This window comes from Misgurnus anguillicaudatus, chromosome 12, assembly GCF_027580225.2.
Source record: "Misgurnus anguillicaudatus chromosome 12, ASM2758022v2, whole genome shotgun sequence".
Taxonomy (NCBI): domain Eukaryota; kingdom Metazoa; phylum Chordata; class Actinopteri; order Cypriniformes; family Cobitidae; genus Misgurnus; species Misgurnus anguillicaudatus.
In genome coordinates this window covers 2933344-3077522 of record NC_073348.2, presented here as the reverse complement: position 1 = coordinate 3077522, position 144179 = coordinate 2933344, and the positions used below count along the sequence as shown (strand labels likewise).

The 144179-nt window shown below is 38.1% G+C and overlaps 2 protein-coding genes and 3 long non-coding RNA genes across 8 annotated transcripts in view; 2 read left to right on the top strand and 3 right to left on the bottom strand.

Moving 5' to 3' along the window:
- Positions 1-25704: 25704 nt before the first annotated feature.
- LOC141368935 (uncharacterized) lies at positions 25705-30021 on the bottom strand. The gene is made up of 3 exons (XR_012372342.1): positions 28449-30021; positions 28029-28207; positions 25705-26183 (listed from the first exon to the last, which is right to left on the bottom strand). It is a non-coding gene; the product is annotated as an uncharacterized lncRNA (long non-coding RNA).
- A 17284-nt stretch (positions 30022-47305) lies between these two features.
- LOC129446042 (uncharacterized) lies at positions 47306-78475 on the bottom strand. Its single transcript, XM_055206998.2, has 2 exons — positions 78351-78475; positions 47306-49063 (listed from the first exon to the last, which is right to left on the bottom strand). The coding sequence occupies exon 2, from the start codon at positions 49055-49057 to the stop codon at positions 47882-47884; it is 1176 nt and encodes a 391-aa protein (XP_055062973.2). The 5' UTR covers positions 49058-49063; positions 78351-78475; the 3' UTR covers positions 47306-47881.
- Positions 78476-81422: 2947 nt separating this feature from the next.
- Positions 81423-110064, bottom strand: LOC129446046 (uncharacterized). Of its 2 annotated transcripts, XR_008645014.2 has the most exons (3): positions 109932-110064; positions 82450-83726; positions 81423-81896 (listed from the first exon to the last, which is right to left on the bottom strand). XR_008645014.2 is itself a non-coding variant. In XM_055207001.2 (2 exons), exon 2 carries the CDS (start codon positions 83718-83720, stop codon positions 82533-82535), a length of 1188 nt encoding a protein of 395 aa, XP_055062976.2. In that variant the 5' UTR covers positions 83721-83726; positions 109932-110064; the 3' UTR covers positions 82420-82532. The 2 variants fall into 2 exon arrangements, 1 of the variants encoding a protein (XP_055062976.2); XM_055207001.2 differs by lacking the exon at positions 81423-81896 and having other exon boundaries at positions 82420-83726.
- A 16539-nt stretch (positions 110065-126603) lies between these two features.
- LOC129446054 (uncharacterized) lies at positions 126604-127626 on the top strand. The gene is made up of 3 exons (XR_012372347.1): positions 126604-127089; positions 127338-127403; positions 127576-127626. It is a non-coding gene; the product is annotated as an uncharacterized lncRNA (long non-coding RNA).
- Positions 127627-144062: 16436 nt separating this feature from the next.
- LOC141368930 (uncharacterized) overlaps positions 144063-144179 on the top strand; it is a 5077-nt gene continuing 4960 nt past the window's right edge. For all 3 annotated transcript variants that reach the window (XR_012372337.1, XR_012372336.1, XR_012372338.1), the window contains exon 1: positions 144063-144136. This is a non-coding gene — a long non-coding RNA (uncharacterized lncRNA). The remainder of the gene's footprint in view (positions 144137-144179) is intronic.

The window sequence follows — 144179 nt, the reverse complement described above, 5'->3', positions numbered from 1 at the left end:
CCTCAGACGAGCGGAGAGGAAGGAGCGCGGTGCATGTAGTAACATCATGTCACAATCACATGCAATAATACACCTAACTTCATCACTATGAATATAACCAGATAGGATGGCTTTTAGTACTCAATATTAAGCCAGTGTTTTGCATGGAAGAGTTTCCGTGATGAAAGCATTGTTGACTCTGATGAGGACTACACTCCGGAGACAATATCGCTACCGCATCATCGACTCGAGGAAAAGCCACATGATATTTACGTATTTACTCTCGTTTGATTGCTTTGTTTATTCCTTTTTGTGCCTTGTTTGCCTTCGCTGACTGGATATGCAGGTACTGTGAGTTGTGAATGCACTTTCTCTGCCATACTTTTGCTCTTCCTACAGTGCCTCGTGCACGTTCAAATCAATCGGGTGTGCGCATGTGTGGGCAGATCCCATAGCAACGGGTGGTGCCATGGTCGCGAGAGAGAGTGATATTCGCGCAAGCTAATCATTTGTTTCATCCCGAATGGAAATAATTAACTGTGTTTAAAACAGTCGTGAGAGACACTCTAGTTTTATACTTTTTTTTTCAGAGTACTTACATTTAAATTATGTTTTTGTATATAGACAGTTTAAACAAATTTGTAAAAAAGTTTTTTAGATAATTCCTGCCTACCCTGCCTCTAATTCATATTGACTAACATGAACCAAAGGAAAACATTACTGTCTAAAGCCATGAGAGGGCGCTATATGTTGCTCCTGTAGCCTACCCCTGAAAAAAAAACTGTTAACTGAAACATTAACTTAAAGGGAAACCAGGCAGGTCTGCGTAATATTTCTCTACGAGCTCCCCCTTGTGTCTGAAAGTAAATACTTTCAAACACACTGTCGTAAAAACGAACTGTTGACCCTCCCCCCTCGGAACCAAGTTTATCAGCTTATTTCCAATCCAGTTATGTTCCCATTCCGTCAAGGGTTTTTGATGCTTCTTCCCCGGCTCTGCCACAATCGCTAGCCGTGTTTAGCTCGCCTGCCTCTGTGTTGTTTGCTGTAAAGTGATACTGCTTCTCGCGATATCTGAGACTTTGCAAGACTGAAGACACCGGGTCGGATACAGCGAAGTTGCAAGTGGGCTATTCTTCCTACAGACGGTAGGGGCGGGCGAGAGAGACTTCATTCGTCCGGTAATGAGTCATTTAACCATATACCGACTTACGAAGATGATTTATTAACATAAAAATGCTGCCTTGTGTCCCTTTAAAGACAACGGAGAAAGACTTAACAAACAAAATGTCCCCCAAAAGAATAATAATTTTCTAAATAAATGCGACTTATAGTCCAGTGCAACTTATATATGTTTTTTCCTCTTCATGATGCATTTTTTGACTGATGTGACTTATACTCCGGAGCGACTTTTAGTTCGGAAAACACGATACTTGAATTAGCTGTACTTCTAAACTGTTAAAAATTTACTTTTTTAAATGATTTCTTTGGTAGCAACAAAATTGAATCCTTGAAATTTTGATTATCCCCCTTATTGGACACAGCCAGCTCAGTTAATGAAGTAGTGTACAGCAGATAAGTAAGGAATAATGTAAAGGCAGCCGGTTGTTATCAATAAAAATTTAATTGTGTTTATATAGTGCTTTACATAATTGTTCCAAAGCAGCTTTACATTAATAAAAACAGCTTTGTGGTCCTCGATCTACAGTCCAATTTCTAGCTGCCTTTTTAAGGTCTTCGATATGACGGTCATACCATGGTGCTGGCGTTTTTTCCCGTGATTCTCACAGAATCAAATTCTCATAGCTTCTACAATCACCTGAAACTAATAATACACAGTAACCCAGATGCTGCAAATTATTTTGATAGGTACAGTCATGACCGCCCTTTTTCAGCTTTTTGCCAGACATAAAGAATTGATCTCCAAATGCGAATGAATGAATCACATACGAGGATCCCTTTTCAACTTTTTCAACAAGGCTACCAGATCCGTGTACTGTAGTGGAGTGGATAGAAGACGTTAGCAGATGGCCAAATATAAAGTGGAGAGATTTATATATACGTATATTAGTATATTATATTAGTGCAACCAAACGCAACAACCAGACATTTTGATGCTGGGAAACCGTTTTAATAAACTTTCTGAGTTGCTAACACATTAGAACCAATAGTATTAACACCACTTCTGTTGCCAACATGCGCTCGCAGGCTATTTGATCACGTGAGCAAAAGGGTCTATGCTTTAGGAGCTATCCATCTTTACTCTCCTTCCTCCTTACATCGCGTTCAGAGATCTTCAACCATTCGCTTTCATCAGCCATCATACCACCCTGCTTAAAATCATCACTATCATCCCTGCTCCCAAGAAAGCAGTCATCAGCAGCTTAAACGATTACAGACCAATTGCACTAACACCACTTATCATGAAGTGCTTCGAGAGATTAGTCTCCCAGCACATCAAAAGCAGCCTTCCTCTCACACTTGATCCATACCAGTTCGCTTATAGAGCAAATAGGTCCACAGATGATGCAATCTCCATAGCCCTTCACACTGCACTCAACCACCTCGAACCGCAGGGAACTTATGCAAGAATGCTCTTCATTGATTATAGTTCTGCATTTAACACAATCATTCCAGACATTTTAATTAATAAATTATCTGCACTGGGCCTCTCCCCCTCCATCTGCATATTGATAAAGGACTTTCTCACAAATCGCCCACAAACTGTGAAGCTTGGTTCCCACCTCTCTCCTACCATCATGCTCAGCACCGGCTCTCCACAAGGCTGTGTATTGAGCCCACTACTCTACTCCCTGTATACATATGACTGTACCCCCACTTATCCCACCAACTCCATTATCAAATTTGCAGATGACACCACAGTGATTGGACTCATTTCGGGAGATGATGAATTAGCCTACAGAGACGAAGTCCGGAAATTGGAGGAGTGGTGCTCTGTAAACAACTTGACCCTGAACACCTCCAAGACAATAGAGCTTATTATGGACTTCCGAAGGTATCACAGTGAACCAGCCCCACTCTACATCAATGGGTAATGTGTCGAAAGGGTAAACACCTTCAAATTCTTGGGAGTACACATATCCAACACCTTGTCTTGGTCTACTAACACCTCCGCAACCATCAAAAAAGCACAACAACGGCTGCACTTCCTCAGAGTGCTTAGGAAAAACAACCTTGAAAGTAAGCTGCTAGTGTCATTTTACCGTTCTACCATAGAGAGTGTGTTAGTGTACTGCATTTCAGTGTGGTACTCCAGCTGCACTGCATCAGACAAGAAAGCACTTCAAAAATTGTCAACACAGCTCAAAAAATGACTGGCTGTCTACTACCTTCCCTGGAAAGCATCGCCCACTACCATTATCTCTCTAGGGCCAAAAACATCATCAAGGACAAAATCCACCCAGGACAACACCTGTTCAATCTTCTTCCATCTGGCAGACGGTACAGGTCATTACGGGCAAAAACCGTACGCTTAAAAAACAGTTTCTTCCCAGTTGCTATCAGGACCTTAAACTCATAATGCACTTATCTCAACACTATGTCAACCATGCTATTCTGTCATAGTCACTCATTTCACCAAAATCTCTTCTATATGTCTGAAATATGCTGTGTGTACACTTATTAATTTATTTATTTATGTAATACTGGAAAGGTCAAAGTGCAATTTCATACAGGGTCACTTTACTAAATAGTCACTTTACTTATTATCAAAAGTCACATTATATTGGAAATGTCACTTTATATGTCTGTGTTTATATGTTTACTGTCTCTGGTCCTCGTTTATTGTCTGTGGTTATATGTTGATGTTGAAACACCAATCAGGAGTAGCACAACAACTTTCATTGTATGTAATGCAATGACAATAAAAGCATTCAATTCAATTCAATTCAAAACAACCAAAGTCAGTTGTTCAAAACCTTTTATTTTTTAGTAAACTCTGTACACAAACAATGTTCTCAATGCTCGAGTTCACGTGTACAGACACACTCACAACATATTGAAGGCATAGCTTCTAGTTATTTTGCGACCACTTCAGGGATTCAAAATGGTGGAAGACAAGTTTGGGATGTGAGTGATGTCAGCTGATAATCATGAATAGGTGCATTGGGAAGTAGTGCACAAAAGCAGTTAGTTTCAGCAGCAACAACATAAACTATCTATAAAGACCTTACATAATGAACTGTATTGTTGTAATTACCTTAGGATGAGCCGTTTTTATTTACATACACCGTGGGACATTTGTCTTATAATAATAATAATAATAATAATAATAATAATAATAATAATGCATTTTAATTCATGGCACCTTTCAGAACACCCAAGGTCACCTTACAAAAAGAAATAATAAAAATATACAAGTCACTGCATAAGACAAAACACACATCAAAGAAACAGCATACATGTAAATTACATTTAAATCTTAATTAAAACATTCATAAAAAAGCCTGTATAAAAAGATATGTCTTAAGACGCGTTTTAAAAGTCAACAAGCACTCGCTATTGCGAACATCAAGGGGAAGGGAGTTCCATAGGCGGGGGGCAGCATAACTAAAAGATCTGGCACCCATGGTAGTAAGATCTAAGTGCATGTGAAGGAGTGTGAACATGAAGAAGTTGTGTAAGATACTGTGGTGCAAGATTATGAAGTCCCTTATGAGTGAGTAGCAAGATTTTAAAATCTACTCTATACTTTTTGGAAGCCAGTGTAATTGTTGAAAAACCGGAGAGATGTGAGCAGTATAAGGTGTTCTAGAAAGAACACGAGCTGCAGAACTCTGAACCATCTGAAGTTTAATTTGGAAGGAATACCTGTGAAAAGAGCATTGCAGTAGTCTATACGTGAAGTGACAAGTGCGTGAATAAGAACTGCAGTATTATTATTTGAAATAAAAGGGCGAAGACGGTTAATATTACGCAGATGGAAATATGCAGTCCGCGTAATATTATTTACTTGTGCTTCAAAGGATAGTGTGGTATCCATGATGACACCCAAGCTTTTAACCTGTGAGGAAGGACAGATTGTGTTATTATCAATGGTGAGAGAGAAGCAGTTAGGTTTAGACACAACATGTCTAGTGCCAACCAACAAAGCCTCAGTCTTATTGCCATTTACCTTTAAGAAGTTTGCTGAAAGCCAATCTTTAATTTCATACAAACAGCTTGACAAGAATGGCGGAGGAAAAGAACCAGTGGGTTTGGCAGACAGGTAAAGTTGGGTGTCATCTGCATAGCAGTGAAAATTAACACCATATTTCCTTAAAATGTAGCCAAGAGGGAGCATATATATAATGAAAAGAAGCGGGCCCAAAACAGAGCCCTGTGGTACACCAGTAGTGACTGTTGATATTCTTGAACTAAAACCTTTGAATACGCTGACTGCGTCCAGATAAATATGACCTGAACCAACACAGAGTGGTGCCAGCAAAACCAATAGAAGCTAACCTGTCAAGAAGTATCCTATGTGAAATAGTTTCAAAGGCAGCGCTCAGGTCAAGAAGGACAAGTATACTTAGAAGCCCAGAGTCAGCTGCCAACAGTAGATCATTGGTTTTTCTGACAAGAGCAGTCTCAGTGCTGTGGTGGGGACGAATGCCAGATTGGAATTGTTCATACAAGTCATTATTAGAAAGGTGTTCATGAATTTGAATTGCAATACACTTTTCCACTACCTTATGGCACTTTTCCATTGCATAGTACCCCACGGTTTGGTTTAGTTTGGGTCGGGTCAGCTTACTTTTGGGAGCTTTTCCATTAGGTGCAGTATGTGGTACCCGTTAATTTTTTTCGTACCACCTCGGTTGGGGTTCCAAGCGACCCGAGCTGATATCAAACGTGACGTGAAAACACTGTAGATCACTGATTGGTCTGAAAGAAACGTCACTAACAGCGTCATCGCTACAATGTTGGCTTTACCTTTAGTGCTAGCTTGCGCTGTCTCGAGCAAACATGTTGTCATCTGTGCTCTGCTATAAGTTCCCAAACTCCCTTTTAGCGATGAAAAACATCCAGATGTTGAGAATCAGGGACACTGTAGAAAAGTGTCACCTTTAATGAATGGACTATTCCGATCACCCCTGTCATTCAGTGCGAAATGGACTGTTCCAAAACTTTCCGAGTTTGCGCAGTGTCGGAGAATAGAACGGGTAAATGATAACGGGACAGGAGATCGGCTGGAAGAGTGTTAATAGTTATAGTTTAAGTAAGATTTGTTCAAATCAAAGGAGGTTTTATAGACTGTGCGTGTGCGTGCATTATACCGTAAGTAATTATATAATTACTTAACATTTGTAGCACATGCTAAGATAACATTTGTTTGTCTATATAAGAGTTTAATTGTTCTGCTCAGCTCATGCCACGTTGTTTGTAACGTATTGAATAGGGAATCTATTTACTCAAATATTTCATGATGGAAATAGTAGTAATGTTTATATTCTTTATTGATCAGTGTTTTACTAAATAACCTTTATTAATATTGATTTGGTTATATGTTAATATTCATATCTATATTTGTATTTGTATTTACAGAACCACACATCTATGCACATTTAATAAAAGTCAAAGATTTGAATACTTTGAGTGAGGAGTGAGACATACTTGTTCTAACCGGACAAACTGTAGCCTTCAACCAAACCCGGACTAGCAATTAAAGTAAAATAAAGGAAGATTTTTCATGGTCCTTCGAGCCGGATCTTGTGAATTGCTACAGAGATGTCACAACCTGAGAATGAAGTGCCAGTTGTACGTCCACGAAGACGGATCAACCCACCAACATATTTAGCAGATTATGAGCTTGGTGAGTCATTGCCACATCAACAGCCACTCCCACATCGACAGCCACTCCCAGACCTCAGTCAAAGTAGAGTCCCGTCATTAAGTGAGGTAGCGTAAACCAGATCGGCTTCGCCTGTCAGTCAAGATTTTGAATATGATATGTGGAGACTGAGTGATGAATGGCAAAGTGCATCTGATCGGCATGGAGAAGAGAAAGCAGAGCGTACAGCCATGCTGGAGTTGATGAAACAGGAGAATGCAGACCTGCGGCGACAAACCAGTCAGCTTCCAGAGATAATGTTAACATTACAGGAGATACGTGAACAGAATGCTAATTTACATAAGGAGCTTCAAAGTCTTAAGTCACAAAAGGGAGCACCTTATGATGCAGTGACTGCATCAGGGCCGTCTTCAAGTCGCTTTATTCCAAAATCAAGCCTTGAGACACCACCGGGGTTCTGTCCCACTCCAGCCCCCCGTTTGAAGCCACTAACGCCATCTAAGTCAATGAGTGAGCTGTGCTCGAATATGAAGGATAAGTACTCCAGATTAGCAGAAGATTTCAGGACTATGGATATTTCTTCTTCAATGCATGAAAGAGTAACACCACAAGTGAGCTACAGCAACCCACCTCAGCCCAGGTACTCCTATACTACACAACCTATGCCATCACATCAGCTAGAGTCTGAGACCCCTGTTTATAAGCAGATGCTATCTCACCATCCAGATTACGATCCACCATACCGCCCTCCATCAATGCAAGAAAAGATGTACAGAGGTCCTGCACCCACCATTCCCTTCTTAACATCCCCTGATCCTAGAGAGTTTTCTAGACTGAGAATAGCATTGGAGAACATTTTACCTGAGGATTCAACAGAGCGATTCCGATTTCAGATTCTCACTGATCATCTTAAGTTTGAGGAAGCACTACTTGTGGCCGACTCGTACAGTAACTCAAACTTCCCTTTCACAAACACCATGGAAGCCCTCAATAAAATGTATGGTCAGCCACATCAACTAGCCTTACAACGTATTGCAGAACTGATGGATGGACAAAATATCCGCAGTGGAGATGTCAAAGGTTTTCGGATGTTTGGACTACAAGTACGTTCTCTGGTTAGTATGCTGGAACAACTGGGACAGAAAGGCAATGTGGAGCTGGAATGCGGGTCGCACGTATCCAGATTGATGAGCAAACTGCCACATGATCTAAGGTCCAGTTTCAAGAGGTACACTCATCTCCTTAATGTCACTATTCCTACATTGCTGGACTTTGCAGACTGGCTTGAGTACGGGCTTCAAGTTCAGGAAGACCATACAGAATTTACCAGTCGGTTCAAAGGGTCATCATTACAGAGACGCCAGGCAACCACGTAAAACCACTACCATCCTCCTTGGTACAGAGAAACTAAAGACCAGCCCAACATCACCAGTTTATCCACCAAAACCAAAGAGAGAAGGAACAAATGCTTACTGTCCATACTGTGACAATAACAGACATTTCCTAAATGGCTGTGAAAATTTTAAGTTACTCAGTAAGGATCAGAAGGTGACTTGGATTAAAACCCAAAATAGATGCTGGCACTGTGGGCGTGGTCATCATGCAGCTAATTGCACAATAAAAGCCCTTTGTCCATCTTGTAACAGGAAACATCTCCAGGCACTACATGAGGTAAATGACCAAAATAAATCCACAGAAGAACAAGTTTTAACCAGTGCAGTCTTGTATGTGGATCGTCCAACTTGTGATGATAAAATCCTACTAAAGGTGACTAAAGTTTTGCTTCAAAATAGCAACAAATCCATGGAGGCATATGCAATTTTGGATGATGGGTCAGAACGGACCATTATTCTACACAAAGCAGTACAGAAATTGAATCTGAAGGGACAGCCAGAGGACTTGGTTCTTCGTACAGTCAGGCAAGACACTCACAAGGCGGCTGTGACCTTCACAGTATCTTCAAAGGCTAACCCTGGTAAAACTTACAAGATACGGAGTGCCTTCACTGCCAAAAGTTTGAGTTTAGCTAAACATTCACATCCTGTCCAGGTACTCCAGAAGAAGTACAAGCACCTTGCAGGACTGCCATTACAGCATCTTGACAAAGTGAAACCAGTAGTCCTCATTGGCTCTGACTGCCCACACCTCATCACACCGATAGAACCAGTCAGACTGGGTCCACCTGGTGGCCCTGCGGCTGTAAAAACACGCTTAGGATGGACACTACAGGGCCCAGCGCGAGACCTAACCAGCAGACTCTTTTCACAGCAATGCCTCTTCACCAGCTTACGATCTGCCAATGACCTCTTTGACAATGTGGAAAAACTGTGGAAAATGGACATTCTTCCATATCGGAACGAGAAGGTATTGACAAGGTCAAGACAGGATCAAGAGTCCATTCAACTTCTCCAGGATAAAACTGTGAGAGTGGATGTTAAAGGAACCCAGCGTTATGCAACCCCTCTTCTACGTGCCAAATGTATGCCATGTCTACACGCACCAAAGGAAGCGGTCCTGCCACAATTAAGGGGAATAGAGAATCGGTTGAACAAAAATCCTGATCAAGCGGTAGCCTACCAAGAAGAGATAGTCAGGTTACAGGAGGCTGGCTACATTACAAAACTCTCAACTGAGCAGTTGGACAGTTCAAAGGAGAGCTGGTACATCCCACATCATTTAGTAGAACACAATGGGAAGAAAAGGGTCGTCTTCAACTGTTCGTTTACTTACCAAGGCCACAATCTGAATGAGTTCTTGCTTCCAGGTCCAACCCTTAGTCCTTCTCTTTTAGCCGTTGAGATTTATTTGGAGGAATCTTCAGAGAGACCAGGCCCCAGATGTGTATGAATGGCAAGTTTTACCTTTTGGGACTACGTGTAGTCCTTGCTGTGCCACATTTGCTCTACAAAAGCACGTCCTGGAACAGGGTGAGTCCGAAGACACACAGTTTACGGCAGAGTCTTGCACGGGTCCATTTATGGAGACCCGTGTCCGTCCGTACCCGCAAAGTTCAGCACCAGATCTGACCCGTCACCCGTGATAATATCAAAATTAAATCCGCACCCGCCCGGACCCATTAATATTTGGCCCGTTACCCGACCCGTACCCGCATAAATCACACACGCTAAAATCATTCCAATTAAAGTGCTTTATTTTTTATCTCGTACCTCTCTCAACATCACAACAGCGTCATGAATAGGCTAATGAAACAGGCTAAAGTGCGCTCTGTTTTGTGCCATTTAAGTAGCCTATCGGCACAAATGGAACCTGATAACTATACAGAAATAGACATATTAATAAAAAAACAAGAAAAAAGAACAACCTACCTACACAACCCCTGCTGTGCTCCTAAGTCTCGTCTCGAAATGCTTTCTAAGAGAAGACGTTCAGCTTCCGGCTAACAGCAAAACTTTATGCCAGAGTCCTGCAACGCTCGCTCCAACTAGGCTACGAGAAGAATCAACAAACTGGTTGCGCACTGTTGTAGTGGTGGTGACGTGATGGGTCAAATGTCATATGTTCCGCGTGTAATGGTAATTAAGCCGGCGGTCAGCGTTTTTTCCGCGCTCGGCGCTGAGCGTCGAGAGTTGAAAGAGATTAAAGTTTGGGTGAAATGCTCCGCTGTCCGCTCGTCAATGTCAGTTGTCACACGGCCGTCCAATCACAGTGGAGGAAGGGCGGGACAAGTATCACAACAACCAACCGGCTCACAGCTTAAGTATCACAGCTAAAAAGCGCTTGGCTGAAAAAACAGCCGTGTTTCAAAGTTTGGTGTGCACATCCGTAAAGACATACAAATTTTGCACATATTTTCATTTGCACTACTACCCGCCCGCGCGGAGTTAATTATCCGCCCGCGGCCCCGCCCGTGAATTTTAGGAATGTCACAATCCACCCATTGGAGACACTTTTATGCGGGTACCCGTGGGTACCCGCGGGTACCCGACCCGTTGCAGGACTCTAGATTACGGTAGAGAGATCTTTCTATGTGGACAACTGCCTTCAGAGCTTCAGCTCAAGTGAAACCGCCAAAGATCTGGTTGACAGACTCCGCAGTCTCCTAAGTTCAGGAGGCTTTGACTTAAGGCAGTGGGCGAGCAATGACCCATCCGTCATCAGCCACCTACCAGATGATGCTTGATCTCAGAGTAGTATCCAGTGGATCAACAAAGGTCACCAAGAAACTCAGGAGTTGACTCTTGGTTTACAATGGCATTGTTCATCAGATACCCTCTCTTATAAGCAACGTCCAACAGAGCACCCGATTCCAACTATGCGTAGCATATATCACACACTTGCTAGTCAGTATGACCCCATTGGCTACATTGTACCATTCACAACACGGGCCAAAGTGATTGTACAGCGGTTATGGGATAAAAAAAGAGAATGGGACGATCCCCGTCTGCCTGATGAACTTTTGCACTTGTGGAAAAGTTGGGAGAGCGAGCTGGATGGTCTACAGTACATTGCATGGCCGAGGTGTTATTGCAGCAAAGAACTGGATCGCCCTACCAGCATAAGACAGATCCACATTTTCTGTGACACATCGGAGCAAGCTTATGGATCGGTAGCCTACTTAAGAACTGAAAATCCTGAAGGTAGGGTGGAAGTAGCCTTTGTAGCCGCTAGATCTCGGGTGGCCCCGAAAAAACAGCAAACCATACCACGGTTGGAGTTATGTGCAGCACTTACAGGTGCACAACTCGCAAAGGTTCTGAAGACGGAGCTGACTTTATCCCTTAACAGTGTCACTCTGTGGTCTGATTCCACAACTGTTCTTACTTGGCTACTGTCACAATCCTGTCGTTTTAAAGTGTTGTAGGCACAAGAGTAGCAGAAATTCAGGAACTTACAGAGTTTGATAACTGGAGGTATGTACCATCGAAAGAGAATCCTGCAGATGATATCACCAAGGGAAAATCCCTCTGTGACATAAGTCAGGAAAGCAGATGGAATAAAGGGCCAAATTTTCTTAGACAAACAACTGATCATTGGCCAGAGATGCCACAGTTAGCAAACCCTGAGGAAGAAGGTGAACTGAGAAAGCCAACCTTTTGTGGTCTATCAATCTCATCCTCACCTACTCCTGATCCACAGAAGTACCAGACACTGACAGAGTTATTGGACGCTTACATTCACCAACCTATATTCCAACAGCAGATGATTACAGAATGGCAGAACTCGCGGTTCTTCGTAACAGCCAGACTGAGTCTTTCTTAGAAGAACTCTCTTACCTCAGAATAGGTAAACCTCTACCAAAAAATAGTCGCTTGCTGTGCTTAGCCCCTGAATATGATGAGGATTTCAAACTCATACGAGTTGGCGGTCGCCTCCGTAATACCAGCCAGTTAGAGGAAGACACCATTCATCCTATTGTCCTCGACTCACGTCATCCACTCACCAAATTGATAATTAAGGACTATGACAATAATCTACATCATCCAGGACCAGAAAGGGTATTTTCTGAACTTCGGAGGAAATACTGGGTGACACGTAGACAAGCAGCAGTCCGAAAGCACCAATTACAGTGTCCAGAGTGTCAGAGATGGAGAGCACAACCACATCCTCCCCGAATGGCTGATCTGCCTCCTGCCAGATTGAGGATTCACAAACCTGTTTTCTACTCTACAGGTGTAGATTGTTTTGGACCTTACAGCATAAAAGTGGGGCGCAGAAATGAAAAAAGATGGGGAATCATCTTCAAATGCATGACTTCACGTGCTGTCCACATTGACATCTTCACTAGCATGGACACAGACTCCTTCTTACTGGCTTTACGACGTTTTATCTCCAGACAGGGTAAACCTTGTGAGCTGTTTTCAGACAGAGGAACTTACTTTAGAGGAGGAGAAACGGAATTAAAGGAGTCATTCAGTGTCCTTCACCCTGAGCTTCAACTACAACTTGCTAGTCAACAGATTAGATTCATTTTCAATCCACCTAGTTCACCGCATTTTGGTGGATGTTGGGAGAGAGAAATTCGCTCTCTAAAAGCTGCACTGCAAGTTACAATTGGTGCCCAGACTGTGACTGAAGAGGTGCTGAGGACTGTGTTCATAGAAATAGAAGGAATCCTCAACTCTAAACCCATCGGCTACACCTCTTCAGATGTGGCGGATCCTGATCCAGTGACTCCCAACATCTTGTTGATGGGGCGGCGAGATGCTTCATTGCCGCAGGTGGTATACCAAGACACTGAACTCTTGAGCCGTAAGAGATGGAGACATAGCCAGGTCTTGGCTGACCATTTTTGGAGGCACTTCATTCGACATTATCTACCTAATCTCCAGGTTAGACAGACATGGAAGACAGAACAAGCTGACCTGCAGGTCCGTGACACAGTCATGATTGTGGACCAGCAATTGCCCCGTGCTCATTGGCCTGTGGGGAAAATTGTTCAAGTTTTTCCTGGGTTAGACAAGAGAGTCAGATCTGCGGAAATTGCGGTAAAGGACAAAACGTACACCCAGCCCATAACTAAGATTATTTGTCTGCCCCCTCTCCCTGATTAACAGTGACGCTTTAGGTTTACAAATTCACACTGTGAATTTGGGGGCGGCTGTAGAAAAGTGTCACCTTTAATGAATGGACTATTCCGGTCACCCCTGTCATTCAGTGCGAAATGGACTGTTCCAAAACTTTCCGAGTTTGCGCAGTGTCGGAGAATAGAACAGGTAAATGATAACGGGACAGGAGATCGGCTGGAAGAGTGTTAATAGTTATAGTTTAAGTAAGATTTATTCAAATCAAAGGAGGTTTTATAGACGCGATACTTTCTTGCAAACTTTCTCTCGTCCACTGACAGTCGGATTTATTTATTTGTATCGTAGCAAGTATTTAAGCGTTTGCGTGTGTGTGTGTGTGCACGTGTGAGATGTTTTTGTGTGACGGCACTTGAATTTCTCCAGTCACTGTTTTGTCACCATATATCACGAATGAGGGAAATTATTTGACTGGGTTGACGTGCTGGGGGTGAATCTCACAAATACAGGTCATATTTCACCCTGATATTAAATTCTAGGGCTGGGTAAAAAATAGATTTTTCGTGTGCGTGCATTATACCGTAAGTAATTATATAATTACTTAACATTTGTAGCACATGCTAAGATAACATTTGTTTGTCTATATATGAGTTTAATTGTTCTGATGTTTTTTTGATTATCCTGCTGCTATGACATTATCTAAGATTCATATTTATGTATGTCACTCGTGGTCAGTATTATGTATATTTGTTACTTGTAACACAAATGCATGGTTATATTTTGTGTGGCTCACGTGCGCTCTTGTCGGACATCTTAGTTTAGTCGCACGTGTAACGATAGCCATATTCACGTGGACAGCTCATGCCACGTTGTTTGTAACGTATTGAATAGGGAATCTATTTACTCAAATATTTCATGATGGAAATAGTAGTAATGTTTATATTCTTTATTGATCAGTGTTTTACTAAATAACCTTTATTAATATTGATTTGGTTATATGTTAATATTCATATCTATATTTGTATTTGTATTTACAGAACCACACATCTATGCACATTTAATAAAAGTCAAAGATTTGAATACTTTGAGTGAGGAGTGAGACATACTTGTTCTAACTGGACAAACTGTAGCCTTCAACCAAACCCGGACTAGCAATTAATGTAAAATAAAGGAAGATTTTTCAGACACCATAACAGTTTTTTCCAGACTTGCAGTTTGTGGTGGCACATTCGTGACGAGCACGTCAGTATTATAGGCTTAAATGCAACTTCAGTGAGGCTCAGTGGTGTTTGAACAGAAACTGTCATGTGATACAGAGGTAGTAATAAACGCGATGTGCAAACATCTATTTGTGGTGGCCAATTTTAATTTTATGGCGGACTGAGAAATAAATAAATGTATGGGAATATACAGCGACGCTCTCCTCTCACTTGTATGATGTCACAGCTGTAGGCAGCGCAATGTAACGACACAACTATAATCCCTTACACTGCGAAGTGATACTAAACTCGATGGAAAAGCCAACCACACTAAAGTGAGGTGAGCCGACCCGACCCAAACTAAACTAAACCGTGGGGTACTATGCAATGGAAAAGCGGCATTAGAGATAAATGGTAGATTTGAAATTGGACGAAAATTGTCAAAATCTAATGGGTCACCTCCTGGTTTCTTAAGTATGGGTGTAATAATAGCAGATTTAAGAGATGGAGATACAAGACTAGAACTAAGTGAAGTATGAACGATTTTTGTTATTAACGGCAAAAGAACTGGTAAACAAGCTTTTACTAAAGCTGAATTAGCTCCGCCGCCGAATACTGGAGCATTAGCGTCCATGCTACCGAGTGGTATACTGCAGAGAGGACGACCCAGATGTAATTCATCCGCACCAGTAGCTCAGCGATCTTCATAGTTGAACCGCGCGTCAGATGCACCACGAAGAGCGGTCAGCAACCGGCAGCCAGAACGGCAACCGCAGAAAAGGTCAACAGTCAACACGCAGGCAGATCAACCAGCGTACAGACTAGAGGTCTACACGGGTCCAAAAATTCCTACCCGAACCCGATAAGACCCGTAAATGTGCTACACTGAACCGACCCGGACCCGTCTGTTGTTTTGAAAGCTGGACCCGGAACCGACCCGGACCCGTCTATTATTTAAAAGCTGGACCCGGATCCGACGCGGACCCGTCTATTATTTAAAAGCTGGACCCGAACCCGTCCGGGAAGACACAGACCCGACCGGCAAATATTCTTTAGCTAAATGTTATTAATAAGTCAATAAACAAGTAGCGAAAATTAAACTTTTTGTCTTACCCATAACGTTAGAAGTTAGTCTTCTCCCTCCTTGTACCTGACTGCGTGATGCACAATCCTTATTTCCAAGAAAGTTCCATCCATGTTATTCCTCGATTGAAATGTTTAATGCTTATTCCAGCTTTAAAAGTCCACTTTGTTGTGTATCGGGTCAACTTGCTTAATAATGTTTGCCCATTTGGATTATAATAACGATTGCTCGTTCAGTGTCATAGCTGCTTTCGTTAGCTTTACTTTGCTATCATCTCTGTGCTCTTTGAGCAGAGTCGCGAAAACTTTAGATATAACAGCAAGACGGTCAATTTATAATATTATTATAAAAATTATAGAAGTCACGTCAGTGCAAAATGCGCGGTACGGCGGAATATGTCCCGCCTTCTAAATAAAAGAGCCAATTGTCAAAGGTAAAGTCATTGCGTCTCACTGCAGAAGCTCCTGACTGGTAGCCAGAGAAACATTACAAGAGCGCATGCGCGTTAGCTGCCTGGTTGGAGCAGCCAAATATAAACTTTTTAACGCAACTTTAGCGTCATAGAAAAAATGTATGCGACAGTTCATCTAAGTTTTTGTTGCTGGAGAAATATTTTATTTAAATGTGAGTGTGTGTTCTCCGAGTCCGATCGACCTCGGGTATTACCCACAATGTTAAACAGACCCGGACCCGAAGTAATAGATTGAGACCCGACCCGGACCCGGCTGATCATTTAAAATATAGACCCGAACCCGTACGGGTCCCGGGTCGGGTCCCGGGTCTTCGGGTCTTCCGTGTAGACCTCTAGTACAGACCCGCCGAATCTGCACGGACACACAGGTCGGACTCCTTAAAAGGTGTGTATTCATTTAAAATTAGCAGAAAATATTTAAAGCAATATATAAAGGGATAGTTCACCCAAAAAATTTAAATTCTGTCATCATTTACTCACCCTCAAGTTTTTTTTAATGAAGATGAAAGAAGATATTTTGATGATTGATGGGAAGCACACAGCTGATTGTAACCATTGACTTCCATAGTAGGAAAAATATTTTGTAAGTATTGTGATAAATGATGACGATATTTTAGTTGATGATGTTTGCACATATTTTACAGTACCCTTTGAATTCCATTGTATTTTTTAATCCTACTATGGAAGTCAGTAGTTATAATCAGCTGTGTGCTTGCCGTCATTTATGAAAACTATATTCTTTTGTGTTAATCAAAAAAAGGAAACTTATACAGATTTAGAACAACATAAGGATGAGAAAAAATTTGGGTGAACTACCCCTTTAATGTTCCTCTCCTTACTTATGTGGTAAATAGCCATGCAACAAGATAATGTAAAGGCAGCTGGTTATCGCAGAAATAAGCCCCTTCAGTGTAATACAAAACACTCTGCTTTGTGTTGGGTCCTAATCACACTGTCAGGGCTTATTTCTGCAATAACAACCAGCATATACATTACCTCTTACATAAGCGCCAACAGTGTGATCAGTGTTAGAGACGAAGTGGATAGCTTTAATGTTGTTTGTGAAGCGAAAAACTGTAATGTTTAGGTTAGCTTGTGTCGTCTATGGTTTGTATGTGTTTTGTTGCACTCTACCATTCAAGCCCATCTGTGAAAAAAAGTTAATTTATGAAAATATTCTGCTCTAAACAATAATTTATGACGTATTGAAAAGTTTTTGGTTGTCTTTGTGTGAGATCTACTGAGACAGACAGCGTTTACCGCTGGGCGGTTTACGGGTTCATGCAGAATACCAGTTTTTTATTTTTGTTACAATATTAATTTTTAACTAATTCATCGCCAGCCATTTTTTAAAAAGTTCCCCGCCAGCATTTTTTTTTACAAGTGTTTCATAAAATGCCTTCCAGAAATTTCCTTCTAAAAATATATAAACATACAAATATATAAAATGAAAGAACAGACTCTCGGCTTTCAAACAAACAAACCAACAAAACATTTTTTACATTGAAAGAGTAGTAGATCGCGAGCCCACCTGTGTACTGTTCCGTATTTAGGCATAGGGCCATTTTGAGGGGGGCGGCACAAGGCAGATGATAGACAGAGACAGTGGGAGAACTTATACATTAACACAAAAAAACTTACTGATGGTAGTAAAGGTCTTAAATATCAGATGCGCAGGTCAGAAAAACAGGATAAAAAACAAAAAACGTGTAAAGGATAAAGTAATTTAGTACTAGTAACTGTACTAGCCAGCTACTGGCCTAATATCAGCTTAGGGAGTCTCTATGGCTAATGTTCAAGAAATTTATGTTTTGCTCATATGTTGTACTGTGTTGTTTACCTAGGCTTGAATGATTAGTATTATTAATGCAAGTTGTGCATCTTTTCTATTTATTTGTTTAAATGTTCTGGATGCAAGTTGCCTTTGGATGCTGTTCAGTTGCTAACGAAGTCTATTGAAGTTGTTTGTGAAATTTGTACAACAAAAAGGTGCATTTTGACTGCAACTGTCATGCATTCTGATTCATTTACTTCATTAGATCATAGTGTAATTTTATAATTCATTAGTGTAATTTTTCTACAACATTCACTAATGACACTAAAACAGGGCATCTACTGTAGTATTTCTTCTCAGTCGATTGAAAATGTGGTTAACGCCCAATCATGCATGAAAAAATACTGTCATATACCATAAAACTGGCATAATTTTGAAAAATACCTTGATATAAAATTTTCATCATACCGCCCAGCACTAGTGTAAACACAAATGGGTCTAACTCAACATTGCCAAAAGTCATCTCTTTTTATATTTGTATGTCAACGTTGAAATTGGGCTTACAGGGTCCAGGGGCTTAATGGGTACATTTACCTTAATAATAATAAAAAATAAATATATAATGCAGACGAATAACTAACATTCTGAAACAGTTCTCACCATTGGTTCAGGCATGAAAACGGGTCAGGGGTGAAAAAGGTGAGAAGGGCACTCGAGGGGCGATGTGGCCTCTGATGGGGCCGCAAGGTGGGAGGACCCCCCCAGAATAAATATTATGGCCTCATTAGGGAACATGCTGTAACTTAACTTATTTATTCTTCAGGCATGTGATTGGCCAAGGACAAAAAAGAAGGAAGGAACGCAACATCCCTCCATGTGCGCAGAAACAAAATGCTCACCATAACATACGCAAAAAATACATTATGACCATTATTTCAATTATTTAATTATTTCAAATTTAAAATGTAAACATTTAACTAGTGACAGAAACCATGTTTAATTAAATGGGTTGATAAATGTGGAAAGCTGTAACAAGTAGCATTCCCTTACTATTTTAAATCTGCAATAATTTTATTTTGCCATAATCTGACCATCAGTCGCAAGGCCATACAATTTTAAGTTGGCCTTGCAATAGGGTGGAACTGAAGGCCTACATCTAATTTAAAATTAATTAATTTTACAATATAGTACTGGTTAAATGAATTAAATTATGGTTTTTGAGTCATGGGTTGAATAATTTTCAGATAAGCAAAAAAGTGATGTGGGAAAATAAAATAAGAACAAATCAAGACTTTACAAGCATATAAAATAGAAAAGAACAAAGTTACAAATAAAGTAAGATCTAACAGTATTGATTAGGTAGAAAAAACAGTATCAAATTAACATAACACTGTTTTTATTCTATAAATTAAATATAATTGATCTTTTTAAAGCTATAAAAGTGATTTTCCTTTTGTCTTTTGTAGTTTGAATAACATAATGACTCAAACATATGCATTTCTTATGAGACGAACTGTCCCTTTAACAACGGAGAAGCGATCACTGACACATGATCAACTGCTCACTTATAATAAACAACTGTTTTTATGAGAATACTTGCAGAGACTGTGGTATTACAATATAGTTTGTGCGTATATCTCCTGTCAAGCCCAAAAAAATATGCGTTTCCTTTGCCTGATTTTTGAAACGCGCGTTGGGCGTGGGCTTTTGAGTTTGTGCGCGTATGCGCACTGAAAACAGTTCACTTTAGTATCTTTGTCGCTAAAATAGTCTAAAATCGCTTAAATGTTACGGTAAACTTTCTTATTAGCAGTATTAATAATAGTATGTTCTTATTACAGCATTTCATGCAATATTTTGCAGTTTCACCATATTTACATTTAAGTACTTACAGCCATAAGCCCGGAATACACTGCAGGATTTTTGTCCTCTTATAAGATCATTACCTTATCACACTGTGCGACATGTATCGTTTAAACTCGGGTACGACAGGCATGTAGACTGTACGATGATGACACGGAAGCTTCGGCGGCTGCGTCACACGTTGCGCAACGTCACCAGCATGCGCTCGTGGTAAAAAATACCGGTGCGCAGGTCGTAGCAGCAAACACACTGTGCGGTGATCATGCCGAATTTCTGACACTGCCAGAAAACTATCGTAGGCTATCTTTGGACGCAAGACCGGGAAAACGTCCGTCTTTGAACCTCTCTCACTGTATGACATAGGACCACCGATGGAGAGCCACGATCACAGAAATCGCGACGATAGTTTCACGATGGCAATCTTTCGTCTGGGACAGCCAATTATCGTGCAGTGTATCCCGGGCTTAATGTGTGGGATACATGTTGGATGACAGCGAAGGGCGCGTCTACAAACAACGCGCGCACCCCCCCCCTCAAAAAAAGTTTTCTCATCGAATCTCATTGAACCTTTTTTGGCTTCAAAACGGCAAATTTCGCCGAAAGGTGAGCGATTTCTATGCCTGTTGGTTAAACTGCTCTGAAAAGAAAATCCCTCTCAGTTTTCACATCTTTGCATTTTTCTTCAGATATCACAATTAGAGCCCTGCATTTCAGCCCAAGCCCGACGGGGCCTGACCTTTTTACCCCCCTCTGGTCGGGTTTCGGACCAATTTTAACGTCACAGCAGATATGCGGGCCGGACCTCGGGCTTATTTAGGCTTCTCCATCTTTTTATATTTTTCAATTTAATTAAAATAACCTTTTGACAGACATTGATGATTGCAAAACAAACATAGGAAGACGTTTAACCTATCGCATGAGTCCGCTACGCATAGCCACACATTTTTACAATGCAGCTGTTGCGTATTTAACAGCAGAACCTTCAGCGCACCGGGAAAAACTATAAATGGAGTACTAGATTAAAACCTTGGATACTGTACATAATCTATGCAGACAGCATCCAAGACATAATCTATTAAATACTTCTCCCTGTATTAATTTCGTGTAAGAAGGCTGTGTCTTTATTTCTTGTTTGTGTATGGATCGACTTTTTTTCTTAGTTTAACTGTTGGATGGATACATGAATAGCATGTTCTGTGGTAAGTCCTTACATTTAAAAAAAAATTTATATGCATAGCGAAGTTGTAAGATAAGGCAACATGCATGTTTCATGTTTATTTCGTTTCGTTTTGTATAGCCCTTTTTATTTTTTTATTTCTGCACCCGTTGCAACTGCGAGCAGCAGAGCAACCTGCCTTCGCTTTTTAAAAATAGTGTGTGTTGATAATAAACGTTTAAACTAACACTGTGATATGCTGAAAATATTTTATATAGTTGTTATTATAGGCAAGTGAAGTGTTGATTTGAGAGGCTCAATTGATCAAACATGTCGTCAACTTGCTGTCGGCCGCTAACGACTTGGTTATCATCAAACAAAAAATGCTCTAAAATGTAAATAAAAAAAGAAATATAACTATTTTGCCATTTAAAACAAAACTGAACTGCTTTAATTGCTGCAAGAGTAGTACAGCTGTACAAGCTGTGTAAGGAGTTATTTTTTGCTATTTCTGCAGATTTTGCAAAATCTATGCGGAATTTTGCAGAATGATTTAAAATGTTTTAAAACGATCCGAGAGAATGTGCGCTGTGAATATTACAAAACAATAAAATATTTTATAACTATATTATACATTTTATTAAAGGATTACCAGGAATTAAACTGGACCAACATGAACCAACAGATAATGGATAATGTGCTGTCACGACCATAGAGTTTTATATAATATACATATATTACCATATTACTGTCTACAGTGTAAGAGTAAAAAGAAAAGGCTTCTCATAATGAATGTAGCGTATAGCAAGATAATTTAATCAGTTTAACAACACAATGTATATATATATATATTTATCTTGTAAACGGATTTGAAATAATAAATAATTGTCGCGTCACGTAGCAAGAGAGACGATAGAGATCTCATTAACTTCTCCGCAGTAAGTTTTATTTCAAATTCAAGTATTAAAATAGGCTAAAAAGTTTTTGATTCTCTCATAAAAACCTCACAGCAGACAGCACAGACTTCTACTCACAAACACACGCAAAGCAGTGACTATATCCGCGGACACAGATTCCTAATGGAGAGAATTAAAAAGTTCGGACTCGAGTCGGACTCGGGCTGAGAATTCTGATAAGCTGTCGGACAAGGGCCGGGCTAGGGCTTAAGCATCTCGAGCCAGGGCTGGGTGAGGGCCTAGATTTCAGGCCCGTGCAGGGCTCTAATCACAAGACAGAGCAGAACTGGAGAAAAGGATAAAACTCAGCAACACCTACCAACATCACAAAGCATTAGTAAAACTGTAAGATAAAATGCCCATTGTCAGTGCTTTAAGTGGCCCAAAAGATACTCTATTTTTTTTTTATTTTTTGCTGACTCGACTCCTCCTATATTGAATGAGTTTATATTCAGCAGTCAACAGACCACCTTGTAAAAAATAATAAATCCTTTTATAAGTTTGTGGATTTGCTTGAGATAGAAATAGCTAATGAATAAAAATAAAATGTGCAAAAGGATTTTGAAAAAACCTAATGTAGAAAGAGCTATTGAACATAAATTAAATGCGTCAAAGGTATGCAAGTACAATTTTCAGCATGGTTAAATGCTAAGACTAGTTGTTCAGATAAAAAGAGCTTGAAAAAAACTTTAAAATGGCACAAAGACCATGTCTATGGGTTCAAGAATAACAAAATACTGGCCATTTGAAACTAGAAAGTCATCACTTTATTTTGTCCCATTGTTTTTCATTTTGTGGGTGGTAAAACTCTGTGCGCTTTGTTCAAATTCATCGAGATTTCGTTCACTTGTATTTTAGCAATTAAACTAAATGTATATTACAATTTTTTAAGAATGTTTTATGCACATCGTCTGAGGAAATCTGAAGTTGCGTTGAGGGGAACCAAACTGACAGCCACGACAGCAGAGATTATCACGTACCTACAAAAGGGTATTGGATAAAGCTTGCGTCTGACCTGCAGCGATATCATTCTGGCTTTGTGGATTGTCAGTCAGTGAGTCCTCTGATTCTGACCTTGTTCTTTTACTACTTAGAGTCTAAAGCCAGGGGGGCATATTAAGTGTTCCTTGTATTTTCATTTTAACGGAGCAGCTATGGTTGCGCGTTTCACACACAAACACACACCTATCCACAACACGTTGAGTTGACAGCAGCCAAAGCGACGCATGCACTTTTAACTTGTAAAACTCAAGGGTGTATGGGTAATGTAGTCTCTGCTCTCAGTGGGATGAATTAGGAAATGATGAAGCGTACATTGTGAAGGGCGCTCTGAAAAGTGTTAGAGCAGCCAAAGGATTCAATTAAACCTCTGATTTAAACAGATGTGCAAATGAGCGTTCCGGTACGCAAAAAGCATGTTCTAGGCGCACGGAGAGGTGGTGGTATGCTCAAGAGTTATATTTGGAAGTGGCGGTACTGAGTACCGGCGCGTACCGGCCCGCTTAAAGCACTGCCCATTGTATAAATTTAGATAACATAAAAGTGCACACATCAAACAGGCCGAAAGGCTCAAGGTGAACGCTCAACCACAAAAATACTTAAAACACAACTTTTGCACACCACTGCTCCAAAAGTAGAAAAATAATTCTTTATGTTCTCACCACATGTGACGTTTCGGGCCTACGGGTTCTTCATCGGACGGCGGTCACATACATGGTTCAGCCGTTATGTATGGCACAAACCTGAATGACATGATCATCCAAAGAAAAAGGGCAATCCGAAAATCACCTCACATAAAGGCAATAAACAAGCATAAAAGTGAATACACCACTAACTACAAATGCTGAACCTCAACAAACTATACATAATAACTAGGGCTGTCAAAATAAACGCGTTAATAACGCATTAACGCAAATTCATTTTAACGGCACTAATTTTATTAACGCGCGATTAAGGCAACACGCAATTTCTGTTTGACCCACAGCTGGATGAATTGAGACGCAGCAAGTGACTGGCGCTGTCTAGATGAGTCGGAGCTTTTCATAAAAATAAGAACATTAAGCTCTCGTCTAGCGAATCCAATGCTCTAAATGGTAATTAAACATCTAAAATGCACGTTTTCTGCACGTGCAGTTTTCTTTATCTGCACGTTTTCTGTGAGGTGTACCGTCCCAAATCCATATAAAGCAAAGATGCGTCTTCTTTCACTTTTTAGTTTCGTTTTAAAAAGCATTCAGAAATGATAGAAAATAGACCGCAGGACTTTCTTGATGTTAAAATAATTATTAAGAGAGATAAAGTTCGGGATCTGATTGGTGTTAAAAGAGTTATTAAGAGTGACAAGGCTCAAAAGCGATGTCTGACGCAGACGTCTGAAGCGCATGCACACAAACACTTCGTGCTATTTATACGCATCTTCAGGAGCCTGGGCTCGATATATATAGACATCTAACACAAAATTACAGGTTTAAAAATATCTGTTTTGACAAGAATTCACGCAGGTATGACCTATAATCTGTTATATCTGAAGTGAATGTTTGGTTAACTGTTAAGGAAAAGTATATGTTGTGTCATTTATATTAAACCCTTGCACTATCCTACAGTCTTGAAGTGGTCTGTCTCAATGTCAAAATTAAACAAGAAAAGAAAAACATATATGTATATATTGATATTGTTTTTGCTCTGCATTAACAGGTATAGTTCTGTCATGCTTTGCCAGATTCCAACAATTGGTCCAATTGTTTTGAAGTTTTTTAATAGAGAATGTTAAAATATAAATGACACATTTTTAAAAATTTGCTCATACCAACTCAATTTGCCGGCACAGGTCACAAATGATGGAGAAAGAACAAGGTCTTCTAAAGGCAAAAACATTTATAAAACTATGGCTGATGGTTCTGTTGAAAATGTAAACAGGCTGTTGTAGACATACATTTGCATATAACATATATATTATCCAAATCCATGCCGATTAGAGCATTAAAATCTTAAAAAGTGTTACATTTAGGTAAATTTAGAACAGATAAAAATGTGCGATTAATTTGCGATTAATCGCGAGTTAACTCATGAAATCATGCGATTAACTGCGATTAAATATTTTAATCTATTGACAGCCCTAATAATAACATAAAAATATGTTATTATAAAATAAACATAAATGATAGAATCTGCCTCTTTTTTTGTGCTAAATAAGATTGTACGTTAAACACTATAAAGCACTAATTTAAAGTATATTTCTAATTCAGTGCACTTAAAAAAGTATACTAATACTGAATACAATTGATTTTAGTGCATTGAAATAAAGTATATCACAAAAATATACATAGGACTTTTATTAGTGTATTTCTTAAATTTGATTTTATTGCATAAAAATTTGTTCAATACATTTTATATAGTAATCCTAAATTAAACTTTTAATATGTATAAGTACATTTTCTCAACTGTGCCGTTTAAGTACACGTTATTTAAATAGATTTTAAATGTAGTCAGATAAAGTAAACCAAATATACAAGTGTTTTATAAGTTTATCAGTTAAAGGTGTGCTATGAATGAGTATATATTTAAACGTGTATATAAGATTTGTTTATGTGGCAAGTAAATACTTTTTAAAACAGGGATAATTTAGTAAAAGCACAGATGATGAGCTATGGGATTTCAACAAACATATCTTAATTTTTGTTCCCAAAGATGAACAAAGGTCTTATGGGTTTGAAATGACATGAGGGTAAGTAATTAATTACAAAATATTCATTTTAAAGTACATTATGGAAGTGTACTAAGAGTTGTACTAAGTGTACTGAAAGTGTTTTACAGTAAAATTTACTTTTTTCACCTGAGATGGAATATAAAAGGATGTTTTTTAACAACAACAACAAAAAATAAATATAATAGATAGATAGAGAGATAGAGAGAGATCCAACATAACTTCAGTTTGATGTCATATCTTCCACTTCTATGAGCCAGCCCCTTTAGAAACAGATTGTTTTACTCTCCACTACTCTCCTGTTGCTGCCAACTGGAGAAAGTTCTGCTTTAAACAAAGCAGATATGTCTTTGGCCAAAAGTGGCTTCTCCTCGTACATAAATACCTCTTTAAAAAGCTCAGAATGCTTTTGCAGCAAAGGCAAAAGCCCAAGACACTCCAGGCCCTCTTTAAATCTATATAAACAAAACATGTACACAATGTGAAACAATGACAAAATATTACTGGTAATTTGTCAGGTGAAATTATTTACACATTCTTATACTCACTGTTCTAAGAAATCTTCTCAACCTGTTCTCAGTAAAAAACTTGGTAGCCGATTCAACCAATTTGTCTCTGTCTTCTAACGTCTGGATGTGTCATAGAGACCCCAGCATACTTAATTGGTCAGACGCCTCCATTATAGCACACTGTGCATCATTTACATTCTGTGCCGACTGGATCTAAATTGATAATGAATTTAACACAAAATAAGGTTTTAAATGCAATAAACAAAATACTTATATAAAATATATAAATATTCAATTCACACAGCTTTTTAATTTTAAAAGGACACTAAAGTAAGTATTTTTAGACCATTAGCATTGCGCTCAAAATAACCAAAGCGTTTTGATATTTTTCCTTTTTAAAGCTGACGTAACACATGCTGTTTCGGCATTTCTGATGGTAATCTGGAGTACCTATAGAGTACTATGACATCCTTTATATCTCCGAAGAGTCTTTAGTTTAATCAGGGGCCTCATTTATAAAGCGTGCGTACGCACAGATTTGATCGGAAAGTGTGCGTATGCAAAAATCCACGGCAAAATCCATATCTATAAAAACTATCTCTGACGTGGAAAAGTGCTTAGTCCCACGTCAGGGTCTGAGCAGACCTATGCACTTTTGCTCGTCCGATTGCTGCAGGTTCTTGAAAATATAAGCCGTTCTTGCTGTTTGAAATTGGGTTTAAACATTGATAAGCGATCTTTTATATGTCTGACATTAATTATGCATTGTTTAAAGGCGGAGATCAGAAACAGCTCGGCTGTGCGCACAAGTTGAAGTTCATTTGCGAATTATAGATTTGAAAGGGGTACGCGCGTTTTCAGCGTGTACGTTCGGTTTATAAATCACACATACGCATTTTTGTTAAATGATCGTAAGATGTAGGATGGTTCTTACGCAGCATTTTATAAATGAGGGCCCAGATTTATAAAAGAAAGATTAGCTTTACCGAATCTTTCCGATAACGTACGAAAAAATGAAGAAGGAGGAGTTACTACTGCGGGTGGAGTAAGTACGAGTCATCCAACACTCTCTACAACACTGTTTAACTTATGATTCAATACATGTTTTTGTCATTTATATAATATGCACACGCCCATTTCCAACATAAGACAGAAGTCTTACTTACCGCATGCAACTCATGACCCGGTTTGGAAACCGGGTTGCATCAAACACACACGCAAAACGCCGCTGCTACCCCGGAAAATAAACTATATCCATTGTCTTCATAAGGCTGGCTATCTTCTCCTTACATCCAAAAACACACTTCATCTTTTGTGCCATTGTTGAGTTTTGAAATTAAACAAAGCTGTGTCTCGTGATGTGATGTTTGCAAGTTGTAGCGTCTCCCGCTGATTGACGGGTGGGTGAGGTTTTCCGGGGGAAGTGCCCATATAAAGAAGTGATGCGTATAGAAAACCTCTGAAATGTCAGTTGGACCTGTAATCGAAAAAAACTTTCCGAAACTTGTACAAACACTGACGAAGTGCATTCGGCACAGAAAATACTCTGTAACACGCCCTAATGCTTTTTTGACACTTTGCCTACGTTTAGCATGAGGAAACAACTCTATAACCGTGTTAATAAGTCAGAATGCTTGAAATACCATTGAACCCCCCCTTTAAAACTTGACTCTTCTGTAGTAGTTCTGTAGTGACTATTTTCGGTCTTAGTACAGGATGTAACTACAATAGAGTCAAGTTTTAAATAGGATAAATATCTAAACTCTTTGGTCACTTTTGAGTGTGATGCTAATGGTCTAATCAGATCCAATGGATTGTGCTAAGCTATGCCTAAAGTGCTAGCACCAGACCTGGAGATGTGCTGAATGGATTTCAAAACTGTAAAACTCAAATATTTAACTCTAGGGGAGCTGGAAAATTAGCCTATTGTCTAAAAAAAGTGGAGTGTCCCTTTGGTTATCATTTTTAACATTCTAAGATATTACAACTATTGCCAAATTACCATTAGTAACAAAGCAACAGCTGGCATTAATGAAAATGTGCAATACATAAACTAACCTTGGTCATCTTTGCTCTAAAGTCATAGTCCACAATCTCTTAAAAATCTGGTACTGGGGGCTGAAGGTTGGACACCTGACAGAACAGTCTTTCTGAAAAAAAATGTGGCTCCACACCACCATGTACCAGGCACACAGCTATCATCTGTCCAACTAGTTTGTACATTCCATTGTACAGTGCTGTAGCACATGGGAAAAGCATTATTATGTCTATAAACAATGCTTAGAAAATGTGTGCTGCTAATGGAGTGTAAACAGGCATTGAATTCCTGACAAATTATTTACTTTTTTCATAAGGGACAAGGTGTTAACTTTAATAATTATAGATGCTTTGTTTAAAGACCTGATGACATTGAATGTAAAAGTGTAAAAATTATGAATGAGGCAAACACTTTTTACATTAGACAGCAGGCCAGGTTACCCTTGGAATTGCAGGCAAGTGTTTTTTTCCAGTCCTCTCCATCAAATATTTCACATGAGTGGATTTCCCTCATTAGCAAAGTTAAAAATTCTCTAGTTGGTCCACCCTCATCAGCCGCTCCCTCACCAATCCCATCAGCATCTCTGAACACAACGTCTAGTTTTGCCTCAGGGTTAAAACATGGGATCGGAAGGCTCTGATACCACTGTCCAGGATGTTGCATTGTGTTGCATTAATTTGGTTGGAAATGACTGCATCCGTAAAATCCACTTTCTTGGACATTTTATTCAACAATGATTTGAGGTAAACACTGAAAGCAAAAAATAAAACAAAATGTTACTTTGTCATTCAATGCACTTACAGTACAAATACATGTATAACAACATCAAATCACTTACTCATACTGATCTTCATCTGAGATAAAAATATCTGTGTCTGGACTGAGTAAAGCCCATCTTTCAAGTTGAAGGTCACTGTGAATAAACGTGTAGATAAATAGTGTAGGAACTCGATTTGCGTGAAGAAATTAATCATAATTGTGTATTTAAAACGTTTTTTAAAAGAAATTGTGAGTAAAATTACTTCCGCTGTGAAAAACGGTCTGATCGGAAGTGACGCAATGGCAGGTAAATATCATCTCTTCGTAATGGAGTCAGACAGTGAAGAGGTTGCAGTAGGGGTAAATGTAAACTCTTACGATGGTCCATTACCCTATAATTTCGAGCCCCCTAGGTGAGAGAGGGGTCAGGCAGGGTTAAGGGGAAGGGTAAATGGACAGAGGAGAGAGATAGACTTGTGGTGTGAGGAAAATCGTTGGAGAATTGGGCAGGTGTCTTGGTGAGTGACCACAGGCTATAGCTAATTGTGGCTGATGTTGTCTCCATGTTTATAACATTGCAGTATCTTTAATAAATCATTTTTAGCAATATTGCTGTCGACTTTGTTGTTTTTCAAGCATCCATGTAGATTGTCACCATGTATGCCATCAACATGTGTCTTAAAATAATTAGAGTTACGTTTCCTCTTTTCGACGGACATTATGTAAATGAGCTCACATGTACTGCGGAGTATACGAATAAAAGCAGTTACTGTTCCGGTTAGGACGGGAATATGCCGTTCATGTAAATACAGTTATTGTTACAAGGATCTTTTATTGTCACGTGGAGGAAAACTGGTTGTAAGGCATGCATTTAATTGACAGCCTGTACTCTGCAGGGGGTGTGTATTTTTACAGTACATATTTACCTAAGTTTTAGGAAGTAAGTACTTCATGTCGTTTCTTACAAGGTCTTACACAAACCACTAGAGCTACAAGGAAGGAAGGAGAGTGAGTTTATCTTAGCACATTTGTTTAACAGGTGCTTGTGTGGTAGATGTGAGGCTATGCCATCAGCAGTGGAGAGTGTGTGCTGCAGGGAGGTCGATGCCTATTGGTCCCTTGTCCAAAACTTAGATCCCCAGAAGACATTACCTGCCTCACACTCCATCCAGGATTTGAAGCATCCTGTCTGAATCCTTTTGTGCTGCAGATAGCATACATGGACTTCAGACAGGAGCATGGCCCTCTCCAAGCCAGCAGACAAGAGTAGGTTTTGAGCAAAAATTATTTCACACTGCAATTCAAAGAAACAGCTTTTCTACACCAAAATAGTAAATCCTGTTAAGCAGGTTTTTATACTTTCCATATACTTACTATAAAAACAACTTTGGTGTTGTGTAGTACAGTAGAATATCAGCCAACAGAACATGCAATATTTACAATTGGAATTGTTTACTATGAAAACATGGCATGATCAAAATGCAATTATTTCCCAATCTCCACCACAGGCAGTTCCGATACACAGCATACAGGCAGGTTGTCCGCTGGTCGTACGGAATACTAGGCAGGAAACATTAGGAAAGCCATACCTTCATGTGTCAGCTATAAGGAGGCAGTTTGCAGAGAAGGGACAAACATACAAAGGTTTTCAGTGGCCACACTTGGAAGATGATTAATAAATACATTGAAACAAACTGTACTGTTAAAAATTTTCTTTTATTATATGTTGAAACGTGAGTGTCGTGCGAGATGGAGGCTGACTGCCTCATCCTTAGCAACCATCTGGAGGGAAGAGGTGAGGGGGAGGGGGGGGTTGCAGCAGAGGACAAGACAGCACTGCTTTCTTGTAAGGCCTGTGGTGACTTGCAGTATTCCTCTACCAGAGAGACCATAAGATTTGTTGCATATCCTTAAGGAGAGAAATGATTAAAACACATTTAGTAAAATGGTTGACTCGCATAAAAAAAGATAGGATCACATAAAAAAGATTTGAAAAACTAAGTGAAACTACTAACCGTAAGATGGTTTCTCCTTGATGGGATTGGACTACCCAGCCACCTTTAAGAAACCGCGGGTAGCGAACAGCGTAGCGTGCCTCACCCTCACTGGTTCGAGCTACATCTCTGTTGCCATTACTATTGTAATGTAGGGCTGCTAAGAGAAGTCTGCACGAGATAATTAGATAAAACATTAGGTCTCCAAAGATAACCCAATCCAGTGAAATGCAACAGACATGACATTAATGTTTTCAGTTCAAATGGGTCTAAGACAATGACTCATCTTTGCAATTATATTTTTGCAAACAATATGTAATGCTGTTATCAATCTATAACACTTTGGTCTGGTATACAAGACTGCATTAGTTTATTGCCATTTTCATTTACATGCTACAAATGTATTGCAATATCTAAAATAAACAAATTTTATTAGTATCAATACTTTTAAGTGATAACACTACCTGCTGTACATCCCAAGAAAACAAAAGCCAGTGTGTTTGGGAGCAAAGTGCAGAATGAGGGAATGGTAGGCCTCCAGGGAGAATGTCTTTTTATATCCTTTACCAGTGCATTCCTGGCAGCTACACTCTCCAGTTTAGTAGCTGCTGGTGATCCTGAATAAAACATATTCTGTCATATAGTCTTGCTTGCAACTGCAATGGACTACCTGCAAAACACTTTCGGGTGCAGGATTTCTAGTCATCCAGGTCACTGTTAACTCCCTATCCTCGAGGTGCCATCCATTGCCAATGGGTGAATGGGCACAGATTATACCTTTCAAAGAATGTCTCATTATGGCTGCTTGGTAGTTTGCCCTTTTGCAGTGTTGATGCAGGGCATCACTTGTTGGGGGCATGGATAGTTCTGGCAAAGCCGATGATGCCATGCAGAATGCTTTGTATCTTGCATCATTCCCATTTTTGGCAGATGACTGGCCATAGAGGTGGCACACATATTTGCAAAGTATGTCAAAGGTAGACTGGTCCAGGTTAAAACTTTTACCCAGATTTGTAAATGCATTGAGGTATTCCTCTTTCTCACAAGCAACAGAAAATGCCTTTCTTTTGCTTTGCCATAAAAGGCACTTGTAGAGTCACAGCCTGAGAAGGTATGGATCCCAATAAGTTCCAAACACACACTGGTGCCAAGAGCTGATGACACCTTAGCCAAATCAATGATCCTTGTTTTGTTGCCAACCCCTGTGAAAAGATACAACCTACATGGTAAATCTGGCTGCAGACTTAAAGCAATCACAGCCACATCAGTATCAGGGCTCTTGATGACTACATTTTGATGTTCATTGGCAGCATGTTGTGCATGTAAAAACAACCTGGTGTCATATTCCTCATGATCATATGTCAGATCTTCAACAGCACTGAGAGTTTGTATACGGTGCATTACAGTCACGCAGTGACACAGGTCTCCATGTGCAATGTACAAGCTTAAGTCCTTGCCCACAGTGGTAAGATCAGCATCTCGCTACAGAAGATAGAGGAATTCTGCCAGAGCCTCTTTGTTTGTTCCCTCTGATAGAAACTTTTTCCATTGTGTTGGTGTCTTCTGATCACATCCAAAAATTTTCACCAGTTGTGTACCACCACCAGCTCTACGTGAACGTTCTAGATTTTTAATACTCATATCCGGATACGGGTCAATCACAAAGTCTATCCGTGTACAGTTGTGCTTCAGAGCAAGCTTGACTATGTACTGCAGTATGGTGTCGGCGAGCTCTCCAAAGGTACTTGGTATGACCGCCATACCATCAAAGAGAATAGCGCCATCTGCTGGAACTTTGTCAACTGAACAATCTCCACCTTTGGTTTTCAATAAATCCATAAGAGCTGATTTGTTTGTTTTAGCAAGGGAACGATCAGCACTGGCTAAAGGATATGACACAGTTCCCAAGGAGTAGGACCTTATTTCCCGCAGCTCTATCTTTCTACTTTGACCTATGACAAGTAGTCTGGAGAATAGCTTCTTGTCGGCATGCAGAATCACTTCCTTGCCGGCTGTCGATTTCTTCTTTGTCTTTGCTTGGTCACTGAAGGTCTTTAGTTTTTGGGTTTTGATGGGAGCAAATACATCACCTGTTCGTGATATCAGTGTTTGATCCATAAACTCTTTGACCGCATTTCCCCCTTTTCCGGAGCTGTGAGCAAATCCCTCATGTTTTTTTCAGCTGCGATTGTCCCAGAGCTAAGACACACAATGCCATCTTGGTGTGTGTCAAATGGATTCAGCATGCAATCTATAGTGGAAATAATTCTGGTCACAGCCTTTTCATCAGCATGAATTTGTGTGCAGTCAAGGTCTTTACGTTTCCTTATATCAGGAGTTTTATCTGCCATTGCCTCACATTGTCTTGCTATGGCAGCCCTTTCATGTTGAGACAATATCCAGCGATATACAGCAGCTCATTTCTGTGTTATCCCTGTCCAACCACCCTTTGTCTTAGAATCTCTTTTGCATGTTTGCTCAATGGCCTGGTCACAAGCAATTGAGGAAAATCCATGGACACTTTGACGTTGGACAGTCCACTGGCCTTTAACACTAAGCTCACTGTGGCAAGAAGGATGTGTGAGAGGCAAATTGACCATTTCCAGCCAGTATGAAGGTTAATACCTAGCATAATTTACACGATCATAAGCAAAAAAACACGGCATCATCAAGCGCACTGTTGACAGGTGAAGCTGCCAGTCCGATTCTCGTGTTGCTCTCACAAACAGAAGGAGTATCTGTACCATGTCGATGTATGAAATCCAGAAGGCAAATGTTGGGTTTTCTGCACTTCTTCTCTTTACAAACTCAACATATTTTTAACACATTTCATCAAATTTTTCATTTGCACACAGAACATCCATGGTTCTGTCCTGCAATGCACTTTTGATCTCATGAATGACATCCATACACTCATTTCTCTCCTCTGGTGGCAAAGAGTCCAAGAAGGTGAGAAATCTAATGCGTTGCAGACTCTCATATAGAAGTTTGTGCGCCCTCATGCTGCGGTTGTAGTGATGACCACTAATCACTCCACTGATGGATCCTGGGGCAACAACTTCAGACTCAATGGCCCTCATTTATCAAAAGTGCGTACACCAAATTTCCAGCGTACACCTTGCGTACACCCAAAACCACGGTGAATTTGAGATTTATCAATATGGACGTTGGCGTACGGCACGCTCAAATCCTACGCCAGCTCGGGAGGTGGTGTACGCACATTTTGAGTTAGTGCAGAAATGCGCAAACACTTCCTAACACCACAAAACGCACTGACAAACTAAAATATATGATATATTATGACTCATTGTAAAAAAAAAACAGTTATTATAAACTTCAGTGTTTATTTTTATGCAACATGGACTTCAATTTTTATTTTTTAAGACTTTACCAAAGCATTTGATTTGTATGCATATGTAGTCCTTCAGCTGCGAGCCTGTGCGCTTTACCTGACGTTTGAGAGATAGGTGCGCACGGACTGGGTTCAGTAATGAAAGGCTTTCAATGACCAAAAAATAATCCCGACTGAAGAAATAATAAAAAGTACGTTCTTCTTCTTTTAAATAATAATAATAATAATAATAATAATAATAATAATAATAATACAAATAATAATTAATGACATTCTTCTAAATAACAATAAGCGTCATTAATATTAAAAAACATAAGAATACTAATGATAACATTACAAATTGTCATGCAATTATTAATTTGAATTAATGGTACTCCACATCACATCATCATCACTACACCCTAATAGATGTGACTTGATACGAAATTAAGTGCTAATTGTTTCAAAACACGTGCTGTAAAGTAATGCATTGTGATAGGGCATTTGCTCATTAAAACAGCTATTTAAACTGGATTTCCACCGTACACCAGTTCGCAATGAAAGCTGACCTGGCGCTTTTAGAAGACGCATATGCTCCCTTGAGAAGGGAACGAGTTTTCAGGGATAGGCGCGATCTTCTGCATGAATCAGATGAATGGCTGATGAACAGATTCCGTCTTCCAAGGCATCTTCTCCTGGAGCTCTGCAATAACCTGGAGCCCTACCTTCAACGTGAAACCAGGCGGTCAAGGGCCTTACCTGTTCCAGTCCAGGTTCTCTCCACACTGGGGTTCTTGGCCACTGGAACATTTCAACGGGAGATTGCAGACAGGTCTGGCATATCCCAACCCACCATGAGCCGCACGCTGTCATCCGTGCTGGCTGCCATCAGGACACTCATCCCACATTACATACAATTCCCTTATGACAATGCCCAGCAAACAATGATTAAAAGGGGGTTTTATGAGATTGCTGGGATTCCAATGTCATAGGTGCAATTGACTGTACCCACGTGCGTCTGAAACCACCATCGGTTAATGATTACGCATACATCAACCGCAAAAATTATCATTCAGTCAATGTGCAAATAATTTGTGATGCCAGACTCTGCCTATTAAATGTTGTGGCACGATGGCCTGGAGGCACCCACGATGCCTACATTTTTGAGCACAGCAGCGTGCGCAGACGACTGCAGGAGGACGCATTAAGGGGTATTGGTTATCTTTTGGGTGAGTAATAAGAGCTAATTTAGTTTGCAAAATATATTCCTTTCCTGACCTCTCTTTTCCCCTTTAGGTGACAGGGGTTATCCCCTTTTGAACTTTTTGATCACCCCTGTGCCAAACCCCGAGACGCATCAGGAGCGCAACTTCAATCACGCGCATGCACGAACACGAGCCACTGTGGAGCGCTGCGTGGGGCTTTTAAAAGGTAGATGGCTCTGCCTGGCACACGTGGGGGGCACGTTGCTCTATTCACCACAAAAGGTGTGTAACATAATTTTGGCATGTGCCGTCTTGCACAACATGGCCGAGATGAATCGTGTGCCATTTGACGTGCTGGCCCCGGACCCAGAAGTGCCAGTGGAGCAGTGGGCAGCACCACCAGCTCTAGGAGCTGTTCAGCTCAGACAAGACCTTGTTCGGCGGTTTTAAGGGCAAGTTAAATAACAGACTTAGTTTGCATTGGTTTTTTATTTTTTTAAGTTTTCATTGATTTGTTTTAATGTCGTATTAATTGACAGTAAAGAATTGTTAATTTCGACCAGTAATCTACAAATTTCTGTCTGTCTTTCCAGGACCTCATCCGTCAGGACCCTTGGCCGTGGCGCACGGGAGGCTGGTGGACGAGCCTCGGCTTCCCTCGCTTGGACCTGCTGCTCAGGCTCTGGGTGCGGCGCAAGGATCGGTTCAGGCTCCTGGATGGGCTGAGTGGGAGATGCTTCGAACGCGCTGGGACCTGCAGTGTCCTCATCTGCAAAACAACACAGCAAAATTTAAATAAAACGAGTTAACTATGTACTTGTGTGTTTTTTATATTGGTCTATAAAATTTAATTTTTACCATGAATGTCGTCGGTATCTCCCCCACCACTGATGCCTTCTAAAGACGCCGTTCCGATGAGTGCTGCCACACGCTCCTCGTGCGGTGTCAGCTGGAGGCTTGGATCCGGTGGTCCTCCCCCAGTCTGACTCTGGCTTCTCTTCAATGCGGAGACGCGCCTCTTTGTGGCCATCTTTAGATCGGACCACATTTTTTTCACCTACAATAAACAAGAGCATTAACTTGATCACTTTTGATCTAGGAAAAAATTATGCATTCAATTTAATCCATTTTTTTTAAAGGTAAGTGGTTGCAATCAATTTAAGCTACATTTAAACAAAAGTTTTTTGTTTTGCCTTTCTTTTGTTTAAATGTAGCCTAAATAAATTGAAAATAAATTAATTTTTTCAGTGTATATTAAGCAATAAAACATTTCTTACCTCTGCTGGAGTGCGCTTCTCAACCCCCACACTATTTACTGAAGTGGTAATTTGGGACCATATTTTGTTTTTATGGGCGCCTTTTATCCCACTCTTTAAGCCTCCAAATAAAACAAATTTGTTTTTTTCCACTTCCCTGGTGATGGTTTCGATCTCCACATCGGAGAAATTCCTCTTTTTTGCCGTCTTTCGTGTATCCATGTCGTAAAATGAGGGCGTGGGGGAAGCGGAGACTTGAATATATAGGGGCGTGTTATTCTAATGACGATCGTTTTCAGCCGCGGCATTTATCAAGGGCACAGTTTCATGAATCAGGCGATGAGAGGAGTGTACGCATAATCTTACGCCAACATATACGCCCGTTTATACGCAAGAATGATAAATGATGGCCAATGAGTATGTCCTGCAGTCCTGCATCTCCAAACCATTTTCCTAGAATGCTCAGGTAGGACATGTGTGAAATTCACCTAGTCTAATCACTATACGCTGAGTAAAGTCAGTGTCTGGCCAGCGGATGTGCTGAGCTTGAGCATATAGAGCTTGGTCAAAAACGAACACTATATGGTCCAATTCTAGCTGATCAGCAATATAAACACTTCGCTTCAGAATTGTGTTTACTGTTGACATCTCTGTTGGTGAAGCCTCAATGACCGGAAGATAATACAGTGCTGACTTTTGCAGAGTGCCATCACCTTGAAGCAATGTATGGAAACCTGTCCAGCTTGGGATTGTGCATCTGTCAGCATCTATGGATAAAAAAAACATATTGTCGCTGTCCGATGAAAACCACGTATGTCCATTTTGCCGATTTTGAGATTTTTCGACTGATTGAATGTCCAGGTTCATTTCCATATACAGTATGCGTCACATACCTAAATGGCCAATGAAAAGTTGTGAAATCATGTCATCTGATTTTCACGTATTTTCATTTGTTGTCAAAGCTGTCAATCAAAGCCTCTGTGAAGCATCTCACCGGTCTCGTAAAGTTTCATCAAAGCTCAGCACTGGATATAGCCGAATAAACATAGCCTGGTGACACAATGACTTTCCTTCATCGAGGTAAACGTTCCCCCTGATGCCAGACATACGTCTAGGAGTGACTAAATTATGGTAGGACTGTGCAAACAAAGTATCTGTCTAGCATAGGTGTTATTTACACCGGGACGCTGGGGACATCCCACCACTTTTTGAAAGCATTTGGTTAAAATGTTCTGAAATACCAAGCGATGCTTAAGACTGGTTTTGAGGTCCAGGGTCAATATGTTGCATTGTATGCTTATGATGTGTTTTCTTTTACATATGTAATGAAATTCATTGTAATCATTGACTAAACGCGCTGCTGGTTTTTACGGTATGGTGCTTTGGCATTGTTCGGTTGAGCTGGTGTTGCAGGGACTGTTGCATGTGTGCAGTTGACATTGTTAAGAGTTTTAGGCTGAGTATTTTCTTGTTGTTGACTGGCCAACGCTATGCCCATTTTTGATGCGTTATTCAATATTTTCCCGTCCTGCTGTAATGTTTTTTATCTGATCTTTTCCCACCACTTTTCAACACAAACTGACGCCCCTGCTGTCTAGCATTACCATGTCAGCTTGCAAGAGACATTAAATAAATGTATTATTAATATTAAATAATCTAAGCGTATTTAACTAAGGCGTAGGCTATAAACTGAGCGTATTCATATGTCAATATAAAACGCGACTTGGCCATTCTAATTAATGATCGGAAGAACGCATATCGACCACCATTACTGTAAAATATGCACATATGTCCATTTAAACTCAATTTTGGTCAAATGTGAATTATAACATTACACTGGCAAGAATATGGTTACATGTAAAGATGCCGTACCAAGTATGACAACGCTACATTCAACTGCTTTTGATATACAGTGTTTTTTCACTTCCTGAAAAGTAACCGTTTTGGACATACGTGAGTTTCATCAGGCAGCGACGATATGCCAGTTCACTTTGTGCAGCAGACATTGTGTTCAACTTGTATGTGTCTACCTGTAATGGAACATTTTTATTATGAAACAAGTTATGTGGTCCTTGCTTTTTAGACTGATGGTACTGTTCGATAGGGAGACAAGGGGTGCTTTGAATGAGGAAACTCCCTTCTAGTGGTTGTCTGTTTGTTGTTGTCACATGTTGAACTACAGAACTTTGCAGCATAATCCCATTTGTGTGGTGAGTAGTTCCACGACCTGATAATGTCTCCTCCCCAAAGTCAATATTGTCCCACACAAGTATTGTAGGAACCTTCTTTGAAAACGCCTTTGGTATTTTGTCTCTGCCCTTTACCAGTTGAAGTTGGGCAAGGCAACTGTCTAGACTAACAACTGTGTCCCATGATGCACAATGTCCTAGTCTATTTAGAAGTGACACAATCTGTGATGAACCTGTTAAATGGCGAATGGTTAGACCAAGACAAAATGATTTGGGTGTCTGCCTCCGGCCCTTAGATGCAAGATACACAATGTATCATCTGTAATATCAACATAATGGGCCAGTGTTGGTGCCCCTCTTTGGCCTAATAATCCAGGAAATTAGATTGTACAGTTCGAGTGGCACAACAGATTTTGCTTCACTCACATTTAAATCATCTGACGTAGGTGGCCATGGACATGTCGTACCGGGAGAGTCACATAGAAGCATCTTTAATATTAATGCTGCATTATAAAGTGTCCTTGTGTCCTCTGTAGTATTAATAGAGCCCACTGAGGTTTGTCTTTGAGGACCAGCTGTTTTACGTAACGTGTTTTCACCGTCACTTTCAGTTTACTCTATTGTTTCTGTACCTGATGGATGAGGAAGCCTGTCAATCAGCTTATCTGCGGACAGTGTCTCAACAAAAACAGCTCACTTATGTTCCGCTTGTTGGGTGAGTGAAACACCAGCTGGGGGAAATAACGACTCAACCTCCTCTTCAATTTATCCTGCCTGAAACAAAGATACAGCGAAAGGTGATCACAACAGTATAAATAAAGATATATTCCCACTGAAAACAACTTAATTAAAATACAATGTGTACCAGCTTCTACACGTTATAAAATATGATTATGATTAACATTATTATAAATCCAATTTTTGTAAGAAAAAATAAAAATTGCATAAACATTGTTTCCAAAGCTGTGTAATAAATAGAAACTTGTGGTATTTTAATTACCTGTAGTTTGAAGCATCAAGATCCTCATGTTTTTTCACAAGATTTAAAAAGATCCTTCTTAGCTGCATCATTGTCAGCACCTTTTGGTTTACAATTATTCTATGACGGATGATCCTCTCACAGAAGATCTTGTAGCTGACATCGAAGGTTGGCTCATTTCTGAAAAGAAAACACAGAAAAGATTATATATTATATTACTTTGTGCCATAACTATTTCACTCTGCATTCCATTTTAAATATACAATATTATAATTGGCAAAAAAACATTACTTGTTCATTCACCCTTCACAAAACACTACACATTTGATCATATTTGAATTACTGTGAATTACTGAGTTGTGCAGTCAAAACTGTGTTTACAGACAAGTTATACAGAGTATGCAGATTGTCAATGTTTTACCTTTGAAATTAATTTGTAATTATTATTTGATAATGCAATATATTAACTCAAAGTCTACTGCAACAGTTACTGAGACCTCAGAAGAACAATGTCAAGAACCTGGTGTACTGTCTGTAACAGGACTTGTGGTATCGCACCTCCAGAGAGACGCAGTCTTTGTCTTGAATATGCACAAGAATGTTAGTGTCTTCTTTCATCTCAGCAGCTTTCAGCAACTTGCCTGTAAATAAATATTATATAATATTATACATTACAAAATGAGATTATAAAAAACATTATATAAAAACTGTTAACCATTAAACAATATTGAGTATTTTGGTTGTAGCTGTGTGCAAAACAATAAAAAAAAATTTAAACATTAAATAAATTATGTAATGGTCATTTAAATGTAGCCATGGTATCCAGCATATAGCATAAAACTTTAAAGTTTTTAAAAGTGTGTGTGTGTGTACCCACCTGCACACGTTTCTGCCTGTGAAAGATGGTCCTTCAGTAGTTTGCCTGCTGTCACAGGCCGGAGCAGACCACAGGCTGTGTGCGTCACGCTCCTCCCAAGTTCCACCTTGAGGAGGTCCCAAAAGCACCCCAATGACCAAGCAAACGAGAGATAAATATAAAATAGTAAACTTTATTTAAATTAGTTAAAAGAGTCAAGGGAAATGGGGAAGGGAGTCTAAAATATATCCTCTCGCTCTCAAGGGGAACACTACGGGGCCAGGGACGTTGGAGGGGAGAAGTCGGTTCCGTGGGGCCAGGGGATCGCAGGGCAAGGGCCGTGCGGAGCTCCTTTGTCCTCGGCCCACCTTCTGCGTGGAAGGACTTCTCGTGGCGCTCCTCGTTCTCCTGAGGGCAAAGTAAACACAAGGTAAGTTTTGCGTTGGACGAGATTCAAACTAGCTTCTCCTTTCTAGGTGCCTGGGTCGTATGGAGTGGATTTGACGTGAACTCGGAGCGAGGTACGTATCTCTTTCTCCACAGGTTTTTCCTAGGTCATTGAAGCGTGTCGAGTGATTAGAATCTCGGTTCGCAACACATGTGACTATTTTCTTCCTCTACAGGTTTCCTAGGTTTTCTGGATCGTACTGGGTAAGTTAGCTTGGACTCGAGACGACGTAAGTATCTTCCTCTTTACAGGCTTCCTAGGGCTATGAGTCGTTGCTGGGTAAGTTAGCTTTAGCTCGAGATGACGTATCTTCCTCTTTACAGGCGCCCCGTTGGGTAGTATTTCAGGCTGACAGTGACCACACGTCCTCTTCCCTAGGGCAGGCGAAGATCTAGACGAGAAGGCAGTAGTTATCATGCACATGTCACACACACAGCGTACATACAGGCGCCCAGATCCCCTATCTCCCTTGGCACCTCCTCTGCTGCTAGGTGGTCAGGTAAAACTATGGTATACTTCACAGTACCTCACTTGGTAGCTCCGTCAGACTCCTGCTGGACACAGTTACCGGGCGTAATTGATTTGGCTGGGCGTACACCGTCGTGGCGGCTCCCGATGATCTCTCCAAAGGTCTAATCCCTCCGGGGGTGAGTACAAATGACAAGGACACGGCACAACACTACAAAAGCTTTGGTGTACTCACGTCAGACAGATCACTCACACGTTGCACAGCACACACTCCAGTGAATAGTTTAGGGTCCGTACTCCTCTCCTGTCGGGACTATGCCTGGGTAAGGGAGTGCGATTTAATTTGCCACGCCGAGTGGTGACCCAACCGGGTTCGAAACCCTCGCTGTCCAGCGTCAGCACAAGCACGTCTTTCGGCTCACCCACCTATCACACACACCTGGTGGGGCCGCTCATAAACAGGTTACACTCTCCTTTAACAATGTAAGTGTTCAACATACACCAATGATTTACTGTTACTCACGGCTGGGAAGTCTCTAATCGGTTTCTCTCTTCCTATTTCCTCCTTCTCCAGGGCATACTCTAATGTAAACAATTCCTTTAATACGACTCGCCCAAACCTTCGTGCAGACACAACAGTAACAGAGTTGTCAATGTGTTCATTCAAATCCAGTGCTCACCCTTACTTGACTTCGGACTGTTCTCTCTCTTTCCACAGATCCCAGAACGGTCTACTAATGTTGTACTCCAGCATTTAGAAGACTCAACCAAGCATACACTCACGGCATCTGTCCAACGCAACCGAACACTAAAAGTAACTTCTGGTTGCCCTCTTTATATCCTCCTCCACGGCATGACTCGCCCAATCATCGCTCGCCGCGTCGTTTACGCAGCTGTGCCTTATTTCCGTGATTGCGGGGATTCCCGGGAAACCCGGAAGTGCCGGTGTTTGTACAAACCAGTCCGGGAGGAACCTCTTCGCTCTCATTTTGGTTCTGCCCCGTCTAGTCACTCCGTGACACCTGCCACAGTAATGTACTTGTCCGTTTTCTTACAAATTATGCACAAGGCAGGAAGCACAGGACCTGCACAAGCTACTGGCAGTCCCGTCATGGACCTAAGTTTTTTTTTAAGACATTCATTTGTTGAGGTACTACTACTCGATGATACAGATGATGATACAGATTATACTTTTTGTCAATGAAACGCCTGTAGCAAGTGGAGTGAAACCCAGCGTCTTCGGGAACATTTTCAAAATCAATTTCTAGACAATGTTTCTGCTATTCTCTGATTCTCACCGTGCAAACCAAGCCACCGTTTGACGCTATTTCTGTATGCATCCCATCATGTACGTGTAAAATCCTTCGTTTCTTCTTTCTTTATGGACGCGAGATGCATATAGCATTGTTTATAATCCTTTTTACGGAGTTTAGAATGAGGTCTGACCGTAATTTCCTCTTCTTCGCTACTCGGATGTTGACAACAAGGGCGCAGACATCTTGGACTCATCCTTCCAAAAAGCGGCTACCTGATTGGTCGTGCTTCCTACACGTGACGCGAAGCCAAATCACTCATGATCAAAATAGGATTACGCGACGAAGGAACTATTGCAGACTTTAAACACTAATAAAAAATAAACTGCAGGATTATACATGGAGAACTTTTCTCGCTCAAAACCAATAGCTCTTTTTATTGGAATGAAAAGAATTTAGTGCCCTATATATGGGAACGGGATGAAACGAAAAGGGTCTTCACCTTACGGCCTATTACTCATTGATCAAATAAGACTTTGGCGGGACAAAAAAAATAATCTGGCGGGCGCTAAAACAAGTTAAATGTGTGGATTTGGCCGAGTAGTAATATGTGAATGCGACCACATACAATTTTAACTCCCACATTCACGTAAAAAGGTCGCAGTCTGGAAACTTGTCTTACTAGCTCAATAAAAGAAGTGTCAAACGAGGCTCATTTGCAGCCTCACAGGGTTTAACAAGAGTAAGCTGAGGCGGGCTTTGGTGCCTTAATGGTGCTAACATTAAATTCTCAAAGTCATGCAAAGACTAATCCATTATAACGTCAAGAAAAATACATTTGACTTACTGTGCAAAGCTCCCGTTTTCGAGGAGCAGATTCTCTGCTCCTGCCAGATTTTGCAGGTGGACTTGCATGCACCAATGGCACAGCTCCATTTGCCAGCCTAACCCACTCTTTTTGTCGAAATCCCATGCGAAATTCCATAAGATCTCCTTGGTTGTAGCTGTCCGGTGTGAAGTGCTTTTCACATAGCACCGTGTGTCTTGTCACAAAGGAGGCAGCAAAATTGCTTCTCTTTGCCTGGACGAAACGTATCCACGCACGGAAATCTTTGTGTTTCTTGTTTGGAAATCAGTGGACCCGATGGCCAGACAAGTTGGAGTTGTTGCATCCAAAACAAACACAAGAATTCACCATTGTGACAACTCAAAATAACGACAATCTCTATTCTCTGTCTTCGCCTCTCAGACTACATAACCCACACTGAGACGATGGCGGGAGCGCCTGTGTTTGCCTGTCGTTACGTCATATGACGCGTTCTCTGGGAAAGGGCGTTTTTTTAAGCGTAGCTTAGAATAGGCACACTTTTTTCATAATTTCTGCCCGTGGGTGTTGTAAAACATATGTATTCTTGTGTATATATTTTTAAATTGACATTTTCATACAATATTGTGTATAAATTAAATTATAAAATTAACTTGAAAGATGGGCTTTAACTGATCGACACCAGTTTGGAGAAGAGTTATTTTAAATGTACATGTCACATTTCTCCGCGCCCTTCTGGTATGAGCAGGACCATGCAACGACTGTTCGTTACGGAACATCTCAAACCTTTCAGAGAACATTAACACATAAGTCTACTATGAAATTGAAACAAGTTTGCTATTAACTAATTAATGATCTGAGATAAAGTAAGTTTGATGGTTATTAAACTCTCTACCCATTTCACGTTTTGAGCCCAAACCAACTCAGATATACATAAAGTAATGATTTTGCATAGCCAAGGTTTATTTTTAAGAAGTGATATATTAATTAATTAGTCAGAAAAATATCTGTTATAGCACACAACTGTTTTTTTGAATTTGCACTTCATGTGTCTTATAATAATTTTACAGCTTTAAATGTATGTGACTGTAAATCTATTAATATACAACGCAGCTGACCAACAGCTTTGTGTTATAACATATTTTCAGATTTTTTCACTATTTAGTTTATTAGTTTAAAAGACATATATGGGCGGTTTAGACTAGTCTTAGACTAAAATAAATGTGAAAGCTGTCCAAACTGAAAACAACTTGCATTGACATAGCCTATCTTAAAATACATCAGTGCCCTTTGTCTCAAAATGCACACAAGTAATGTTTTTAGTAAGGCATGTTTGTAAAAACTCGTTATATTTCCTAATTGAACTAAGGCCTAGTCCTGGTTTAAGATAATCCATGTCCGGGAAACCACCCTATAAAGTGCTAATTTCAAAAACAGTTTTTTACCTACCTGTCTACAAGAGACTTTGTTCTACAAGCTCTGGTGGTGATCCTTCAATTAAGCTGTCAAGTTGGGCATTTAAGCGATCCCTAATCCCACTCTGAATTCTGAACCATTTGGCTTTCGATACGAATCTACACGATTCACGTGGGCAAGGAGTGTAGAAGCACAAGAGGGGAAACTCTCATTCGTTCCTGGCAACAGTCACCAGGTGGCGCTTCAGCAGCGCGGCCGCCATTTTGGAATGAAAATTCTCACAGCCAATTCATTTTCAATTCATTCTCAGCGAATCTCACAGCCAAATCAGAAGTGCAATAGTAAGTTTCTTAAATAAAAATTTTGTTCACTTGCTACACCTACACGAAATGCTGTATTGTCTTGTATGTATGTGTTGTGTTGTTATCAGTTGTGGAATCCAATCATTAAATAGATACACATTTGAGATAGTTTTTTCTTGCTCTATGTAATTCTATTTTATGCTACTTTACACATTTACTATTATTATTAGTTACCAACTCCACTAGCTATGAAATATATTTTGTACATATTAATCCCCTATATCCCGCTACAAACATGATAATCTTATGCATGATGCATTGCTTTGTTTGTTATCCTAAAACAGTTTTTTTTTTACTTAATCCATTTCGAGCAATTCAGATGTATATGTGTGTATATGGAGCCAAAATATTATGTGTGGATGAGTTTATGTTGGTATGTTTGTATGTAAAATTAGACTATATAAAAGTGGAAGACTTGTCTAAATATCTGAAAATAGGCTGTAAAAGGGATTAATGATCACTGGTCTGATTGTATGTTATTCTGTGTAATCATCATTCAGTTTGAATTTGATCTTTTAATGTACAAAGTAGCTGATATTGCCATCACTTCTTGTTGACTCCCGAGTCGCTTTCATTCCAAAATGGCTGATTTGAGGGCTGCTGCTGGGCACTGGTGTTGCAATAGAACGCTCTATTGAGTTTCCCCTCTTGTGCTTCTATACTCTTTGACGTGGGTCACCTTTTTCGGCTTCAAAACAGTGAATTTCACTGAAAGGTGAGGAATTTTCATGCCTGAAAATTGTACAACCATGTTCAGTCCTAGCTGAAGGGGTTCATTTTGTAATAAAACGAATGGATAAACATGATTATGCTAATTACATGGCAACTTGCAAATAAGTAACTAATTTGAGAGGAAATAGGGATTTTAAACATTTTATTAACTTATTAATAAAAAACTGCATTATGGCATGAGTAGAGACAGCAGAAAAAAAGTAAAAAAAAAATCCATGTAAAAAAAGCATAAGCCATGTAAAGGACAGAAGCTCAAAGTAATATTTCACTAATTAACAGACATTTAATTCATTTAATCAGACTCCTAATTCATGACTTTGTATGTAAAATGAACTGCCTTAGCTTATACATTTGTGAGATCATTGACAAATTTACTAAAGTAGACATGGCTAAGACAATTTCAATAAAACTTGAAGGCGGAGTGCACAATTTCTGAAAAATGCTTCGAGTTGGGCCGACTACCAAAACACACTTGTAGGCAATTAGCAGTAAGGGACGTGTCTTCTAAGCGATATCGTTGGGTTGCATATGTGTCGGTGGGTCTATCCAAGGAAGGTCTAGATTCTATTGGGGAAGGGGCATGTTTGTTTAGGTGATTTTCATATTTCAAACATTGAACCTTGAACCTCATAATTCCTTGAAAAACAAACATTGAGGAAACCCTTCATTGTAGTTTGTAAAATGACCGTGGTAAACTGCAAAAATAGACTTAAGTATTTTTGTCTTGTAAAAATATCTAAAACTTCTTAAAGAAAATTCTTAATTTTAAATTAATCATAATTTATGAGCAAAATGACCTAGGAAAATAAAAAAAATAAGCAAATTATTGCTTAAAACAAGCAAAAAATCTGCTAATGGAATAAGAAAATTTTCTTGAAATAAGAAGTTTCATAAACAATTCTTATTCCATTGGCAGATTTTTTTTTGTAAATTTTATATTTTATGCTAAAAACTAGACTTATTTTCCTAGGCCATTTTCCTCAAGAAAATACATCTTAATGTAAGATTTTTTTATATTTTTTACTGAATACAAGGTAAAAATACTAAGCAAGTCATTTTTTAGCAGTGATAAACACTGATAAACCAACATGGCACTCATTACCATGGTAAGAATTGTGATTTCTATACAACTACAAAAAAAACAGCATTACTGAAATACATTAACAGATTCCCCACCCCACAAATACAATTTAGCAACAATGAAAGGAATAGTTCACTCAAAGTGAAATTCATTCATATTTTACTCACAATCACTCGAACATAATGTAGTTCAATTTCTCACACAAAAAATCAATAAATGTTTTATAGACAGGTGTGTGAATAATATTCTGAGATTATTTCGTAAACTCAAAACCACAACAGTTTCACTTAATATCTTTTACAATGCATTTTTTACACCTATCATTTCATTCAACCAAGTTATTTACTCATTAAAGAGTTTAAGTTTGAAATGGATATATTTGATTACCTGTAGGAATTGCATATTGTTAAAAAAACCAAACTTTCCTCTCCTCCTGTACGCAAATCATATACGTGTGGGATCGATGGCGAAAGTAAAGTAAGAATTAATTTTATTTTGAAAAATCCTGAAATGGATGTAAAATGCAGCCTGGAGCACTGCTATTTACTTAAGGTTTTGAACCTGTGAATAAGTTTGGTGACTACTTTCAGCAACATGATTTTGTATGATTCGCTAGACCCATCGATGAGGTGAAACTCTTTCTACATTGAGGGCAGTGATACGGTTCCTCTTCAGTATGAACTCTCTTGTGTGTCTTAAAGTAATGTAAATCTCATGTTTATGGTTTTTCTCTAGTATGAACTTTTTGGTGCTTTGTCAAGGCTCTGGATGTCGAAAAGGCTTTCACACACACAGAGCACACGTGAGTTTTCTCTTCAGTATGTAATTTCTGGTGTTTTCTCAAATAATCCAACAGTGCAAAACTCTTTCCACAAACAGAACACCTGTGGAGCTTTTCACTGACATGATGTCGCTGGTGTCGTTTTAGGAAATATGACGAGCAAAATGTTTTTCCACAGTCTTCACAGTTAAAAGATTTTTCTTCACAATGAGTCTGCATGTGGACTTTGAGATATGATTCCGTTTTAAAACTCTTTCCACACAAAGTACATGTGAAAGGTTTCTCTCCTGTATGAATTCTCAAGTGGTTTTCTAGTCTCAATTTTTGTATAAAACCCTGTCCACACTGAGGACAGGTGTAAGGTCTGTCACTGGTGTGTAATGTTATGTGACTCTTTAGATGAGCTTTCTCTGCAAAACCCTTTCCACATTGAGGACAGGTGTAAGGCTTTACTCCAGTGTGACGTGTTATGTGACTCTTAAGATGAGGTTTCTCTTTAAAACTCTTTCCACATTGAGGACAGGTGTAAGGTCTCTCTCCAGTGTGAATTAGTTCATGAATATTAAGTGTCTCTTTCCGTGTAAAACCCTTCCCACACTGAAGACAGGTGAATGGTTTCTCTCCAGTGTGAGTTCTCAAATGTCTCCTATAGTTACTTAACTGTGTAAAACTCCTTTCACACTGAGAGCATTTGAAATGCATCTCTCCAGTGTGAGTTATCAAATGTCTCTCATATTTATTTGCATGTGTAAAACCCTTTTCACAATGATGGCATTTGTACGCTGTCTCTTCAGGGTGAATTCTCAAATGTATACTCAATTTCTTTGCATGTGTAAAACTCTTTTCACAATGATGGCATTTGAACCGCATCTCTCCAGTATGTGTTTCCAAATGTTTCTTAAAGCTTTTAGCATATTTAAAACACTTTCCACACTCCTTGCACGTGTGACGTCTCTCTTCATTGTTAATGCTTGTGTCATCACTATGTTCTCCTTGTTGTGAACTCTTTCCACGTTGACTGGAGTCATATTTTTGTTCAGTGATGACATCATGAAGTTCCTGTTGCCTCTCCTCCACTTCATTCAGTTCCTGAGGTTCCTCTTTTACTTCCATCGTTATCTAAAATAAACATTACATTCAAAAATGTATTTTTATGTTTTTAAAACGTATACATTTTTACAGTTATGCATTGTGGCAAAACAGCTTCACAAAAGAACAGACATTTCTAAAACACTTTTAGATTCTAAAACATTTTAGAAATACAGAATACACTGTACAGTAAATGTTTTTTCATTATTATACAAAGACACCTAAAGGCGTTTCAGGACCATTCAGAAATAAACTCCTTAATTTTCTTAAAAAAAATATTTTTTTGGTAAATGCATTGATATTATGAATGATAAATGTCTTATTTATTGATACACAAAAAACATTACTTGATCATTTTATATCATTGGAAAGATGAGTTTATTAGCTTTTGCATAGCTAAAGCATAAATGTTTTGATTAATTTAAAATGTTTTAATTTTCATTAACAAATAAATTACATAAATTATTTTGTAGAGCAGATTATTTTATTTAACTTTTTTACTGATGGGCTTAAATATTACAGTGCCACATTTAATAACAAAATAACTAAACATTTCTTAATGTGGGCAAAATGAAAACAACTTTAATGCCCTAATGCAATATCCATCATATATTGCATGTCTTTGTAAACATATTTTATATTATTGAAGGAAAACAGAGTCTTTATTTCCCATGGTACCATTTAAGCCTACCTGTGGATCTAAAAAGCCCATCTCATGAATTTCAATGTGGAATCCCTATTTTTTAAAACATATCGGTTACGTATGTGACCTTGGTTCCCTGAGAAAGGGACAGAGATGCTGCGGCATGAAATGACACTGGGGGAACACAGCAACAGCATGCGAGCACGTGAAATCTTTGTGCGTTTATAAAGGGCTTAGTATAGCAGTGCTGTGTTCAAAATATTGATACCATGATAAATCGTCATGGATGCCTGACGATGCGCGCAGCGATAAGGCACCTTCCGTATCGATTCGGATGCACTTTTGAAAGTAATGTGAAGAATCGCTGTTAACACGTGATCCATATGGAAAGGACGCATGTGTCCCATGGAGTACGTAGAGTTGAAGGCGGGGTATACTTTCACTTTGCGTCTGTCTCACTGTCGCACGTGTCTGCATAACTTGCGCTCGCGTGCTCACACACTCACACTCTCCCTCTCTTTCTCTTGTGCGTATTTAAAATCAATGAGTTCAGTATGAAAGTGCAGATATCTTAACCTATACTACTGCAAAGGGCTTTATTATATACTCTATTATAAAACAGTATAACGCATTAGAGAAGAAACACGACAAAGATTTGCATGTGAAAAGTGTAGGCTACGTCTAGAGAAGAGATACAGAGCTACTTCAAACTACAGCTGTCACATTAAAAATCTGATTTATATTAAATATTATACAACAGTTCTTTCTGGTTCTCGAATCTGATTGGCTAAGAGCTATGGGATATTGTACTGATAACGGCACAGTAACCGCTTCACCTTTCGTATCATTCCGCCACCTAGTAGTGAATGGAGGTCCTAAACAGGCTCATCTCTGAATGGAAAAACTGCACGCACACACGGACACACACAAACGCGCTGTTTTTAATCACTCTCTGTGTGTCTCATTAGTTCACTAGCTCGTAAATCAGTATGTGAATCCCAAGTAATTATTCCGTCAAAGATCAGCGCTCTTGGATGTTACGTTAAAGTTAATGGGAGTAATGTCTTGTCACATGTGGACACTTGGAAAGAGGAATGTAAACACTCATTTTTTTCTGGAGCTATATCTCTTATCAGAACGCGAACACAGTGGAACTGCAGGTAAGCACCGCAGCTTTTAAATGTGGACATTGATCATTTATTTAACCGTGACGTGACTATTAAAACATGTTATGAGATATCGCCACTGGTATATTTATAAGCAGCATGCAAAAACATCTCTCTGACACTTATAAAAAAACGTTTTATATAGTACTGACAAGAACAAAGTTTAATAATAACCGAGTGCTCGTATCGCGTTAAGATCAGTGTTTCCCCTACCATTATATAAGGGGGGCGGCCCACCCCCCTAACGGCTCGACCCGCCCCCTTGAAGGTCAAGTATATTTTATTTGATTATCTTTATAGCGCCAGAGAACAATGCTATTTTATTAAACAAACTAAATAGCCCTCAAGACAAGTAATATGTTATTTATCTTATTTCTACGATGGCATGTCTTTTTGTCTGTGTTTGCGCGTTTAAATTATCCAATTGAGTGCGCACATTTATATTTTACTGTTCAGCTTAATTCACTGAATGCGCGCTCTGTCACGTTGCGTGCAGCGCACGCCTCATAACTGAAAAGGTGACGGTGTTTTCCACACACACACGCGCGCATTCTCTCCCTCTCTATCATGTTGTATAGTAGCTATATGCTATAACTCTGTGTAACAGTAACAGTGTATGCTGTCATATTTCTGAATTTGCATCGATTTGTCTGCGCTATTAGGCTACGCGACCAGGGCTTGACATTAACACCCGCCAAATGCAGGTAGATTTCGGATGTGGCAGGTAAGACAGCCAATCCCACTAGCCACTTGAATATTTTTTTAAATTGTAGTTTTCTTAAAAGTTATGCGAAATTATAAACAATGCGCAATGACACTGGGAAACTACAACCCCCATGAGCACTCATTGCCTGCACCCAGCGCAACGTACTGAGATGCGCGCACGATGCAGCGGGGGCTTGCGTTGCGGACCAAGCGCCAACGTTTTACCAGAGAGAGAGCGCAAAAGCTGATGTATTTGTGAATGCACGGGTCTGGGCGCATACACGCACACTTTGGGAAAGATAAAACAATTGCATGAAAGTGACTGAAGAGATTTAAAGTGCGTGCACACTCTCTGGGCAAGAGCGGAGAGAGATTCATAGCGCATACCTGAATGCACACGTCCCAGTTTTGTCCGAAATCACAAGAGGAGAGGTTCGCGCATCATTTTAACGTAGGCTACTTTGTGCAAAAATAATACCCTCTCGACATTTGCCATTTAAAGTCTTAAATAACTTTTAACAGAAACCATTATAAAGCATATACATTTTACTGCTGTTGTTAATAAATATTTCAAGTGTTTGTATAGGGTTTGTGTGTTTATCTTTTTAGTTCATCTTCTACACTGCGCTCCACTGTTAATATATTAATTTAAAGTTAATCTATTTATGCCTTTCTAGCATGTTTTTCATGCACCTAAATATATGATATGATCTATAATGATATTAACAGCTAAATAATGTAGTCTTAACTTGGGTGGTCAGTCTGCATTTGAAAGTCAATCTGCATCTAATCTAGCTAAATCGAGTACAATTACTCAAAGTCATTTTAGGATGCCATAGTCAAGTTTAATCATATAAAATGTATTTTACCAGCAACAAAATTGTGGCCAGTGAAAATGCTGAGTGGGTAGTAACTTTGGAAAACAACTAGCCACTTTGGCTGGTGAGCAAAAAAGTTATTGTCAAGCCCTGTACGCAACATACAATAAAACTCACATTTGAAGTAAAAAAGCTCATAACACAAAAAGCCATGATGAGAAAAACAGCAGTAAGGCTTCAATGTAAATGTATGGTGATTTTGTCAGACAACTATAAATCGAGTTTATATATCAGGATTTCAGCAGAGTTAAAGGAACAGCTGGTTGGATTAAACTCAAGGTGTGACTGCATCGTGTTTACTCACTACTTTATAGTTGACTCGTTTCATGTCTGACAACAGAACAGATAAAAAAAACAGGATTATTCTCTCCAACAAATGCATCATTTACAATTTGTTTATCATATAAATTTATTAACTAACATTAATGAACAATGAATGAGCAACAATACATATATACATATATATATATATATATATATACATATATATACATATATATACATATATATACATATATATATACATATATACATATATACATATATACATATACATATATACATATACATATATACATATACATATATACATATACATATATACATATACATATATACATATACATATATACATATACATATATACATATACATATACATATATATATATATATATATATATATATATATATATATATATATATATATATATATATATATATATACACACATATATACATATATGTATATATGAAGCCCCATTCATTCAATTGTACCATTTAGAGATAAAGTTAGAAGTGACCAAACACATCAACGTTTTTCATATTTAAGACGAGTAGTTATACGAGCAAGTTTGGTGGTACAAAATAAAACGTAGCGCTTTTCTAAGCGGATTTAAAAGAGGAACTATATTTTAATGGCGTAATAGCACTTTTGGGAGTACTTCGACTCGGCGCAGTAACACCCTCCCTCTCCCATTATGAGAGTGAGAAGGAGAGCGGACTTTTCAGGCGAGTTGAAGTACTCCCAAAAGTGCTATTACGCCATAAAATATAGTTCCTCTTTTAAATCCGCTTAGAAAAGCGCTACGTTTTATTTTGTACCACCAAACTTGCTCGTATAACTACTCGTCTTAAATAGGAAAAACGTTGATGTGTTTGGTCACTTCTAACTTTATCTCTAAATGGTACAATTGAATGAATGGGGCTAAGCTAAATGCTATCGAAGCGTCGCAGCGCGCTCCGGCGCTTACGTCCACGCACACAGATGATAGAGGGATGTATCAACAATTCTTAGTTAAGGTAATAACATATTTTAATATTGAAAATGAGTAGACTATTCCTTTAATAAAACAGCAATCAATCATACCCAGCACTACTAGATGTTATGCACAATAAAGACTATTTCTCAGTGTGAAATAATTTTCATTTGAATAAACTAATCTCCTGTTTTAATTTTGTCTTTAGATTGTCAAGTAGTTTACAATGTCATGCATGAAAGGGTTTACGTTTAGTAATTTCTATCTGTTCTATCTTTAAATCGTTGTCTACAAATATGTTAACCTGTCCCTTTCCTGACAAAAATGACCAAAATAACCAGATAAGTTTTTTGCACATATTTTCACATATCTTTATCTTCTTTACTACACTTTTCTGTGCAGACTCAGCAGATGCAGGACTTTCCGTTAACATGGAATACTGCCAATATTGCTAATATAGTCAGAAATCAGTTAAGAATAATGCAATTGAAGTAAACTTATTTAACCACTTGCATATAGTTTCTCTAAAGGACTGTCATCTGAGAGGATTTCTTTACTGTCCTGTGCATTGCTCAGAAACAGTTACACCTTATAATATTTTGATGTAGAATAACATTTACATTCCCTTACTGCACATCATACTTCATTTAACACATTCGTGAGAACTGCTGAAAGTGTTGGTGTATTATCTACAACTGCACAACAGAGAGAAAAACACAATTTTATAATAAACTACAATTCAAATTTTATTTATCAGAAATTAAATTGTTGCATTGGTTGTAGGTTTAAGAGAGCAGCTGCCTCCAGAGATGATCTGCACAATCAATCAGTTTAGAGACATCACTCCAGCCAGCACATTATATGAAGATGCAGGACCACCACCTGTGTTTTTTTTATTCTGCTTTTTAAAGACACACCGCGGAACTTTTTGGCCACTATGGGGCGCTAGACATGTATTTTTCACGCCTAGCGCCCCTAGAGGCCACAAGCGCCGCAGCACTGTCGCGAAGGAAAAGAACTGGCCAACCTTAAAACTAAACTAAAAACTAAACATTTAAAACGCTAAAAGATCAACATTTATGGCGCTTTTCCATTGCATAGTACCCCACGGTTTGGTTTAGTTTGGGTCGGGTCAGCTTACTTTTGGGAGCTTTTCCATTGGGATCACTTCGTAGTACCAGATACTTTTTTTCGTACCACCTCGGTTGGGGTTCCAAGCGACCCGAGCTGATACCAAACGTGACGCGTAAACACTGTAGTTCACTGATTGGTCTGAGAGAATCGTCATCAGCGCCGTCATCCTATTATGTAAAATATTAGCTTTAGCTTAAGCTTGCTGCTAGCTTGCGCTGTCTCGAGCAAACATGTTGTCATCTGTGCTCTGTTTTAAGTTTCCAAACACCCTTTAAGCGATTTAAAACATCCACAGGTTGTGAATCAGGAACACATAAAAGTTTTTTCCAGACTTGCAGTTTGTGGCGGCACATTCGCGACGTGCACGTCAGTATTATTTATGCTTTAATGCAACTTCATTGAGGCTCAGCGGAGCGCCGTCGACAGACGCCACGGGTGTTTGAACAGAAACTGTTATGGGAGACAGAGGTAGTTATAAACGCGGTGTGCAAAGTAAACTTCTATTTGTGGTGGCCAATTTTAATTTTGTGGCGGACTGATAAATAAATAAATGTATGGGAATGTACAAGGACGCTCTCTCTTGTATGATGTCACAGCCGTATGCAGCGCAAATATAACGACACGCCTATAATTCCTCCCTCTGCGAAGTGATACTAAACTCAATGGAAAAGCTAACCACGCCAAAGTGAGGTGAGCTGACCCGACCCAAACTAAACTAAACCGTGGGGTACTATGCAATGGAAAAGCGCCATTAGAGACATCAGGGAGAAACGCAGTTATGTTACAACTTTCTGATGAGGAACTCATGGCAGAAGAAGCCATTTCTCAGTCTGAAGGTTGCAGCCTCCGGATGTCGTATTTCTAAGCTGTAGAGTTGTTCCGATTCCGATATCAGTATCGGAAATGCGGCCGATACCACAAAAAATTCTGGCATCGGAATCGGCGAGTACTTGAACCCATGTACCGATCCGATACCATTTTCTTACTAAACCTAGTTATGCCCGTTATAGCTAACGCTGCAAAGCGAAACTCATTTCTTCTTCGCTGCTCTGAATGCGAACACCAGGAAGTTACCTCATGCGTGACGCAACCACTGTTTACTTAGAGCGGCAAAGAAATGGAAGCATGCAGCCGTATGTCCGCTGTTTGTTAGTATTTCAGACTAATAAAACAAAACATCGACATGTCTCAACGGAATCCGCGCCCGCAGATTTTGGCGGAGTACTCAACGGAGTTAATGCCCGTGATTGACAAGCACACATACCCCGCGCTTGAGCGCGTTTGTGAGTGACCAGTACTGTCATTGACAACAAGTACACATACATAGCCTCGCGCGTTTGTGAGCAGCATTGATAAGTACATTAACCCTGCGTGTGCTGTTTGCTGTGATTGTTTTTAATAAGAGCATGAACCGTTTGATATTTGAGATGAAATAAAACTTACCACTGAGTTTTACCGCAGATCTTACTTGTCTCTGTCGTCTATGTGACGCGACAGTCAGCACAGCACATCCATAATTTCAAATCCGTTTACAAGACGAATGCTCTTGTTATGTTTAATATAAAGTTTACATTGCGTTGTAAAAATGATGAAATTATCTTCATACGTGCTTAATTCATAATGAGAACGTTTACACAAGCTTTTTTATTCTGCTATAATATATATTAACAGTAATATATGTCATTTATATAGGCTACAAACTATAATTCTATCTTGACATGCACATTATCTGGTTCATGTTGGTCCAGTTTAATTCAGAAGACTCATTGGTTTGGTGTATTTATTTTATTTGTAAGCCTTTAAAAGTAATTATTTTAGATGCAATTTTGTAATATTTAATAGCTTAAATTCTCTCATTTCTTCTAAAAACATTTAAAATCATCCCACAGAATTCCACAGATTTTTCAAATTATTCTAAAACTAAAGTACCCTTTCAGTGTACAGTGTTAGATTTGTGGCTCGTTTTCTCTTAGGAAAAATAAATATTACTGTCAAATGTCTTTCAGATAATAAAAATACCCTAGTTCACTGTATGTATTTGTTTATGTTTTATACAGGAATAAGTCTGAAGCACACCATAAAACCGTTATATCCATTCATACAGGACTAGTAGTATGTATAGCTGTATATTTAATACACCCAGGTATCGGATCGGTACTCGGTATCGGCCGATACCCTGAGCCCAGATATCGGAATCGGTATCGGGAAGAGAAAAATGGTATCGGAACATCTCTACTAAGCTGCATACGTCATCAAGACTGTCTTATTTCAGAATATTAAAGTGCCCATCTTATGACTGCTTTTCCACAAGTTAAATAGGTGTATGAGTTCCATAAAGCATGTTTCAAAAGTTGTTTGCTCGAAATAGCTTGTAGGAAAAGATTGTTACCCATCTCTAGGAGCCTCTGTTTCAGGGCATTTCAGATTGTGCCGTTTTGAGCTAGTCCTTACATATTTATGAGCTGCTGCTCCTTTGATCACGCCCCACTACTAACGATCATGTGTGCGTGCATAGTGATATCGTGAGCAGTACAGACCATACTGTGTTATTATTTTATATATTATTATTAACGGTTTATGTTGCCAACAGACAAATCATGCTGAAAAGTATCACTACTAAGTACACTACAGGAGAAGAAACTCATGACACACAATGATTCCAGAGTCAATTGTGATGTAGCAGTTTCAACATTACACTTGTTTTCCCTGGACAAGGCTAACATATTCCCGTTATAAAACATTTTCAAACGCATTATTTTCGCAAATGACAGAAATTAAGACCCGGCAGGGGATGTATACTGCTTGTGGGCTGCGTGCTAATTGCTAGAAGCTAGCGGGAGGTCCGGACCGTAAAGTTATAAGAGGCTTGGGGGTTAGCCTCGTCAGAAAAGCCGGGGCGGTAAGGCCCGGTCTCGGTTAGTTTGGCAAAAAACTTTTAGTTTGGCAAAGCACATTACTTAGTTCTTGTAGAATTGTAAAATAAAGCCGTTAAATATTTTCGAAACTACGCTGTAAACTATCTAGCCTGCAAAATTATCTATATAGCCTACTGTTTACAACCAATTTTAACATCACTATATATATAAAAGGTATAATTTACGGGATTAGCATCAATGTATGATCTCTGTTTTGAGATACAGATGCTCTAGCATCATAAATGTAGTTTGTGACAGAAGATGACAACATGCAAAACATAACGTGACTTCTTAACTTTTGTGTTGATACAACGATCGCGAATCGAATCAGTCTGTTTCAGATGTGTGAATGATCCATGAAAGTCCAATAAAATACATCCAATGACCATTTTTGTCCACAAATGCGTATAATACGTGAAATATAGATACATAGTCTGTTGTTTACATCAGATTTCGCAAGAAGGTCTTATCGCCTACAATCTGATGACTATTTGCGTCGTAACACACTGTATATAAGATTACTCCGGGTTCCAATAACCACGCGTTAAAACTTTGTTTTTAAAAGTAGGCGGGAGTATTATCCATAATATCCAAATAGCGGTGTTATTTCAGTGAGACATGATAACAGCAGGGTATCAGCGAAGTGACTGACTGTTCTGTGCTCTCTCTAGCTCCCTGGTGGGTGGAGACCTGCGAGTGGGGTGGTGGGCGGGAAAATTCAAACTGAATGTGACGAAATGGCTAGTTACGCAACAACGGAGACTCAAGGCAGAGGACGTTCAGTAACCTGTATCTCACTCAAAACAGCATGGATGGATTTTTTTCCAAGTTTGTATGCGTGTGGGAGCATCAGAGACACAAAATAACACCCCAAAACCCAGAAAAAGTGAGTTTTTCATAATATGGGCACTTTAACAATTATAAAGTTGACTATTGTCTCTTCACCACTGGATGTCAAAATGGTGCCCTCAGCATAACGTAGGGTTTATAGATAATTGGAAACACTTCAGGGGGAGACCTGACCTGCTAAAGAGAGATGGCCTTCATCCGTCATCGGAAGGAAATGCTATACTCTCTAGAAATCTGACCAATACTCTAAATTCTAATACAGTTTGACTACCCAGGGCCCAGGTCAGGAAACAGATAGATCGGCCTACCCGTCCATCTGTTAGTAGCTCTGACATGTCAAGATCACATATATCCCAGAACTTAGAGTCTATCTTACCAGAGTATCAACACATTTCAACTGTGTGCGTTCCTCGAACAAACGAATACAGAGCACCGTTTACCTCGTCTCGTACAAATCTTACTAACATAAAATTAGAAAACAATACGTTTACAGATGAACCTCGAATGTTAAAATTCGGCCTTCTTAACATTAGATCGCTTACCAATAAAGAACCTATTGTCAATGAAATAATTACTGACCAAAACTTAGATGCACTCTCTTTAACAGAAACCTGGCTTAAAGCAGACGATTACATTAGTTTAAACGAATCCACCCCACAAGACTACTATTATAAACATGAACCGCGTTTAGAGGGGAGAGGGGGTGGTGTAGCTACAATATACAATTTTTTTTTTTAAAGTAAACCATAAATCCAAACTAAAATTTAATTCATTTGAAATAATGCTATTAAATATGGAAATAACTGATCGTAACCATAAACAGCTCTCTTTTGTCCTTGCTACAATCTATAGACCTCCGGGCCATCATGTAGATTTTCTTAAAGAAATATCAAATTTCCTGTCTGACCTCGTAGTCACTGTAGATAAAGCTCTTATCGTTGGTGACTTTAATATACATGTTGATAACCCAACAGATACATTAGGATTAGCATTTATGGATATTCTAAATTCTCTCAATATTAGACAAAACGTGACAGGGCCCACGCATACTCATAGGCACACATTAGACTTAATTCTGTCACTCGGGCTCAATATTAATGAAATCGAGATATCACCTCAGAGCGATGCAGTTTCAGACCATTGCCTTGTCTCATACACGGTACTTCTAGATATGATCACTCGATCTACAATACGCTACCAACTAGCCAGAACAATAATTTCCACCACTAAAGATAACTTTATTAGCACTCTTCCAGACCTGTCCCAAATTAAACATGTAGCAGATAACCCTGAAGATCTAGATATTGTAATAGAAAACCTGAACAGTATTTGTTCTAACACATTGGATGCCGTAGCTCCAATTCGAAAAAAGAGAATCAAAGAAAAAACGCCAGCTCCATGGTACGACCATCATACCGCATCCCTTAAAAAGGCTGCTAGAAAAATGGAAAGAAACTATAGAAGCACAAAGTTAGAGGTATGGCGTGCAGCATGGAAAGAGAGTGTTAAACACTACAGACAGGCTATAAAAATTGCCAGATCTACGTATCTCAGCAATCTTATTAAAGAAAATCATAATAACCCTCGCTTCCTCTTTAGCACAGTTGCGAAACTGACTAGAAATAAAGAACAAACAGAACCCACTAATAAACTCCCACACAATAGTAACGACTTCATGAACTTCTTTACTAAGAAAATTATGATTATTAGGGAAAACATTGTAGGTACCCAAGCAGCCACCACTCTACCCAGTAATACATTTAACACTTGCCTACCATATGAACATCTTGAGTCATTTAAACCTACTACAATAGATGAGCTATCTAAATTAGTAGCATCATCCAAATCATCGTCCTGTATATTGGACCCTGTTCCCACAAAATTACTCAAAGAGGTATTCCCTATAGTGTCTAACCCAGTACTAAATGTCTTTAATTCATCATTAGAATTAGGCTACGTTCCAACAGCTTTCAAACTAGCAGTTATTAGACCGCTCATTAAAAAACCAAACCTTGACCAGGGAGATCTTAATAACTTTAGACCAATCTCAAATCTACCTTTTCTTTCTAAAATATTAGAAAAAGTAGTGGCAAGCCAGCTACGCACATTCCTAGCAAATAATAGTACGTATGAAAAGTTCCAATCAGGATTCAGGCCCCACCATAGCACAGAGACAGCGCTGCTTAGAGTTACAAATGACCTTCTCCTAACATCCGACCGTGGCGAAATATCACTCCTTATATTATTAGACCTTAGTGCAGCCTTTGACACAATAGATCACACAATCTTACTTAATAGGCTAGAAAACTATGTTGGCATCAGTGGTCAGGCGCTAGCTTGGTTCAGATCGTATCTAACCAATCGCTATCACTTTGTTTATGTAAATGAGGAGGAGTCACATCACTCCCTGGTTAAATACGGCGTACCGCAGGGATCAGTTTTAGGTCCTATCCTGTTCTCGTTATATATGTTACCTCTGGGAGATATTATCAGAAATCATAACATACAGTTTCACTGCTATGCAGATGACACACAGCTTTACATCTCCTCGCATCCTAGCGAAACACAACATTTTTCTAAGCTATCAGACTGCATCAGCGATATAAGTGACTGGATGTCACATAATTTTCTTATGCTAAACTCCAATAAGACAGAGATTCTTGTTATCGAACCGAATCGCTACAAATATAATATGACAGATTACAAGTTGCCCATAGATGGCTGCACTGTGGTGCCAACCTCCACGGTTAAGAATTTAGGTGTGATGTTCGACAGCAGTTTATCCTTCGACAGCCATATCTCCAATGTCTGCCGCACAGCATTCTTCCACCTTAGAAATATCTCAAAAATACGCCATATGTTGTCTGCATCAGATGCAGAGAAGCTTATCCACGCTTTTATGACCTCTAGAATAGACTATTGTAACTCGTTACTCGGAGGATGCCATGCAAAACAGGTCAACAAGCTTCAGCTAGTTCAAAACGCTTCTGCAAGAGTTCTTACTCGAACTAAGAAGTATGACCGCATAAGCCCAATTCTGGCATCTTTACACTGGCTACCAGTTAAATATCGTATACAATTTAAAATATTACTAATCACCTACAAAGCCTTAAATGGCCTAGCACCCTTATATCTTAGAGAATTATTATCAGAATACAATCCATCACGTGCATTGCGGTCACAAAATTCTGGCCTCTTAATTATCTCTAAAATATCAAAAGTGTCTAAAGGTGGCAGATCCTTTTCCTACTTAGCCCCTAAGCTATGGAATGATTTACCAACCGACGACCGAAAATCAGAGACAGTAGATAACTTTAAATCTAGACTTAAAACTTTTCTCTTTAACAAGGCTTTCAAATAGTTGTTTTAACAATGGTACTTATCTCCTAATAGCTAGCTTGTACAACCTAATAAATAAATAAATTAATGAATAAATTAAAACCTTTTTTTTTCGTCAACACTTCAAAGCATGCTAAATCTCATTAATACTCTTTAGTAATATGCAGAAACTTTGAATTGGTTTTCGATTGAGTCTTAACTGCCAAATATGGCCGGCTTGCAATTTTGGCCTTTTCCCATGACCTTAAAATAGTATGTCATACAGAACCGTTTGCCACTGTACGTTAGTATTAACGACGGCAGTGGGGCCTCTGGCCTTAGTCAAACGAGTTCTGTTTCCGTTTCTAAAATCATCAACTATATGTAATACACTTAACCAGCAATAGTTAGCCTGTCCGGAACCGAGCTGACTAAAACCACATTACTGTGTGACACTTGTTTTCTATGTGAACGGCCCCTACGCTAATAAGATTTTGTTTCTCTCTCCCTGTCTCGTCCTTGATCCCGAGGACGAGACAAACAGATCCAGTTCCGGTACATGTGAAAGTCGGCACACAACTGATCTACTAGCTGTTCTTCAACGTGATGTCCAGCTGATGCCTGACCAAAGACCACCGGCAGAACCCGCTTAATCTCCGCTTAATCTCCGCTTAATCTCCTTCCGTTTCAATGTGTCTATATCTATATATATATATAACTCCCAAGGGTTTTTTCCTCCTATGACTTTTTTTACTTCCCCGGCTAAAATTCCGGGGTTTTTTTCTCCTAGGGGTTTTTTCAACCCGGGGAGGCAGCCTTTTTGGGCTTAACTTCTATACGTTACATTAGTAATATGTTTGCTTATAATGTTGATTTATAGTCGTAGCAAATTTAACTGCTTGTGCTATCGTTTATTATGTTGTGCTATCTGTCGATTTTCTGTGCTTTTCACTGCATCTATTATGTAAAGCTGCTTTGATACAATTACCAAATTGTGAAAAGCGCTATATAAATAAAATTGAATTGAATTGAATATTATACTTAGTTAATTGTAAATTGTTGCAGTATGCTTATGACTTGCGAATGTAATGCTCAGTTTACCTTACTAAACCAGGCTTGATGACGTATGCAGCCTGCATATTTGACCTCCGGAGGCTGCAGCCTTCCAATTGAGAAACGACCAGAAGTATTTCCTTGCCTTTTTCCAAACAAATATTGTTGCATCGTCTCTCTCTCTCTCCCTCGCCACCAGGATTTTCCGCAATGGCGCTCGTTTTTCCTCTCTTTTGTGTGAAAATTGTCGCTCCAAATCCAAGTAAACCGATGTGTTTAGGTCTGCCGCTTTGTAATATGTCACGCGAGTGACAGCGGAACGCAGCAAATGAGGAAGAGAGAAACTGAATGAATGAATATGGTTTGGTTTTACACTGTGTGAGTTTGAGCAAGTTTGACTGCTACACCATCCTGGATTGTAATGTAAATACATAGACAGTAAAAGAAAGGTAAATACGTGAACACGTGAATGCAGCATCTGAATACAGGAAACTATATGCAAGATAATCGCCGTCATTTATAAAGATCACATTTATGTATGAATCAAGATCGTGAGTTTATATAAAAAATTGCCTTAAAGGAGAATCGAACCTGGGTCGCCCGTGTCATAGGTCCGTGACACTAACACACGGTGCCACAGAGTCACATAATAGAAGTTGCTCTCTACACTCCTTAAGTAGCCCCCAGCAAAATTCACGTTAAAACAAATTGTGTGGAGTAAGTGACGTATGCCGTAAAGCAGTCGAATTTTGTAGTTTTTTTGTGCTCTGGTTACTACCAGAAACCTTAAGTTTTAAAGTACAAGTAAAAGCGATACAGACCCCGTCAGGCTCTGGTAGACATGTCATTCAACCTATTTAAAGTCGATGTACTATCACAAGGGTCTTGAAAATGTATTATGAAGGTTGAAAAATTACATGGTATCGCTTTAAGTTGCTGTTACAAACAGACAAAATAGCATTAAACTGTTTTTAAAAGAGACTTAAAGTACTTTAGGAGCATCAAATTTTAATTACAATCATTAATTTCAATCTTTGACAAGCATAGTAAAGATATCAAGATTATATTTTTACAGAAAATGTTACATTATTTATGGTGATTTATGCACTAAAGTAGCTTTAACTGGGTTTTTAAATTCAGTCACATAAAAAGTTCACAACCTTCCATCAATAGCTCTCAGACCGCAGGGGTTAAAAATGGGCGTGTTCTTGGCCATTGTAACAACTGGCCAATGACAGCATTGCTGATCAGTGTTTCTACTATTGATATGTTTTGCCTTTTCTTGCAGTGCACGAACGCACAGTGATCTCAGATAATGCAATCCTGCCATACTAATCATCTACAGCAGTGGTGTTCCAAGAACCAAATAAGCGAGATTATAATTAGCGAGATCTAAACATCTCGGATGTGTCATTTGATCTCGGATGTAATAAGCGACTTACGAAGAACGTGCACCAGTTGTGAGATTGCAGTACCAGTTTTAGCCACAAGTTTTATGATTGCAATACCAGTTTTGGCCACAATCCTACATACTGTTCCTTTAAATAAGAACATCAAATGCACACATAAGCAATGCATTAAAACACAGTGCGCCTGTTACTGCCTTCTGCCACGCCTTCTCGTGCAAAAACCAATGTTGCATGCGCGCGCCATGCGTCAAGCTGATTCTGGCTGGACAGGATTTACCGCGAGTTTTCAAAATCACGGTAATCAAACATGGTTGTAATGATAATTAAGTTTTAAACAATAATATTAACCATCAGGACATTTTATCATGGTTAATTGTGAAACCGGTAATCGTCCCATCCCTAGTCCAAAACGGTTACTTTTCAGGAAGTGAAAAAAAAAACGCTGTATATCAAAAGCAGTTGAATCTAGCATTGTCAAAGTTGGTACGGCATCTTTACATGTAACCATACTTGCCAGTGTAATAATATAATCCACATTTGACCAAAATTGAGTTTAAATGGACATACGTGCATATTTTATAGTAACGGTTGTCGATGCGCGTCCTTCTGATCATTAATTAGAATGCCCAAGTCGCGTTTCATACTGACAGATGAATACGCTTAGTTTATCAAATAGCCTACGTCTTAGTTAAATACGCTTACTTTATTTAATATTAATCATAAGTGTATTAAATGTCTCTTGCAAGCTATGAAGGGACAATGAATCAATACACTGACATGGTAATGCTAGACAGCAGGGGCGTCAGTTTGTGTTGAAAAGTGGTGGGGACAAAAGATCAGATAAAAACATTAATGCAGGACAGGGAAAATATTGAATAATGGCACATTAAAAATGGGCATAGCGTAGGCCAGTCAACAAGACGAAAATACTCAGCATAAACCCTCAACAATGTTGACTGCACACATGTAACAGTCCCTGCAACACCAGCTCAACCGAACAGTGCCAAAGCACCATACCGTAGAAAACAGCAGCGCGTTTAGTCAATGATTACAATTAATTTCATTATGTAAAAGAAAACACACCATAAGCATACAACGCAACATATGTGACCCTGGACCACAAAACCAGTCTTAAGCATCGCTTGATATTTCCGAACATTTTAACCGAATGCTTTCAAAAAGTGTTGGGATGTCCCCAGCGTAAACACCTATGCTAGACAGATACTTTGTTTGCACAGTCCTACCATAATTCTGTCGCTCCTACACGTACGTCTGGCATCAGGGGGAAACGTTTACCTCGATGAAGGAAAGTCATTGTTTCACCAGGTTTATTCGGCTATATCCAGTGCTGAGCTTCGATGAAACTTTACGAGACCGGCGAGATGCTTCACAGGCAGGAGATACCTGGCGTGATTGACAGCTTTGACACCAAATGGATATACATGAAAATCAGATGACATGATTTCACAACTTTACATTGGCCATTGAGGTATGTGAAGCATACTGTATACGGAAATGAACCTGGAGATTCAATCCGTCGAAAAATCGGTAAAATGGACATACGTGGTTTTCATCGGACAGCGACGATATAATCACTCTACAATTAACATTAACTGAATTTAAGGGGATTTGGAAAATTGTGACACCCCTACAGAATATTACATACTTTTATAAAAAATGAGCCATTTTACATTTTTGGCTATTATTTTGCCACAAAATAACAAATAATGCAGGATCACAAAATAACGTGACATTTTATTGATTTTTTTGCGTTCCGCAATTGCGGAAAAGTGAAATTAAGTGGATTTAGATGGTCTATTTGCATGCATAATATTCTGCCATTACAATAAAGGTATTCAAAATCATTGTCGTACAGTATATACACACAAGACATATATATCTGCTTGTTAGCGCTTTTCCCCCTAGTGTGTAAGAAGTGAGGAAATATAATAACAAAATACATTTGTTGCAAATCGAGGTCCGTACATGTTCACACCTTAAATTAACCATACCAAAGTACCTCTTTAGCTGGTTCTCAATTAGAGCTGCAACTAACGGCTATTTCTTCTGTTGACTAATCTAGCGATTATTTTCTCAAAATGCACACAAGTAATGTTTTTAGTAAGGCATGTTTGTTTAAACTAATTATATTTCCTATTAAACTAAGGTCTAGTCCTGGCTTAAGCTAATCTCTGCCCAGGAAACCACCCCAAAGTCTATTAAAATAGTGACTAAACATGACCCAATAATCTTGTGTTTAATCCAACCAGCTGTTACTTTAACTACTAAGTTACTAAAATCTTGATTTATAAACGCGACATCGCAGACAATTCAGCGCGAATTAATAAATTGCCATTACACAGTGTTACTACAGAAGGCATGCGCGGGCATAAGAGAGAGAGAGCTCGCGCACAAGCACATAGGGAACCAGTGTGTGTGGGAAAACACTGCTAACCTTTCATGACAAACTTGAATCTGACGTTTACGTGAAAATGCAAGTACACAGAGGAATCCACATGGAAAACACAGCCAACTTTTAATTCTTTCACTCAGTGATGAGAGGCGCTGTCTAGCGGCTTCACGCAGAGAAAGAGTGTGCGCGCACAAGAGAGGCACCACCGAGCGCTCACAACAATAAATTAAGCCGTTTTAAATTAAAATGTAAATGTTGCGGCCATTGTTGATTTTGTGGCGCACACAAACAGGCCAGCAGCGACAGTCGGGAGTCTCCAAAGCCTTCAAAAATTAGTAATACTACACACATTATTTAAAAATATACTCGGGTACTTAATTGCTTGTGAATTTACTTATTATTGAATCGAAACCGAAGCAAGCAAATCAATATCGAATTGAATCGACTTGAATCAAAGCCTCAAGAATCTGAATCGAATTGTGAAATTCCTAACAATACCCAGCCCTAATGTGAAAAGTGCTTATTAAAGCCCCACTGTGTAGGATCTACTCCCATCTAGCGGTAAAAATCTATATGACAACCAACTGATTATTACGCTCTAGCCCCCACCATTCGGAACGCGTTTTAACTAGTACGGTGGCCCTGTCATGTCAAGGTTAACATGGCTTCCAGTAGCTAAAGCTAAAGCAATGAAAAAAATGAACAATTTGCAATCGTGTGATCTGTCAAAGCACACAGATTTATGTTAAACATGTAAAAAGTCTGATTGTCATGATATGTCCGCTTAAAATCACATACACAAAACAACCATAAACGTAGCTTAGACACTCCTTTTTCATCCACGCGAGGAAAAATATCACACTTGGTATTTAGATGTGTTTTCGTCGATCAGATCACAAGTGGACGAGAGAGACACATTACATTTACACTTGGTGTTTAAATCCGTCTCTTTTTGTCCATTTTTGACCGCTTCTTTCCAGATTACTGAGGAGATGGTCTGTGGACGAGTCCCTCTCCTGTCATTTAATCATGAGCTGGAGTAATCACAGGTTTAAATGGACGCGAAACTAATATGTCAGAGTCCAATGCTTATGTTTTAAGTAAACGTTACATGTCCGTGTATATGTAAGAGCTTTCTCTGATATTGGTGAAATAAGATCGCACAACTTTCACACGCTTGTAAAATGAAACGAACGGCGCGCAGTTCAGCTGCGTTTTATCAATGAAAGGCTAAAAATAGCGCTGTCACCGTGTTTTTGTGCTAGAGGTCAGAAAATATGAAAAACATTTATCTCAGTACCTCAGATTACATAAATGGGCGGAGAGACGCCGTGTTCGAGCACACAAAAGCACATGCGTGTTTACACTAACTGCATAACCATGCTATAGTTAGCCAAGGAACTATAAAACTTCAAGTTTACAACATAGACTGTATAGATGTAAACGAATATGCTGAATTACCTGTGGTGAAGATATAAAGTAACTTAGCAACTTCAGTGATCATTGAGCCCCATCTTGGAAAACTAACTCCAATATTGAATTTAGGTCTTGATGTTTTTCCTGTCGCGTTGTTGTTTGAAATCCCCGTTTCGCTTCCTTGGCGACTTGTTTTAATGTCCTCGAGAATATGTCTTCAACAGGCTTTCAAATCAAAGCATTAGATCGCAGGTAACACGGTGTGCGGCCGAAGGATTCAGTCTACGCAGGTCGCATACGTCATCAAGCCTGGTTTATTTAAATTAACTGAGCATTACATTCGCAAGTCATAAGCATATTACATCAATTTACAATTAACTAAGAATAATTGTCAGCTTTATAATTGTTAATATTCTGAAATAAGTCTGTCTTGATGACGTATACCGCCTACACATGCAACCTCCGTGCAACCAGTGTGAGTGTAGTGTGAAAGCGCGAAAGGCAGAGCTTGAATTTCAGGAATGTCCCTCGTCGGCGAATGTATTTCAAAGATGGAGGCACAACATGGATTCAGCCAGAGAGCGATACGGCGGTATGCATTTTAAATAGCAGATTCTACACTTACGAGAATACTTTGATTAGTGGGGTGGAAGTAATTACACATGAATGAGCACATACTTTTGAAAGAAAACATGGGTTTTTGCTTAGAATTAACTAAAAGAAGTACACAGTGGAGCTTTAAATACTTGTGCCTGTCTCCGCATCACAAGACTTTACGCGTGCGTCTCCCAAAACGGACGATGCGTTTAAATTTGACGCAAGAATGCGTACAAGCCTGGCTTCTTATTTAAAACATTTAACTGGTTTGCTAATTTCATTTGAATGCAATTGCAAGACATTAAATGCATTTTCTACTCATTTAAAAAATCCCAAATGTATTTAATATTATGATAATTATGAAGTTGAATACGGTTCTTTATTTACAAAAAACAAACATGCATACAAATCTTTCCAGTAAAACTCAGTCACCCATTTAAATATTTTAACTTTTTGTTAAAGTTGCAAAGTAATGAACCTACTTATTTAAATACTGTTATTCCAAGCTAAAGACCATTTTACATTTCATAAAATAAAGCAGTGTTACTTATATTCTTAATTTCTTTATTTTTGTTTCATAAAAAAACTAATAAGAATACAGTTAATAAATCACCAGACCCATAAGCAGTTTCAAGTAAGATCAAACCAATCTAAAGAGGCAGATGCACATTGCACTCCCAAAATTTAATTTAAAATCTAATTGCAATTCCGATGCATGTTTTTTTACAGTTACTAAGTAATCATGGTTAGGGTTTTAATGATGCGCTCGCATTAATGGCATTAGTTTTAAGAAGGTTGCGGTCATGACAGTGTTGCTCTTGTTCTTTTTTGTCCACCAATCAAGAGACTTGTTATAATGAGTAAAAAATTAAGAAATAAAAGAATTAGTAACCTACTGCCCCGCCCCCCGATACTATCGTGTATCGCCGATCTCACAGGCTGACGATAGGACGATCTCAAAATGGGGCATATCGCCCAACACTAACACAGACAACAATAACGGATCGCGTATCATGTAAACTAGCCAAGGATGTGCGTCTAATACATTGATGATTGTAATAGAAAGACGTTTAACCTATCGCAACAGTCCGCTACGCACACACATAAGGTGCTTTTCCATTGCATAGTACCCCACAGTTTAGTTTAGTTTGGGTCGGGTCAGCTCACCTAACTTTGGCGTGGTTAGCTTTTCCATCGAGTATAGTATCACTTCGCAGGAGGGATTATAGGAGTGTCGTTATATTTGCGCTGCATACTGCTTTGACATCATACAAGTGAGAGCGTTGTTGTACATTCCCATACATTTATTTATTTCTCAGTCCACCACAAAATTAAAATTGGCCACCACAAATAGATGATTGAACATCGCGTTTATCACTACCTCTGTCTCACATGACAGTTTCTGTTCAAACACCCATGGCGTCAGTCAACGGCGCTCCGCTGAGCCTCAATGAAGTTGCATTTAAGCATATAATGCGGACGTGCACGTCGCGAATGTGCCGCCACAAACTGCAAGTCTGGAATAGGGATGGGACGGTATGAAAATTTCATATCATGATTTTAGTGACCAAAGTTATCACGGTTATCAATATTATCATGGTTTTGTTCAAATGATTTGGAAAAGTTCAAAAAGAACTGATACACACACTAAAAAGTTTTATTTTGAAAATCACAATTTAATATTTCATGTCCCTGAAATTATTTCTGTGGTAAAAAAGTAAATAAATCAGTCTAATAAGTTTACCGTGAATGAATACAATACATTATCCCTTAAATGCCTTCTTGTGCAAAAAAAAGACACTTGCGTCAAACTGATTCTGGCTAGATAGGATTTAAAGCGAGTTTTCTAAATCACGGTAATCAAACACGGTTGTAATGATAATTCAATTTTAAACGATAATACTAACCGTCAGGGCATTTTACCGTGGTTAATCGTGAAACCGGTAATCGTCCCATCCCTAGTCTGGAAAAAAACTTTTCTGGTGTTCCTGGTTCTCAACCTGTGGATGTTTTCCATCGCTAAAAGTGAGTTTGGGAACTTATAGCAGAGCACAGATGACAACATGTTTGCTCAAGACAGCGCAAGCTAGCAGTAAGCTAAAGCTAATCTTTTAGCGATGACGCTGATGACGATTCTCTCAGACCAATCAGTGATCTACAGTGTTTTCGCGTCACGTTTGGTATCAGCTCGGGTCGCTTGGAACCCCAACTGAGGTGGTACGAAATAAAGTACTGGGTACTACATACTGCACCCAATGGAAAAGTTCCCAAAAGTAAGCTGATCCGACCCAAACTAAACCAAACCGTGGGGTACTATGCAATGGAAAAGCGCCAATACAATGCACCTGTTGCAACAGTGTTTAGCGCTTTACAAAGGCGGACTTCCAGAGCTCTTTAATTTATTATATCGGCAGGACAGGGATGGATGTACAAATACAATAAAGAAAAAGAATAAAGCAATGCAAAAAGATAAGACGAAAGAAAAGGGACCTTACAGGAACAAGCTCACAAACAGTGTTGTATAGGGGTGTAACGGTACGCAAAAATCACGGTTCGGTGCGAACCCCGGTTTTGAAGCCACGGTTCGGTTCATTTTCGGTACAGTAAGGGAGAAATGCAAACATTAAACTGCAGGTTGTTTATTAAACTTTTTTTTACAATTTGTTTACACTTTTTTAAACACTTTATTAAAATATAACAGATAAAATATATATAAAATGAAAAAATAATAAATAAAATACTACTGCAAAGTTATTTTTTACATTATTTTATAACAGAAGGTAACTCTTATCTTAACCTTCTCTTAAACCTTTTCTACTAAAACCTTGAACTAACAAATTCAATTCCTGAATACATTTATGAACTATTAGCCTACATTTTTGCCACTAAAAATTTTCTGTTTTGATTTATTTTGGATTGTTTAACTCACAGAATTGAATTGGCTATGTACCATCTCTGTATAAAAATAATATTACTGCTGTATGTGTAACTGCATAGCAAGCAACATGATGATATACTTATTATACACTCATTTTTAGATTAGTGAGTTTCATACATAGCCATCTTTGATCTTTTGCACGTTTCTCCTAATCTTTGCTTGTTTCGTCAATGTAAGCTGCCTGTGACAAACGAACCCCTCCGCAGCTGAGTAACAGCTGAGTAAACCCGGGTTACAGCTCTTCTCTGTCCCGACCAGCTGATCGCATTGTGACAATGATATGATTGACGTGATATGCAGATGAAAAATCTGATCACGCATTCCTTATTCTTGCTGTCACAGAAAGCGCGTCTCATGAATGCGTAGCAACGAAAGACGTGCATCCTCTCATGCACTTTTGAAAGAACAAAGCAGTGCGTTGACACGCGTTTAACATGCGCTTTTAGATACGACACGTTACATCAATAATCAAACGTATATACAACTAAGTAAATAAAAATCTTTCTGCGGGCCGAATTATGTTATATGTTTGACAGAAGACTTGCGCTGAACGCGGAGACTTCCGCCACTTAATATGTTCGTGCGGAAACGCACGTATTATGTTCCGCACAGGCGCACACAAAATGCATTCGGCCTGTCGGTGCACGTGCGCACCGTGCCGAAAGCCCTGAACCGAAACGGTCCGGTTCGAATACACGTACCGTTACACCCCTAGTGTTGTACTGGCAAAGGTAAGTGTCTTCCACGCGTTTAGTGTATTGTAATTAAATTGTCATTTTGGTCAAGAAGTTAAATGCTAAAAGTCTGCTAAATGCAAAGTAATTAACTGTGACGGTTTCCTAAACACTAGACTGTAACGAAATGTTCAATGAACACAAATGTTTCCAACATCTTTTTCAAGCTGTGTATGTTTAGGTATTTAGTTGTAATTTGATTTTTGCCCAATGACACACTGTTGTACCAGGTCAGGAAACAGACAGATCGGCTTACCCATCAGTCTGTTAGCTGCCTTGACATGTCAAGATCACATATATCCCAGCACATAGAGCCTTTTTTAACAGAGTACCAACACATCTCGACTGTGTCTGTTCCTCGAACAAATAAATACAGAGCACCGTTTACCTCGTCTCGTACAAATCTTATTAACATAAAACTAGAACATAATACATTAACAGATGAAACTCAAATGTTAAAATTTGGCCTTCTTAACATTAGATCACTTACCAACAAAGAACCAATTATCAATGAAATAATTACTGACCAAAACTTAGATGCACTCTGTTTAACAGAAACCTGGCTTAAAGCAGACGATTACACCAGTTTAAACGAATCCACCCCACAAGACTATTACTATAAACATGTTCCTCGTCTAACAGGGAGAGGGGGTGGTGTAGCTACAATATACAATAAAATATTCAAAGTAAACCATAAATCCAACCTAAAATTTAATTCGTTTGAAATAATACTGTTAAATATGGAAATAACTGATCGCAACAACAAACGACTTTCGTTCATTTTAGCTACCATATATAGGCCTCCAGGCCACCACACAGATTTTCTAAAAGAAATAGCAGACTTCCTATCTGAGCTTACAGTCACTGTAGATAAAGCTCTTATCGTTGGTGATTTTAATATCCATGTGGATAATCCAAATGATGCATTAGGACGTGCGTTTATGGATGTTCTAAATTCTCTCGGCATTAAACAAAACGTGTCAGGGCCCACGCATACTCGTAATCACACACTAGACTTAATTCTGTCACTCGGACTCAATATTAATGACATCGAAATATCACCCCAGAGCGATGCCGTTTCAGACCATTGCCTTGTGTCATGCACAATACTTCTAGATAGGACCGCTCAGTCTACAACATGCTACAGATTAGCCAGAACAATAATTTCCACCACTAAAGATAGCTTTATTAGCACTCTTCCAGACCTGTCTCAAATGAAACATGTAGCAGATAATCGTGAAGATCTAGATATTATAATAGAAAACCTGAACAACGTCTGCTCTAGCACGTTGGATGCCGTTGCTCCCATTCGAAAAAAGAGAATCAAAGAAAAACCGCCAGCTCCATGGTATGACCATCATACTGCAGCCCTTAAAAAATTAGCTAGAAAAATGGAAAGAAACTACCGAAGCACAAAGTTAGAGGTATGGCGTTCAGCATGGAAAGAGAGTGTTCAACACTACAGACAGGCTATTAAAACTGCCAGATCTACCTATCTCAGTACGCTTATTAAAGAAAATCATAACAACCCTCGTTTTCTATTTAGCACAGTTGCGAAACTGACTAGAAACAAAGAACAAACAGAAACCAATAGTAAACTCCAACACAATAGTGATGACTTCATGAACTTTTTTACTAACAAAATTATGTTTATTAGGGAAAACATAGAAACTACGCAAGCAGCCATCACTCTACCCAATAGTACATTTTCCACTAGATTACCAAACGAACATCTTGAGTCATTTAATCCTACTACAATAGAAGAGCTCTCTAAACTAGTAACGTCATCCAAATCATCGTCCTGTATACTAGACCCCGTTCCCACAAAATTACTAAAAGAGGTATTTCATGTAGTGTCAGACACGGTACTTAATATCTTTAACTCATCTCTAGAATTAGGATACGTTCCAACAGCTTTCAAACTAGCAGTTATTAGACCGCTCATTAAAAAGCAAAACCTTGACCAGGGAGATCTTAATAACTTTAGACCAATCTCAAATCTACCTTTTCTTTCTAAAATATTAGAAAAAGTAGTGGCAAGCCAGCTACGCACATTCGTAGAAAATAATAATACATATGAAAAGTTCCAATCAGGATTCAGGCCCCACCATAGCACAGAGACAGCGCTGCTTAGAGTTACAAATGACCTCCTATTAACATCCGATCGTGGTGAAATCTCAATCCTTATATTACTAGACCTTAGTGCAGCCTTTGACACAATAGATCACACAATCTTACTCAATAGACTAGAAAACTATGTTGGCATCAGTGGTCAGGCGTTAGCCTGGTTCAGATCGTATCTAACCAATCGATATCACTTTGTTTATGTAAATGAGGAAGAGTCATATCACTCCCCCGTTAAATACGGCATACCTCAGGGATCAGTTCTAGGCCCTATCCTATTCTCGTTATATATGTTACCTCTAGGAGACATTATCAGGAAACATAACATAAGTTTTCACTGCTATGCGGATGATACCCAGCTTTACATCTCGTCGCATCCTAGCGAAACCCACCAGTTTTCTAAGCTAACAGACTGCATTAGTGATATTAGGGACTGGATGGCACAAAACTTTCTTATGCTAAACTCCAATAAAACAGAGATACTTATTATTGAACCGAATCGCTACAAACATAATATGTCAGATTACAAGTTGCCCATAGATGGCTGCACGGTGGTGCCATCTTCCACGGTTAAGAATTTAGGCGTAATGTTCGACAGCAATCTATCTTTTGATAGTCATATCGCCAACATCTGCCGCACAGCATTCTTCCATCTTAGAAATATCTCAAAAATACGCCATATGCTGTCTGCATCAGATGCAGAAAAGCTTATACATGCTTTTATGACCTCTAGAATAGACTATTGTAACTCGTTACTCGGGGGATGCCATGCAAATCAGGTAAACAAGCTACAGCTGGTTCAAAACGCCGCCGCAAGAGTGCTTACTCGATCTAAAAAGTATGACCACATCAGTCCAATTCTGGCATCTTTACACTGGCTACCAGTTAAATATCGTATACAATTTAAAATATTACTAATCACCTACAAAGCCTTAAATGGCCTAGCGCCTTCGTATATTAAAGAACTACTATCAGAATACAATCCATCACGTAAACTGCGCTCACAAAATTCTGGTCACTTAATTATCCCTAGAATATCAAAAGTGTCTAAAGGTGGTAGATCCTTTTCCTACTTAGCCCCTAAGCTCTGGAATGATTTACCAAATAATGTTCGAGTATCAGACACAGTCGATCAATTTAAATCTAAACTTAAGACATTCTTCTTTAACAAAGCATTCACATAAAATGTCCAGTAAAGGTACATTTCCCGCAGTAGTTAGTTTGTCTAGAACAAAGCACTCACATACCACATATGGGTAATATACTGTTGCCGCAATAGTTAGCCTGTCTGGAACCGAGCCGACTTGAACCACTATAATGTTTGACACTTGCATTGCATGTGAACGGCCCCTACGCTAATAGAATTCTGTTTTTCTCTCCCTGTCTCGTCCTCAACCACGAGGACCATGAGACAAACAGACCCAGTTCCGGTTGCTGTGAAGATCATTGCATCACTGATCCACTGGCTGTCCTTCAACGTGATGACCAGCCGATGCCCGACCAACGACCACCGGCTAAACCAGTTTAATTCGCCTACCCGCCTCCTATCCCTACCGTTTCTATATATATATAAATATATATTAATTCCTCCCAAGGGTTTTTGTCCTTCTAGGACTTTTTCCCATTGGGTTTTTTTTCCTAGAGGGTTTTTAATCCCAGGGAGAGTCAGCCAACTTTGGCTTAATTTAGCACTTTACAGTATACGTTACATTATTAATATGATCGCTTGTACGGTTTAACCGCTTTCTCTACTTCTTATATTATCTATTGATTATCTGTGTTCTCCTCTACATCTTCTCATGTAAAGCTGCTTTGCAACAATTAACACTTGTGAAAAGCGCTATATAAATAAAATTGAATTGAATTGAATTGAATTGAAAGGCGTAGGACCAAAAAATGTTCAACAAATCATAGATTTCGGTCCGAACGGACGTTTCCATTTTTGTCCCTCATACGTAAGCGTAATTTGAATACCCACCGTGCAGCGAGTCCACGCAGACACCATACGTCATCGGCGCGTTCACGTGCGCTCACCTCCTGCCTCTAAACGGTGAGAACAGCAAACTTTTCTGCTAAATTGACAACCTACACAGGAGGCACAAACTAAAGGCATCTTTTATAACAACAACAGCAAAACTGCCTGGATCAGCAAGAACAAAAACCCAAATTAACATCTGTAACTTTACTGCTTTACCACGAGATGCAAACAGCTGCAGGAGCTGCAAAGGGTCTGAAAGAGTCGTTGCACTGTTTATATTGGTAAGGTAGGTATGTGATATGTTTGTATTGAGATGGATTCAGATATTCTACTTTGATGAAACATTGTGTTGCTTATGAAATTTGTGTTCGTTTACGAATTAGCGTAACGATATAGTTACTACGTCTACACAACCGAAAGTGTGCTTAAACTAATTCTGATGTAAACCAGTTGTTTGGTTATTTTGGAAGTGTTATTCGACTTTGTACTGCAAAGTTTTCTCACTGGTGAATGAGACATGAGATGTGACCGTCTGATCTGTGCGTGTTCATGTGTTTTGAAAGAGGCGTGACTTTGGATGGCGGTTTGACTTGAGGGTGGGATCGGGATTTCATTGCTAGGCGGCTACCGTTAGCATTTTTCAAAATGTGTTACCCTACCTTTAAGTGTCATTCGTTCAATATGACATTTTTAATGCAAATATGCCATTGTTTGAGATGTCTTTGTTATGCATATGGTGTCTCCATTTCGGTAAAACAGTGTGAAATTGCGAGAACCTCCTCTACTACCGAGCGAACAACACACGTAACGTTAAACAAACATGTTTTGGCGCCGGTGTTGTGTCGAAGTCTGTTCCCCCTATTTTTCCCTTCAGTGTAGTGTTTTTATGGCGTTTTTATCACGTTATAGGTTTTATTATTTATATATTTAAAGTTTTAATGGCTACTGAGATGTATATGTGTGCATTTCTGTAATGTATCTGTATTGTTCTTAATGGTAAGTCAATTATTTTTACAGTATGAATCATATTATATGTATAATATTTATTTAATTATGTATGCAAACATTACATTTTTAAAACAATCAGTAAAGGAAAAAAAGAGAAAAAGACAGGCTATATTTTAAAAGAAATACCCTAATAGAAAACTGTCAAATGTATGAAATATTTAATAAATTGTATTATAAAATACATGATATTATGCCTTTTTAGTATAACCAATTCAACTCTTTTATCTTTCTAAATGTAACGTGATGAAAACGCTATAAAAGCACTACACTAAAGGGAAACATAGGGGGAACTGAGTTCGACACAACACCGGAATCCTGCAAACATAGCGGAAGGAGGGAGGTGCTGTGTACCATGACAACAACTCCTCAAAGTTTTTTTTTAAACCAAACCATAAAACGATGTATACTCGAGGCAGAGAGAATACAAATAAATGAGCAATATGTAAAAACTAAAATTTAAACGAGTGAAATGTAAATGATAAAGCAGAAGATTAATCTGCTAAAGTTTTTGTTGTAAACATCGTCGATGTAATCTAAAGATTGAATCAATTTCCTTTTCTTCTCTATAACATCATGGGTAAATACATTCATGTTTGTCTTGAGCTTTATATCTGATGCGAGCAGACTATGCATTGTTTCAGTCAGAATAAACTCGAACATTGACATCATAATGATAATGTTGTCATTTAAAATACTCGCGCACAAGTGCATGCCTCAGGTGAAATTGCATTGAAACATTGACAGTTGTTTAAATGATGATAAAGCGTAAAAGTATAGTTACCAATGCGCGTGTGGGGATTTATTGTCCTGCTCTGCTCGCTGTTGTCCGTCTATAAATGTTGCTGTTTTAGTTTAAAAGAGCGCAAGTGAACTCTGGAACGACACAGCGTCACTCTTCTTCTAGTATTTTAATGGCGGTTGGAAAACTTAAATGGGACATTCACGCCACCTTCCGGATTGGAGGATGGAACGCAATATGATAGAAAAGTAAACTATATTCTGTTGCTTAAATTGGTATCTTTATTATTGCATTAAATAAAAATTCATTATACTTCTGTGCTATTTTGTGCCATTACCTAACAATGTCTGAGTAGATAAATCCTTAATTTCCAAAGCTCTTATATGTTGAGACAGGGGCAGTTCCAGGATTTCATTCTTTCAGTAATGATGTGAAAAGAGCATTGTGATGCTTTTTGCAAATTGGGACCAGTATTATTATATTAAATGAATGAAGGCTACAAACATTACTCTTCAATATAGTTCCAAGCCCTTAAGATTTTTGATTTAACCTAATAATAAAACAAATACAGTTTTATTAATGGTGACCAAAACTCTTAAACAGCTATAAAGGTATAAAAGTTATTAATAACTATTATTTAGTTTATGTATACTTGTCAAAGTTTACTGAATACTATCAATTTATATGACAACAGACTGTACTTTTGTTAAACATTATAAATCAGTTTTATTTTTCAGTTGTATCATGCATCCATATAGCATGCATAACCCGATTCATAAACTTACTAACAACAACCTGCACTGATTCTAATCATGACTGACATAAATCATACATGACCCTTTTAGCTCCTGATCGGAAAATTAAAAGCTGTTACGGTTTAAAACAACATACGGGTGAGTAAATAATGGAATGATGTTTATTTTAGGGGCTAATAACCTTTATCATGACTATGAAACTGCTACATACAATCACTTTATTCATCATCTCTTACCTGTCTCTGAACCCTTCAGTCTCTCTCTTTTTCCACCTATTTGCTCTCCTTTACAGCATTTAAAAAAACGTTAAATATCCATCTATAAAAGCACACAAGTCACTGAATGTTGTTTATAATCTATCTGATTTGTGTGTTTCATACGTAACATTTGTGAGTGCACTGGGTTTGTTACATGCTATGCTGTGTGTTTGTGTTATGTGTGTGTGCCCGTGCGTATGTGATGGTGGTGTTTACAGAAATTTTGTGGGTAAAACTCAAAATGAGTAAAATTCATCTCCTTTTCCAAAGCGTTTATCAAACATTGTGCACTCCGCCTTTAAGTAAAAGTCTTTTAGAGCTGCCAACTTTTGAGTTCAGCTTGGAGATTTACTCGAAGGAAGGGGTGTTTGGTGGTGCAGAAGGTTGCATCTTCGGGTGGTTATTAAATTATTATTATTATTATTAACTAAATGATTATTAAAGACTGAAAAAAATAATAAACAAGTAATTTTCTATAGTAACCATTTGCCAAACAACGTATCAGTGTCGATTTTTAGCTGTTTCTGCAAACTCAAAAATACATCAAACCAAATGAGTACTATAAATTAAACTAAAGCAACAGATAATGTGCATGTCACAACCATATTATTATATTCTGTATATTCTATATATTTATAGAATTCATATTCCGTGTTTGTGAGCAGTACAAGCCTGTGTGATGTTTGCTGTGACAGTTTTTAATAAAATAGTTAAAAAAAAGACATCTTACCAATGACAGGAACTTAAATCTGCAGTTTTATGAGAGTATCTGCGTGCATGGAATCCTGCAGGACTGCTTTTCATCTAGACCTTGATGCTTTGTGTGATTGACATTATATGGTGCCAGGCCCAGATTGGCCATAGGGAGGACCGGGAGAATTCCCGGTGAGTCGGTCTGTTTTTTTGGCCACAAGGGCCGGTGTACCGTGGCGCATCTAATGCTGCGTTCACACCAGCCGTGGTAGTGGCGTCAAGTGCGAGTGATTTCAATCTTAAGTCAATGTAAAGACACGTTGACGTGCATCTGGAGGTCTCGTGGCACGAATGAGGTGTTAAGCTGGCGCGAATTGAGCGCTGCCGCGGAAAACACGCAAGTTGAAAAATGTGAACTTTGGCAGAAAAACGTGCCGCGTTAACCAAACAGGAGCTTGCTCTAGTAGTGACGTGATTACAGGAAGCAAGCGGAGTCGCAGAAGCTTCTCCCCCTCCGTGGGAATGTCTCGATGACTAGAATTTCACACACGAAAGAAGCAAGTACAATCAAAATGTTCAAGCGTCCAACTACGCACGGTAGACACAAATTTGACGCCTCAAACGCGTCTGGTGTGAACCCACAGTAAAGCGCTCACCTGTGAACACGAATTTCGTTTCAGACGCATTTTTTGTGTGTTTGCCGCATGTCTAGATTTAAAATAAACTTGAGAGAGACTTCATACGAATGGCCTCTAAAAGGAAAATTATGTACAAATTGTATTTTTTAACTAAGTCATTGGTGTAACAATGAATCGTCTATTAATAATCATTCACCTATTCATCCTCTATTGCAAGAAACAAAAATCTATTTTACGCAAAACTCATCTCAGTTTATTGGACAAAAGTAATATAATAATAGTAATAGTATATACATGACACAAGTTATGCCTACCTTACGTTATTTGACAATATACATGATCTAAGTACTATTAAGAAAAAGATTTTATTTTTCCATCTGCTTTCCCTGCATACTTGATAAATCTTGCTTGTTTATTGTACAGCAGTGGTGTCCAAGCTTTTTCAATCAACAGGTAATCTGAAAACCCACCATTTTTAAAGAACACATTTGTTCCCATTCAGTAGTTTTTGAATAATTTTAATATAATATCAAAATTTCTTGTGGTGGGGCTGCATGGCAAAAATCATAATTGTTTAGGCTACTGTATTGCATTGAATTGTAAATGATATATTTGAAAAATACAATGAAGAACAGTGCACTATTGCATACTTATATACTACTGAGGATTTAATTATATTACTTTACCAGCAACATGAGAAGTGGTGGTTTAGCTACTTGTGTGTTGCTCTTTAACAACCTGTCGTGCTCCAGACTCACCCTAATTTCTGCCCCTGATTCACAGCAATACATTTCTAACATTTATAATGTGTGCAGAAACAATTCTCTGAAATGACTTTTCATAGACTTTAATGGAGATGCAAATTTTGATGATGTTTCATTGTAAGGGTATTCAATTCTAATAAAGGTATAATGTAAATGACAAGAAGGATGTTATATGTTATTTACATATCATAAAATGTAATTGGTCACACATAACAGATGACATGTGCCATGTCCATCCACATTCCTAGAACTCTTGCGATATTTATCACCTGATAAACAGATATTTACAGACCTGCATTACTACAGTAAAAGTTTAATTTTAAGTTTGTATGCTCCCCCCAAAAATTTTTTTAGCACCAGCCACAACTGAATATATTCCTACTCTAGCAATGCTCTCTCATATATTTTGGCCGAAACCCGGGAAAGCTTGCAGTTTTGTTCTTCTTCTGAAACCTGAGATCCCTTACACACCCAGTCCTACCTGAAACCAGATGGATAAACGTTACATGAGAACTTGAACACAAGTAATTAATTGGACAGGAATTGTTGATTTGAATAATTTTATTAGGTCAATTATAATAAATTATATGTGGGCGTACATGAGAAGAGACAACAGAGTGATACATGAAACATAAAAGAGAAGTTAAGTAATGAGATTGAAAATATGAATGACAGAAACACAATTAATTAATATTTAACTAATAAACAGTCACGGATTTCATTTAATCAGACTCTTAATTAATAACATACAGTATTCACTTGTGAGACCATTGACAAATTTATTGAGGAAGACGTTTTAAAGATTGGAATGTTTGTAACCAAACCAATCACGAGACCCATTCACTTCCATAGTAGGAAAAAAACACTATGAAAGTAAATTGGGCTGATGAACTATTTTGATTACAAACATTCCTCAATAATCTGTAAGAATGGCACATTGTCAAAATATTTAGCTTTTCTTTTGCAGAAAATAAAGTCATATTCATGTGGGATTGAGAGGAAGTAAGTAAGATTGAATTTTATTTTTTGCTCACCTGAGCTTCATTGAGAATGAAAGAGAAATGTCCACAAAAATCAGTTTGTAGCACTGCTGTTTAGTTAAGTTTGGTGACTACTTTCAGCAACATGATTTTGTATGATTCGTTAAACCCATTGATGAGGTGAAACTCTTTCCACATTGAGGGCAGTGATACGGCTTCTCTCCGGAATGGATTCTCTCGTGAGTTTTCCAGTTACCTGCATAGGAGAACTTCTTACCACAATGTGAACACGAGTATGGTTTCTCTCCAGTATGAACTCTTTGGTGCTTTTCCAAGGCTTCGGATGTAAAAAAAGTTTTCTCACACTCAGAGCACACATGAGTTTTCTCATCAGTATGCATTTTCTGGTGTTTTCTCAAATATTCAATCAGTGTAAATCTCCTTCCACAAACAGAACACATGTAGGGCTTTTCACTGACATGAATTTTCAAGTGTCTTTTTAGGATCAATGCAGAAACAAATGCTTTTCCACAGTCATTACAGTTAAATAATTTTTCTTCATTATGAGTGCGCTCATGGACTCGGAGACTGAATGCGTGTGTGAAACTCTTTTCACACAGAGTACAAGTGAAAGGTTTCTCTCCTGTATGAATTCTCAAGTGATCTTCCAGGAATCCTTTTTGTATGAAACCCTTTCCACACTGAGGACAAGTGAAAGGTCTTTTGCCAGTGTGAATTGTTATGTGACTCTTAAGATGAGCTTTCTGTGTAAAACTCTTTCCACAATGAGGACAGGTGTAAGGTTTCACCCCTGTGTGTAATGCTATATGATCCTTAAGATGTCTTCTCATTGTGAAACTCTTTTCACATTGAGGACAGGTGTACGGCTTCTCTCCAGTGTGAATTAGTTCATGAACTTTAAGGGATCCTTTCTGTGTAAAACCCTTTCCACAATGAGCACATATGTAGGGTTTCTCTCCAGTGTGAATACGTTCATGCATCTTAAGGGTCCCTTTTTGTGTAAAACTCTTTCCACACAGAAAACAGATGAAGGGCTTTTCTCCAGTGTGAGTTATCAAATGTGCCTCAAAGTGACTTAAATGTGTAAAACTCATTCCACACTGAGTGCATTTGTACAATGTCTCTTCAGAGTAAATTCTCAAATGTCTATTAAGATCACCTGTACATGTAAAAAAAAATTGGGTTTTTCTTTTCTTAGTGGATGTTTCTAAACAATCAGAAGATTTTGCTTCAGTGATGACATCACAAGGTTCCTGTTTTATCTCATCTACTTCAAGTTCCTGAGGTTCCTCTTTTACTTCCATCGTTATCTAAAATAAACATTACATTTGTTAAAAATGTATTTAAAACAACCAATCTGTCCTAGTGTGATCAGTGGTGCTACTAAGCGGGGAAAGTTAGGACAATTCTAATGCTGGGTTCACAATAGGGATGCACCGGTTGACCGGCCAGAGATCGGAACCGGACGGTTTTTTTGTGCGATCGGCAACCGGGCGTTTTTTTGTACTTTTTCGGCCGATTTTTCCGGAAGTGCACCCGCGTGCAAAGACTACATTTTTATAATTCGCAAACATGTCTTTTGTGTAAAAGCATTTTGAAATTTGTGCGCAGGACATTAAGATTGCAAGCTGCAATGTCTGTAAAGGACAAGTTAATCGCGGAGATTAACAACAGTACATTCGCAGGGCTCTCAAGTCTCACGCATTCACTGTGAGATACACGCATTTCAGTCAGTTTAAACACTCACACCTTATAAGACTGATAACTTTTCCTGCTATATACAATTAAAGGCGGAGTCCACAATGTTTGAAAAACGCTTTAGAAAAGGAGACGGGCCGACTACCAAAACACACTTATAGCCAATCACAATCAGCAGTAAGGAGCGTGTCTACTAACCGACATCCTTGCCAGGTTGCGTATGTCTGGGGCGGGTCTATCAACAGAAGGTCCAGATTCTATTGGGGTAGGGGCGTGTTTGTTTAGGTGATTTCAAATATCAACATTGGCTTTCAAACATCGTGGACTCCGCCTTTAATGGACGAGGCGCAGGGAAGTTATCTGTCGAGTTTAGCTGTCTCGAGTTTTTCTCGCGCTCCTCTGATGTCAATCACGTGGATGCGCGGCGCGTGTGCGCACAGCGTGAAAGTTAGAAGACATCTGAAAAATGCTGTAAATAAAGCAGGTTTCTTGAATATAGCAAAATACGTGTTAAATTATGCTTGATTTATTAAAAAAAAACTCCCCAACTGCTTTGCAATCAGTCGCTTTAGCTTACCTGACTCTAACGTAGAGGCTTCCTGAAATGAATGAAAGCACCAGAGATGTATTTCATTATTATTGTCATGTAGTACTGAACATGTGACCTTATCTCTGTCTTAAACACAGCTTAAAATACACGCTGAAGGCAAGTGCTGCAATCCTACTGTATATAATACAGATTTCATTTTAATTTTGATACATTTGTATTTTTTAATATGTAGAGCAATTTATTTAATTTGGATAAATTTGTTTGTCTTTAATCAGGCTTACCAATTGTTATAATTTATATTTGTGCTTGTCAGTTATGAATAAAGGTAACATTGAACTGCTAGCAAAAACTTGAGCTCCTCCCCTAACAGATGTTATCTTACTCCAAACTTTTAAATAAAACCTGAGAGCCATGCATTCACCACAACAAACTTGATCAGACATTTAAGTTCATCACCTTAAGAACACAATAAGTATCAAAAGTCTGTTGATAATGCAAAACAGGCAAGACCATCAACCCTCACTCACTCAACCATCCATGTCATGGTCTCATTTAACCACTTTTTTTAATTTTAGATGGTTACAGTTATTGTTTTCAATAGCCAAACCAAGTTTAGCCTGTTAAACACCAAATAAACATATTGTTTATGTATACTTTCATTCTTTCTTGTTTGTTGCTTGATAAGAAAAAAAAAGGAAATCGGATCGGAATCGCCCAATATGCTTAAGAAAATCGGTATAAAAACCGGCCATGAAAAATCAAGATCGTGCATCCCTAGTTCACACCAGACGCGTTTGAGGCGTCAAATTTGCGTCTACCGCGTAGTTGGATGCTTGAACATTTTGAGTGTACTCGCTTCAATCGCGTGTGTGAAATTCCAGTCTTCGGAGACATTCACGCGGAAATTCGCGTTATGGGAGGGGCTTCTGCGACTCCCCTCGCTTCCTGTAATCATGTCACTACTAGAGCAAGCTCCTGATTGGTTAACGCGGCGTGTTTTCCGCCAAAGTTCACATTTCCCGCGGCAACACTCAGCATTTACAGTGCTAAACGCCTCATTCGCGGCACAAGACCTCAAGACGTGCGTGAACGCATTTTCACATTGACTTAACATTAAAATCACCTGCGCTCGCCCCCTCTACCACTGCTGGTGTGAACGCAGCACAAGGCCCACGCAATTTAGGGGCCCCCAAAGATAATTTTTTTATTAGTAACAGTAAAAGTAGTAATTGTAATTGAATGATACATGTACTTAACGGCGGAGTACACAATGTTTAAAAGCCAATGTTGACATTTAAAATCACCTATACAAACACGTCCCCACCCCAATAGAATCTGTACCTTCTTTTTATAGACCCGCCCCACACATACGCAACCCCGGCACGGATGTCGGTTAGTAGACACGCCTCTTACTGCTAATTGGCTACAAGTGTGTTTTGTTAGTCGGCCCGACTCCCTTTTCCAAAGCGTTTTTCAAACATTGTGCACTCCGCCTTTAACAAAGAATTACCAATAAAAAAATTTATGGCTTGTATCTGCATTTCCAGCAAAATACCCCCCTTTACTGCATGGTTTCGTCCAGTCTTACGTAGCCTCAAGACTAAAGGCATGTCCATTTGAGACACACACACACACAATCAGCGGAGGCTCGTTTCGTGGTGCGCAGCAAAGCGCAAATAACTTATAAACATAGCTTAGCATAGGTTTGGACATCAGAAGCTAAAAGAGAGACTGTAGAGGTCAGAGAGAGAGAGAGAGAGAGAGAAAATGTGCTGACAATTACCTAATGTTTTGTAAAGAAAAGTAACTTAATGTTACATATAATTTTTTCACAGAGCGTCAGTTATAGCCAACTGCTAACAGTACTTAATGGTCAATTCAATAGGTTACGTTTATCACCGCTAAAAATTAGGATAGCATTTTTGTCCAGATATAGATCTTGAATTTGTAGCCACTTGCCAGTATTCTTCTGTTAGCACAAATTGCTAGTGGACTTATAGACATGTGAGACTGCCTGTGAAAACCAGACTAAAGTCTCTAATCTAAGCGTGAAATAAAGAGCATCACAGTTTGCCCTATAAACAAAATTACACCCAAGGTATAAAGTTATCAAAATAATTTTAATAAACCAATTCCTTGTCATACACGGCGTCAACAAATTTTACAGAGCATGCAAAAACATATTTTAGGGGGCCTTATCATACACGTGGGGGCCTTATCATACAAGTGGCACAATGCAAAGCTAGACACAGTTGTTTGTTTGCTAGGTTGATCCCGACTCAGTTGTCACATTTTGCGTCACATTATTTAAATAGCAAATGCATGCGTGTTTATTTCTGCGCCCAAGGGCGCGTTGGTCTAAAAATTGAGGCAACACATTGAGGCAACTATTCAGGACTCCAAGGAAACAAGTCCTGTTAGAATACGTCAATCTCAGCCAAAGTTATAAGCGTGTAAAACATTTGTCTTACCACTAGGTGGCGCTGCAACGAAACTGGGCATGCCCCCTCAGTTCCTGACTGGCATCACAAGTACCAAGTGTTGTGTCAATAGGCTTAAGTTTGTCGAAGAGACAGCCTCAAATGTGTTTTTTAGCGCTCTACGTAAAATTTGTTGATGCGATTTATGGAAACGGATTGACGAATCAACACGAATTTCATAACTTTTTGCCTTGAGTGTCTGTAGATGCTACAAACTGATTTTCGTGGCAACCGTGCAAAACCTCTAGGACGAGTTCGCAAAAGTAGGTTTTACGAATAATTCAAAATGGCGGAAAAATTTTCATGACGGAAAATTAAGTCATAGGGACCAGTCGAATCGTCTTGAGCCAAGGAATCAGAAGCAACATTTGTTTCTAGGATTTACGGATCAGAAGTTATAACAAAAACGTAAGTGCAAATTTGGACTGTTGGTGGTGCTAGCGAGTTTGAGATAGAGACTCTAAATTTGCTGTGGATATTATTTGGACTGTCCTCTATCACTGTGCCAAATTTCATAACTTTCCTACGTACGGCTCTATGGGCTGCCATAGACCGTAATGGCGGAGGAAGAATAATAATAACAATAAAAAGAAAACTAACGGATACAATACTAATTCTAATAATTGGTAAGTCTGATAAGACTTTCACTCTTATGTTAAGAAACATAAATGTTTAATAAAACTAGCGTGTAAAAATACAGCAAAATTGGTCTCAATTGACTAACAAATGGAGAACAATCTTAATTTTCAAAATGGGTGTATTAATTTATGCCAAGCACTGTATATTACAATATTATTATATCTAAATATTTTTTTACAGATGGCTCAAATGTGGGTCTACTTCACCAAGGACACATCTGGTACAGTTATCTGTAATATTTGTGCAGGCTCTGTCAGTCAAGGATCAAGCAGCCTTAAACAGAAAAATACAACCAACCTGTGGGCACAACTTAAAGTGAAATAAAGAAACATAAAGAAGCCTATCATGAAGCATATGATAAAGCAGCAAGCCTAAATAATACAGGATAAGATCACAAAGTGTGCTCCTTTGATTAAAGATCAAAGGAGCTGGAAATGATCGCCACTGATATCTTGCCTTATACCATTGGGGAGGGTGCTGGTTTTAAATGATTGCTGGCCAAGGCAGAGCCCAGATACCCTTTGAAAAGTGATAAGTATTTGCACACTCAGCTGCTGGACCAAATTTACTCACAAGTTGTAACTCAAATAAAGCAAATTCTATCTGTGAAAAATGTAGGAAACAGCACTACCTTTATCACTGACTGTTGTTCAGGTTTTACTGAAGCCCTCATTAGCTTGGCTGCTTATGTCATTGATGAGAACTGGAACAGAGTCCAAATTGTGTTAAATGTGAAGGCCATTTCTGGGTCTCACACAGGGGAATACATTGGTTAGATATTCCTGACCATGCTTGAGGAATGGAACATCAACACACAGGGCGTCCTCCTTGTGCTAAGGAACAGTGGCGCAAATATAGTCAAAGGCATGAGACTTGCAGAGATTCCTGAACTGAGCTGCAGTGCTCTTACACTTCAGCTGATCATTAATGATGAGCCTCAGCTCTCAGAGGGTGGTGGGGGACATACTGGCCAAACTAAAAAGAAAAGCCACTCATTTTAACCACTCAGTTATTGCACGGCAACGGCTCTCTGCAATTTAGAAAGAGGTTGGTGTTCTTCAGCATTCCATACTTCAGACTGTGCCAGCCAGATGGAACTCCACACTGCACATGCTCCTGAGGGTGTTGGAGCAAAAAAGAGCAATTGCAGCCTATTCAAGTGACCATGGGCATTTCACCTGTCCAACTGCAGACGAGTGGAATGTGGCAGCCAACCTGGCGGAGACCCTGACACCACTGGAAGAAATAACAAAGGAAATGAGCAAAGACGACTCCTGTGTCTCCTGCCATGTGTAGCGGTGCTGAGGTGTCTGCTGGAGTCACAGGGACCCACCAGTTAAGGAATCCAGACTCTGAGGAAGACTATGCTGAAGACCCCAGATAAGAGGTTTTCCAAACTAGTGAAAGAGTCAAAAGAGGTAGTGCTCGCATGCCTGCTTGACCCACGCTAAAAGGAGCGACCCTTATCAGCAGAGACACTAACCCAAGCCAAAGGATACCATAAAAGACAGAGAGTGGAGGACCAGGCCCACAGTCTTCTAGACAGTCTGTATGACACCATGCTCACACAACCAGTCATGCACAAGCACCTGAGGGGATCCATGAAGAGCTTGAGAGGTACATGAGTGAGCCAGTCATAGACAGAAAAAGAGGCAACCCAATGGAGTGGTGGAAGCACAACAATAGCCGATTCAAGGGACTATCAGGTCAGGCCAGGGGATATCTCTCCTGTCCACCCTCCTCTGTACCAAGTGAGAGGGAGTTCAGCACTATTGGAAACATTTATGAAAAGAAGCTAAGCTTTCTCAATGGAGAAAATGCAGAAAAGCTGTGCTTTTTCAACGAATTTGTGCAATTTGCTTGTTGATAAGAAACATTTAAAGTGACACCATGTAATTTTTCAACCTTCATAATAAATTTTCAAGACCCTTGTGGTAGTACATCGACTTTAAATAGGTTGAATGACATGTCTTCCATAGCATGACGGGGTCTGTATCACTTTTACTCGTATTTTAAAACTTAGGGTTTCTGGTAGTAACCAGAGCACCAAAAAAAACTCCAAATTCGACTGCTTTACGGCATACGTCACTTCCTCCACACAATTTGTTTTTAACGTGAATTTTGCTGGAGGCTACTTAAGGAGTGTAGAGAGCAGCTTACCGTATGTGACTCCGTGGCACAGTTTTAGTGTCACGGACCTATAACACGGGCGACCCGGGTTCGATTCCCCTTTAAGGCAATTTTTTAATATAAACTCTTGATTCATACATAAATGCGATGTTCTTTATAAATTACGGCGATTATCTTGCATATAGTTCCCTGTATTCAGATGCTGTGTCCACGTATTTACCTTTCTTTTACTGTGTCTATGGTATTTACATTACAATCCAGGATGCTACAGCAGTCAAACTTGCTCACAGTGTAAAACCAAACCCTATTCATTCACCAATCAGATCCGAGTGTTTCTCTCTTCTCTCTTCCTCATTTGCTGCGTTCCGCTGTCACTCGCGTGACGTATTACAAAGCGGCAGACCTAAACACGGTTTACTTGGATTTGGAGCGACAATTCTCACACAAAAGAGAGGAAAAACGAGTGCCATTGCGGAAAATCCTGGTGGCGAGGGAGAGAGAGACGATGCAACAATATTTCTTTCGAAAAAGGCAAGGAAATATTTCTGGTCGTTTCACAATTGGAAGGCTGCAGCCTCCGGAGGTCAAATATGCAGGCTGCCTACGTCATGAAGCCTGGTTTATTAAGGTAAACTGAGCATTACATTCGCAAGTCATAAGCATACTGCAACAATTTACGATTAACTAAGTATAATAGTCAACTTTACAATTGTTAATATTGTGAAATAAGAGAGTCTTGATGACGTATGCAGCTTAGAAATACAACATCCGGAGGCTGCAACCTTCAGATTGAGACATGGCTTCTGCCACGACGAGTTCCTCATCAGAAAGTTGTAACATGACTGCGTTTCTCCCTGTTGTCTCAAAATGTTGATCGTTTAGCGTTTTAAATGTTTCGTTTTTAGTTTAGTTTTAAGGTTGGCCAGTTCCTTTCCTTTGCGACAGTGCTGCGGCGCTTGTGGCCTTTAGGGGCGCTAGGCGTGAAAAATACATGTCTAGCACCCCCTAGTGGCCAAAAAGTTCCATGGTGTCCCTTTAAACTGTTATCCATTGTATTTTATGTTGGTGGGTATCACAAAACAGAATACGAAAAAGAACAGCGGTTTGCAATGATTCTCCTTTCCCCCACAAAGCACTGTATGACTTCACGCTGGGGAGAGAATTTACCAAAGCCACCTTGAGAGCATTGAGAGTGACTATAGGGAGACGAGTAATGTACAGTTCTGATAGCGCAGATTATAGATAGATAGACAGACAGACGCATAGGCTAGTATAGAGAGATAGGCAGACAGCCAGATAGCATAACGTGAGCATAACTTTGTGTAGCTGTAGAAAGTAAACAAAAATTAACATATTGTGCGTGCTGGCTTGAGGGGGTCCATGATCCTGCCTGAAACTTTATGCGATCTTCAACACAAACAGCATGTCAAATCCTGGAAGCTGAGTGAGGCACGTCACATCTGGACTCACTTCCTTACAGCCAGTAGCGGAGTGACAATCGAGAGAGTCTGGACTTTCTTAGTGGGCCGATCTGATAATAGTTATACATTTCGAGTTATATTAGCAACACCGTCATAAATAATAATTAGCATGGTAACTTTGCAGTATACCACAGTATACCACATTATATATTTCCTACGATGTATTTATGATTTCCAAATTATATACTTAAGTATTAAACAGCAATAAATGTCTCATCTATCTCTATGACTCAGGTTGAGGCTTTTCTACTTGCGGTCCCGGTGACAGGTGACTTTACTTTCAGCTTTGCGTTTTTTATATCTTGGTCCGCTTGAGCTTTGCTCGTTCAGTGTAGGCTAATGCTTGATATTAGCATTGCTTTTTTGATACCATATCTGTGCAAACTTTTTATAAAAGATATGGTTTATTAATAATAAAATTATAAAAAAATGGGAGAAAGAAAATGCAGCGTGTGGTCGTAACAAGAGCCAGTTATCGCCATAGAAACCGGAGACACACTGAAACTTTATTCAAGCTTTAGCACGGTAGCTCTTGTGGCCGTTTCCCGATCGACTCGGGTTTTACACAAAATATTAATCAGAATTAGGACCCGAAGTAATTAAACTAAGACCGACCCCGACGTGACTGACCATTTAAAATATAAATCCGGACCCGCATGGGTCTCGGCCTCTAATGGTACAACTCTTTTCAAGTTCAGACACATGGAAGGATACAATGAGACACTTGCTTCGCGTCGCACCCAATTCATTGAGAAACAAAGCACGCAACTGAAGCCAACTTGATGTGTTGAAGGCTCAGTGCACGTTATAAAATGTATTCTTAAAATACACATTTCTGTTTTAATAAATGCTCATAGTAAACCATAACCTAAAACATAAGGTAGGTACAAAAATAATCAGTGATACATTTGCGACCCATTAAAAATTAGGGTCGCAATGGCATTTCAAAAGGTTGCATATGCCTTACAATAGGCACATCGATGCGATTGTAATCCTTGGCCAAACATACACCCCGCGTGTCATCACAATAAGACATTTTGTGCCTTTGATTTTACACGCTTCCAGTTTCTCTGATATTGCCATTAATTTCTCATGTCACCATGGCAACCGCATTCGAAAAATCACATTTCCGAAGCAGACAAGTTAGCTAAAAATGGTTTGTCAGTTTGTTTGCCAACACTTTCTGATAAGATTTAAGTAACATAAGTAAATGCTAGGATGTTAACAATTAATCTATCTTCGATTTATTGTCGTTATTAATTGAATTGATAAAACGTAACAATGGTCGAATAAGCAAGGTCGTGCACGTGTTCACGGCGTTTGTGCAAAACACATACAGGAGACAAAATTAAGCTTTGACGCAGAAGTTAAATTAACCATGATTACGATCAACGATGCTGTATGTCAAGCACACACCTGGGCTTTTCAACGTCATGCAAGACGAGGCTGGCTGCTAGGGCTGGGTAAAAATATTGATTCATCAATGCATTGCAATTATTTATTCCTCAATTCAATATCGATTCATCAAATCCTATGAATCAATTCAGCCTACCAGCCAGTGGCGGCGCTGTGGGTGGGCAACACTCTAGCGCACGCCAACCGAGGTAATTTGATCCGGCCCTTTATGTAGTCTGTGAAAAAGACATCTCTAGAATAAATAAATTTAGAATTAAAATAAATGTAGTTGGACAACGGGCCCTACAGTTACGAGTTGATGAGCGTGCATCTGTTACAGCATGAGATGCAGAGCGCGAGTCACGTGACTGGCGCGAGCAGCTGTGTCACGTGTTTATATTCGCGCTTTGGTCCAACGCAAGCCAATCGCGCCCGCATATCAAGACGCGATGACTGACAGTGGTGAGACCACGGACTCTATGGCTGTTTTAACTTCTTGTATTTACAAAACCGCCTTTTCCGTCAGTTGTTCTTTGATATGTCGGCTCAATGATGACTTGCTTATCCACAATGACATTAGATGTCTTAATAAAGGAAACGCATTGAAACGATTAGTAACAGTTAATCACCCATCACGCCCAACACCTGCACCACTAAACACGTATCTACTGACAAACATACACCTGATTTTACTGCTCTAGCGAAATCTAAAAGTATAATTTCTCTTATTAGAAGCTAGACTAATGTTTGCCAATTATTAAGATGGCTGTTGTAGTTTAAATAGGGGTAGTGAAATAATTAGCTTTGACAAAAAACAGCATAAAACGATGTTATGTTACATATTGTAAACTTTTTTGTTATGTGTACTAAAGTGAGTAAATAAGTTAAATTCTCAATGAGTGTGATATGGCTCTTATTTACCCCTTTAAATGTAAATTAAAGCTTTCTCTGGAATCTTACAGTGCACTTACAGTATTGTTCAAAATAATAGCAGTACAATGTGACTAACCAGAATAATCAAGGTTTTTAGTATATTTTTTATTGCTACGTGGCAAACAAGTAACCAGTAGGTTCAGTAGATTCTCAGAAAACAAATGAGACCCAGCATTCATGATATGCACGCTCTTAAGGCTGTGCAATTGGGCAATTAGTTGAATTAGTTGAAAGGGGTGTGTTAAAAAAAATAGCAGTGTGGCATTCAATCACTGAGGTCATCAATTTTGTGAAGAAACAGGTGTGAATCAGGTGGCCCCTATTTAAGGATGAAGCCAACACTTGTTGAACATGCATTTGAAAGCTGAGGAAAATGGGTCATTCAAGACATTGTTCAGAAGAACAGCGTACTTTGATTAAAAAGTTGATTGGAGAGGGGAAAATCTATAAAGAGGTGCAAAAAATGATAGGCTGTTCAGCTAAAATGATCTCCAATGCCTTAAAATGGAGAGCAAAACCAGAGAGACGTGGAAGAAAACGGAAGACAACCATCAAAATGGATAGAAGAATTACCAGAATGGCAAAGGCTCAGCCAATGATCACCTCCAGGATGATCAAAGACAGTCTGGAGTTACCTGTAAGTACTGTGACAGTTAGAAGACGTCTGTGTGAAGCTAATCTATTTTCAAGAATCCCCCGCAAAGTCCCTCTGTTAAAAAAAAGGCATGTGCAGAAGAGGTTACAATTTGCCAAAGAATACATCAACTGGCCTAAAGAGAAATGGAGGAACATTTTGTGGACTGATGAGAGTAAAATTTTTCTTTTTGGGTCCAAGGGCCACAGGCAGTTTGTGAGACGACCCCCAAACTCTGAATTCAAGCCATAGTACACAGTGAAGACAGTGAAGCATGGAGGTGCAAGCATCATGATATGGGCATGTTTCTCCTACTATGGTGTTGGGCCTATTTATCGCATACCAGGGATCATGGATCAGTTTGCATATGTTAAAATACTTGAAGAGGTCATGTTGCCCTATGCTGAAGAGGACATGCCCTTGAAATGGTTGTTTCAACAAACCAATGACCCAAAACACACTAGTAAACGGGCAAAGTCTTGGTTCCAAACCAACAAAATTAATGTTATGGAGTGGCCAGCCCAATCTCCAGACCTTAATCCAATTGAGAACTTGTGGAGTGATATCAAAAATGCTGTTTCTCAAGCAAAACCAAGAAATGTGAATGAATTGTGGAATGTTGTTAAAGAATAACAGCTGAGAGGTGCCACAAGTTGGTTGACTCCATGCCACACAGATGTCAAGCAGTTTTTAAAAACTGTGGTCATACAACTAATACGTTGCAGATCACTATTCTGAATCGGACAGCCGATCTTATTACATATATTTCATGTACTACGGCTTTTGATCATAAGTCCTTATCGATCTAAAATCACTGTTAGAGTCGTTTATAACATGCATTTGAAAAAGCAACACTCGTCAAACATAATTATTAAACATATTCTTTATTATCATGAAAATACCTGAAAAGGTTTGAAGAACAGCAATATAAATATATCCTTCAGCCATTTCATGGAGCTGCGTGTCATCACAGATGCGTGTTTATTGTTCTTTGTCTACAGCGCATTTTGATTTTCTGCACGAGAGCGCCCCCTGGCTTTTGGATGTAGCGGCATTTCACCGTAATTCATTGAGAAACAAAGCAAGCATTATCGGCCAATCGATCGGAGCATCCCTATTCAAAATGATTTATATTTTGACATTCTCTATTAGAAAACTTGGAATCTGACAGAACTCCACCTGTTTGAAGTTGACAGAGTCAGCAAAGTTAAAGGGGACAGAGAATGAAAAAACATTTTTACCTTGTCTTTGTTGAATAATGGTAGTCTACCCACATTCACAAACATACAAAAAGTGTTAGAGATGCTAAACATCTCAGTCTCTAGAAATTTCTCTTTTAGAAATGTCAGCCAAAAAACAGCCCAATCTGAAAAACTGATGCTTACGACATCACAGGCATCTAACTGCCCCTTCACTTTAAAATAATTGGCTACATTTTTTGAGTGGCAGCAAAGTCAGCCAATCAGTAATGAGATTGCAAGTTAAGCCAGTAGGTGGAGCCAAATAGGGGCAAAACCACTTGTTTAAAATCCCCCACCCTAATAGAGCTATCTGAAAGAGGTTTTTAGGAAGCTTCTAAGGCATTACAGACCCAAACAAAATAATTTTTGTCTACATGTCACATCACAGAACAAGGATAAATACCCCGTTCAATCATTCTATGTCACCTTTAAATTACCACAAAAAATACCACATCCATACCTTAAAATCACTGGTAAAACGAATATATTATAGCACACACAAAGCAAAAATAATATCAGTATATGTTAAACTTTTTTCTTTTATTGTTTGAGATTGAGACGGCAGCTTTAAGATTTAGGGCCAATCCCATTTCTCTGTCTTACCCCTTCCCCTACCACTTCGTCTTACCCCTAGCTCTTGTCCCTCAAAACCAAGTGTTAAGCGCTAGGGGTGAAAACATACCCCTATGAAATGAGACACCGCTTAAAATTTACGGTTACGTCATCAGTTAATCAGCCGCCGAGTTTCTTCTGGCGTCCCTGTGTGATACAGGACGGTATACGTAAAGCACATACCGATGTCTCCAAAGCAAGTAGTGTTATGCACTGATATCAAACGAAATTCGCTGCTAACGTTAATGGAATTTAGTTAAAACTGTAGACAAGCATGCATTCCATTCATGGCTAGTTAGAGAAATACGGGAATGTTGTGCAAATCAGCAAATACGGGAATGTTGTGCAAATCAGCAACGTAACGTTAGCGTAGCAAACTAGCGAAATTTTAAAACATTTAAATTAAGAACATAATTCAATTATATATGAACAGGACTGTGTAGAGCACAAAACAAGACGTTAGTAATTTTTAAATTAATTATTAAGCCGAAAATACTTACATTTATGGGACTCTCTGGACGCTCTAGCCGCCATTTTTGCCGGTTGCGCAGTGTATTCTGGGTACCCCTTGGTTTCAAGTAAGCTCGCGGAAATTCTTGGTTTTAAGGGGTATCTACCACTTGCCCTTAGGCCTACCCCTTGATCAAAACGAGAATTGGGATAGCCCTTACTCTCACGTGAACGTGCAAAACTAAGGGGTAGGGGTAAGGGGAAGGGGTAAGACAGAGAAATGGGATTGGCCCTAACTGTATAATGCAGATCTAATAGCCTATAAATGTTACACATCAGATATTTTTCTTCAACGATTAATCAAGCATTTACTTAAGACATAACAGATTATCTGCATGAATTCTTGATAAAACAAATATTTTTAAAACTGTAATTCGGTGTAGATGTCTATATATCGGGGTTGCGCACGCGCTTCAGATCTGTCAGCGTAAGGAAAATCGCTTGAGTTTTATTACTCTTAATAATTATTTTTTCCGAATTTTATCTCTCTTAATAGCTGGAGTAACATCAAGCAAGTCCTGCAGTCTATTTTCTAATTCATGCATGTTTTAAAAGCGAAACTTTCAGACATTGTATTAGTTTAAGCATTTAGGACAGTGCACGTCTCAGAAAACATACAAATAAAGATCATTTTGATGTCCAACGACCATTAGATCATAGGATTTGCTAGACGACAGCTTAATGTTCTTATTTGTATCATGAAAATCTCTGACTCATTTAGACAGCACAGGTCACATTTCTGTGTAAACTTCAGAGAGTTGCGTCACAGTATCTCATACTGTAGTGTATTAAAGGTCACCTTCTTTCTGATCCCATTTTTTAACCATGAGTTCTGGCCTCCAGAGAGCGAGTAAATACCGTAAAACTTCAAATAATAGCCTGGGCTTTTATTTTCCCAAACCTATCGTCACACTAGGCGTCTAAAAGAGACAAGCGTCTGTAAGAGACAGGCTTTTAATTTAATTGTTCCAGCATGACAGCAGGAGGTTACCACATATTACGTTTTATTTATAATTTGAATGTGTTTAAAAAATTAGTTCGTGTAAGAATAACACTCTTAAATTATTGGCAGCATAAATAAAGCAAACGAGGAATGCTTTTTTATTGGTTGTTGCGTGAAATCTTACCCTGATACAACAGTGCTATTTTCTGATTGGCTATTTGTAGCCTCCTTTTTCTTGGATTGGCTCGCTCAACTAGAACTTCAGGGGAGACGGCTTGATAGAGAGAGCAGTGCAGCTAGATACATTTTGGGCGCTGCAGCATATTAAATATGATAAATAGTGTTTCCCCGTGAGAAATACAATGTGAAAACACTACCGGCCCACCGGGAAAAGTCCCGATTGCCTCTTTGCTACTGTCATCATCACTTCAATCCTGAAGATGAACATTGTTGTGTTGTCATAGTGATGAGTAATGGAACGACTGCATCTGTCACGTGATATCTACTGGTAATCAAAACTTAGCGTGTGCAATCTGCACCATAGAACTGGCTTAAAACGATGATCTGACGGGTTTTAGAAGATTAAATACAACCTAAAACTAAAAAACAGCCCAGGCCTTTATTTGAGACAGGCGTTTATTTTCCCAAACCTGTCGTCACACCAGGCGTCTTAAAGAGAAAGGCGTCTATTTGGGGCATATCACCACTCTGAATCCGTAAATTTCGTTTGAACCCAAGCGGAAGTAATGATGGGTTTATATGGACGTGAACTAAGGGCGCACTCACATTATCCAAACCAAACCGCGCTCGGGCGCGTTTGACCCCCAAAGCCTGGTTTGTTTGACAAGTGTGATCGCTCTGTTCCGCGCCCGGGCGTGGATTGGTTAATCGCGCCACGGCCGGGTTGCAGAGGTGGGCCGGAGCGCGGTTCACTTGGGCTCAGGCGCGGAAGGCTGTGGTGTGAGCGCATTCGCGCCTGAGCACGATTCAAAAGGTGAAGACGTCAGCTGCGCGACCACTCACCTTCATCTGTCGCCGTAAAAACCTTTTGATGCGCGCAGCGCGGTTACGTGAATGTCTGAGCTGCGCACGTGACAGATCAACTAAGCAATATGATGACATGTGAGAAGGCTGTCTGTAATCGCGTACCAAACGACTCCGAATAAAAAACACAGACTTTTCATTACGGTGGGTTCCAGTGTTAAGAGAGAGCTTTACTTCCTGCTTTTTTCCAAACAATCGCATTTTAATGACGAAAGCGCGCCCGGACTCGGATCGATAAAAAGTACAGTGTGAGTGCGTGCACCTGGGGGAGTAGGGAGGGGTGACAATCGCGCTGGGGCATGGTTTGGTTTGGTTTGAATAATGTGAGTGCGCCCTAATATTATGTCAGAGTTTGCTGCTTGTGTTGTAAGTAAACATGCTGCACAGTGTTTTGCACATGATATGCAAGAGCTTTCTCTGATATTTCAGCGCAATTGATTAAATAATCTTGCACAACTCCCACACGCTCACAAAATTAAACTAATTAAAGACGGGGAGATCAGTCGATTTAGATTTATCAATGAAAGCCTAAAGATCACACTGTGTGTTCGCGCTAGAAGTCAGAAAAGATGTAAAACACTACGCTCAGTACCTCAGATTAGAGTTTACAAGTCCTGGTCAAATGATATCTTCAGAGTGCATGGATACATTTTGTAGTGATTACAGCACAAGAATGTGATTTCTTTACCAAGTCTGTCTTAAATAGCCTAAAGCTTTTACAACAAAGTTAAAAAAAAGTTGATTGTTAGTTTGATTTGTAAAAGTATGGTAAAGTTTAAAAAATTATGTATACTATATATAAAGAAAAAGAAATTATCTGTATTCGTAATGAATTTATTTATTATGCCTTAATCATGTTTGGACTTAGTTTTAGTGTTTATTTTTTGTTTTTACACCACCCAGTGACTGGTGCCACCAAATTGAGGCCCAGCACCACCAGCACTACAACTTTGTGGCGCCAGTGCCACCTCTCTCAAATGTTAGTCTAATGCCCTGTAGTTAGTGTGAAATGTTGCTTTAATAGCATAAAAAATACCTGTAAATAATAAAGCTTAAAGTTCACTTCCTGGTGATATATTTTCTTTAACAGAATTCACCTTTCAAAGCCTACAGCGAACGGCCGGATTGGACTACAGCCCTCTACTTCCTGCTTTAATGACGTCACAAGAACAGTTTTTTGATTAACCTCCGCCCACAGGAATACATCAATTGCCAGCTAAGCTAACGGCAAGCTAAGCTGCTATCGAATCACCTCACACTAAATAAGCTACACAATCAGAACTCGATACGTATTTCTGAGGGAGGGACTTCATAAAACAAGGAAGACATCAGCACGTTTTGAGGACACGAAAAACACCGCTATACAGATAAGTAAATTATGTGAAAAATAATAGGGATGCACCGATCAGGCCTTTTTTTGCTGGATCGGATATCGGAATAACAGGAACGATCCAATTCCGATACAGCGCGTTACCCATGGTTTTTACTGACACGCGATTAAAACGACATAAGTATTATAAAAGCACCATAAACGTTTTATGCACTATAATCAAAGTCATCTTACACTCAATAGCTTCATGTGAAGGAACAAAAGCACATTTAAAGATATTTAAGTTCACAGAAACACTGTAACTTACTTGCAAAGGGAGTTAATCCACTGGTGAAGCGGACGAATCCACAAACACAATAACTGTAAGCTATTTTAGCTTAATCTGATTTTATCAGATTTTTTTATATTTTGTCTCAGTAATGGTGCTTTTCCATTGCATAGTAACTCACGGTTTAGTTTAGGTCGGGTCAGCTCACCTCACTTTTGCGTGGTTAGGTTTTCCATCGATTTTAGTATCACTTCGGAGTGGGAGGGATTATAGGCGTGTCTTTATATTTGCGCTGCCTACTGCTGTGACATCATACAAGTGAAAGCGTCATTGTACATTCCCATACATTTATTTATTTCTCAGTCCACCACAATATTTAAATTGTTTGAACATCTCATTTATCACTATCTGTCTCACATGACATTTTCTGTTTGCCGTGGCGTCAGTTGACGGCGCTCCGCTGAGCCTCATTGAAATTGCATTTAAGCATATATTAATGCTGACGTGCTCGTCGCGAATGTTCCGCCACAAACTGCAAGTCTGAAAAAAACGGGTATGGTGTTCCTGATTCTCAACCTGTGAATGTTTTTCATCGCTAAAAGGGAGTTTGGGAACTTATAGCAGAGCACAGATGAAAACAGGTTTACTTGAGACAGCGCAAGCTAGCATGAGGGTAAAGCTAATCTTTTACATTATAGCGATGACGCTGGTAGTGACTATTCTCTCAGACCAATCAGTGATCTACAGTGTTTTCGCGTCACGTTTGGTATCAGCTTGGATCGCTTGGAACCCTAACCGAGGTGGTACAAACAAAAGTAACGGGTACTACGTACTGCACCCAGTGGAAATGCTCCTAAAACTAAGCTGACCTGACCTAAACTAAACCAAATCTTGGGGTACTATGCAATGGAAAAGTGCCATAAGCTGTTGATGGATGCAATTCAATGTGCTGAGCACACGATGAATCTAATCTCTTCATGTATTAACAGTTATGAACTTAACTTTCCATTGCGGAGAAAGGATTCCCATGTGAGGATTCTTCTAGTGCATCAATGCACAGTATGATTTAGGCGCACTCCCTAGGTTTTAGGCGCATCAAATCTGCACAAGGAATGTGCATAAAAGGTCCGGTTAAGTGCATAACTCCCAAAATAACCATTTGCACGATAAAGCTTTTTTACTGTGACTTTAGACTCGTGAACCCAATCTGGTGTCTTGTCTCATCTTGTGGATTGAGTGTCTCGTAACACCCCAGTAACGATTATTCGATTGACTGATCGCTAATTTAAGCGATCATCGAAGATGGAAAACTGCATAAAATGAAACCCCTAGTAAATGCATTATCCAACATTAACTCTTTCCCCGCTATTGACGTGTTATTTCGTCGATCTGCAATGCCGCTATTATCCACCAGGTGGATCCACCAGTTTATAAGTTGCACTATTCCGCAACTTATAAAACCCGGAAGTATTGCCCTAGGGCAAACAGCTGTATGTCCGTGTATGTTTTAAAGATCGCTCTGCATCTGATCTCTATCAAAAGTCCTTCACAAAAATGAAATTATCTCAGCTTTTTGCTCAAAATTTGGTGTTTTTGATGAAACCTACACATATTTGAGAGGTGATAAAAACAGAACAAATGAAGGCAGGATGAAACAGATTTTTTTGTTTGAAAGCAACTTAGCTTAATGGCGAGACGTATGAATGAGGAGAATTTCCAGCGCATCGAGAGACATATCAACACAGCATATCACTTCATCAAGAATGAACAGCCATTATGTTATTCAAACGGTGTATTGACTTGCTTAAAAAAATTAAAACAGAGTTTATGTGGGATCTCAGTACCACACAGATATGTCGGAGGTAAGAAATATTTAGTTTAATGTCTTAACTCTTTCCCCACCAATGATGAGTTTAAGGCAATCTATATTTCCGCTATTACCCACTAGGTGGCGGGCTTACCCAACTTATAAAACACTGGAGCATTCACTGATATTATCTGATCTCTAACAAACATCCTTAAAACCCACCCATATTTGAGAGGTGATGAATAAAAATGAAGATTAAACTGTATTTTGTTTGAAAGCAGAGGAATCAGCATTAAACTTTTGTGAAAATCATGAAAAATGCTGGCGCTGGCGTAAAAGAAATAAGTCCACTAAATGCTCCACTATTTGTTAAAATGGATAGAACTGCATGGAAATATATGCAGTATATCTTTTCCCTACTTCTGGTTTGTTTCCATCACACAATGATTTTGACCTATTATAACATTTTCTAAATATTTATAATTCTAGATTCACAGACAGTATCTTTGAGGTTCTTTGGAAAGAGATGCTAGATTAAGGCAATCCACTTTATTAGCGTGCTGGCTAGGGATGGGCATAATTAATCGACGATCGATAATTGATTGTTTAGAATTTCGTCGATATGTAATTTGTTATCAATTAATCAAATGCATTTTTTTTATCTAACTCCTGTTTCACAAATACTCCGTATGCAGTGCGTTTGCGTATGTGTGCGGCGAATCCGTCAAGCACCCGTTGCAGTGCGCTGCTGACCGCTTATTCTGCATATGAAACGTTCATGTGATTGACACTTTCTGTGAACACTTTTCCGCATAAACAATAGAACAAAGCATCATTTTTTTTTACAAAACAATATATTTTAGATATTATTTGACAGACCAGTAAGTGTGGATTAAGGATGTTAAAAATCTCTAGCCTGGTGGTCAGGATCTGAATGGATCAAATCAGCAGTTTTGCAATGGTTTATTTATCTCCACATATATCATAAATAAAAATAAGCAGAGTAACTTTGCAAGTCTACACTTCCACATTATATATTTCCTACTATGTATGTATATGATTTCCAAATAATAAACGAGAGTATTCAACGACAAAAAGCGTCTCATATGGAAATAAATCCTCACAATATTATTATTTCTTAAAACTTTATGACAAAAATAAGCAACTGTATTCCTACAGTTATTCAAAGATGCACACATTATTCCGCATATAATTTGAATATTATACAAAAGTATTTATTTAACGGCACGTTTCATATGGCAAATAAATATCATCACATTAACATAACAGCATAATGAAATGAATAAACAGACAATGAAACAGGATTGAAATATAAATTGTATTATTATTACCGGAAAAAAGCAATATTGCTAAAATAATCTCTGAGGTAAATGCGTCAAAAATGCTGTTACCCGCACAATAAGTCTAAATGAGCAATAACAGTGAAAAAAGCATTATTAGGCCATGTCTCAAAACTTTATATTACAAAAATATATTTGAAATAAATGTATACTTACAGTTATTCAAAGATGCACACATTATTCCATATTACTCCCGTTTATGAGCAAGTTTGTCTCTGGCCTCCCTCTGTTATGTAATAGATTGACAGGTGCGCATCTCCGTCTTTCAAACATATATCATTTTGTAATTACTACCTTAGGAAAATAAGCCATGATTTTATCATTGTGAAAATGTTTTTTTTTTTCAGATTAAAAACGATTTGTATTTCCGCAATTTTACTACAAATACCATGGTTATGGTATATTGTGGAGTTGGAGACCATAGTAAATTTGGGTCTACTGTTGTTTTACAACAAATAAAAACTAAAAGACTATGTTAGTATAATTATACAATGGTAAATGGGGCTCACAAAACGCACGCTGTTTCACACATACTCTGTATGCGGAATAAGTTAGCGCTGAGGTACCTGTGCATCCCGGTCAGTCTCCTCGGAGCGGCTGTTTTCGGCGGCGGCTGGACTGACGGTCACCATGGGTTGCGGTCGCGTCTGACCCCAAAACATGCTTTTATTTTTTTAATAAAAATCAGTAGACTGGTGCAGAAGTTTTATGCGAGTTACTAAAGTTAGTTATTTTTCACGAGGCTTTAAGTAGCCTAATTTGTTATAGCCTAATGTTAGGAAGGCTAATATCTTGCACTTTCTTCTGGCTTGAATAATTTTGAGTTACATTTTGACAAACCTTTTAGATCTAAGTATTATGTTTTTTGTTTAATTTAATGTTAAACATGAATCTGCTTTTTTATTTATTTTTGAACTAATGAGGTCTCTGTTTAAGAACGCTGGCTCGCAGCTGCAGGTTCCGCTGCTTTAGAGCACCGCACATGCACGCACATATATGTTTGAAACATATTTTAACTGTCTGCCACAAGTTGATCTTGTAATAAAGGTCTCATCGAGGAAAAACACGCTGTATATTTGTATTCATTGCATTTTTTAAGTATAAAAGTTAAATAACAAATTTTATAATAAAAATATTAATGATTAATCGATAGTCGATCGTTAATTCTCCCGACGATCGACAAAGAAAACTTAATCGAATGCCCATCCCTAGTGCTGGCAGAAACAAAAACAACACTGTATAAAATGTAATACCACTGTTTTAGTAATATGGGTTAGTTAACGTTCTTGCAAAGATTTATTTTATGAATTATCTTTTGTGCAGTTTTTATGCTGAAATATCTGAGACCATAGCCATGACAGGCTAATGATGAATACAATGTGTAAAATTATATCTGACTTTTGAATTATTATTTTTAATATGTGACACAAAAATATTTTTTTGTGGGCCAGTGAAAATTTTGGCAGGGCAAGTGAAAACCTGAACCACTGGCCCGATCGGGCCAGTAGAATTTTTTTTGCGTTGAGCCCTGAAAGGAGCACTTTTTGGAAGGCAACTTTTGTGAAAATCCTGAAAAATGCTGGCAGGGAAAGAGTTAACTAACATTAAGCTGTAGTTTTTCATAATTTATGGTGCATTAACTAAGATTAACATTTCGTTTTAATAATATATTAGTAAATGCTACAATTAACATTAACTAAGATTAATAACTGCTATTGAAGTATTGTTCGTTCATGTTAGCTAATGCATTAAAGGCGCTCTCAGCAAATCTGTGTGATGTCACTTCTTGTTAACGTCCGAAGTGTTTTCAAACAAAACGGAGCGTAGCTAACTATTCCCCTCCCCTCCCTTCCGTGCTTTCTGAACAAATCATGAACGCGCCCAACCCCCACTCCCAAATACTTCTTGTCGATTATTGGCTGGAACACTTTGTTATGTTTCGTGTTTTTGATGCAGTTTGCAAAGCCTGGGCTGTCTTCAGAGATCACGCTTTTTTAAAGTGTGTTCAGAGGACAGGCAGCTAGCAGATAGTGAGGAGATGTTTACTGTATGAAATAAAAACTGTTTTATGGCCTAAAATGCGTGAATATGCTTAGAGCACCTTTAACTCATGTTAAAAAGAAATACAACCTCAAAAAAGGCATGTCCCAAGGCACTCAGTCAAATATAAAAAGAGGAGAAAGAATGAAGAAAAGCCAACTTTTCTATTTTAACATGACGTAAGCCATACTTAAAGTCGCCATGAAACGGAAGTAGCGATTGCCTTATTTTCCCCGTGGTGACGTATATCCGAATGAAATGGCTTCTGGAATGAAATAAGGCAGGGCTGGATTTGAATTTGTCCATTGAGATCTGATTGGATCGTTTGAAGTTGGGTCGTGTTGCTAATTGCTAATCGCTGCGATCTTCTCCCGGACCCCGCCCAGCTGCCATACCATATGACCGGAAGTGAAGAGAGATCGTTTTGAGGAGGGGAGGAGATTTGCATTTTTGATTAAAGATTATGAGCACACACAATTTTTTTAAAAATAATGAAGCTTACAGATAAGTTATTTGTTAATAATACTACAATATAAAATATATATATATATATATATATGGGCCATTCTACCGAATTGGTGCAAATTGACACTTCAAAACTTCTTGAAAAAAGTGTGTTTTTTCCTGCAAGCTTTGTAGTCATAAACATAGAAGAACATCTAAGGAACACTAATCTACTGATTGGACACTTTAGTTTCTTAGCATGTTTTTATACAGTTTCGAAATGTTTTCTCTCTCCCAGAATTTGTCACTACCGAAACACAACAACATTTGATATAAAAATTAGGTTTTTAATAGCCTATTCTGATTTTCTTTACATTAACCTTCTAAATATATTTTTTACATTTTTTTTAAAGACAGTGTCATGGTTATATTGATTAGAAATATTATTTTAACAAAGCTATAAGAGTGGTTCATCAAATTAAATGCATTTTGAAGGCAATATTTCTCTGTAATTGCCATACATGCACTGATACAGTTTTCAAATTCAAGGATTCATTATTTTAAATTTTTATCTAACTAAATAAAATTATGTCATCTTTTCTGATAACAAAACCTATTTTATTTTTCCAGAACATTATTTGTTTCGGTCGTGACATCAAATGTTCGGTAGTGACGACCATATTGGATTTTCCATATTTTGTGTAAAAAAAAGTAATTAGTTAGTCAAAAATGGTTGCCATTATGCAGTCAAAACATACAGCACAAAGAATATCTAACGCAACACCACATAAAAGCAGAAAAAACTGAAATTACGCTGAAGAGATGGCGTATAGTTCAGACCTTGAAGGGATGCAAGATGCTGTGTTGATTTTCACATCTCTTGAGAAAAAGATGACATAATGTATGTCCATATAAAACTTCAGGCCCACAGTATAAACTACAGAATTTGGTGTGTGTGCACCCATGTCCATCTGTAATGTTGGTGTACACATGTGTGCCTGTTTTTCCATTACACATTCTAACTTCTCTAAACCTTCTTAACTTATTCTCTTGTTGCTGAGTTTGACTTTTTTGAGTTTGAAGTAAACTTAATTTTTTATTTGATTTGAGGTAGGTTGAATCAATTTTCATATAAAAGAACTAGTGATAGACCGATATATCGGCCGATTTTTTCGAGTTTTATGTGTATTTGCATTGGCCGATTTGTGGCTGCTGTGTTCACAGAGTTTTTCCGGCATTATTTACAGACAGAAATATAGTTTTTTAAGTTCAATTAATGTTACTTTTTTAAATTGAGACTTATAAAAATGACACGATGATGCCATATTTTACAAGTAAACTGAGTGAGCAAAAGAAGTATCGGCTCAAGAAAATAGGCTCTCTCAGTCTGTCCGCTCTACTTTCATCTTTCTGTCTATGCATGTTGGTGATTCCTCTCTCTCTGTAGCTATCTCTACAAATTAACCAAAGATATTTACATTTACATTATTAGTGTGAGCCTGCCATGTCTACACTTATCAATGACATGTCAATTTACAATGATACTGATAAGTGCTATCTGTTATATCATTTATATAAAGCAATCAGTCAAAGTTCCGCTAAATTAGCGCAGACAGTTTTCCTAGAGACCAGAGGTAGAATCATATAGCCTTCATTTATATCAATAATGAGTCAAGCTACTACTGTATGAATTAATTAAATTAATCTGGCCTAGTTCATTTTATCTTAGTTTGTAGTCCTAGTCAAATCACGTACAACATTACAGAAATATGACTGACAAATTATTTGTACTGAAAAAGAATATATGTGCAGTTGAAACTTTCTATTTATTAATTAAAATAAAGAAATAAGTGTCATTTTGTCACTACCGAAACAATCACGTCACAACCGAAACGTCAACAAATGTTTCGGTTGTGACTGTTTCGGTAGTGACGATTTAAGCTAACTTTGATCCTACTGCTTAGATGCTAATCAGTACGTAGTTAGCTAGCACGGTTCTCGACATTGAAACATGAGTAAAACCTAAATGACCAGTAGAAAAAATCAAAAAAACTGAATTAATCATTGAAAATGTGTGATCGGTAGTGACATTCATAAATGTCACACACTGATTTCCAAACTTTTGATCAGATTTACTTCAAAACCATGAGACTGATCTAATCACCATGTCATCACAAGAAAGAGAGGCACAGACAAAGTTTCTGGTTCAAAATGGAGGGGAGTGGCTTAAAGCAGTATTATATTATTGACCAAACTATGCAATGTTTCGGTAGTGACGTGAAAATGCGGGACAGTGTTTTTTTTTTTACATGATTTTACATGATTTTCACTGAAAATATCCAATAAATATATTTTTGGTTTTAATTAACAAAAGTATTCAAAATGATACTTCTTAAAAGAATGATAAAAAAAATTAAAAAAATTATTTCATATTTTTTTTCCTATGGTGAAATTCAGACCTTGGGGTTTGGGACAACCACCTCTCAATTGAAAGCACCATATAAACGATGATATTTTATATATAAAACCTGACGCTACCTCAAATATTACTTTGGGTTTTGATTGCTATTTGCTTATATTTTTTTATTATCAAACATTTACCTACATTAATGCTTTTTAAATTAGTTTTTTTGTTCCGGGACAGCAATTTGCACGAATTCGGTAGAATGGCCCATATATATATATAGTTTTCATTTCAATTTCATTGCGACTTTAATAATAACTTTAATAACTTTTTATTAATTCCTCCTCCTCATTATATTTGGCTGAGTGCCTGGGACCTGCATTTTTGTCTTTGGATTTTTCCCTACCCCTAGAGCACCTATCACAACTATATATTCCATCTGAGCGCCAAGTTGAAACGCTTCATAAAAAATTCAACCTATTGTAAAATGTTAACATTTTGAAAAAATAACTGATAAATCTGATTTATCTGACTAAGGCACACACTGTCCAGACCATGAATGCATTTGAAAAAGTTAACTTTTAATGGACGTAATCAGACTAGCTGACCTGTACACGCTCACTCAATAGATGGATGATGTGAGGATTATATCCAGTTAAGTTTAGTGGCCTAATATCAGCACGTCATAAATAAACCCAGTGTGTATTAAGAGAACTTGAGAGAGTATAAATCAATAGATGTCTATAACTATGTACTGGATGGAAGCAGACAGACACAAGTATTTTTGATTATCATGTCAGTCCAGTCTGCTTGTTTTAAACCATGGGTGTAGTTGTTTTTTTGTTTGGCAGTAGCAATGCAATTAAATTAAAGCCTGTAATACAACAACATGACATTTGCCTTTCTTTTTGGCAGCCGCCTACAGTTTTCTCTTCTATTCTATCCCTAACAAACTCTTTTTAATAAAATAGTGCTTTAAATTCTATGATTTTGTTATCGCTGTGTTAAAAACAGACATAATAATATAACTGAAACTAGATTTGAATATCAGATAAAAATACAAACAGTCTGTATCGGATTGCAAAGCATTTCTCAATGAAAGATGTAGTCAGTTGTGCTGAGAGGATTCATAGATATATCACTGACTGCAGTGTTTAAAAAATAAACCTTAAATGTTGTAGACTTAAGGTAATGAGGAAAAAATACATGTTAGTGCACAAAGACTGAAGTGTAAATGATAAAGCAGAAGATTAATCTGCTGTGGTGTTTGTTGTACACATCCTCGTTTTAAACTAAAGACTGAATTAATTTCCTCTTCTTCTCTATAAGTTCGAGACGAGCGAACAATAGTAAATATATTCATGTTTGTCTTGAGCTTTATATCTGATCTGAGCAGACCGTATGCAGTGTTTTAGTCAGGATCAACTTGACACAATAAGTACAGAAATATAACAGTGACATTATCATCGTGATAATGTTGTCATTTAAAATACTCGCGCACAAGCGCGTTCATCATGTGAAGGTGCACTGAAACTTGTTTAAATAACAATAAAGAGTTAAATTATAGTTACCAAAGCGGGCGTGTGGGTTTATTTTCCTGCTCGTCCGTCTCGCTTCTTCTTCTTTAGGTTTTATGGCGGGTTGAGAAACAACTTCAAAGCTGCATACCGCCACCTACTGTTATGGAGTGTAGAGAGATTAAAGTGGTTCTCAACCTTTTTACACCAAGTACCGCCTCAGAAAATATTTATCTATTCAAGTACCACCATAATGAGCAGCATTTAAATACAGTAGTGTAGTAAACCTTACTATTCAGCTAAAGTTTAAAAACAAGGCAAGTTTAAAAACAAGAAGTATAGGCCTATTTGTTATTGTAAAACACTGTAAATGCACAGTTTGAACTTACATACAGGTAAATAAATAAAACATAATTAAATGTGAATGTATTGAACCTAAAAGTTCAATAAAAACTGTACTGCATTTTAAATGTTTAAATAAAAATGAACTTAAATAAAGATCAAATTTAAATGTGTTGTACTTAAATGTTAAAGGTGACCAATAATGTTAAACTGTATTTTATTTTCCCTCGTCATAGCCGAATTATTAGAGCTGTGTATATGGTAATGACATATCATGGGTCTCAAACAGAAATGTTTCCTCATAATTATGTAAATCTCTTGCATTCAAAAGTCCACCAAAAACAGGTCAATCTCAACATACCCATACAGAAATGTAATATATGTCAATATATGTAAATAACATAATGTCAGTGCCCATGTATGTCTGCTGCATATATGAGAATATATGCAAAATTCATATATATAAAACACATAGACATAAGAAAAATATATTTCAAAATATAGCAAAAATGGCCGTTATCATGTAAGTGCCATATATTTTCCCATATATGGACATACATGTGAAATATATGTAAGACACATATATGTATACATGCATATATGTACTTATTTCCATAGTACATACTTTCACTTATATTAGGGATACAAATATGCTTCAAATATGAAGACACCATGTACTTTCACTTATATTACGGATACAAATATGCTTCTAATATGACCACACCATGTACTTTCACTTATATTAGGGATACAAATATGCTTCTAATATGATGACATCATGTACTTTCAATTATATTAGTGGCACGACTATGTTTTTTATACAGCCTGCACATATATTTGTACTTATTCCACAGAACACACAATTCGAAGTCTTTTCAAATACAAACTTTACTTGACAAGTACAACAAGGTACAAACTCTCAACTTCAATACAATACAAATTAAGACTTTGTTTTTTTTTTTAACATTTTCAAAGCGCTTACATTTTTAAACTCATTTAAAACTTTCTAAACTCATTAACTGGGGAAACACTCATTTTTAATTTACAGTTTTCTTAGACATTGCCAGTCTCAACTCGGCCATCTTCCCATTCAGGGCTGATCAGATCTGGCCAGCGGAAACTGTGTGTTTTGACATAACTGCATCTGAAAAGGTAGATTTTAAAGAAAAATGTTTTAGGTGTAAAGCAGACAAAACACTGGTGGATAAACAGAAAACTGCTACACAGAAAACTAATCATGTTCAGCCCTGTGCACAGGATTTTAAAATCTTGTCAGCCCAGTAGCTGATTTGACTGAATTTAGGCTCACAACACTTTAAAGGACAATTCCGGTGAATAATGGACATAGGGGTTAATCACACATGGTTACCGAGTAGATCGTTCTCTGCGATGCGTTTTCCTGATAATCGAATTTAAAGAGTTTTATCTCTAAAAACAGATAGGCTTATAACGCTAGAATATGGGGCACCGAGTAAATAAATGTAAATTGTAAATTTAATACCACTAACAAGGCTCAAAATAGCCTTACACTAACACGTTAGCATAATAAGGATCCCTACATGCAAAGCGAAGCATTGAGAACTTTGTAAGTGTACAAACAGTTTAATAAAAAGATACTTTGTAACGATCAGCCCAATCAGCTGAGTTACAAATAGTTAAAGTAGTGATGGGCAATTTCAAAGCACACTTCATGAGGCTTCGAGACATTTATGAAGCTACAATCTTGCTATTATTTTGTAAAAAGTTTAAAATGTTTGGACAGATCTTGCTGCTTTTTACACTATTTTGACCAGCAGGTGTCGCCAGTGGTATGGTGTTTCGAACACTTCGAAAAACTGAATCAATTTGCGAAGCTTCGAAAAGCTTTTTTTCTCCCATCACTAAGTTAAAGGGGTCAGATCTTACTGTGTGAGGTTAAAACAAGAGTATGCACGTTTTGGGACGTACTTCGATGACATCATGCAACGTGAACGAAAACGTGGTTGCCTAGTTACGCACACCTCGACTGTTAACAATATTTCATTCATTCTTATAACTTATGCCAAATATAATTTTATTTACTATTCCTATCTTTTTTCTCATGGTTTCTGTTCACAATACATTTTACAATGTGTTCTACCAAGTTGAGGAGTGAAGCAGAGCGTCATTACAACCAAACGCAGGTCGTTTGTGAGGCGGCTGGTTCTTACGTTCATGTGCATGTGTGTAACGAAAACTACTTATTTTAAAGTCAAAATATTAAAAAGTTTATAGTATAACTACTGTTTAACGTATTTTATACTTAATGTTATACTTATATATGACTCAAAAATACCCAGATGAAAATGAACCATGCTTTTACTACAACCATGTTTCTTTCGTTGGACTAATAAAGTTAACATTTGTACAGCCACAGTATTACTACAAATAAGCAAGAGGGTCAGTGTGGTTAAGGTCCTCCCTACTGCACGTAGTGGGTTGTGGGCAATATTAGCCGTTAGAGTGTGCATTAATCTGCACTTCGAATTCTAACCGAAAATAGTAGACCATCCGGGTATCTTTGGGATACTCATTTCAACATACTACGATTTGGGACGTACTAATTCTAGTTTCCAATACTATTTAGGACGGATAGTATGCGAATTGGGACTCAGCAATTAACTCCTCATGTGCTCTTTGCTACTTCCTTTTATAGTCACTTCCTGTTTCCTGCCATGTGATCACTCACATGACAGGTAGACCGTATCAAAATAAAAGACATACACACAAATTAAAAGTAAGAGATAAAATGGAATAAAATGGCCAACACTACATGTAAAATTTATTTAAAACTTTAATATACATAAAATCATAAAAAATATATATATTGAGCGGTTAAGACATGAGTCTTGTGTGGCAGTGTCACAACTTTATAAAGACAGACAGAAGCAATCTTAGAAAACAGTCTCGACCAGTTGAGCAACAAACGCAGTGCTAAGTGATATGAACTTTGACTTGGAATCTCATATGGTCCGTTGCTTCTGGAAGAAAGCACCGAACACAACCATATATTTTAATAAACAGATATAATTCATGCATTTCCATGTAATTAGATTTCACACACCAGCTCACTTTAGCACGGCGTTCGTTGCTTGACTTGTCAAGAATGTTTTCTGAGATGGCTCCTGTCTGTATACACATAATGTACTGTCTCTTTGTAAATATATTTATAGCACCACTGAGGTTCCATATAGCACTTTTCAAGGCAAGGTTCTATTCACTAGCGTTATAAGCTAATCTGTTTTTAGAGATGAAACTCTTTATATTCGATTATCATGAAAACGCATCCTAGAGAACGATCAACTCGGTAACCATGTGTTATTAACCCCTAGGATAATTTTTCACTGGAATTGTCCTTTAAAGAGCACCTATTATGAGATACACATTTTTAAACATCCTTTTGAGTGTAGGTGTGTATTAGTACATCCTAACGATATTCAAAAAGTACATACCTCAAAGAAAACGATTTATCGTCTCTAACGTTCTAGGACTACAAAAAACACTCGGATTGTAGGCAACAGTTTACTTCCTGGGATTGGTGACGTAGAGAAGACCAACATTATCACATTTCAGCCCTCTCTGCTTTGCTTGGGTACGCCCTCAAAGACAAGGGTGGAGAGCGCCGAGTCAGAAAGAGAGCTGAAATGGCGGAGGTTGGGAGTCCCTGATTCGAGTGTGTTGCTAACGTTGGGCCATGTAATATAATACATGAACGTTTTAAAGAATAGTCTAACGATTTATAGTCGTTGTACCCTATTGTTATAATATGTCTTTTTGACTGTTTGCATGTTTGTTTTATTTGTCTATATCCTAGATTCGCAGCTGGACACACCCTTCTACACTGTAGGCAGCAGTAGACGTGATGTACAATGCCAAACATGCAACATGACAGTGGGCACACAGTACAAGGAGTCATACTGGCATATGAGGAGCAAAGGTATGTAACACATATGATGTATTTAGCTAGTGATACTAGGGATGCACCGATCCGATACTCTGGATCGGTATCGGGGCCGATCCGGCCTTTTTTGCTGGATCGGATATCGGACTAACAGGACTGATCCAGTTCCGATACTGCGCGTTACCCATGGTTGTTACTGACAAGCGATTAAAATGACAAACTATTATAAAAGCACCATAAACGTTTTTATGCATTATAATCAAAGTCATCTTACACTCAATAGCTTCATGTGAAGGAACAAACGCACATTTAAAGGTATTTAAGTTCACAGAAACACTGTAACTTACTTGCAAACTGAGTTAATCCACTGGTGAAGCGGACGGAAGAAACGCGTAATTTAACACACGCACACACACACACACACACACACACACACACAATATAACTGTAGGCTTTATTAAAGATCAGATTTTATAAAGTCTCAGTAAGCTGTTGGATGGATGCAATTTAGTGTGTGCTGAGCACACGATGCATCTAATCTCTTTGTGTTTTAACAGTTATGAACTTAAAGCTCCCGTTCTGTCTGTGATTTTGAAGCTTTGATTGTGTTTATAGTGGGCAATATAACATGTGTTCATGTTTCACGTGAAAAAAAGCGGTATTTTCCACACAATTTACTTATCTGTATAGCGCTGTTTTCACTGTCCTCAAAACAGGCTGATGTCTTCCTTGTTATGTGAAGTCCCTCCTTCAGAAATACGTATCGAGTTCTGATTGTGTAGTTTGTTTAGTGTGCTGTGATTCGATAGCAGCTTAGCTTAGCAGAGCCGTTTGAGCCAAAGCTGGTGACTGACGTATTCCTGTGGGCGGAGTTTAGTCAACTAACTGTTTTACTGACGTCATTAAAGCAGGAAATAGAGGGCTGTAGTCCAAACCGGCCGTTTGTTGTAGGCTTTTAACCCCATAACTGTCACACCACCCTTTTGAGTGGGGGGGTGAAAAGTTGATTTGCACTTCAAATGAATATAACTCTGGCATTTTTGGGGCTAGAAGCCTAATCTTGGTCTTGTTTTAAAGAAGACAATTTAAGGTGACATGTGACATATAGTAGGATTATCAATGTTTTAGGCGCACTCTTATCATAAATGAATCAATTACTCTCCCTACATAATTAAATGGGCTAGGTAAAATAGATAAAATCAATTCCTATGATTTTCTTTATTATTATTATTTTGCTTTCTATTGAATTATATAAAGAGCGAAATTGCACGGGATACACGGGATACCTGGCAACCCATCATCTAAACTTTTAGCCTGCACTCATTTTCGAGGCATTGAGAGTGCGCAAGACAAGCACGAAGAACCAGTCAGGTAAGATGCAATATTTTATCCATTATCTTAAAGTGTATTTAGAAAATGTTCATTCCAAATGTGAAGATATTCGTTTTATCAGTAACGTTTAATAATCTGTGGTGAGTTTGATATAAAGTTTGTAACACAAACATTCTAATGGCCAATTAATGTTAGCGAAATACAAAATATCACTGTTTATACTGTTAATGTTAGTTAATAATTTCAAGTTTAGAACTAATTAATCGAAATTTTCTTTCTTTTTTTGTGTGTAACTTAGACCATGTTCGCGTGACCTGTCGCAATCAACGCCGAATACCCTACAAAATTCGAAATCGACCTATTACACGAATGTTATGCACGACTTGAAGGGACAAACACAGTGTTTTTAGTCATATATACATTTATTACGTGAGTACAACCGATGTAAGTTACACTTCAAGTGAATGCACAGGCAGTAAAAGTCGCCCCGAATGAATTCCCGCGTCTCTCGGCATCCACAGTCCTTCGGCGGGTCAGGGCTCTTAAGTCTCAAGTGTTCGCCTTGAGACACAGGCATTTCAGTCAGTTCAAACACCACACCTTGTATTTCTCACACTATATACAATTAATAGACAAGGCGCAGACATACAACGGTAAGTTCTCTGCCAAGTTAATAACTGTTTCGAGTTTTTAATGTGGGCTTTCTTTTATGCATCTGAGCACCGCGATTCGGAAGGGGTCTGATTTCAAATCGCTCTCGCGGTACTCTGATGTCATCCACTTGTCGGTTCTTGCGGCACTGCCTGAAGTAGCTCTGCAGAGTTTACTTCTTCCGGTGTTGTTTCTGGTTAAATTGCGAGATCCCGCTGCAAGTATGTTTGTTATGGATTTCACGGAGTGGAAGTTGGAAGAGCAAGATCCGATGGCTGCGGTAGATATAACCCCTTTTTAAGCATTTTGATTTTACAATTCCTGGACGAGATCAAAGATAGTGGCTATGTTTATATTCAAAAAGTGGAGAGGCGGAGAAAGTTGTTCTTAAGAAGTTTTCAGATATATATGTAATGAAAACACACTTTTCAAAAGGCACATTGCTATTTTATTGCTTCAAGTAGCCTATAATGGTTTAAAGCAGCTCTATGCAATTCGGTGTTTTTGTCAAACAGCGACCCCTAGAGTCGCTGGAGAATACATGCAACTGTCGTAATTTCCCACTCTAGTACTCCAAATATAATGACCAGGGAATGTTTCACAATTTCATACAAATATTAGGCTACTGCATAGTCTACTAAACTACAGATGATGGTAATAGGATAATACGAAGTTTATTACAAGTGTAGAGTGCATATAATAATAAAGTACCGCGTTTGCTAGCTTATAATGTTTTTACATGATTGCAGCTAAATCACATGTAAACATTAAAAAATGCCATGACAAAGTTAATTGTGTACGTTGCATAATCTCATAACATTGTTCGTTATAATGTCACTATACATGATTTTTGCTATTTATCATAATAGTTTGCAAATTGTGCATGTTTACACTATTTACAACCTCTAGGCTTATTTATGTCCTGATAATTATGTGAGATATTGACAACTGTTGTCATGATAATCGCATGACATACTACAAGCAAGCGCAACAACATACAACATAGACCGCAAACAAGTTTACAAATGAGAGATTTACTTACTAGTCCATCAACAAGATCGCCAGATCAGCATCCCTCCAGTGCTGTCTTTTAGCTCACGCCAACGAGTAAAAACCTGACCGAGTGGGACTCTTGTCCTGTTCCTAACGCGGTCAGATTCTCTTTTCCTTTTTCTACTCACTTCCAAACGCGCTTTCTTAACTTTTAAATCGTTTAGCCTCACGTCTGAAATTCGCCCATGCAGTTGTTGTTATAGGCTTGATCGACTTCATGCAGCGCTGCAAGAACCTACAGCCAGATGATGTCAAGGTGCCGTCTCGGATCATTCTTGCAATACTTTGACGTCATCCGGCAGTCGGTTCTTGCAGCGCCACACGAAGTCGAACAAGCCTAACGTGTGTGACGTCGTTGCTGTAAAGGAAGTCGTGATTCTCGCACGATTTGTCAGGGGCAGTACTCTCAAGCTTGCATTGCTGGTTTTGGTAGCGGCGTCCTCCCCGAGCTTCAACAGGAGGATGATTCCCCTTACTATGACTTTGTTTACCACCGAAATAACTTTGAAGCTGTTATATTAAGGTAAAATAACTGCATAGTGTGTCTTTAAAAGTCACATAAATGCTGCAGCGCGTGACCACCTTACAATGCGTGTTGCCATTGCCTTGCTTCTGGTTGTTTTTGTGACGAGAATAATGTGATATAACAGGTAGGGGCGAATGTGGCACACCCTAATTAGATAAATATTTTTTTCACAATCAACATACACATCTGTGCTACAAATGAACACTCAATGTTTGGTTGTGTACATTATCGTTCAATTACACTAACAGTGAAAGTGATCATGTTGATGAATAGAATTTACATTGTTTTCATTTTACTATCATTGTATGTATTACAAGTAACCCCACTGTGTAAAAATGTTTTCAATCTCAGTTTAGTTACTAGGAGTTGCTGTCTGACACGTTTCAAAATTGTGTTTTGTTGTAGGTAAGACGACGACAATTAAAATATCAGGTTAGAATTGATGACTTACATGCCCAACATAGAAATCGAAAAAACTTAAGATGAAGAAATTTACTTTTATGCCTCCAAAACACTCTTTGTTCAATATCTTAACCAAAACATATCACAACTTTTCACAAATTCACAGGAGGATTTTTTGACAATAAGATAAAAAGACCAAAAGCACAGATTGCGCGGCCCAGTATAAATATGTAAAGTAGCTGCATTACCATTAACCCCGTGTTAGTTTGTGCCCTGCTCACCCTTACATATAAGACATGAACTTGAGTACAAATGTGTACAAAATTAGTGCCTGAAAATAGAGCACTTTAAGTGCATTATGAGAGTGTCCTACTTTTTCACCTGGGTGTACATTAAGTCTTTTACCAAACTTGCCAATTGTTATTTCTATTTGTGCTGGTCAACTACAAACAAAAGGTAAAATTAAACTGCTAGCAAAAACTTGAGAGAATTGGATAGGACCGAGGGGCTGCTGCTGAAAATATCTGAGTGGCCCCTCCCCTAACAGTTGTAATCTCACTCCAAACTTTTGGTAAAACTTGAGAGCCCTGCCTTCAGACCAGGTTCGATTTTGCTCACTCGTTTTCAGCAACTGCCAATGGACTGTGGTTAATTTAGTTGTATATTTGATATTCGTTTGATATTCACGAAAATGGCCATTGTAATCCCCTTTTTGTTACTTTGGGTGCTTCTCATTTCTTTTTTTGTGACAAATCAGGTTCTCCCTCGAAATCGGGTCTCTGTTAGGACCCCAAGTGATCTTGAATTAATTTTAATAGGTAAATAAATAATAATTATAATAATAATTTAATAGGCTAGCTGTCACGAAACGTACAACAGAACCCAAGTGCAAGACACGAATGTACAAAAATAGGAATTTATTGAGACACAAATAATAGAAATCAACAACCCATGAGGGGGCAAAATAACATGAACAGGATAACAGAATATGATGGGACACTAAACTAGGTAACACTGAACAATAACTAACAGAACACAAAACACTGGATAAACTAGACTAAACTGACAAAGTTCTCACACGGATGAAACAATTCGTGGTACAACAATGAACAGGCACAGAGTAACAAAGACAAGAACCTTAAATATGGGAGAACTAATGAAGACAACAGATGACATGGATTAAACAATGAGGGTGACAAGGGAACGAGGTAAAAGTGACAAGACGCCAGGAACACGTGGTCTAGTAAAATCAATACTAAGACCACGTGATCCCACACAAAACATGGGCATGTCATGATCCTGCCACAAGACTAGAATAACACAGGATAAGCTGGCAGAACCATGACACTAGCCATCTTTTTTTTAATAAAAAATAATAAATTAAATAATAAATTAAATACACATTTTAAATAATTAATAAGAGCATTCAATTGGGCTATTTAATTAACAAAAATGTTTCACTTTTTTGTTATTTTTAAGTTTCATTTAAATTGTTAGCTTGTCATTTCTGGTCTTTGAAATGTGTTTTTTCTTTTCTAATTACTTATTTTGATTTTATATATTGGAATTTTTTGTAACCTTTTTATGTTTTAACTGATATATGTTTCTTTTTGTCTTACAGGTTAAAATCCTTGGTGAAGTTACCAGATATGAATGGGTCAGTACTACATCTAAAGTTAAAACTACTTGGAAAATAAGATTAGAAATGCCTTTCTCTTGCAAAGTGTGTCAGTACTCTGTAGATTCTATTCCAGAATTTGTCAGACATGCTAAGGAACACCGTAATCTTGCAAACTATAGATTCTCTTGTGGATTTTTCCAGTGTCCATGTAACTTCAAAACTGCTGTTGGTCTTCGTACACATATGTATCGTAACCATGCCATGATTACACCATGTGCTGACAAATCACACAGTGGTGTTAATATGACATGTCAAGTTATGGGATGTTCTTTAACTTCCACATCCATATCTGGTCTTTGTGAGCATTTAAAATGGCACATTAGAGATGGCAAGGCAGTTAAATGTCCTTTTCAAAGCTGCAAGAAAATATTCAGGGTTCGGTCATCTTTTCTCTCTCACATAAGTAGAAAACATTCAGCGCGTGATATCTGTGGTGAAAACAGTGCAGTAGGTCTTGACACCAGTATGTTATGTGCTGCTGATGAGTCTGACAATGAAACGTTTGCAGAGATTGTGGGGACTACTTCAGCTCATGCAGAAGGAGATGTGCTAATGACCAACTTGGCCCTCTTTTACCTCAGAACGCAAGCAAAAATGCTCCTGCCAGCCACCACAATATCAAGGTTAATAGACGGATTCCAAGATTTACATGAGCATGGGATGGCACATGTACTGGCAAAAGTAAGCCAAGAACTGACAAAACTTGAGATACCTAGAGATAGGACCCAAACCATAGTTGAAGGACTCTCAAAGGAAAATTTGTTGAAGATGTACAATCAGGGTGTGTTTAGGTCAGACCAAACTAGGAAAACTTTTTTTAAGAGGAATTTCTTTTATTTTGAACCTACTCGGATTTATTTAGGCATTAATGCCAAAGGAAAGGAGTGTTTCTGTCAGTATGTGCCTGTTAAAGATACACTTAAAGCCTTTCTAAGTCACCATTCAATTAGAGAACAGTACAAAAACAAAAAAAAAGCAAGCTGTAGAATCGGATATACTGGAAGATGTCCAGGATGGTTAGAATTGGAGAAAAAACTCTCTTCTTCATGAGTGTCCATCTTCTTTCTCCATAATTCTGTACCAGGATGCATTCGAGGTTGCAAATCCCTTTGGATCTGGCAAAACAATCCATAAACTTTTGGCTGTATACCTTACCTTGGGTGAAATTCTGCCATATAATAGGTCCTCTATAGATCCCATGCAGTTAGTGATGCTGTGCAGGGAACAGGATTTACAGTTTTTTTGCCAAGACTTGGTATTCTCTCGCCTTGTTAATGATTTAAGGGATATTGAGGAATCTGGAAATAATTTGGATGATGGTGAGAAACTGCAAGGAGCTCTCATAGCAATTGTAGGTGACAACTTGGGATCCCATTCTGTGGGAGGATTTACTGAAAATTTCAGCAAAAGCAAGAACTTCTGTCGGTACTGTATGATATGTAGAGACGACTTTGAAAGGGAGCCTACAAAAAGTGGTCCTCTGCGGACCCAAGACGCCTATAAGAACAGTGTGAGAGAGTTCCCTGCTGAAAAAACCAGCATCAAACCAGCATGGACCAGCATGGCAACTATGCTGGTCTATGCTGGTTTAGCTGGTGGTCACAGCATACCAGCATCAAAACACAACATATGCTGGTATGACCAGCATGGGATGCTGGTGCTAATGCTGGTTTAGCTGGTGCTAATGCTGGTCCTGATGCTGGTTTAATGCTGATTTAGCTGGTGTTCACTAGCAAACCAGCACCAAAACACAACATATGCTGGTCTTGCTGGTATGCTGGTTTTTTCAGCAGGGTTGTCACTGGGTCACAGCCTTATAGATGGAGTGAAATTTTATTCTGTTTTCAGTCGTTTAAGACACTTTTATGTATGCCAGCCGGGCCTTCCACCATGTTTAGGGCATGATCTTTTTGAAGGGATTGTGTCGACCGATCTTGCTTTGTACATCAAGCACTTTGTATCGGTAAACCATTTCACATACACTCAGTTAAACAGGAGTATATCTCAGATAAAGCTTGTTGGCAGTGATGCCAGCAACCTGCCATGTGAAGTTGTGCAAGATGGAAAGAAGTTGGGGGGGAGAGTGAAGCCCAGAATTTGTTTTTTGCGCTTTCTCCCTCTTTTTATTGGTGATCGGATCAAAAATTCCCTTGATGACCAAGTGTGGCAATTGTGTTTAAAGCTCAGGGAAATTGTAGAGCTTGTTTGTACACCCAAGATTCAAACCAATCAGATAGTCTATCTCAAGGTTCTCATCAGGGAGTATGTTCAGATGCGAGTGGATATTTTCCCAGATACCCCTATCAAACCAAAACATCACTTCCTTCTCCACTATCCAGACCTAATCCTTAAATTTGGTCCTCTCATTCGTCTTTGGACAATGCGGTTTGAGAGTAAGCACACATATTTCAAGCAGTGTGCACGGAAAATTCACAACTTCAAAAACCTCTCCAGTACTCTGGCTGAACGGCACCAGTTGCTTCAGGCATATCTTCATGCTGGTAATGTGTTTCCTCCTGTTCTTCAAGTAGGTCAGGCTAATGAATTTAATGCCCACATGTATAACTTCGCCATTCAAGAAGCTGTACAATGCAGTCATTTGACTGGTAGCATCATGGAGACAGGCATGGTCACATACAAAGGCACAACATATAAGATGGGAATGTGTGTTGTACTTGAGGTAAGTGATGGTGGATATGTGCTGGGGAAGATTGCTCTGATAATATTGTGCCAGGAGAAGGTGTATTTTGTTTCAGAGAGACATCAGTCAGTGCGATTGTTGGATCTTGGCGTGTACTGTGTACAGCATGACAGTGAGACTTGTTATGTGTGTGTTTGTGTCGACAGGCTTGCAGACTATCACCCAGTGTGTGTTTATAGACATTTGGACCTCAAACTTGTTGTGCTTCACCATTCAATCTGCTTAGGTGGCAAGACAACATGGAGTCAATCATAAAGAGCACACTTGCTCACTTGAGTGAGGAGACAGTGACATGTCTTCTTGAAAATCTCTCTAACATTGGCATAAGGACCTCAGATGACTTCAGATTTCTAACAGAAGATGATTTAAAACAAATTATTTCCTTTTATTGCCTTGATTTCCAGAGTTCAGATGCTACTTGACATTTTGCATAGTTGTTTTTTTATCAAAAGATTCAAAGTTAATGTTCTTTTATTATAGTAACTTTGTCCTTTGTAGACTCTGTATGTGCTTTCTCCTTTGGTACTTTTTATGGTTTAGGTGGTTTTGGTACACAGCACAGTCAGCCAAGTGACAATGCAGCAAGCGACACAATTACACTGACATTAACTCCAGTAACCGAATTGGAAGTCTCCTCAATAATGACTTCACCACAGTGCAGTGTTCCCCTGCAAAATGAAACATGGACTTCGGCATTTGAAATTCCATGGGAGAAGACTAGGCCCACTCTACAAAGATGTCTCGCTCAGAACACAATCCCAGAAGACACAGACAGACGACACATGGTTCGAATCATTGTAGATGCCATGAGAGAAAAATGCTTAAACCCAACATGGAGTCAGTGTACAGTAATAGCTAAAAGTGTAGTTGACAAATACCCTGGTAGCTTTGAAGACAGAACAGATGAAGGTGACAGGATGGGCAATGGATACTTCATGTTGTCCTCTCAACTGAAAAATAGAGTGGATAACCTTAATAGAAACAATACCCTTGCCCGTTTCAGAAAGCCAAAGAGACCTGCTGATACTAATGATGTCCACCCCAGCTAACAGAAAAAAGTTCTAAGAACGTTCCCTGAAAGTTCTTTACGTTCCCAAAAACGTTCTGCCAACGTTAAAAGTGTCCAGTTTTCTTGACGTTCTAAGAACGTTTTTGTGTTGTCTCAACGTTAGAGGAATGTTACATTTTACCATTTTTAAACGTTATGACAATGTCATGTTTTAATGTTCACACAATGTTTAAAACAACAACTGTTTATTATATTGACTTGTTTAATTGTTATGTAAATGATAGAGAAACATTGCATTTTATTATATTTATTTTTTATATTTATATTATTTTATTATATTTATTATATATTATATATCTATTATATATAAGTTTAGATGTTGATGTTTTGTTTCATTTTAAGTCACCATTATTGTGATTAGTGTTCGTTGTAGTTGGGCTCTTGAGCCTTGTCTTTTGCTTGCTGGTTTTTTCCCTGGTTGTGTTGACTTCTTGTTGGTGCACCACATTTGTTGTGAACGTGTTGAGTTGGTGGTGTGGTTCTGTGGTGTGGTGGTTGGTACATAAAGGAAAAAAATCATCCCTAATTAATAAAAGTTTATTTTCTGTCAATAATGTAAATGAGATCCAGCACTTTCGGAGCGGTTTGTCATTGAGGAGTTTGGGAAACTTTGGACAAAAAACATCCGCTATCCAGCCGGGACGCACAAACACCAAGAACCAGACCACGAATCTCAACCATGGCGACAAAGAAAATTGTAAAAAAAATCCTTATTTATCCATGCTGCAGTGCATGCTGGGAGTCCTGAATGAGATTTGTAATTTGTTAATACCCAGCATGCATTGCAGCATGAAGTTTTTCATTTAATTGTCACCATGATTGAGATTCATAGTCTGATTCTTGATGTTTGTGCATCCCAGTTATACAGCAGATATTTTTTGTCCAAAGTTTCTAAAACTCCTTAATGACAAACTGCTGTGAAAGCACTGGATCTCATTTACATTATTGACAGAAAATAAACTTTTGATTAGTAAATTAATTAATTATGTACCAACCACCACACCACAGAATTACACTACTAACTTAACATGTTCATAACAAATGTGGTGTATTAACAAAAAGTTAATACAACCAGAACAAATATGGTGTATTAACAAAAAGTTAATACAACCAGGGAAAAAACTAGCAAGCAAACGACAAGGCTCAAGAGCCCAACTAAAACGAACACTAATCACAATAATGGTGAGTTAAAATGAAACAAAACATCAACATCTAAACTTATATATAATAGATATATAATATATAATAAATATAATAAATTAATATAAATGTGAAGGATAAATGTAGTAGAATGCAATGTTTCTCTGTCATTTACATAACAATTAAACAAGTCAATATAATAAACAGTTGTTGTTTTAAACATTGTGTGAACATCAAAACATGACATTGTCATAACGCTCAAAAATGGCAAAATGCAACACTCCTCCAACGTTGAGACAACACAAAAACGCCCCCAGAACGTCAAGAAAACTGGACACTTTTAACGTTGGCAGAACGTTTTTGGGAACGTAAAGAACTTTCAGGGAACGTTCTTAGAACTTTTTTCTGTTAGCTGGGACCCAGCACAGCCAGAAAAAGTTGCAAAAACTAACAGCTATGATGCATAAACTGGCAGCCATCTCAGTTACCAGAAGGAGAGACAATAGACTCTCTACATCATAAAAAAGAAGAACTTAAATTAATTTTCTCTCAGGAAGGACCAAGTGGAGCAGACCGTGTAAGAGTAATGCAATAAACTCCACACCTTCACTTAGTGTACATGGATTGAAAAGAGAATGGCCTTTCCTGTTTATGAAGAAGTTTTTAATGCAGCACTTCACTTCACTTACTGGGATCGAACTTGATGAAAGACTGAGAGAATGCATTGCTGGAAAAGGAAGGAGGGTGCTCCAGTTTTTCAAAACTCAGCTTCTTCGCTGGACATAAGAGGTGAAGACTATTCTTGCCGACATTGAACGTCTCCAAGGCGAAAACATGGACTCAATAATTGGTGTCATTTTGCTGATGATGACCTACTTTAGAGAAAAAGATGATGCCATTTTCCTACTTGCTGATGTAAATATTATACTGGATTCGTATAATGGCTAGGGGTGTGACGGATCACAAAACTCACGGTTTGGATCAGATTATGAATTTTGAGGCACGGATCACTCCACATTAAAACCGTTACGTTCTTTTCCGGGGCTTTGTTCGCCAAATGTATGTTAATGGACTATACTATGAGATACAGTAGCGCAACTCTTTCTAAAGTTTACACATCAAGAGTTCTGATCTTTGAAGGACATAGGGATGATCACGTCTGACTGGAGCTGGACCTGACACATTCAACTGCATGTGCGTCTGTGCGTACAGAAAACTGCTCACTTTAACGCCTTTTTGCGGTTAAAATGTTTAAAATCACACGTGCAAATAATAAACTTTCCTATTTAAATTTGCTTATTAATCTGCGAATCGCATGCGAGCCAGACTGTGGTTCATGATCCGTACGGATCACGGATTAACTGCGATCCGTAACACCACTGATAATGGCCAATTAATTATTTTTATAGATATATAAAGATTTATTGCTGTCTCTTACATAAGCACTCCTTCTGTCTGAACTTTTGCATGCAGGTCACCAGTACCTAGGCAGATGCTGAAGCTCAGTTGTCTCTTCCGAATACACCAAGAATAATCATGCTGGGTGAGGTTGCCATTCAGACTTATTCCAGTTGATTAAGTGCAACAGTTTCTGATTTGGTTCTAAGAAATATTTCAGCGCTATACGGTCAAGTATTCAAATTTGTTTTTCAGGAGATTCCATCCTGACATCCAAAAAATGGATGCTCTGCATAGAAGGTAGGGTGGTCATCCAGTCAGTTAAACCCCAGGATGACTTCACATCTGCCTTGGCTGTCTTCTTTGCTTCTTTCTACGTTTTCAACCTGGAGTACCAAGCTGAGGCTGCATCAACCCTGGAATTCATCCAGAGGTAACTATTGATAAATCCAAAAAATTCACAATGTTTGGCATGAGCAGATCATGGAGAGTACTAGAAAGTAGAGATCGATGATATGTGTTTTTCGGGGCCGATGTCGATGCTAGTAGAACTAGTATTTAGTTAATCATCATGCACATCAATGGATGAACTATCATATGGATATAACGATTATCTAAACAATTTGCATTTATAAAATAAGTGTAAATAATTTAACCAGTGTGGTCAACGTAGGACTGATTTTCATGCAAGATTTAGCAATTAATGCTATCGTTGCTCGTCCATACCTACAGTAAAAGTACTATGGTCATTCAAACCCATGCGAACATTAGAAGTTAAATTTTCTTAGCAAATTGCTTATTTAATATATTTATATTTAAAAAAATGTCTTCTATTTATAGATTTTTAGCCAGGATAAATCCAGTGAACACAAAATGCAGAGGCAAATTTCAGCAGAGCCATAACAGTGGCAGGATGGTGCAACGCAAAAACAGGGCCCTGAATCCACATGTTCATCAAAGAATTCACCAATTATGACTGGGTGAATTATTAGAGTTGGGTAAGACTTTTAAGTACTGAATCAGTAAAGAGGAAAGATAAGTCAGTGTAGTTAAAAAAAAGTATCAACAAACAAGTGTCTAATTTCAATATTTTATTTGCTTTTAATGGAAAATGCAAGCATTACATTTTAATCAGCAGCATTTTTACATTAATTGTATCAAGAAGAAAATTCAGAAAGGGGATACATTTGTCAAACGAATATCTCTGTTTAGGTCAATGCAGTGTTATGTTTTTCATTTCTTTCAGTGTTTATCTACAGTTGTTCGAGTTTACAGCATGCTGACGACTATTGTTCTTTTGGTTAATAAAGATGTAAGTCAATTTCAGCTATTGAAGAACGCCTAAAATTCATAAAATGAGAGCGGTTTTTGATTTGTAACATGGATTGAGGAGATCAGGGTCATTCAGAAAGCGTATACATTTGTCAAAATAATATCTCAGTTTAGGTCAATGCAGTGTTGAATATGTTTTTCATTTCTTTCAGTGTTTAGCTACAGTTGTTCGACTTTACAGCGTGCTGACGACTATCACTCTTAATAAAGAGGTAAGTCAGTTTCAGCTATTGAAGAACGCCTAAAATTCATAAAATGAGAGCATGGATCGAGGAGAGCAGGATCTAGTAGTCCCAAACATGTTTTCGGGTTCGTTCTCCGGAAGTCGCGTTGGTCGACCGCATACGTCATCAAGGTTTAATATTTCAGGTTTAATTTCAGAAAAGCAACCGTTACATTTCAAGGTAAGAATTAAACTACAATGATTGTATGTCTTAAAAGAAATAAATCTTAATTTTCTAATGTATTTTAACTGAAATGTGAGAACCTCGATGACGTATGCGGTCGAGCAATGCGACTTCCGGAAAACGAACCCGAAAACATGTTCGGGACATGTGCGGCAGAACTGGCACGAATAGCCACCCTAGTTAATCCACTGGTAAAGGGGACAGATAAAACAAGTCATTCGCACAAGATAGCTGTAGGCCATTTCAAAAGATCTGATTTTCACTAAGTCTCACTAAGCCGTTGGATGGATGCAATTCACTATGTGCTGAGCACACGATGCATCTATTCTTTATGTTTTAACAGTTATGAACTGATGTGCATAAAAGGTTTGGTCAAACGTATTCTCAGACCCCTCATTTTTCAAGACTGCGCCCCCTGCTGTTCGGAAGTTTGTATAACACCCTTATCCAAATGCTAATGAAAACAATAGGATTACAGCAGGGTTCCCCAAATCTTACCCTGAAGGGCCAGAGCACTGCAGAGTTTAGCTCCAACCCTGATCAAACAGACCTGAGCAAGCTATTCAAGGTCTTCATGATCACTAGAAAATCACAGGTGGGTAAGTTTGATTAGAGTTGGACCAAAACTCTGCAGTGCTCGGCCTTCAGGGTAAGATTTGGGGAACCCTGGATTACTGCCTCGTTTTCAAAATAGTTATCAAAATAAATATTTGCGTCCTCTACTTAATGCATTTGCCAAAAAAACATTGTGTTCTCTGACTAACAAATTACCCAGTAGTTATTTTTTATGGGTGGGTGTAATTGAAACTGATGGAAGGGATACAATTACAGATCTTCTGAAAAATATTATGTTAATATTATATTGCTAAAATGTTTTTTATTCAAATTCCAATTTTTGTTTCAGTTCAATATATAAAGGTCTAATTAACATTATACCATGCTAAGATTACAAAACTTTTTTGATATTTGAAATACGAAGCAAAAATGAAACCAGAATACACAAAACACCAATAATAAACAATTCTGTACTTTATTCAATGATCACCTAAACATCATCTTGCTGTAAACAGGACAAAGGAAAAAGAAAAAAGAATTGTGTTAGTTGACTTTACCTTTCGTCTTCAATTGCATTAAAAAAAACCTCATTTATAAGTCACTTTGGGTAAAAGCGTCTGCTAAATGAATTAATGTGAAATGTAAATGCATAAGGTAAAATAATTGCTGGTAGGCGAATGTTTCTTCTTTTTTCATTCGTTTTAATATCTCTTTACTATCTATAAAATATTAAATGGACTTCATTTGTGTCATTTGACAAACAGAGCCAAAACAAATTTTTGACCACACTTCAACAATAAACTGTATTTATTAACCTTCAACCATAACATTGCAACCACATACATACTTTGTTTCGTTGCTTTATTCAATACAGGTTGATTTCTGATGTGTCTTTTTAGAACAACTAGATAGAGCTCATCAAGACATTTAATTTGATATATAGAACTCATTTTCGCCCAAATGCCACTTACGCCCCGCAGGTTCCAAGCTCTCTATGAAGTAGTTTGATTTAAAAAAATTTATGATTAGCTAAATAAAATTGGTAATACTTATGTTTCAGCTTAAGTTCTTCACATGTTTATTCAGTCCAATTTGATAGGAGGCGCTGTCTCAAAAAATGAGGGGTCTGAGAATGAGGGACTCAGGGTGGGGGACTGTAGTTGCATGCTCTGGCTTTATAATATTGCATAGTTCCCAAAATAACCATCTGCACACTAAAGCTTTTTTACTATGAAAGTTTTACAAAATTAAGGAAAATATATTAAGCATACTAATTTGATCATAATTAATAGTTAATGTTCTTGTAACTTCATTTTAAATTATTGTTTTTTAACATTTTAAATTATTCTAGATGTAGCAGAAAGCACTATACACATTTAACATTTTGTGTGAAAATTACAGTAGTATAGAATCAGCATGTATCGGCTGCTACTCAGAATTCTGATATTGGAAATGGAATTCGGGACATCCCTACTAATAAGACTAGCTAACATGATGAAGCTAACATCATATTTTGTTTGTGAACTTTAACCTCTGTTTACCATGTTCTTGTAAATATTTAAAATTGTAGTTTTTTAACATTTAAAATTATACTAGATGTAGCAGAAAGCACTATACACATTTAACCTTTTGTGTGCGTGTGTGCAATTTGAAATTGTTCAAGAAAATTACAGTAGTATCGGGCAGGTATCTGTATCAGCTGATACCAAGAATTCTGTAATCGGAATTGGAAATGAAAAAAGTGGAATCGGGACATACCTAGATCTTAGAATTTAGTTTGGGATAGTTCACTTTAAAATGAAAATTCTGTCATCATTTACTCATCCTCATGTTGATCTAAACCTGTATGAATTTCTTTTTTCTGATGAACACAAAAGATATTTTAAGGAATTAGATCAACATGAGGCTGAGTAAATCATGACAGAATTTTTATTTTAAAGTGAATTATCCCTTAAAAGGGGTAGTACACCCTAAAATGTACTTACTTCACATAGTTTCATTCTCATTTAAAGGTATCAAGTTTCTCCTAGATTTATGTTTTGTGGTTTCATATAGAGCCAGACCGATATGCATTTTTTGGGGCCGATGCCAATACAGATATTAGGGAGTAAAAAAGACCGATAACGATATATCGGCTGATATTCTTTATGTGCATATTATAGTACAGTACACATATACTACAGTATGTTATACTACTACAGTACTGTACATAGAATACACTATATACATTAACAGAATATACTATATATTTTTTTTGCAATGATCACTCACAAATGTGGTGATCAAACACTTAAAATGACGTGACAAAGATATGTAATATAGGCAGGTGTGTTTTAAAAGTTAACAATAAACTTTATTATCCAAAATGATTCTGATATAAGTGCACAAAACTTGACTTATTATAAATAACTTTAAAACACAAACAAAACAAAATACATGTCTATTTTTTTTCTGTCCACTCCCAATAAAAAGAGAATGTTGTGCTTTTCGCAAAATTAAGAAAATAAACATGATGCGCGTTTTGTTCTCTCTCCCTCTGTGAAGTCCTTTCAGAAACGCGTCAGAAAAATAAACTGTAACTTAACGAATACTTGTCATAGAAACAAAAGATAAATGTTAAGCATACTAATTTGATCATAATTAATAGTTAATGTTCTTGTAACTTCATTTTAAATTATTGTTTTTTAACATTTTAAATTATTCTAGATGTAGCAGAAAGCACTATACACATTTAACATTTTGTGCGTGCGTGCATGTGTGTGAAAATTACAGTAGTATAGAATCGGCATGTATCGGCTGCTACTCAGAATTCTGATATCGGAAATGGAATTCGGGACATCCCTACTAATAAGACTAGCTAACATGATGAAGCTAACATCAAAGTTTGTTCGCGAACTTTAACCTCTGTTTTCCATGTTCTTGTAAATATTTAAAATTTTAGTTTTTTAACATTTAAAATTTAAATCTTCTGGTGCCCAGATTAAAAAGGCGAGAAGAGAAATGTGTAAAGGATAAAAGTAACGGCACGCCGCTGGTGTGCATTATTAAATATAAACTTTAGCTTTTATGTACTTTAGAAAAGTGACTCTGTTTGCACATAATTTGGAATAAGGCCGTCACATAACAAAATGCGGAAAAATTGAAGTGCTGTGAATACTTTTCAGATGCACTGTACATAAACATGTACAAAACTTTGTGCAGCATGTTTACTAAACACAAGCAGTGGTACTCTAAAATTATACTAGTGCACATCGACTTTAACCTATCATTTCAACCCCTGTCATCGGTCGTGTTTTAATGAAAGCAGAAGGGACTCACCCATAGTCTCTACTCTCAAGTATTTAAGACAGAAGTGAGCTAAGTAGACATAAGAGATAGATTAAAACACTAGGTGCAAACAGACATGTCTCTCTCATACACTTGTGATCAGATTGACTAGAACACATCTTAATATCAGGCGCAAACAGGGCCTGTGATTCACTTAAGGTAGTTTGTGGACCTCTTGATGATAAATCACAATAAAGTGTCATTGGATCACCCACCTATACACTGTTATCATGTGTATACTGTGTGAATGGAAGTAAGAAATAGAAAAGTTATGAGAATATCTGCACTTGTTTCATCCATGCACAGTTACAGTTACGGCAGAATCAATGCCATCATACAGGAAATTTAAACCAGTATACTAAATTAACCATGGTCCACTTTTTCTCACACCCCATGGTGCTTTTAGGATTATTATGACCATTTTCTGCAAACACATTGGACATGACTGAATTTGCAGTGTTTTATTCATGGGTGTGTAAAGGGGTTCTGTATTAACTAATTCACCGCCATTGACGAGTTATCTAGTAGGGCTGGGTATTGTTAGGAATTTCACAATTCGATTCGATTCCGATTCTTGAGGCTTCGGTTCAATTCGATATTGATTTGTTTGCTTCAATATCGATTCAATAATAAGTAGATACACAAGTAATTAAGTACCTGAGTAGCCTATATTTTAATTTTAGCTTTGGTGCAGACTTGAACGGAGTGCAGCTGCTGTTTGCCATCTTGCTGTTTTGGTAAAGCATGTTTTGGTAAAGCATGTCTTGTACAACGCTGAACGCTCTCACTAGAGCAGGGCTATTCAGTTAGTTTGTCATGGGGGCCAGTTCATGAAAAGCATCTCATATAAGGGGCCGAAGATATATCAGTGATTATGATGACTACATTTTCCTATATTTAAACTGCATAACAACAAAATCAGTACATTGTACAATAGGCTTTTTCTACAAACATGTATTTTCAAACTGCATACAACAAAATTAGTTTAGTGTAAGATGTCCAGGTGGCTTTTTCTACATCCAGACATGTTCATATGTTGTATTTTAAAACTGCATAACAACATGAGTGCACTGTAAGATGCTTTAATTTACATTTAAAGGGGTAAATAAGAGCCATATCACACTCATTGAGAATTTAACTTATTTACTCACTTTAGTACACATAACAAAAAAGTTTACAATATGTAACATAACATTGTTTTATGCTGTTTTTGTCAAAGCTAATTATTTCACTACCCCTATTTAAACTACAACAGCCATCTTAATAATTGGCAAACATTAGTCTAGCTTCTAATAAGAGAAATTATACTTTTAGATTTCGTTAGAGCAGTAAAATCAGGTGTATGTTTGTCAGTAGATACGCGTTCAGTGGTGCAGGTGTTGGGCGCGATGGGTGATTAACTGTTAGTAATCGTTTAATGTGTTTCCTTTATTAAGACATCTAATGTCATTGTGGATAAGCAATTCATCATTGAGCCGACATATCAAACAACAACTGTCGGAAAAGGCGGTTTTGTAAGATAGAAATACAAGAAGTTAAAACAGCCATAGAGTCCGTGGTCTCACCACTGTCAGTCATCCCGTCTTGATATGCGGGCGCGAGCGGCTCGCGTTGGACCAAAGCGCATATAAACACGTGACACAGCTGCTCGCGCCAGTCACGTGACTCGCGCTCTGCATCTCATGCTGTAACAGATGCATGCTCATCAACTCGTAACTGTAGGGCCCGTTGTCCAGCTACATTTATTTTAATTCTACATTCATTTATTCTAGAGATGCCTTTTTCAAAGACTACATAAAGGGCCGGATCAAATTACCTCGGGGAGCGGGCGCTACAGTGTTGCCCACCCACAGCGCCGCAACTGGCCGGTAGGCTGAATCGATTCATAGGATTTGATGAATCGATATTGAATTGAGGAACAAATAATTGCAATGCATTGATGAATCGATATTTTTACCCAGCCCTATTATCTAGTCATTTATGAGTTCATATTTAACTAATAAGTATGCCTTTCTGGACGAATTTCAAAGTGAAAGTGTAATACCGCCAAAACCAATTTATCAAAAACGGAAGTTTAAAAAATATAACGTTTTATTTTAACTCTCTTTATGTTTGATAGTCATTCTGAGTCTGATCTCTAACATAAATTTCTTTACAAAAACGCAATTTTTTAAGGTTTTTGCTCAAAATGTTGTATTTTTGAAGAGAAATATCCATATTTCAGTGGTTAAATTAAGTAGAAAAAGTAAATATATAATGAAACGTTTTTTCCCCATTTTGTTTGTTTGTTTGTTTATTGCTTGTTTGAAAGCAGAGGGTGTGTTCTTTAATTTGATATAATTTGTATGTTTATATATTTATAGAAAATAATTTTTCCTGCAAGGAATTTTGTGAAAATTTTGTTAAAATCACAAAAATGCAGGTGGGCAACTTTTCTCAAAAAGGCTGGCGGTGAATGAGTTAATAATAAACCATTAGTGTATTATTTACATATTAACTCCTAATATTTATTATTGTTGTCATTATTTTGCAGGTGTTCATCTGCTAGACAATTCCTGTTTGGCTGGTTAGGTGGGACCAAGTATCAACGTAACACAAGACACAGATGGGTGGATGGAGATGAGGCAAAAAAAATTCCCATATACATTTAGCTGTGGCACAGTTGAATGAGACTTGTATGACAGAACAGGCCCCATACATACTGTACACCGTGACATCTCTATAACAGTCCAACAAAGCTGTTTGTTAAGGTGGGGCACACCACAGAAATAAAATTCCTGACAAGGAAGAGCAATCTTTTTTCTGAGCAGATTTCTTAGCTTAGCCAGAGCCCTCGAGTTTAGCTGGTGACTAACATATTCTTATGGGCGGAGGTTAGTAAAACTCTTATATTGACATCATTCAACTGGAAAGAAGAAGGCTGTAGTCCAAACCGGCCGTTCCTTGTAGGCGTTAAAAGGGGAATTTTATTAATGAAAATATATCGTTTGGCATTGAATTTTGAGCCTATAATGTTGCAGGCATTACTTAAAATACAATGACTAAAGTGAGAAAAATGAGATCGGGAAAAACGGGACTTTTAAGTGAGCATCACATTTGCAAGTTATAAGCATACTACAATAATTTACAATTAAATAAGAAGAATAATCAGCTTTATAATTGTAAATATTCTGAAATAAGACAAATCTTGATGACGTATACAGCCTACAAATGCACCCTCCGGAGGCTGCAGCTTTCAGATTGAGAAGCAACCATCATGTCATGATTATGCAGACTACCAGTGGTTAGGAAGAAAACATAACTATATCAACCGTTCTATGCACAAAATTCAAAAGTTTTGCTTCATTGATTTAGGGGCAGTGTTTTCTCCCAATAGATTACAATCCCATATTAAGCGGATGAGCAAATTTATGTGTGTATGGACTTGTTTATACAGTATAGTGCACAATGAGCTGTCTGTACAGTAAGCAGATGTTAAAAGGGTAGCTGAAAGCCATACTTGAGTAAAAGTACAGATTCCTTACTGTAAAAATTACTCCACTACAAGTTACAAGTCACCAATTTAAATACAACTTGAGTAAAAGTATTAAAGTAACCCAATTTAAAAGTACTTAAGTATTTTTACTCGTACTGAATGTTGGCTCAAAGATGCACTAGTCCTCAACACAAAGAGATATTGTAGGTCAGTGAAAAACAAGAAAGTTTATTTATGAGGTTCTACTTCAATATAGAAAAGAAATTAAACACCTCAAAATTTTGACCTGGCAGAACAAACACAGATTAACACTCTGGGGTCGGCTGCAGCGCGGGCGCCGCCAACTCTTTATTTTTCAATCACTCCGTAAAGAGACTTAGATAACTCTGCTGATTTTGGACATACAGATATGATTTATACATCATTTAAAACATTAAAGTGTCCAGTTTTTTTTCTGTCCACTCCCAATAAAAACAGAATGTTGTGCTTTTCGCAAAATTAAGAAAATAAACATGATTCGCGTTTTGTTCTCTCTCCCTCAGTGAAGTCATTTCAGAAAAGCGTCAGAAAATTTACTGTAACTTCACGAATACATGTCATATAAACATAAGATAAATGTCTACATAATGCTTGGAATGTCCGCTTTTAAATGATGTAAGTGAAATTGAAAACATATATTGTCATTCGGTGTAAACTGTATGAGAAGTAGGAGAGGGACCGTCTTTCTAATGTTACTTGATTATCTGTAATGAGAAGAGATCGCCACGCCCCCGCGCCATTGAAGTGAATGAGCAGAGACATCCATATGCATAACTTGTGCCTCCTGCAGTCAATGGATACGCAATCCACAACCCAGTCTCTCCATTCCTTGTTGTTTCATCCGATTGCACCAAAACATGACATCTAAATCCTTATTTACTTGCGTATGTGTGTCAGTATCTCCAGACGCGAGTGTTTTCTTTGTCTTCCGTCAAACAGTTCACGTGAGGGGAAACGCATACACAAACACGCGAGTCAGGAAATCAACGCGGTTTTTGGTATTCTTATAAAATACGCGACTGCAAACAGTCCAATCCTTATTTAGTTGCGTCTAAGCATATATCTCCGCACAGCACGTTTATTAAACACAGGATCACTCGCATGTGCACACATTAGTTACTGCTTTCATGAGCAACACGTGAAGTAATGGCGGCGGCTGTAAACAAACATTGAGCAAGTTTATCGTACAAGTTTATCATGCTTGTCCCTTGTTGTGTTTCTACTATAATGATATAATGATTACAAAAACACAACTAAGAGTCCAAACAACGATAGGCAGTTGTTCTTTTGAGCTTTTTGCTGCACACAAACCCTGTGTTCACTTTACCATGATTAGAGTCAGGAAATCAACGCGGTTTTTGGTATTCTTATAAAATACGCGACTGCAAACAGTACAATCCTTATTTAGTTGCGTCTAAGCATATATCTCCACACAGCACGTTTATTAAACACAGGATCACTCGCATGTGCACACATAAGTTGTAAACAAACATTAAGCAAGTTTATCGTGCAAGTTTATCATGCTTGTCCCTTGTTGTGTTTCTACTATAATGATATAATGATTACAAAAAAATTATAGGCAGTTGCTCTTTTGAGCTTTTTGCTGCACACAAACCTATATATATATATATATATATATATATATATATATTATGGCATGCCGTTCAGGAAATTATTCTATTTATAATATAAAGTCTGAATATATGGAATGAAAAAGTCTGAATATATGGAATGAATCTCTGAATATATGGAATGGATCTTGAATATATGGAATGAATCTTGAATATATGGAATGAAAGTCTGAATATATGGAATGAATCTTGAATATATGGAATGAAAATCTTGAATATATGGAATGAAAGTCTGAATATATAGATTAAAAACTCTGAATATATGGAATGAATCTCTGAATATATGGAATGAAAGTCTGAATATATGGAATGAAAGTCTGAATATATGGAATAAAAGTCTGAATATATAGATTCAAAACTCTGAATATATGGAATGAATCTCTGAATATATGGAATGAAAGTCTGAATATAGGAATGAAAGTTTGAATATATGGAATGAATCTCTGAATATAGAGTCAATTTAATGGTGAGGCAATAGATCAATTGTCCAACTGATGGAAGGTTTGCAAAGATGCTTCCTTGTAAAAGTATTGTTTGTATTTTCAAAATACAGAAATACAGTAGTTTATTTTGTTGTGGCTGCTGTATTTTGTAGTTTATTTTGATACAATTAAAACTAAGGTATTTGGTATTTTATTTTAAAATACATTTTGATATTTGCTCAACCCTGCCTGTTTGCTTCCAATAAACAATAAAATGTTCCAAATACTGTATCTTCTTAATGTTGCAAAATACACATTAAAATTCCCTAAATTAACCAGATGTCTGAATATATTGAATGAACGTTTGAATATATTGAATGAACGTTTGAATATATTGAATGAATGAGATATGACGTCATTAAAACGCCCTCTTGCATTTGTCAGGTGTAATTGATTATTCGGTACAGGTGTTTATTCTGACAGAACCGCGTTAACGATGAGTGAGTCTGCACGAAATCTGGTGGCAGCAATTTTAAGTAATGACGAGCTAATTAACACCCTGGCGAATGCTTGTACGGGCCAAAATACTGGTAACCGTATTCAATACCGTTCTACTGATGAAGAAGTTAATTCACTGTTTCATCGCGGAAGACCGAGTGTGTTTGATAGGGGCATCATTTCATAAGTAGTCAATTTCAATCTTTTAAATTTAGGTTTAAATATTTAGAGCAGTAAAGAAGTTACACAATTTAATAACACTGTGGTAGGATAACTGTTTACATGAAACTTACTGTTAACACAGTATATATTAATCAGAAAATGCAATTTTATACAGTGCATGGATATACATTTAATATAAATGAATATAATTTTTTTTTAAGGTTTCAGACACAAAGCAGTTTACGTTGTGTGGCTCAGTCTTTCACCAAAGAGGTAATTCTCCTGCCAGACCATACATCGACACATGTGCCAAGGCGTGCCAAGAAAGCTTGGCTTTTTGAGCACGGACATATAAAATCTGCCTTGGAGTTTGAGTGTGACTGGGATGCCGACAAAGTTATGCAGGCAATAACAACAGCCTTCCAGCCAATTGTGGAGGGATGCAGGTAAACATTTGCTCAGTTTAGACACACATTTTGATACCTATTTTAACTTTTGCAATTTCAACATTTCATACAATACTAAGAAAGGTTGTGTGTAATTTGGTAGGGTATTATTGAGTGTGTGAATCATTTTTTACAGTTATTTTTGCTAGTTTGGACAACTGCAACTAACTGAGGCTGAACGGACCAACGAAAATATTTAATATAGAATCACTTATTTAATAAAAATTTGTACAGGCAAACTAAACTAAAACTAAAACCTTTCCATGTACTTTTGGATAATCTTTTACAGTAGTAATGTGTAAAGTGTGCTTTCTTTTCCTCAGGTTACAAATCTTGCTGCCATGCCACAACAAACTAGTGGAGCCATCCCTGACCTCCAAACAGGCTTTAGGTGGAGACCTTGTGAAAAAACTGTTTAATCAGAAATCCATTTATGTCAGGCCTGACAAGGTCATTTTAACTGAGGAAAAATAATCTGTAAGTAATTCTTATGATGTCAAGAAATGTGTGTACTAGTGTGTACAAAACGTACATTGTTACACTATTTTGCTGTTACTAGATTAAAGTTATTATTACTGCCATAAATGTACTTATTTGCCTCAATTGACAGTTATGTTCTGATGGAGATAGTAGCCATACAAACAGCAATGATATCATAGAAATAGCAGACCACGATATGTGTGGTAAGTACTGTAATGTCCATGCATCTACAAGTAACTTTTTTCTTGAAATAGAATTTTGTAATTTAAACAATTTCTACATTAATATATCTACCACACATAACTCATTGTTATAACTCATGTACTCTTACATGATGTAGTTGCTTACACTGTCATATAAGTTCAATCTAGCTTAATTTTAAATGTTAACGCATGTTTTCCATGTTCTTCCAGTCCCTGGTAGTGTGCCTGACAAAGTTGTGGAGGCCCCATCCCTTTCCACTAATACCACTTCCATCTCCGTTGGAGATGAAGTTGTGTGATCTATAGCCACCCATGAAATTTGCACTGTTGCACCTAACATCTCCGATAATAACCTCACCATGTCTACTAGTACTGCTGTCATTACAATTGATGAGACTCCTACCTTTTCCGGTGGAACTTCTGCCATCTGCAGTGGCAACACCCACAGCTTGTCGATTGGTCCAACTACCAGAGCAAATAGACAAACAAGTTGCATCTCTGCTAATCACTCCACAGGGATGTCCCATGAACCCACCCAACCCAGTACATCCAGCACATCCTACAGGTACATGTTTTGGACATTCTTGTCTCTTTTCATACATTATTTTTATCTTTCTGGGCTTTATAACAATGGGCCTTATTTATAGTACAGTTTTGTATTAGAATAGTGTTACTTGACACTTAGACAATTATGTCTGTATTTTCATAAAACAATTTGAAGAGTTATTATTCCACAAGACAATTATTTGTCATGTGGTAATTCAACAGTCTGTATGAACATTCTACATTTATACCTTAACAATGTCCATTTAAAAAATATACATTTATATTTTTTAGCACATACCTTGATCTTTTTAAGGAAGAGTACATCTCTGATGACCCTGATCTCCAGGAAGCCATCTCAAGGTCCTTAGAGTCTAGCACAAGTGAGAGGTCAGTAGAACATTCAATATGTCATTTTATTACTTTGTTGTCTAGCCTAGTATCAAGTTGAATAAACAAGCCTAAATTGTTCAGAATCATATATTTATGGATAAACAATGTTTTTCTTTGTATGATAACCCATATTTTCTGTGATCTTTCTGTCAACAGTACTTTTTTAATTGATGTTGTAAAATGTCTTTGAAAGAAGATCATTTATGTTTTATATTTTATATGAATGCGTGTGAATTTTGTGGTTTGTCACTGTCTTTTTGAAAGGGTGTATTACAGTTTTTTTCGAAATGCTAAACGACACTGAGCACAACTGGAGCTACATGTGCAAAACTCTAACTACAGTCTGCACTTCCAAAAGTCACCTGAACACAACTCTTAACACATGACTCAAAACAGCTCAGTGCAGCCAAACACTAAACACAACCCTCACTGAGATAACACACACTGTCACTCACAACACACTGAGAGGAAAAACACTAACATCAAACACCAATCCAGAAAATACAAACTTTTCATCTTTACAGTTTCAACAATTTCAGTGACGTGATACAAAGTAATGGTTTCTTCAAAGAATGATTTATTGATTGATTTATCACATTATTTATTCATTTTTTTTTAGAACATCATAATTCTTTAATGTAAATGAAAATTAGCAGTTTGCTTCAGTAATTTAAGGAATTACAGTAATGAGAAAAAAAGGTAGAAACTAAAAGTACACGAAAGGTAATATTTTATATGAAAAAAAAAATATATATATATATATATATATAATTGGAATTTATATTTATATGAAATTGCAATCAGCAGTGTTTGAAAGGCACAAGGCTGAAATCAATTGTGTTTTGAATGTGTGGTTCACAGTTTTGACAGCAGTGTGTTAGCATTTGAACAAAGTGCTGTAAATCCACAGTGTTGTGCAGGTTGTGGTTAAAGTCATGGGATAAGTGTGTAGAGTTTTGAAAACTGTGTTCAAGCAATGAAAAACAAACTACAGTTTGGTCCACATGAACTGTGCAGACTGTAGTAAGAGTTTTGCACATGTGACTCCAGTTGTGCCCACTGTCGTTTAGCAATCGAAAAAACCTAAGTATTAAATATTTTAAACAGGGGAAAAACTGAAAAAATATGAAAAATTCAGCTGCTTTTTCAACTATCAAAAGGTTTTCGTAAAATGGATGTAAAAAAATTTACAATCTTGTCGATGTTTTTTTTTTTTAGTTAAATGGCTGATAACTGTTAGTTATTGACTCTTAACTACCTTTTTATTTACTATTGTTTCAGTGATTTAAAGATAACTTTTGAAAGAATAATGGAGACCATTAGCCTGACGTTGTCATACTCAATTCTAGTCAGAATTTCAGTCTGATACCGCTCCATTGAGCTATAATTATGAGGCGTGTCTCAACCGAAAAATGCCTCTGCACTCAATTGGATAGACCTACGACCAATCAGAGCAACGGAGTGTGTGACGTACGTTACGTCTTTTACAGCCTGACCGAACTGCTAGTTATTTCGCAACAATGACACTAACATTGTGATTATACTGAGTTAGCGAATGTACATCAACACCTATTATGTTTACAACATTTCGTTTATATCACAACATAAAGTATTTACTAAGTCATAGAGTAAGACTATCTCTTACCATTTGTACGTTAGGTGAACTTCATCCACGACAATACCCATTACGTTTGCTTGAAAATATTGGAGCCTAGCATGTCCCTCACTTATTCAGCAACCACGATTCCGGGCTTCCGAAAAGAAGCTGGCAACAACCGCTAATTATATCCATCTCGTCGTGCGCGCTGAGCTGCATCGCCGTGATAACGTTAGCCATTTCAGTTGCGACCAACTTTTGCCGAATAGGACATCAACAAATGCCCTGCTCGCGTTTCTCTGTTCCTCTTTTAAAATCAATGCTCTGTCGATATCTTTTAGAACAGACTCAATGTCAGAATCCGCACATCTGAACTGTACAGCAGCAGCCATTCAACACACGCGCTCTTTGGTGACGTGGTTCATTACGTTACTGTTGATTATCTGTCCATCATCGTATAAAGCCCGCCCTCACAATTTGATTGGTTCGACCAGCATTTGTCCAAGCATAGTAGCTCCTCAACGGAGAAACGCCAGACCGATCTTCCCGTTTTCACACTCTTGTGGGCAGGGCTAAGATCGGCTGGCACCCAGGCTAGGAGACCATTGCTTCTAGAGTAAATACTGATAGCATTGTATGCTTCAACATCATAAGAAGAAATGTATGGGATGGAGCATCCAGAGCAATGGGCAGATCCAATTTTTCACCTGAGAAGAAGGTAGATGTTAAGTTTACTGATGACTACAGAATATCTGAAGGAGCAGTGGACAATGGAGGGCCTACTCGGGAGTTTTTCCGACTCTGTCTTCATGAAATCAAGGACAAAATTGCCGTCTTTGAGGGACCACCTAATTCTAAACTGCTTACATGCAACTCCAAAGGTACTTATAAACATACATATCAGTAAATCAGTAAATATGTTGATTTTTTTAGTATATGTTCTGTCTGAATCAAATCCATGACCTCTCATGTGCTGCTTTTGCATTGCTGTAAATGATTCAGAACCACACAAGATGGTTTGATTTTTACATTTTATAATTAAAATACTTTATCAACTGTCATTGCATTAGCAGTGCAAAGGTTAAGGATTTGATTGCTAAATAGGCTTTCTCAAATAACATTTAAATGTATTTCACTGGCAGTTTATGGTAACTAACACCGATCTCACATGCACAGATATGTGACATGGTGACACAAACATTATTTTTTTTTAAATGTATTCATTTGAAAACAGCAATGAAAGACAATACCTACTTCTATGCTGGCCAAATCATGGCAATGTCAATTGCTCATGGGGGACAGTCTCCATGTTTCCTGTCTGAACTTTTATATGAGTGTCTTCAAAAGGGCCCAGACAATGTGAAGGTCAAAATTGAACATATTACTGATGAAGAAACAAAGTCACAGCTCAAGTCGGTAGGCATATTTTGTATTGTATTTAGATGGTAATTATTAATTTTGCATACATTGAAGTTGAGCGGAAAAGCTAACCGCTATATACTTTTTTTTCTTTAAATGTTATTGTAATATTTTTAGATCTTACAGGCTGAGAATGAATTACAACTACACAATGCACTAACACAGGCAGGCAACTTGATCAGTCTTGCTGGTCACAATGTTCGCGTAACACTGGAAAACAAACAAGAGACTGCTTTGGACCTGGCTCCTTGGTATGTCCTCCAACGAACTCGTGCACCCTTTGAAAGGTATGTTTATATGTGAATAAAGTTTCTTCATATCATGACAGAAGATAAAAGCATAGTTTTGTTATTGAAAATACATTCTTAAAAACGGTGCTTAATAGCTAATACTAAAAATACTCATAATACTAAAAATGGTTCACTGGCTAATAATCATAGGGAACCATTTTAAGTGCCTTTATAGCACCTGTGTAGAACCGAAGTGTGCTTTGTGGAACCATAAGTGGTGCTACAGTATATCACCACTTCTGTTTTTTCATAGGTGTTATATAGCACTAAAAATTGTTTCCCTATGATTGAGCTCTTCCCACCCAGCACAAGACGTCATTTGGACGTTGTTTTTTGGGCTAAATCACGTCGGCCCGTCATGACCTTCATTTAGTCCAAAAAAAGACGTTGAAAACTGGTCTTTGTTTGGTCCGTCCAATTCAGTCCAAATTTAGCCTAAAATTAGACGTCTTTTTCGGACCACTTTTCAACGTGTCTCCATTCAATAATAATCCTGACAAAATATGCATGAATGTATTTACTGAGCACATTGAACGATAATGAAACATATGCTTTGTTTAAAATCTATTAATATTTCTGTTTATTTTAATTAAATAAATATGTTAAATGTGCTCTAAACAGGTCATTTTGGTCCTGTACAGCACTGATAGAAGCACTTCATTTTCATCTTTTAACAAATATCTTTATTTTCTTTTAATATGATATTATTGGCAGAGGCGCGCGTCCGTCTCATGCTTTGTGATCACGTGATTATTCGGGGAGACGCGCGTTCTGGATTTACAGTTTCTCCTCAGACAAGTGTTTCTGTTTTGTGGTCGATTCTGGGGTAAGTTTCCTTAAATTCGTGGTTACTTTATTGAAATTAGTTC

Bases quoted from the DNA above. Each gene is read 5' to 3' on its own strand.
- LOC129446046 (XM_055207001.2), bottom strand. From the start codon at position 83,720: ATGGAAGTAAAAGAGGAACCTCAGGAACTTGAAGTAGATGAGATAAAA.
- LOC129446042 (XM_055206998.2), bottom strand. From the start codon at position 49,057: ATGGAAGTAAAAGAGGAACCTCAGGAACTGAATGAAGTGGAGGAGAGG.